General features: G+C 45.1%; 1 long non-coding RNA gene across 1 annotated transcript; it reads right to left on the bottom strand.

The window, feature by feature from the left end:
* Positions 1-53080: 53080 nt before the first annotated feature.
* LOC136555576 (uncharacterized) lies at positions 53081-140246 on the bottom strand. The gene is made up of 5 exons (XR_010783507.1): positions 139900-140246; positions 119130-119210; positions 85185-85556; positions 68508-68981; positions 53081-53195 (listed from the first exon to the last, which is right to left on the bottom strand). It is a non-coding gene; the product is annotated as an uncharacterized lncRNA (long non-coding RNA).
* Between the last annotated feature and the right edge of the window lie 3933 nt (positions 140247-144179).

The following is a 144179-nucleotide window of genomic DNA, read 5'->3' as shown; positions in this document are numbered from 1 at the left end:
ATAAACTGACAAAGAGGAAGGAAATGTTTATCTAAAAAAGTAATAGCAATTAAAAATTGAGATTCTTCCTAGCATGGAGAAATAAAAAGTGTGAAGGCAGTTGTGATCCTATGTAGTGAGGCAAATTATACTTGAAAGCTGGAGTCATGAACAAATTAGGGAAAAGTCTCAGGTTACTACTTTGTAAGTGGTCCTGAAGTCTGTGAGAAAGCCAGGCTGGACAGGGCCCTGAGCAGCCTGGGCTGGTGGAAGGTGCTCCTGCCCATGGCAGGGGGATTGTGACCAGATGATCTTGAAGGTCCCTTCCAACCCAAACCATTCTGTGAGAAGGCTGAAATTAGCAGCCAACCAGCCCAGTCTTCACATTGTGATGACCTCTGCACAGCTGAGGATGTGAGCCCTGTGGCAGCTCCGTGAGAATTAGTTTTCCCAAACCACTTCCACTTCTGAGATTTCTCTCATTTCACACCAGGACATTTCTGCAACATCTAGAAGATTTTTCTTGGACCTCTGAGAGGTTTCCATCTCAGCTGGGTCAGAAATGTCATGGGCAGGGCCCTCATTCTGGACAGAGATGACCAAAGTCCAAGTCCCTTGTTTTTCCCAATCATGGGCTGGAGCTGAGATTTTCCATGTGCCAAGTAAGTTCCATAAACACCTGTCCTGTGCAAGACAAGGTTAGTTAACTAAAAGAATACAATCTCATATCAAGATTCCCTATGAAAAGCACAGATTAAAACCTTAGAGAACTATCAGGAAAATTAGTGCAGCTAGGAAAGATTTCAGCCTGGGGAGACTTCTTTTCATGGGCTGAAACAATTTGCACTTACACAGCCCACATGAGCTTCAGGGGGAAGAAACAGTTCTGTGTGAACAAAAAAAAAACACATTAAATTGACTGTGAGAAAAGAAAGACATCGACTTCAGTAGTAAGCAGCCCAGGAAAATGTAAAGACAGGAAAAGAATATGAGCTATACACTGGAAAACTCCAGGGTGAAGGGAAATAGTAGGAGAGAAACTAAAGGAAATATTAAGCTTTAAAATTAAAAATTATGAAAGAGGTCTCCACAGGAAAACAAGCAGAGGTGGTGGTTTAGGGGAAGTTCAGAAGGTTTATCTATAAACAAATTTAAGAGATTTCAGAAGAAAAAATAAGGAACTAATAGTAGCAGGAGGAGGTACACAGAGGAGAGTGTTTCAACATCATGGGCATAACCAAATCAGAGTGAGGAAGTGAAAGTCTGAGAGGATGGGTCTGAGATTAGGGAGGGGAGTGATGTAGCAGGTAATGACCCAAAAGCTTTCAGATTTTAGCCTAGAAAAATTGAGATATTTTGTCCTGCAGAGGCTTTTGAGATCATCTGCATGTCAGAGCTGCACTTCGGTCAGCTTCATGCTCTTTGTTAGCAAAAAACTGCCCTCAAGATGCCAGGGATTGTGTATACATGCCCTACCTGGGAAAATTACTGTCAATTTAAAGGATCAAGTTACCACTGAAATCAAGAGTTGGAAGGCACCTTAGGAGGCTTCCTAAGATGGTTTTATCTCCATGCTGAAGACAGAGTTATCTGAGCCTTCTTCAATCCTGACAGATGTTTCTCAAACATATTTGCATCCAAATTAAGTCATTGATGTGTTAAAACTGCATCAACTTTTAATAAATAAATCTGTTTAAAACTTGAATCTACTTCTGCCCAGAAAGTTGTCATTTCTACAGACTGAGAGAGAAGCCAGGTCTGTCAAGGGGCTGCAGGAGCTTGACCCTCTTTCTTTGTGAATGGGAATGAAGTTGTATAAATGGAATAATTCTTTGTGCTATGTACAGTCTTGTTCCTTGAAGCACATATCTAATTCACTCACACACACTCAGCATACAAAGAATAATCTGAAAAAGAGATCTTTTTTTCAAAAACAAACAAACAAAAAAGGTAAACATTGCTTTAAATGCTCCACTTTAATCTGAATGTGAAAGTGGATGATGTCATGTTGCTCAGTGCTGGAGAACAAACAGCAGCCACAGACCAGTCTTGGATAAAGCAAACAGCCATGGCACCATGCAGCTTCTCCTCCAGCCTTCACCAGATGTACAGTTCACACCCCACCTGCTTTGTACCACCAGCATTTTTAAGCCATTCCAAATCCACTGTTTCCAACTTGTAGGGACTGCAAGACAGATTCCTACAGGATGCCACAGCTGAAAAGGGTCTGGATGGTTGGTGTGGAGTCAGGCAAGGCTGATGGCATGAGTCAGCCTAGCTGGTGTGGCCACCCCAACTCACTCCACTTCCACCAACACTGTCCCCCAGCAGCAGCCACTCAGCTGGCCCAGCCTTGGTCTTGTGTAAGCAACCGGAGCACAAAAAGTTCACACTGAGCAACACCACACTGCCAGTTGCCAAATATTTACTGTACAAGCCTGGCTAACCATAATAGGAACTTAGCTTGACCGAAACCAAAAGAAAAAGATGCTTTTCTTGGGTTGGAAGCCAAGTCAATTATTTTGTAAACAAGCTTGGTGCTCATCCTAAGGATGGAGGTCAGATCCTCATTTGATGTGAGTATGGCTTAAACTGGTCTCAAAGAGGAAGCCAGGAGAAGCAGCAAGGCACTAAAAGTCACCTTATATGCCTGTCCTGCTTCAAAAGCTCAATCACAACCTCCCCTGCTCTCCTCTTGACTCTCCTGCACAGGACACCTGCATTGCCATCCCTGCTGATGGCTGGAACACAAAGCTATCAATGGAAATGTATCAGCAGCTGAGTGGCAAAGTGCTCTAAAAGGCTCTGGACTTCTGCTATGGCAGGAATGCCTCAGAAGGGGATCAATAGTTCTCTGTGTAGTTTGCTGTTTTACCCACAGCAGTAGAAAATCAATTTTAGGGGATCATCTCCATGGGATGAGATGACCCTCCCTCAAGTTACTCCTGAAGGCCACCAGGGAGGTGGCAGAAGATGGACAGAACCTTGGATGCCTGGTGAGGTGGCAGGCAGGGGACAGAGAGAGTAGAAGAGCCAAGCTGTTCTGCTGTGACTCATTGATTTTCTACTTGAGTTTGTGCCTGTTCTTGTGGGGGAAAAAATACCAAGGATGCTTTGGAGTCTTATTTTAAATCTTTCTGAGACAAACAGAGCTCTTCTGCATCTTTTTTGTTTTTCACCTGGCATTTTATTTCTTAGTATGGGAAAGATTGTGTTATTTTTCTGTGTTACCCCATTTGATAGCTACAGATGATGTGGTAACATTTGTTGACATTTATAAAAAACACATAATTTTTTTTTCTTATTATGCAACAAATTTGGAATTTGGGCTAAATCTGATTCTGAATGGAAGACTATCTCAAAGACTTGTTTTTCTAACTCATATTTAGGGGATCTGAATACACTTAATAGCATTCAAATAGTTTGTCTTAAGCCCTCTATTCTTTTCTTTTCCTGACTAAAGATTTATATGTGTTTTACTGCATCCATACAACACAACCCTTTATATATGGTTTTTTCAAACACATGGTGAGATATTTTTCTCTAAAGGGGGATCTGAATCTCTGTGAAAGGAAAAATAGCAAAGAATCACTCCCCTGCACATGTATACACACACACACACACACACACACACACACACATAACCAATGGATTCATTTCAGCAAGAGCAGAGGGAAAACCTGGCAGATGAAGTTTTCCATCCTCTGAGGCATTTTGGCTAATTTACATCCTCATTTCAGAGCTAAAGGCTCCCACTGAAAGGCAACCATGTGTTCCTTTTAAACAGGTAGATTTGATTAAAGGCTGGACTTCTGGAGCATGATCCTGCAGCCTCTGTGCAACCAGTCCTACCAAGGATAATGAGATTACTCACAGGAGTAAAACACTGCAGAGCAGAACCCTGGAGTCTCACCAATTAATAGGAGAATTTTCTTCTCTTTTTCCATCCTCCCCTTTCTTTATTGCCCTTAAAATGCCAGGGGAACTTCAGAGTTATAGCAATTATTGTTATGGAGAACAGGGCATAAAATGAACTGTTATTGCCTTTAAAAGAGCTGGAATATCTTTACCTTTCAAGAGTAGGGTACAAAAATCTGTATGCAAATGAATAAATATAAATGCAAATATAATCTACACCAGGAAAAGCTGTTTTTCCCTGAGCTAAAGAAGCACGACGATAATCAGGCTCCCAACTGTAAACGGCAGTCAGTGTTTTGTAAGAGCTGTGGAAAAACGAGGCAAGGGCTTAATCCACTTTCTCCTCTGGTTGGAGGAAACAGGTGTGGCTCCATTTGCAGGTAGCTTATTATTTCTCATGAATATATTAGAGGCACTCTTTGCATATTTCAGGTGGTAGAAAATTTTGCTGCTCCTGCTCAGGAGCACTCACTGGAGACAGAACAACATGGACTGAGAGGTTTAACTGTGCTGCTTTGCTCAACTTCGATGGTTTATGAGGATTTGAAGAGACAGTAAAACATCCTTTGGCAAATAAAGGCTTCCAAGTGGATTGCATATCAGGCATGCTTTGTTTATCAATGGACAAACAAGAGTGGAATGAAACAGCAGAATTTCTTCTCAAACACCCCACCTTGCAACATATAACCCATGTGGGAATCTTCCAGGAGATGCCTTCCCCCAGCCCATGTGGGGCAACTGGGATCATGTGGCTGAAATCTTGCTGCCAGCAGAGCTCCCTGAAGAAATGTTTGCATCAATTCCTAATTAAACACCTAGACAAATGGTGAAAAAACAAGGAGAGCAGAGAATATGTATCTGGGCTGAGGCACACAGGTGAAAACACAGACACCTGAGTGAGTGCTGAACCAATGAGAGCTATATTATTCTAGCACAACTGGAGGAAGAGTGTTGGTGTGAGCACTTCAATTCTCTATGCTTATGGTTCCCATGGCCCAGAGAAACTGTGTTGAAACAAAGCCACTCAATACCACTAATCACTGTGGTTTCAGCACTGGAAGGAAAAAAATGAGGAACAGTGTGCTCTGGTCTCAGTCAGAAGGATTTGGAGCACTTTGGAGGAAACTTGATAGTGCCAAGGAAGGGGAAGGAAGCACTAAGTGACCCCCAAGTGTGTGTTGTGTCCCAAAATTTAGCTTGGTGCCTGTGACAAGTTGGTGGGAATGAAGTCAATTTAATGAGGAAGACACTGAAGAAAGCAAGAAATGTGAAAAATAAAGACCATAGGTCATGGGTAAGGAAAGAAACCAAAATGACTCAAAGAATACCTTTTCAAAGGAAAACTCCTTAAAATGCTAAATGAAAAGACCAGTAAAATTCAGATGCAGACAACAGTCTGGGAGAAACTAAGAGTTCAGCAAAGGAGACAGGTTTAAATCCTCACAGGATGTGACACAATTTATTGGCAAAACAGAGACAATGTTGAAAAGTCCCCAGTGAAACGAAAATTAAAGGGGACTATTTTATTGCAACACTCACAAAAAGACAACAGCAAAACAAAACAAACACATTTTCCACGAGGTGTGAAGGTCAGAGCAGACAGAAAAGAAATCTAAACTACTAGAGATTCGATTGTAGTGATAGGATTGTTGCCAGCACTGGGAAGAATTACAAACTTCTAAAGAGAATTTGGCAATAAACTAATGAGTCAGGAGACAGCAATGTAAGTAGGACACAATGATGACCTTAACTTCTATATTTGTGGAGAAGAAAAGCAAGGCACAATATGTTTTTATCTGGTATAGGATAATGTAGCATTGAGACAATAGGTAATGCAGGAAGAAAAGGAAATAATAAGCAAAATTAGGAGCCAGGAAGAAAACGCCAGTTATTTTCCTCAGATTTGATGGAAACTTCAGCAGAGATATATTATGACAGAATCATGGAGTAGTTTGGGTTGGAAGCAACCTTAAAGGTCATCCAGTTCCAAACCCCCTGTGCAATCAGTCTTACCAAGGGACACCTAGTAGGATATAGGGACATACATCATAGGCAGGGACACCTTCCACTAGACCAGGTTGGTCAGAGCTCCAGCAAATCTGGCCTTGAGCACTTCAGGAGAAGGGACATCCACTACTGCCCTGGGCAACCCCTTTCACCCTCATAGTAAAGAATTTCTAATGTCCAATATAAATTACCCTCTTTTTGTTTAAAACTTTCACCCTTTATACTGTCACTGCAGGCCCTGTTAAAACGTTTTTGTCCATATTTCTTATAAAAAAGAGAGGAAGGGAAGTTGGTGCTGAATGAAGGCAAATACTCCTGATGCCAACTGGCTCTACTGCATCCCAGCTGGAAGGGTGGCAGGGAACCAGCAGGGTGACAGCCAGGAAAAAATCATGGTATCAGGGAGAAGGGTGCCCAGGAAAACCATGCATGGGTGGGAGGCACACCACTGGCCTGAAAAGAGCATCTGTAAAAGAAAGGTTGGAGAGAATGCACAATGGGGAAATGTCCAGGGAGCCAAAGTGTCTCAGTATGGCACTCTGCACACATTGATAAGTCTCTTGTGTCCAGAGCAGGTGGGGAACAGTGTATGGCCACAGCAAGGGAACCAGATGGGACACAACAGGCAGGGTGCATTGGCAAGGGGAGCCATTTCAAGGCACAGAGTAAACCCTTACGAAAACACACACGTCAGGCAAACAGCTCTTGTGTGAAACTGGACAAAAACAGCCTGCAAGGAACAAATAACCAATGAGGTCAAGTCCAAGAAGATCATTATTAAGTGCATGATAGAAAAAGAGGCCCTAATATTGTGAGTCGTTCTGCTGGGTCAAAATGGTACTTGCTCAAAATGGTACTGATTTCAATGACTCTCATATCTCTGCTGGCATCAGTCAGAAAAAAAGCACCAGGATGAGCTGAAAAGTGATTACACAATTCTGTACCTTATTTTTCCTTGCAGCAGGCCAAGACCCAAAACAAGAAGAGCAGCTTCTCCATGGGCCTTCATTCGAAAACATGGCCAGGGTAGAGATGAATCATTGGGAATGGAGGAAATCATAGTGAAAGCCCCAAAATGATCAGCAGAGTTTTCAAGAGCAGTTGGAGAATTACTCATTGGTGATTCACATATTCTATGCTCAGAAGGGGCTGGTGATCCTACCCTCTGGTCTCCTGCACAACAGGCCACTAAAATTGCACTTTCCTTCAGGCTCTTGATCACTGGCTGGTCTGGAGAATGTAATTTAGGCTGAGTTCTTCAGAGACAGAAATAACCCACCTGCATCTAGGTGTCTGTCATGTCACCTGGTTGTCCTTCTGCATCTGGTGGGGATAAGGTCAATATATCGACTGGAGCCTTGGAACTTTCTTTGTTTCATCCTAAATTAAGTGACTGTCTTTAGTTGGTTGAATCACACCCTGGTGCTGACTGGATCCTCACCCAAAAAAAAACAAGACACAGAGTTCTGAGAAGTGGATATAGATGGATCATAGGCATCCAGAATTGGGTGAGATATGTCCCAGGCCAAGAATCCCAAGGTCCACAGCATCCTTACATTTATTACAATTGTTAATCTCATTTATTCTGAGTGTGTAGATAAATCACACTAGAAATTAGGTATAATTTTTCTGCCTTCAGCTTCCAACCACTGACTTTTTAATATCATTTTCTACTTAACTGAAGAGCTGTTCACAATTAAATTACTCTGCTATTATACTCTCATTTTCTCTGCATCAACAGAGTTCATTATGGTCTAGATCTGCTATCACTGAAGAATAGATAATGACATTGGATCAGATCAAATACTTCCATTAACCAGAAAATAAGTATCTAAAAGAATTTGTGAACCAAATGCTCTATAAATGGTATTTGGTTTGCCACTACTTCACCTTTTCCTGATGAAAGAAAAAGAAAACCAGCAATAGCAACTCCCACATATTCCACCAAACTCTTTTATTTCCAAAGCAATTATCCACATAGACAAGTGTGGATATTGATAGATAAAATAGAAGTTCTTTTCATGAGGAAAAAATATATAAATATGCTAGCAGCAAAAAACATGGCAAAGTAATTTCCCCTACTTGTTTGCCCTAGTGGGTTTCCTCTTGGATTGCACAACAGGTACTCACAAGGTGAAGGCTTTGCCCACAAGAATACAGCAACCAAAGTGAAGAGTCATCAGGTTCTATTTTTCTCTCAATCTCAAAACAGTTTCTTCCTAAAGGCCAAAGAGGAGGTTTCAATGATCAAAACCCACTGCATGTGGATCACAGAAGAAATTCTGAAATCTGCCTGTAAAGCTGACAATCAGTTATTAAAAACTACTGAATGTTTGAGTAGAAAGCTGCCACTCTGAATGTTGTATTCATGCATAACTTATCTGGAAAGGTGCAGCTTTCTTTTTTATTCATGAATTCTTTTTTCACTAAAACTATTTTAATTCCAAAAATAATTTTTCTCTTCTTTTTGTTTCACAAGCAGAGCCCCAAGCCAGAGGGGAAAAATAAAAAACCAAACAACATATGCTGCCAGAAAAGTGATACATCATATTTTACACTGCTAAAGGATAAAAGGAGCAGCTCAGAAAGCACCAGGTTAGATTTGGAGCATCTGCACTGTTTGCTTAATAAAAACTAATGCCTGCTTTGCTGTTTCTCTTCCCCCATTCCAGTTAGCTGGAGTGCAGATCAGCCTTTCTCAGAGCAGAATCCCGTTGTTAATGATAACTACTGAAATACAGTGTTGGCAAAGACTTCAAGAGACATCCAGCTCTGTCCCTGGCAGGATCAGGAGCACCTAAACCATCTCTGACAAATTCTGATAGCAGATGAGTCAAAGGTGTTTTCATAGTGCCTGGAGGCTGTGGGAGATCTGTGCACACACTGACAGCCCAGCTCAGACAGCAGGGACAGGGTCACACATGCATTTGGAAGATGCTCTTCCCACCAGCCCTGAGGACCCTGGGAATTGTGTAACAATACCCACAGCCCAAGGGCTTACCTTACCTTCAACAGCTTATCTGCTCCAAGAGTTCAAAAGGAAAGAGAAGCCAGCCACAGCCTCCCAGAGGGGTTTCCCAGCATATACCAGGTCCACAGATAGAGAAGAACCCAAGCAACCCTGACAACCCTTGCAGCCCCAGAGCTGGAGGAACGTGAGGATGGAGTCCTCAGTAATTTCACAGAGGACACCAAGTTGGGTGGGAGTGTTGATCTACCAGAGGGCAGGAGGACTCTGGGCAGGGGGATCTGGGCAGGCTGGGTTCATGGGCCAAGGTCAATTGTGTCATGTTCAACAAGGCCAGATGCCAAGTTCTGCACTCACAATACTTAGTGAGTGCCAGGTCCTGCACTTGGGTCATAACAACCACCTGCAGTGATACAGGGTGGGGGCAGGAAAGCTGCTTGAAAGAAAAGAATCTGGGGGTCTTGACTGACAGCAGCTGAACATGAGCCTGTGTGTGCCCAGGTGGCCAAGAAGGCCAAGGGCATCCTGAACTGTGTCAGCAATAGTGTCACCAGCAGTGATTGTCTCTCTGTACTCGGCACTGGTGAGGTCACATCTCAAATCCTGGGTTCAATTTTAAGTCTCTCACAACCAGAAAGACACTGAGGGGAAGGAGTGTGTCCAGAGAAGGGCAGTGGAGCTGGGGAAGGGTCTGGAGAGTGAGTCACATTAGGAGTGGTTGAGGGAGATAGAGATGTTTACCCTGGAGAAAAGGAGGCTCAGGGAGACCTCTACAATTCCTTGAAAGGAGATAACAAGGTGGGGTTGGTCTCTTCTCCCAGGCAGGAAGTGACAGGACAAGAGTGGCTTCTATTTGCACCAGGGGAGTTTTGGGTTGGACATCAGGAAGAATTTCTTCACTGGTTAAGCTCTGAAATGGGCTGTCCAGGGAATTGGTGGAATCACCATCCATGGAAGCGTTCAACAAAGGACTGAACGTGGCCCTCAGTGCTCTGGTCTAATTGGCATGGTGGTGTTTGGTCAAAGGTTGGACTCGATGATCTTGGAGGTCTTTCCCAGCTATAATGAATGATACCATGAATGATTCTGTGAGGGAAGGGTGTATAGGGCTGACAGATACTTCTTTTGAGTTCTTTTGATCTATTTCCACAGCTTTTGCTGTTACTCCTTTACTGCCTGAGGTCCTGGGAGAAACTTAATCATTATAGCAACAAGGCAAGACTCCAGCACCTTCAACACCTGTGCCCCAGAGGGCTGAAGTCATAACAACCTGATGCCACCTTGCTCCTCTCCCTTCTACATAAAATACCTGTTCTCAGGTATGCCAGGATGTCCATGTGACACTACCAGGCAACAGCAGGTTCCAGCTTCCTTCTAACTTAACACCCCCATCTCTTTCTCAACTGGGTCTCTAGCAAAAGACTACAGAGAACTTCCCAAGCTTTAGGCACTTGATGTGTTAAAAATTCAGTGCTCTTCAAATTCAAATCAGATGGTAGCACTCTGCAGACAGACATCTGATGCTTGTAGAAAAAAAAGAATAGAAAACAGTAGCACAGAAGTGAAGACTGGAACTCAAAGTCATCAGGGAAACAAATAAAAACTACAAAAAGTCAGAGACAAAACCTCTCTTTTAATAATAATAATAGTAATAGTAATAATAATAATAATAATAATAATAATAATAATAATAATAATAATAATATAGGATGGTTTCATTTCATGATAACATCATCGAAATTGCTCCAAAAAGAAAAAAAACCCAACATATTTTCACACCTCAGGCCTGGGTTGCACAAGTCCTATAAACAGGATCAAAAAAAATAAATCCAAAAGCTCCTCCCCCATCCCTGTCAGAAAACCCTAACAAACAAAAATTCTCACAAAATTAACTCCACAACCCTAAGGAAAAAAAAAAGGGCTAAAATCTGACAAAAATAGTTTCTAATTAATGACTATTGACAATTTGGATGGATTTATATGCATAACAACAGTGAGCAAAGTCTTCCAGTAATTTTATATATATATATATATAACCATCAGTGCAGGGAGATGAGCTCTTTTCATCTTTGCACATATCAGTTCTGTTCTCTGTTCTCTTGGAAGAGCAAGAGCAATGCCTGACATTCTCCAAAAGCTGCTCTCACCTACTCTTCCTCCCAGTTCTTTCTCAAAACCAAACTGGTTTCTTGAACACCATTAAGACATCATTTCTGCAGTGGGATTCCACTGAAGCATCTCCAAGATACCACTAGATACCATTTCCTGCCCTTCTTTCTTTTCAATAATTCAAACAGATTCAGATGGCCTCTACTCAAGCTGGGGCATTCTGTGAGTAATTCTTGTCTCTGAAAAATGCTCTTACCCATTTAGAGTTCCTTCTTGCCCCAAATCCTAGTATAATTGGCCATCACCTCCCTTTAGCCACCCGTGAAGCTCACCAGGAGAAGTGATCTGGCAGCTATGTGAGTGTGGAAGCTGGTTTGGGAAGCAGACGGGCACCCAATTTACATGAGAGCTGGCAGAATTACCTTTCTGCTTAGTGATATCTCAAGCTTCCTAAGCAACACAGGGCCTTCCTCTGATTAAAAGCCGAAGTTATTTTAATTCAGTTATTTGTATTCAGCTATGGCCTTTGTTCTGGGAACACAGCCAAGTGAAGTACTGAATACTTAGTGAGTATAATTAGAAAGGTAAGCAGCTCCAAAAGGAATGAAATCAACACACACACACACAGTCATTATACAGGATGCATGGGGAGAAAGCTGAAGAGTGGAGGGCAAAGACTTGGACACATACACACAATAAAACTCCCCACACCCTAAGTGATCTGTCTCTACCAAGCTGACATCTCTGTCAAATGAACTCCATTCCCCTGATAATTTGGAGAAATGTTTGTTTGTGGAGTGGGTGGGTTGGACTCCTGACCTGTTTGCTGAGGCAACAAAAGCTCTTGAAAAAGAACCTTCCTAAGATCTGACAGGCTTTGGCCTTCAGCAAACAACGTGTTCAAAATAAGCAAATAATGAGCAACCTTCATCGATGAACTGCCAGCACAGAATGCCTTCAGATCTCCTGGAGCAGTTCCTCCCTGCCTGTCCTTCAGGCCTTTTGTCATGGCCCCATGCAATCACGTGTCTCTTCTGCTCTTCAGCTTTGTTTCCAGCATTTGAGTCATTGCTTTGTTTAACATCCAGTGCAGCTTCATAAAGAAACCAGCTTATCTCTATCCAGATTGTTACAGGTATTTACATGCTACCTTGATCATGACAAAATCAATAGGAATCAAGTACCTAAATATCCTTGAGAATACAGGCTGCACTGGCTAAAACTGGGAAAATATGATCAAAACAACAAGTGGCTGCAATCACTTAATTGCTCCTGGATTTATGGACATGCATTTGTTCAGATGAATCTCTTAGGCTCTGCCCGAGTACACGGTGCCATCCCTAAAACATCAGACTGTCATCCACAGAGCTACCTACCAATTACTAAGAATCCAAGTTCAAACCTGATAGAGAAACTACTGGAAGATCAGCAAAGATTTCCACTAGCTTAAAATTCTCACTGGTTCCTAACTAGTTGCCCACCTTAGTGGGGAAGTCAAGCAGCAGCTATGCAGGATGTGTAAAAAGAAGTCCCTCTCCTATGAAAAATAATGGTTGAAACCTGCAGGATAAGGACTACAATATGAAGATGCTCTTTAGACCTCAAGGTGTATCAGTGCAAGACACACACCCCCATGAGCTTCTGCAACCTGCTCAGGTCTGCTCTGGTATCCAGAGCAGGGAGAAGCTGTTTCACAGAGCCCACCATAAACCATCTTCTCCCAGCAGTGAAACATGCAAATTCTGATCCAGCCCATGGTCTCATTTGAAATCTCACATCTGGCTTTACAACCAGGAGGCTTCAGCATCCAAGAGAGTAGAGGATGAGAGGATGTAATCTGAGGTCAGGCTAAGGCTGCTACATTTTGCCATCCCAACTTTGTCAGATTTGCACTGGCATAGCTATGCAAACTCCAGAAGCATGAAAGAAGCTCCAGTGCTCTTGCTTGCAGAATTTGTTTTGCTGATGATCAGGTGATGGAAATGAGAGGCCTAAATCACAAGGCAAAGCTGACCCTCACCAGGATAAACTGTGTTCCCAGTAGGAGATTTGGTCTGAGTATTTCAGACAAATTCTGGTGTTGTTTTAACTTGTAATGTGGGTTTATTTTCTCCACATCAGAGCTCATTCTGCTCTACTCTTAAACCACTGCCTGTATCATGGCATCACAATTGCTTTTCTTGCTTGCTTTTACCTCCACCCATAAACAGCATTTCCCAAACTGAAATTCCCCTACTCCAAACCTAGTTTTAGCTTTTATTTTAACTGATTCCCATGGCAGACCATTAACTCAAATCTGGAAAGAAGTACTAAAGTTGGGTCAAACTCCAACAAACCCAAGGAAGCCTCATTCAGTGTGGTGAGATACCCACAGCTAGCTAAGGATCAGACTCAGGAACAACTTCTTCAGCTTCACAAGCATTGCTACAGGCAAGTCATCCCCCAGTCAATATCCCTGCCTTTACTCCAGCCTTCCTTTCAAACCCAGTGCTTTGAAAGGGGGATGTGTTTCACCTCCCTCAGTGCCTATAGGATAGGTATAACATGTGTGACCAGCACACTCAGGATAAACATCCCCATGCAAGCACATAATCAATATAAATGTAGCATTTTAGGCCCCATGGAGACAATTTTCACACTCTGAATTTCCATTTTGCCAGTCTGGACCAGGGGCTAATCTCACAGTCAGTCTCACTGCTGTTATCACATTGTGCCAGAATATTCAAAGTAAAATCAACAAAATATCCAACACTAAGGAAGATTTCATGCACCACAGACTTGGATCAGATATTTTCAATTTCCTACGGTGTTCATCTCTATTACAAGAGACTGGAAAATGCAGTTTTGTTATGTCAGTCTTCTGGCTAATATTTTAATCATTTAACCATCCCTCTGCCCTTCAATTGGAAGGGGAAGTCTTCACTTCCTGTCCTGGTATTTCTGCACATTTCTACTTTCTGCTTCATTTTTATTCCAGAGAGGGCTGGTTTTCAGCTGTGGACAAAATGACCTTTGAATATATATCTACAAAGAGATTTGAGATCTTTTGGCTGATGGTGACAGTGTCTATCTGCCATCACTACCAATGCCTCGATTTAAGTCAGGATTTGACTTTATTACTAAGATTAAAAAAAAATAAAAAGATTTCTACAGCACTCACACTGCATACAGAAATCATGTCCAGATTATACAGAGCAGTACATCTGAGCTCACTGTGCCTTTGCTATGCTGTGGCATTACCACTATTCATTGCCATTCTCTGTGAGCCTGTAATCATGTCTTCCTGGTTAATTGCAATTTTTACTGGTATTTTTCTGCTTATGAAGATGCTTTTTCTTGAACTAGGGTCAAGTTTTCAGTAAATAGGTTTTGACCAAAGAGCACAGTTTGTGCTGGCTTCCTTATGTGGCCAACATTTCCCTGATGAAAAGCACGTCACAAAGATGCAGCTCCCAATAACTTGCTCACAGTTTTGGCCTTGTCTGTGTTGCTGACAAAGTATGTTTTTCACACAGGGATTAATTAAGGCACATTAGTCATCTCCTGAAAGCTAACAACAGGGCAATACAGGGCTAACACAATAGGTCTTCTCAACTGCTTGGCAGCGCTGGACTTAAAAATGTGACTGACCTGAACCTTGCTTCCTATGAGACCCTGTGGGCTCTTGCTGCACATTTCATTTCTGCTTCAGAAAAACTCCTTTTCTGAGCAATGAAGAGGCAACCATAACTTTTAGGTTTTTTTCCAGTAAGTGGGTGTGAAGGTGACAGAACATGAATGTTAGGGGCAGGCACCATAGCATTCTACAGCATTAGCTTTATATGTGATATGAGTTGATGTTAAGGCACAAATCCAGCCACAGATGATGCAGCAGCCCTACTGACAGGCAGGCAGGTTCTGATATGAGCCATTGTGATTGCCCCATCTCAAACCCACCTCTGGTTGTGCCCCTAGTAAACAACTGACAGTGACAACCCATGAAACTGGAGTGTAACAACTGCTACTACATTTTCAGCACAGCAACCTTAATAAATAAAAACATATCAAAAGCACTTTCTCCTTGCTGGGAGGAATGACCAGAGAAGAATTGAGACTGCTGCTTGGCTACCACTGAAATCCAAGAGCCATCAGGATTCAGGTCACTGATGCTCAATTTGACACTGAGCACTCTGTACAGAGTTCATGTGTGGGTAAGTAGGTGCATACAAACCAGCTTCATCAGCCAGTTTGGGATTTCTGACTGTGGTGGTATGTTAAATGGCACTAAAATTGAAATGCAGAATTTTGGGGAAAACCCACTGTCTGTCAGGACCTCCAGCACACACTGTCTTCTGTCCAGAAGGAACACAAAGCAAAGGGGAAGTAATTTCTTTATGACAGTGCTCTTCCTGAAGGGCAGGAAAGAAAAACAAGTACATGAACAGGGAAAGGCACCCAGTACAGACTGTCCAAAAGAAGGAAGGGCTAAAAAAGAGGAAAAGTCCCCAGTCATAAGAAAAACAGACTTTAATTTGTGAAAGAACAGTACTCAGCACCTAGGGAAGTTTGAGGTAGAGATGAGCCAGATGACTCAGTTACTTAGTGGAAGACAGACTGTGAGACCAGACACAAAGAAAAAAGTCTGCATGGTAAAGAGAGATGATTTGTGATCATAGTCCAAACATAGGAAAGGAGGAAAAAATTAAAATAAATATGTACAGAACACTGACAAATGTGAAGAGTTCATGCTAATTTTCTCATAGTCTTTGGGGAACATATCCCACAGCTTGATGCAAGCCATTTTATTATTCAAAGTTTCTTCAATGGGCTGGCTTCATTATCCATTGCCATCTTAGGTGCTCCTTCAAGTATTAACTATTGGATGAAGACCTGAGGAATGAAGAACAGAAGTTTGCAGGTAGGCAAGAAAAGAAATAGCATAGGAAAGAGACAAAACAGCGAGTTTAAAGAAAATAAAAGCAAATCCAGTAGTTTAAAAGAGGAAGGGCCCTGGCTTTAGCTCTTTGAAAAGTATGTTTCCAGCTTCAGCCTCCAGCTTCCTCTAAAAAAAAAACAAATAAAATTTTGTGGATTTTTGAAAGTGATTTTTGAAAGTAAGTGTTTGTCTTAGAAAGAGCCCTTGGAAGCTGAGCAATGACTTGCCCAGTCAAACATGTAACATAAATATGCAAAACTAATATAGCACAGGCATGGTGCTCTGTTGCCATCTGAAAACTCTGCCCTACTCAAGGGCCATTCAATCTGCATTCATTGCAATCCCTTTGTTGGATGTTTTCCATGTTCATGATAACCTCTGAGAAGCTCCAAATGAATTGCCATCGAGCAGAGGTGACTTCTCAGGAAGGTTTGCCAGTTTATCTGTAATCATATGAGCAAAACAGAATCCTTGACCCTCCAAGAATCAATACAGCTATGCTAGTGCAAAAATATTTACAGTAGTTGTCTTTAAAGCATGTCTGCAATACAGATTTGGGACAGAATCAGTCATGGGGGTGCCAGGCTGTGATGTGTGACAGACACTGAGTACCCAGCCCACATGGATTTCCAAATGGCTGTGCCTTAACCCGGGCAGAGCATTCCACTAAGCCACACAGGCAAGAGAGGAGTTTTGCCCATGTAACCTGTACCACATTTTTCCATGCCAGAAATATGTTCATTGGAGAAAACCAACATTGTTTGGGTGTGAACCAGATTTTTTACCAGTATAGGTCTCATTTGGACTAATAAAATTTTTTAAGATACAGCATTGGAGAGGTAAGTCCTTTTAGATTTCCCAAGTGCAGGGCAATGAGTCTTTAGTTCTTTGTGTCTTTAGTTCCCTCTCTGCACCCCCTCAGGTCACCTAGAGTAAGTACCAAGTAGGGCATCCCTCAAAAACATCTGCTGATACTACACTGGCACTTCTGCTTTAAGAAGTGTCCACCAGGGTAGGTGAGACAGCCTCAACTCTGTGTCTAGATTAACACAGCTGATTTTATAAGAAACTATTTTGTCTGAGGAATCAGTAAATACCAGGAGGGAAATATGGCAAATACCTCAGAAAAGAAACCTCTTCTGCAGACACAACTGCTCTGGAATGACATAGGCCCCATCATCACATACTTTTCCTCCCTCTTTCCACGTAAGACCAATAAATTTTCATTGCTGGCATTTTAGCCTCCTTTCACAAGAATATCAGGCCTGTGTAATTACTCTGTGTAAGACTGGGTGTACCTGTATACTAATCCTTTCCAGAAATAATTTTTAAACTCATTATCAGGTTTAAAAATTGATTAAATACATTGACAGAGAGGTGAAAGACTGAAAAACACTAAAGCTATGCAAATAGGAGGATGAGGAAGAAGAGAAAAATCACATAGCAAAATAAACCCCTGTATTCTATCTTCCTTTGGGACCATCACCCAAGAGTCAGAAGAGTCAGTAAAACTTGAAGGCATCCAAGTGAAGAGCACTAGGATAGAGGGGACCCTGAAGTTCATAATGAGGAAGGAGAGACTGGGATGGCTGGCTTTGTTCAACCAGGAGAGGAGAAAACTATGGGCAGGGGATCAGGTTCCTTTCTTTTTACTGCCTGATGGAAGGAAAATGGGAGAAATGGAGACAGCTCTTCTGGAAGAGGCACAGTGAAAGGACAAGCTGAAGCAATTGCAACCAATGTTGGAGGCTATTCCAGCTGGACAGAAGAAAATTATTTCAACTTCAGAGGAGTTCAGTGCTTGAACAAGACCCCTGACAGGGTGGGCATTGTCCAGCCTTGATGATTTCCAAATCTTGCTGAATGTGACCCCGGGAAATCTGATCTACCTCCAGAATCAGACCTTCTCTGACCATGATGCTGGATTAGACACCTCAAGGTGTGTAAGGGCATGAGTTGGACTCAATGATCTTAAAGGTCTCTTCCAACCTTGTGATTCTGTGATTCTGTGATTCTGTGAAGGGGAGCCTTCCCTCCTAAATCATAGTGTGTGACTCATCAGAGAGTCACCAGAGACACCACATAAAAATACAATCTTAAGATACAAATCTGTAGGAAATGAAACTTCCTTGGCTTTGCTACTTATGGAACTATTGGAGCTTTTTAGTAGTGGTTTGCCTTTATTAAGAGAAAGTTGTATTAAAGCAGTACTGTGGAAAATAAAGAATGGAAATACATGCTAGCTTTCCTTTCATTAGGCACAAAAATAAAATGCAACTTAATTCATAGTGAAAATCTTCTGCTTAAAACATGAAAGTAATTTTGCTGTGCAGCTTCAAGTCCTGGAGACAAGTCCTATGGAAAGTTAGGGGTGTGTGCCTTCATTTCTAGTGCAGGAAAGGAAATACCATAACAGAAAGGTGCAGACATCATTAGTGCCCCATGCCCAGGTTCTTGTCTCTGTCTCATCAGATGTGCTGTTGTCCGAGTTTCACCTATGAAATCAGTGCCCTTAGCTTCGGGTGATCTGAAATGGGATGCTGTACCTGGCTTTGGATGAGCTGTATGATGCTGCTTTTGCCCCAGGAAAAAGTTGTTGAACAGAAACAGTAAATAAAAACCCCCGACTTTACTGTCCCCAAGGAAGGTAGACTTCTACATACAGTAGAGTGTCAGACTCCAACCCCTGGGCAGAGAACAGAAAGGGAGCAAGTCCACAGCCCTCTCTTGGCACACACAGGGGAACACAATTGCATTCAGCACCTCATGGGCTCCCACAGAGTATCCAAAACCTCAGGGGTAAAGCCTGGGCAGCCCAATCTCAGCACTGCCCCCGCTTTGAGGAAGTCTGGACCAGAGACCTCCTGAGGTCCCTTCCAAGCCAACTCATCTTATGATCATGCAAATATTTACTCAAGAGCTTTAACAATCACCTGATGCCAATATAGTTGTCTTGCACATCTCCATTCACCAGCCCCAGAGGAAAAAAGATAAGTAAAAATTTCAACCAAATGTGGTTTTGAGGCGGTAGTTGGTATTTTTAACCAGAAAAAAATATAAACTGGGGTTGGCAGCTCCTTTTTTCACAAGTTTCTCTCTAACCCACTGAATTGCTTTAGATTAAAAAATTACACTAAACTCTGGAGCCATCTCACTTAGAGTTTTTGGGGTTTTGTGGGTTTTTTTGAAAAAGACCCATAATCTTTAGACTGGATTTTTAACAGCCTTTAATTATTTTTAATTGTGAATGATTCAAAATTGCTTTGTTTCATTTGTTTGTTCCTAACAAGATGTTTTATCTCTCTCACAGTTTGTTTATATAGAGACAAGGATTCCAGTCTAGCTTTTTCAAGGTGTGTGTTGGGGCTGCTCATTAGCTCAGCAAAAGTATATTCTAACATAGTTTTGTCAGTGTAAAACAAATATTGATTGCAGACTTTGAAAGAGCAGCTCAACCAAGCAGTGGTTCCTCCTGTGCCCTGAGAGGCTTTTGCTTTCCTCTGTCTCCTGACCTTTTCCAGCTCACCATGGCTCCTTCTCTCCACCTTGGCTGTTACACCAGAGCAATGCTCCTGGAGCTCTGTGTCTTCCCACTTTTCTGACAAAGTTTGCCCTGGAAAATTATCTGGAGCAACCAAATAGTTTCTGCTATGGCTGCAGATTTGCTGTCCCAGGAAACCTCTTGGTGGAGAAAAGAAGGGTGTTGCTATTACCCCACGCCCCAGCTCCTGCACTAACAGCAGGACCAGTCAACCTGGACCTGTTATTCCTCTGGAAGGGACCAAAGCCTGACATAATCCCAGGAGGATGGCTAAGTAGGGGTGATGGGGCCAGTCGTGAACAAGCAGCCCACTAGGACACTGCATGTACCTACAGCCTCCCCAGAGGATGTAGAGTTTGCCAGCCTGGAAGAGGTCCCTAAAACAGGAAGACCAAAGAAAGTGACTGGAACTCACTCAAAGACAGTCCCTCATGTCAATTCTCATGCACTGAGTGAGATGTTTACATTAGGTGAGAGACTGACCATAGCTATGCAGCTTGGAAGGGACAACTCCTAGGCAAGACATCTGACTCCTTAAAATTTTGCTGAAATAGCCACACATTGAAACCCAGTCAGCTGGTGTGCCTTCCCACCTAGAAAATAAACGTGAGCAATCTTGTATAATTATAATAATTAACATTTGTAGTATGGTGATGCTTTGATGCAACCTATTTTATGTGGCTTTTTATCATTGTTCTTTAATTAAAAAGATCTCCAGCTATTGAGATCAGCACGAGTGTGTCACACCTAAATGAGTGAGAAAGCAACTTTACCCCAGATCCTAAAAATAAGGATTATTCAGAATTTGGATACTCCTGAATCTGGCAGTGCTTGAAGCTGGGGTTTGGTTTGCACTTGTGCCTTCAGGTACCAGCCTATGCTTGGTGGATAAGGAAAAGAAGCAGATCCAGTAAGTTTCTTAAAGCCACAGCTGGAGGTGGAATCTGCTATGCTGGGTCTCAGTGCTCTGCCAGATCCAACAAACTCTACACCTTTCCTACTGTAAAAGTCACAGATGTAAAAAACAGGCTATGAAACAAGCCAGAATTCCTTTTGTTTCCCCTTAACCTTTTTAACAAAGAGAATCCACTAAAGGAATGTGGCATATTCCAAATTGTATGGATTTTACAGCAGCTTGTGAAGTACAGTCATAGAACTGCAGCATACACCAAGTGTTGGAAGGTCCTTAACATTCATTCCATCTTTGTTCTCATTTAATTAGTAAACATCTTCAAAGGGAACTGCCTGACTGCTCAGGCAAAGGGCACAAGCAGTCCAGCACTGCAACAGGCAAATAAATGTTTCAAGGAAGATATTTGGAACATACAAGAGGCTGGGTTTTTTCATGCAGAAAGGAAAAACAAAACCTTTCTGTGACTCACAATCCTAGTTAAAGACAAGGCAAAACTGTTCCTGTTCTGAGGGCTGCTGTGGCACTAGGGCATTCATTTACAAAGAACTGTGTCTATATGCAGATTTGTGCTGAAATGTACATGGTATTTGCAACTACATTAGCTACATCAGTACTGTTTTCCATGTAAACAGGGTTTTTTGTCACTGGTTATCATAACAATCTCAGAAGTATTGACCTGTTGGAAAATAGTGTCCCTTGACTCACAGTGAGCTGTTTTCAGGCTTCTGCAGAGTATTTCTGTGCACATCCTAGCATTAAACTGGCTCCAGAAAGGACTGGAGAAAGCCCAGGTTGTGTAAACCAAAAGGTTTCTACATAGACAGGAATAGCTCTTACAGGCAGACAGGGTCAAGCTTTGATCTTTAAAGTTAAATAGCAGTCTGCTCTCCTTCACAGTGTCTAAGTGTCTCTGAGAAGTCTGTTTTGCAGCCTTGGTGACCAGGTCCCTGATGCTCATGGAGATAGGTGGAAGTCAGGCACAGGAGCATCCCTGTGGTCCCTGCTGCTGCCTTCCCTGGCAGAAACACACAGTACATGTCCTGCTCTGAGCTGGAGTGGGACACTGGAGAAGAATCTCTTGTGGGGCTGGGATGGAGAAGGCTGGGATGGAGTCTAGGGTAGGATGGCACGTGTCTACTCCCCTCACTGTTCTGACAGGACTAGAGAGGAACTGGTGACAATTCAGTCAATTTCTTGAACAATGCCAGAAACCTTCAGGAGAGGTCTTTCCATCACCACACTGAAAGAGCTCAAAGGCACTGCCAAGGAATCATGGGTAAAATGAGTTAAAAACCCCTCACCAAAAGCAATAATTCAAGAAAATATATGAAGAAAAAATATTGGAGACAAAAAGAAGAGCTGTTATTATGTCATCTGACTGTCATGTAAATTCAGTTCTGGATGACCACAAATTTTCCCTAGGCTTTTAAAACCTTTCAGTGCAATCTGGATTCACTCTGCAATTCATATTCTATAATTCTTCCTCTTTGCCATCTGTCAATCACCTGCAGCTTGAATGTGAGTTCTTTTTGCCAAAGATATTTTTATGGCATAGAAAAGTTCAGACTGGCACCACAGAGATACTTCTCCATGCTGGAACATCTGTAGACCCTTGAAACACCATTTTAAAAATCAGTGAATTTGTAAATCCTGTAAAAAGAATATTTAAGCACCCACAAGGCATTTTAGGACTCTTAGATACTGATGACTCAAAAATTAATCATTGCTGATTAAGTGAATTTTATGAGACAAAATAATGGAGTAATAAATATCCAAAGATTCTTTAAAATTATTATCATGCAACCTTTTTTTGCAATCATAAATCATAAAACTTAGAGCATATGCATAAAGTAAATAACCCATATAGAATTTGAGAGTAGGGCTTATGTCTGTAATTAAATAATGTGAGCAAATCTAGTCAGGAGATTGTCTTAAAATGAAAGCCCACAAATAGTTGTAAGGGATTTTCAATACCTTTTTTCCCGAGATAGACCCATAGCAAAAGTAAAAATTTCAAATATTAAAAATGTGAAAAAAGTATGTGGATTTGGGGATTGGTTTTGCTTGCTTTTTTCTTCTTTTTTTTTTTTTCTTTTGGTAGGCTTTGTTCTTTTAATGGAATTTTCCCATGATTGAAGGAAAAACAGAACTGTTGCAAAAGTTTCCATAGGAAGTACTTATCATTTCCCAAACAGCTCTCATCTTCTTTCTCTTGATTCATACTCTAGATTGAAGTTGTCTAAACCCTGAGTCCCAAAATGGAACTTAAGCACTATGAAAAAAAAGGGAATAATAAAATGTTTGGTGGACTCTATATAACACTACGTGACTTATGGGCTAATACCTGTCCTGTTATTATTTCTCTGCTACTGTTAAGCAGATGACCTCAGGACAGCAGGGAATTCACTAAAATAATTCTTTCCTCTCCAAGAGTTAAAACCCCACTTCTCAAACATACGAACCAGAAATGAAATTAACTTTTGCAGCCTTCTCTTTGCCATAAAAGGACTCCTCTCTCAGCAGCCACCAGAGTCCATTAGCTGGGAAAGCAGGCAGGTGTAAAAGAAGTTCATGTTTAACCTCACTGGGTTTGAAAGCCAGCACTGAAGTTTATCAGCTCACAAGCCCGTGAAGGGAGGAAAGGCAGAGAATGGGATTTAGTCAAAGACTTACTCAGAGTTAACACAGGCCACTGGCGCTAATAAACAAACATTGCCAGACATCAAAAGGAAGTAAGTAAATCTGGGAAGGTTTAGTCCAAACAATGGAAGGGCAAGCTAAGCCTGTTGCAGGGTGGGCAGTGGAGCGGGTGACTTGGAGATGTTAACCCTTGCCTGGTTACAGAGGCATCACAAAGAGAGGACTGAACCCCAAATTTGTTCCAGAGAAGCAAGAAATTTTTTGCCCAAAAGTCAGAAAACCCCAACCTTCTGAATCTCAAATTTCTTTGGTTCTCCACCTTAAATTAATCATGTCACGTAAGACTGGGAGTCAGCCCAGTGCGAAGATTAATGAACAAAACCTGATTTCAAGAGTTGAAATCTGTCCATTTTCACACAGTGCCCAGGCAATCAGTGGCTGATGGCGTTACATCAGAGGCTGTGGCTGCTTAGCACACTAGAGCATGGACTTTTCTGTGTTTGGGAGACAATTTCCACTGCAACCAAGCAGTGCCACTGCAGCCCATGGAGCTTGGTGATGGGGAAGCTGTGAAGACGTAGCAGCAGTGCCTTTTGCAAGAATGTCCCTGAGGTCTCCAACAGCTTTTTGAGGAGTACACAGTTCCCACATCTTCCTTGTTTAAAGGGCATCTCCTCATCTTAGGTCTCTGCTCTAAGTAGGGTTGATTGACTACAACCAAATTGTGTTAACAACTTATCTCAAGTTTCATTTCCAGGTTGGGAAAAAGGCAACATACTTAACAGACACAATTCATCAGAGGGGCAAAAGTGTCATTCACTCATCCAAGGCTTCCTGATCTGTGTAACTCCCTTTGTCTTTTTAGTTCTTCCAGTTTGAAATACCAGTTTTGCTCCACCCATAACACAGTGCCTTGTGAGCACAGTTCCAACAATGACTCCATGGAGGACATATGTACACCTCTGCTCTGAAAAAGGCTCTTCCTGAAGGGAAAGGCTTTGAGGATGCAGCCAGAAGCTGGAAGAAAGGAAATCTCTTCAGGTGACAGGGCTCAGTGTTTCATGAGTCTCAGAACTATGGGTGGCCATCCAGGCTCAGAGGGGTCATTGGAACCAGCAGAGTTCAGATGGACTCCGCCAGGCTCAGCCAAGGGTCTCCTTCTGAGCCCAAGGAGCAGGAGCTGCCACCTTGCACTGGATGCTCTAACACTCACCTTCCTTCTGCAGAGCCAAACCTTCTCCTGAGCACTTGGGAAAGCTGGGTCATGCTTCCTCTCACTGAGGCACAATCTCATTTTTTGGAGGCTGAGGTGGAACCAGAGGCACTGGGATGAGCAGAGCATTGCTTGCAGGGGTCAGAGCCCCCTCTCTGTGCTCATCAGGGGCAGATCCCTCATGGGCTCCTGCTGCACATCACCCAAAGGTTTTTGTGTCACCTTTTTCCTGAAAGGAAGAATGACATAGCGACAACTGTAAGGAATGGAAAGTTGCCCCTCAGTTCTGTAATTCAAGTGGGAAGATAAAGAGATGGACAGGAGGCATTACATAGGCTCTTTCCCCTTTGCCCAGGAAGAGGAAAGAAAAGGGAAAATGCACAGCTCCTTCCTTAGCAGCTGGATGCCTTTGATGCCTGCTCACCCTCCTGAAGGTTGTTCCTCTGGTTGGAAGCACAGGCACTGCCTCCAGTAGGCTGCCTGCAACTTATCCCCCAGGAAGGGGCACGTGTGTGAAAGGGAGACCAGAGAAGAGAGACTGAAGGATGCAGAGAGCACAGAGGCCCCAAGCAGGACAGACAGGTGTGATCAGGTAGGTTTTTGCTGATCACCATGGTATTGGTATTGTCTCTGCAGGGCTTAGGGATCCTCTCATGTTGCTCCCTCTGACATTTCACAGCAAGGACAGCCAAGCCAGAAGTGTCTTGCTCCAAAGGCAGGTGATACATTTAAAAAGAACAACATCAAAAAAAGGGCCCCCATAGAAACCACAATCAACATAGAGGTTTAAATAACATCATGCATAATACATTGCAAACTTCCACCTCCAAGAGAGGGAGAGATGGCTGAAAAGGAATGTAAACTGAGCCAAAAAGAAAGCAAGGCTTTTTCCAAAAGGCAAAGGCTAGGAAATCTGTAAGGGCTTGCAATCTGCTGTGGCACAGGTTGTTTAAAGGCTGGGGTGAAAAATAGTTACCCAAAAAGGCCCCAGAGTCTGAGGATTATTCACTTTTTTTTCTCTTCAGTTTTTCCTTTTTGTTATTTCTGCTTAGTCAAGGCTCATTTTGGCACCTCAGGAACTCACATCTGTCACTGGGAGCGCAGGCACAGACTACCCAACACAAAGGGACCAGCAAGTGCTGAGCCACAGCTCCAGGTGGTTTCAGCCTGGCTTCCTTGCCACCCTCCCTGTCTCCCAGCTCCCTTTCCATCAGGCAGGATGTCTTGTCAGGTGCCGTGTCACCTCAGATCTCTCTCAGATCACGGTGCGGTGCCTTCCTTTGTCAGGCAAGGTAACGCAATGACAGGATGATGTGCAACGGGTCCATGTTTCTTTTATTAGGATCGTGTACCTGCTGTCACTTTGGATAAGGACTATCTATTTCAAGTGGTTTCCTGCAAAGTCAACAGGGCTGAGTTTCTCTGAGAGGTCAGAAGAATTATCTGGAACTCTCAAGTCTGTCTATTCAAACCTGCATCCTCTATCACAGCATGGCCAGCGTTGTTACTTCAAGATCCCATCAGGTACATAAGCCCTAAAGCAACCACCAGAAGCCCAAAGAACATAAGCACATATTTAACTTTCAGCTAAAGGATTCCTTCAGACATCAGTTTTATTACCCCTGTGCTTAGAGCTAGGCACATGTCTTTTGTGGATCCTAACAGCATCAATAATTTACATTGTGGAAGCAGCTAGAGGCCCCATTTATGTTGAGATTGTTGTACAAACAAAATAATTGACAGCCTCTGCCCTAAAAATCTTTCAGACTGGAAAGTGAATCTGCAATTCCCTTTGTAGCTTGCTCTTTCCAGATTTATTTTTCTCTCATATTTAATCCAACTTAAACACTTCCATGCAGCAACATCATCATGTTATTTTTAAATTCAGCTTTTAGTGACTAATGAGGAGAAGTGACCCTCATCTTTATTGTTGAAAAGAGCAGAGGCAGCTGGGCCCAAATGCTGAAAGATTTAGTGTCGAGCAATGTGGAGGCACAAACTGAGATATGAGCCTTGAATTAAGATGCTTCTGAAATACTTTTGTGAGCTTTCATCACTACCACAGGCTTCTCATCAGATCAGCTGTTTGCCAGTAAAGACAATAAAAATGCACCCTTCAGATTAATTCTTCCCCAAGAATTTGGGCTTAAACCACACAGGATGCTTTGCTGACTGTATTTGGCTACATAGGAATTGGTATCAGCCTTCTTGCAATGTGGAACAGATGCAAAAACAACAGAACAAAGCAGCTGGGTCTCCATTTTCACATTGAGATGGTCTCATGCTATTCTATTTGCTGTTTCTTTGCAGTTCTAATCCCATACAGAGCAGGGTCCTGGAGACAGAGCATCTCTGATGATCAGGTGTCTTGCTGCAGAGTCTGAGTGTTTATGTGTGTAATTGTCATGAGGTGTCCTCATTCCCTTCTCTTCCCGTCAGGGAAACACCCTCTTCTGCAAAAATACTGATTCTCATTTTCCACAACTGCTGTGGTCTCAGTTCTGGACTGTCACTTGTCCAATTCTACAACATGAAGCCCTAAACTGTATCCGTGGCCCAGTCAGTGCTGAAGAAAGTGGAAAATTGAGTGTCTGGCTAGTTTTTATTTAGTTTTTGAAGTACACACCATATTATCTGCAGTACAGTAGAGCAGATTCCTTTAGCACACAATGTTGCCCCACTGACTCATAGTCAATTTATCATCCTCTAAAATCCCCCAATCCTATTTCATGATAGGAAAATACTGGTTAGAAAACACCAAGTTTCCTCTTTTTCAGGAGACTGACAGAACTATTTAAGGGTTTTTACATTATCTGCTGTTCTCATCACATCCTTAGTGTGCACAAAATTGACCACATTCAGTATTCTTCTTAATTAAATCTCTGTAGCTGTAATATAATAAGATCTGAAAGCAAGCCAAAATAAAACAATAAATAAACATTTTCATTAGATTTCAGGTTTTCTGTGTAAAAGGACTGGAGTATCCACACATTTGTGACCAGTTTCCAATCATTTCCCTGTGTTAAATCTACTGCTCTCCCAGGCAGACACAGCTGCCATCTCCAAAAGAGAACACCCCACTCAGCACAAGGAGATGAAGAGAAGCCCTTGCTGTTGCTATTATATGTAAGCATTTCAGTGGCATCCAGAGGCTCCAGGAAGGCCTTCAAAACCAAGACACAACTCACCTGTAACATCTCTGTTGAGCCTCAAAGGGTCAGGTTTAGCCTCTAAAGGTCTCTGTTGAAGAGCAGCAGTAAAATCAGCACAAGTCCCAGCCCAGATGCAGAGGAGAACAGCTGGGATTGCCTCTGACACAGGCAAGATTCATTTTATAAAGTACCAAATTAAAGACATGAAACCCTTTCTTTAGGGAAAGGAGGGGAACGCTAAGCCACACTCCCTATCACACTGCCTTCTACCCCTCAAACCTGCCACCCACCCCATACAGTTGCGGTCTTTGAATTTATTTTTTTTTCAGCCCAAGCAGAGGCTGACTCTGCAGCTCTGCAGCTGACTCTTTCTCAGCTTTCTCAGCTTGCCCTCTTCCACTGAAGGCTCCTGAGTGCTGGTGGAAAGCCCCATCTGATCCGAGGACCAGAACCCCTCTGTGCAGGTGGCCCAGCCAGCACCAAGAGGTACAGCTCAGATGGAGAACAGCTGGGGTTCTAGAGATCCCCATCTCCAGCTCAGGTGCTCCCTCAGCAGCTGATCCCATCCACCTGGAGTGACTGTGGCAGCTGTCCCTTTTTCCAGACACGCTTGGCCAGGAGCTCTCACACACTGTCCTTTTCAGTGATGCTTTGCTCCATAGTTGGGGTACAATGGCACTGTGACCCAGACACAAACCCTGGCATGGAGGAGGCACCATGGAGCTGCTCCTTGGGGACTCTGTCTGTGCTTTTCCTGTTTCTCCATGAAGCCACCACCAAAGACCCTTTGCCCTTGTGCTCTTCCATCCCTTTGAGACTTCTGAAAATCAGCTGCTCTTTTAATTTAGACCTCAGCCCAGTAGGCCAGAAATAAGCAATATTTCTATTTCCATAAAAGACTCCTCCTCAGTACAAGGGTGGTAATAATAATAATAATAATAATAATAATAATAATAATAATAATAATAATAATAATAATAATACAAAGCCAAAACAAACAAAAATCAGAATTCCAAAACAAAAATCCACATTAATTGCTGATTCTGGGGTAAGGGTTTGAAGCCTATTTCCTTAGTTCCTACAGATATTTGACAGTACTGATTTAGACTTTTGGTCCATTTCACCCTGTTGGCATATATTAAAAGGTGAGATCTGACTACATTTTTAGGTCTTTTATTATAGCAAGTAGGGGTGTAAGTAATTGATCTTGTAATTTGTCTGTGAGGCAGAGGAAGCAAGCTGCACAAAAAGATTTCTTTCTCTTTTATATTTTCCATTGGATTGTATTTAATAGAAAATATTATAAAACATACTATATTCAGAAGAAAATCCTTCCTTTGTTATCTCCTTCTTTGAGGTGAGCAACCCTCTGGCAGATCTGTTTCAAGCAGGGCATTGAGGTGTTACACTGGAATTATTTGATTTCTACCTTCCTGAGATCAGCTTTCTAAGAAGCCAAACGTGTGCCTCTGATTTACTAAAGAGCAGTGCAAGCGATGGAGAAGATCCAAAGACAGCAACAGCATTAGGAAGACTTCCCTCAAACTGGCTGGGGTCTGGATCAGACCCAAAGACAGTTGGTCTGAAGAAAAAGAAAAGAAAAGAGGAATTTGAGTATTCCTTAAAGTGTCAGAGACATAAGCAAGGCTGCATGTAACAGAAATAAGGAAAGGCTGACTGATAGAGATAGTGCAGTGGTTTCCTTACAAGCTTTTCTTTGTTCCTATGATTTAGGACAAGCCAATTTCTGACAGATTAGCCAAGAACCCATTTTCCTGTCAGGAGAAGCGGTGGTGAGCATCAGTAAATGCTGAATATACCACAGTGCAGAACAACCCTGCTGCTTGAGGTAAGAGCCTTCAGCAAGGAGCCCGAGGCAGCTGCTCTGAGCAGGGACAGGCACACAGGCAGTGCTGCCAGACACACAGCTGTATTTGCAGTGCACAGGCACCTGCAGTACCAGACAAGGGCTACAATGAAATTTCTCTCACCCAAATGCTAATCAAAGAGCACTGAGATATTCCAGGCCAAGGTAATGATAATCCAGCAATGTGTTACCACTCTTGGCACAGCAGAACTAACCCCAAAACAATCAAAACTAGAAATAGGACATTGGGAAATGACTCAAAGTTGCATTATAGGAAGGTCAGGTTGGATATTAGGAAAAATTTCTTCACTTAAAGAATGGTCAAGCATAGGAAGGCTCCTCAGGAAGTGGTGGAGTTACCATCCCACCAGTGGGCATGGTGGTGTTCTGTCAAATGTTGGACTTGATGATCTTGGGGGTCTTCTCCAACCTTAATAATGCTATAATTCTATGATTACTGCTGGTGCTCTACAGACCAACGGGTACAGACCCCTAAAAAATCCCATAGCTCTTTTAGAAGCATGAATACAAAGTTATTATAAAATTCAGGTGTTTTTAAGGTTTCATGCTGCCTACATACATCTTTGCCATTGATATACCCTACAAAAACCCACAACATTCCTCATGCTTGGTGGTGGCTGCATATGTGTAGAAGGAAAGCATGAACCAATTACTGTTTATAAAATGTTTTTCACTCCTAAAAGACTGTAACTCCCTCTATAAACATACCACATGACTAAAGTTTTTGGCTGGACTCAAATGATTGATGAATTTTCATGTAAAAAAAACCACCATTTTGAATCAACTAAGTCAAAACTGGGCACAAGAGAGGCCAGAGAATTTCCTGCAGCAGGTCTAGTAATCAGATTAAAACCTGTGGTTGCATCTTAAAATCATAGGATTCTTTAGGGTGGAAAAGAGCTCTAAGATCATTGAGTCCAATCATTAACTCAGCACGTCCAAGTCCGCCACTAAACCATGTTCCTAAAGTGCAACATCTACGTCTTTTAAATCTCTCTAGGGATTGTGACTTCACCAATTCCCTGGGCAGACTTTTCTAATTCTTGAACACCCTTTCAGTGAAAAAAAATAATAAACTATTCCTAATATTCAATTTAATATTGGCTCAACACAAGGCCATTTTCTCTTCTCCTATTACTTGTTACTTAGGAGAGGAGACTGACCCCCACCTGGCTAGAGCTTCCTTTCACAGAGTTGTGGGGAGTGACAAGGTCTCTCCTGAGCCTCCTTTTCTCCAGGTTTAAGACCCCCAGCTCCCTCAGCTCCTCCTCAGCCTTGTGCTCCAGCCCCTTTCCCAGCTCCGTTGCTCTTCTCTGGACACACTCCAGCCTCTCAGCGTCTTTCTTGCAGTGAGGGGCCCAAAACTGAATATGGGATTGAGGTGTGACCTCACCAGTGCCCAGCACAGGGGAACAGTCACTGCCCTGGTCCTGCTGGCCACACTCTTTTGGATGCAGACCAGGCACCATTGGCCTTCTTGGCCACCTGGGCACACTCTGGCTCCTGTTCAGCCACTGCTGATCAGAGATCCTTTTCCTCTGGGCAGCTTTCCAGCCATTCTGCCCCTACCCTCTGTCACTGCATGGGGTTGTTGTGACCCAAGTGCAGGACCTGGCACCTGGCCTTGTTGAACCTCACACAACTGGCCTCAGCCCATCAACCCAGCCTGCTCAGATCCCTCTGCAGAGCCCTCCCACCCTCTGGCAGATCAACAGTCCCATCCAGCTTCATGTTGTCCACAACTTACTGGGTGCCCTCCATGCCCTCATCAATATCATTGATAAAGAGGTTAAGCAGAACTGGCCCCAGTACTGAACCCTGGGGAGCACCACTGGTGACTGGCTGCCAAATGAATTTAACTAAATTTGCTTGTGACAACAGAGGTAGCAAAAAAAAAAGGAGTGTTTCTTTTTTTCCCAGAGAAATAAGAGCTGATACCTGAAAGAGTTTTAGCACAAATCTCTCAGTGATTTTAATACTGAGAAACATTTTAAGACCTCTTTACTAAGTTTTCATTTAGGGAACATAGATCTGTTCTGCCTGTCCTATCTGTTACTATTTAGGATAGAAGGTTTTTTCCTCCTCCTCCTTCTTCTTCCCTGGCCCAAGAACCACAACATGGCTTTTTCCTGGAATGTTCAATTGCATGTAATTATAAATTAAAGATGAGCTATCTCTATACTGAAGCCCTGTTCAAGACCCACATCAAAACATGTCTGTCCCACATTTACAAAATGTATATTTGCTTCATGCTAAGAAAACTGACATTTGCAAGTGGCTGTGTGCTTTGTGCTTCAGTGAAAAAACAACCTCTAGCTGTGGTTTGTGAAAGGTGGGCTTCTCTCACCAGAGGCACATACTTTCCCAGGAAAGGAAGCACTGGTCTCATTAAGATCCAGTAGAGGATGAATTGCCCTGCTAAGAGGAATGTTTTGCAAGTTTGGTATCTAAATAATGAAGAAAAACAGAGAACACTCAAAATAATAAGACCTGCCATTCATACACAAGTTTAATGTGGAAGGCTGAAGCACGGCAGGTAGGAAAAAATTAAAAGCATTTAAAAGTGCCAGGCAAAACTCTGAATGTATCTTCCCACAGTTACCATAATGGAAAGTGTGTCTCAATCATATCATTATTTTCCCCCTGACCTCTATGCCTACATATCAAACATTATAGGAAAAAAAGTAATGCAAATAAACATACTGAAAATGAAATTCAGAACTCTTAAAATCAATGGCAGTTTTGCCACTGGTTTCAGCAGAGCCAGATTTCACATACAGATAACAAAGTAGGTCATCAATGTCCATGTCAGATCACTTCCTGACTCTATGAATGGAAGTTCCTCTTGGCAAAGGGAGCTTGGATTTTACCTTTCTAAAGTCCTAATTCAATGTAGTACTTAAAGCCCTTGAACGAGGGAATATTCAATGTTACCATAAGTAAGCACTTATCCAACTGCAACCTGAGTTTGTAGCTTCAGGGAAAACACACAAGTGAAAAGGAAGGGACATATCCTTGCTGGGAGGATGGCAAGACTGAGCTCCTCCCAATCCTTGCTCTCCAATGCATTGTTTTCTGGTATTTGAGTGACTGAAGTAAACATTTTCCCAGTTTGGGGAAAAGTGGCATTTCTGCATCCTAGACAACAAGGGACTAAAGGAGGAAATATCTCCAGGCTCTTGCTGAGCATCACATTTCTGTCAGTGATGGCACCCTCAAAGCTCAGCAGCAGCCCTCCTGCTTTGGGAATCTCAAAGACCAGGAAAATCCTCTGAAACCCAAGACTTGCAAGGTACCACTAGAGGCCAGATGAGGTTCAGAGTGGCATTATCCAGTCTTGACCATTCTTCCCATGCTGAAGCAGCCATCAGCTATTCAGTCTCTGAGAATACCTGAACTAAGTCTCCACAACAGCCTTAAACCTGATCTCTCCATAATCCACATCCACCTGGAAAAAAGGAAAAAAAAGTCCATAAAAACACATTTCTGGTTGAAAGCTCCTTCCTGCATAAGACAGCACATATTCTACTTTTTGAGGGCAGGTGGTATAGAAAGTGTTAACCAACATTCAACAAACGGGCAAACTGTTCTTCTTCAGTGTTTCCAGTTTTAGAAAGTCCCAGTCAGTTCTCTGGATAGAGCACATTTTTAAAGAAAATGGGCCAGAAAGTCCTCTACAGATGAGTCACACTGACAATATCAGAGCAGAACAACAGAATTTTTGTCCTATCAGGGCTAAGCCAAAAATAGTTGTTTTCATAAGCCTTCACCTGATTCTCATTTCTCATTTGCACTGAGGTCCAGAGGGGATGGGAGAACCAGTTTAACACTTAACTTTTTCAGGATGTATAGCAGAAGTACATCACTGAAAAGTATCTAGCAAATGAGATTGGTGGCAAATTACTCCAATATTGGCAGAAGAGGTGACTGTGACCTTAGAAGGTAGTGGGCAGGTTATGGCATCATTCTGGGTTTCTGCCTCTCTAATAAAATCTTTGTGCACTGTAAGTATTCCTCTTTTCATGTAAATACTCCAATACTCGTTTATGAGTACATGTGAAAGGTAGGCCTACTCTGGTTTTTATTACTGACCCTAGGAGTCACATTGCTCTTGAAATAGAAGTCCATAATGACTGCAAAATCATTCCCAACCATCTTTTTATTTACAGCATTCAATGCTTATACAGGCTTTTCATAAAGAGCACAATTCACATCCCCTGTCTTGGAGGGACATAAGAGTATGCTACAAATAATGTACATAGGATAAAATTTTGTTACATCCTTGCAGCCTAGGTATCTTTTTATCACACTAACGTCCGAACTCATCTTTGCTAAGTTGTGTGCCCAACCAAGAGAAAACCGTGTCATGTCATGGCAGGGCTGTCTGGCCTAAATTCAAAGTGGGCCATAGTTTTAGATGCCTGAATTAAGACATGATAAAAGGAGTAAATTTTCAAAAGTATTAAATATCTGCCCATAAAGAGAGACATAAATAGAGACAGAAATAATATAAAATTCTTTAAAAGCCAACAATTCTTTTTCAATTAGAACACTAGCAAAAAAATCAGAACACTAAAGCCTATATTAAGTCTCTGACATGAAACCCTTCAGTAAGCCACATGAAACTCAAAGAGGTCAGATAAATAGCACAGTAACTGGCTGGCATAGAGAAATCAAAGTCTTCAAAACTGCTGTGGAGAAGATGGCAGAGCTCAGAAGTTGAATATTTCAAGTGGTTACACATATCCCTCCCTGGAAGCTGGCAGCTAACCCTGTACACATTTTTTAAAAACCATTATGGAAGTTGTCACGTTCTGTGACATGTTGATCAAGGTTCCCCACCAAGGAAGGGGCTTTACCTAACCTCAGACCTGCTTTTGAGTTGTGCACACATCCCAGCACAAACATACAAACACAAGTCAACAGACCCGCAGTGTCATGGAGCCAACGATATTCTTTCAAAGCATCAGGCTGGCAGAGGGGGCCAGAAGCTTTTGGCAGTGCTCAGACCTCCCAGCCTGAGAGGAGAGGCACTCGGGTTGCTCAGTTGCACATTTGGGAACAGGACAAGAGCTTTGTAATTCCCCCTGTAAAGATCCCCTTCACCCACCCTGGTGAGCATAATGAAAGGATGGGGGGTGAGAGGATGCAAGGCAAGGAGAGGGGGGATTTTTCCCCCAGCCCCTCAATCCATCACAGAGCTTTCATTTTCAGCAGTTTAGGGCTACTCATTTATTCACCTGGTTCTTCACTTTACCATCCTGCAAACATTTTGCAAACACTTTTGCAGCTCTGCTAACCAGAGCGGTTCAGCCACAGCACAGCACCTCAGTCAAGTTACATGTCACTTCAGGTCTGGTTTTATTAAAAAGCAGGAGATTAAAAAAACTGAATGAACACAGAAATAGGTTGAAAGAACATTCAGGAAAGAACCATTCTGTACCCTAAGCCCTCTGAGATACCGAAATAATCCCTGTTGCCTCCTTCTTTGTTTAGACCATGTGTCTTATGCTCATGGGACTCCATTTCATCAGGACACGAAGATACATCAGTGTGGTACAAACAGGCAGGACCAAGGTCCACCTTCTACTTTTCAAGCCAGGCACATTTCTTAGCTTAGTGCCTTAGCCAAAGACATGCCAGCTCCTCTGGAGATAACCCATCATGTTGGTGTAGACGAGCAGAGTGCTGTTGATCTCTTGGCTGACCAACCAGGCTACTTTCTATGGGGAGACAACTGTGTAAGTTAAAGAAGTTTTAATTCCCATTTGTCTGACATTTGTGAGATTGCATTGGAGCATTGTGTTCAATTTTGGGTTTCCCAGTACAGGCAATGCATTGACATAATGGGCAAAAATACATTTCATCTATAATTCATCTGTGTTGGATTCCAGGACTGGTTTATGAAGGATGAGCTTTACAGCATTGAATCAGATCAATTTCAGCTGGAATTTTAGGGGCAGAAAAATAGTAATTTTTTCAACAACAAGCATGACCAGTTTGACTACAGTGGATGCCTTTTATTATTCCCAATAATAAAACAGACACTAGTACAGATGTGTACAGACATAGCACAGACACTACTACGTGACAAGCAAGACACTGCACATCAGGTTACATACTATTTTTGTTTAATGTTCTCATAGTTTTGACCTGTCTTTCCTTCTGTTCCTTCTTCCTCTTCTCACAAATAGGAAGATACACCACACTTTCTAATTGTATCATCAGCGATCTATGAATCTCCTATAGTTTGTCTGTGGACCAGAACAAAACTCCTCCCTTCATTTAACATTTCTTCCACATTATTTTATGTCTGCTATCTGAAGTCCAAGGTTTTCTTCCCTTCCTTGCCACGTGAGAGCAGTAACAGAAAATCAGCAAGCACAGGATTTTCAAGAGAGACAGTATCTGAAAGCAGTACTTCAAAGTTTAATAGAAATTGCAAAATTCACATCTGTTCTACCTCACCACTGGGTCTCCTATATTCCAAAACCTTCATCTTGTCCATACATGTAAATAAGACAAGTTGGTTCCATCCCTTGGCACCAGAACCAACTACCCAACTGCTTATATCCAGACAGCCAAGCCCTTTCACATCCCCAGAACAAGGTGCCTGCTGCCTAATTACTACTGGTGATGGCCTCTGGCCAGTGTGCATCCACAGATGGTGCCCAGGCACTGTCTGGAGAAGCTCTAGCTGGGGCTGGAGCTGTGCTAACAGCTTACAGAATGGACAGGTATACACCAGTGTCCAGGGTTATGCCTTGTCCCTGTTTAACCTGCTGGGATACACCTGGCCATAACCTCCTACAGCTCTTGCATTTGCAGACTTTTCCTCTCTTTCTCTTGGTCATCACAGAAGAATAGCATCTGCTAAGGCAAAGCTCAACTGCACTTCAAGAATTTTGTCAGCAGAGGCTGGAAAACAGCTGGTCAGTATATAAACTTTTCAAATTGTAATTATTTATCACACCTGGCTGTTTAAGGTGTCTTTAAGGGGCTACAGCAACTGTTGTTTTTTCAGGAAGCAAACTGGTAGTCACATGGGGAGGAACAGGGGGTAAAACTTGAAGTATGTGTCAAGTTCTGGAAATAAAATGTTAGACAAGAGGTGACAGATCAAATACTGCATGTCTGTCACTCATAATCTGGTCTCTAAAGCTCCAAAAGACACAGCTCTTATTTTAAGGTCATGTTTCCACACCCTTCAACAGTATCTCTGCACAACTTGATTGAGACACATGCCTGAGGGGCCACCTTGTATGCACTGGCCCTGCCTGCCATTTATCACCGTGCTGGAAGTTCTCATGAATTACTCTCCACATACACTGGATCTCTTTATTTAGAGATAATTTGGGCTGCTGCATGTGTGAACAGGACCTTTCATTGAAAACCTGCAAGCAGCCAGACAGAGGGAAGGAGGGCTTGTGGGAGGGCATGACAAAGTGCTTCAGGCAAATGACACCCCAAACTGTTCCACCTCTGCAAAGCCAGCAGGTAGCCCACAGCATGGGGGAAACACCAGTGCAAACAGCTGCCACTTCTTGCTTGGTCAAAACCAGACATTCTGCATGTTTATTTAGACTCAGATGTCTATTAATGAACACTCACGTAAAACTGACCATGGGTGCTGCAATGACATGTCTCAATGCTCCAATGGAATCTTGTTTTCTATTGACCCTTTCCAGACAGACCAGAAACAGGTAATTCTAGTGAGGAGGGAAAAAAAAGAAAAAAAAAAAAAATAGAACGGAAAAAATACGAATAAAATAACACTTTCCTTCTTAGCATCCTGAAATACCTTGGGGTTGGTATTAACAGAGTCTGGGTAGATGCTGGGCTTCCACCCTCCTAAAGGGAAGACACTTAGCTACCTGCTCTGTGAATATTAACAACAGTGCTAAGCAATGTCATGTCAGTTGCCTTACAATTGTAATTACAATTACACCTTAAAATTTGAATCCATTGGTGCAGAAGAAGGACACCCATGTGCAGCTGAATGTTAACAAATCACTGCCTGGGAGGATAGTCCCATTCAGAGGCCTCACATGAACCTTCCTGGTCTTTCAACAACTTCCTATTCAGCCCTTGCTATCCTCCTCTTGCTCTTCTCAGAAGCCAGACTGTGAGCCACCAACAGCTGATATATGAAGGATTTGGGCATTTGTTGAGCTGAAGCAGAAAAACCCATCCTTTGGCAGTGGCGAGAATTCCTATTTAATGTGGTGATTATTAAAATGCAAAACTCAGGTTCCAATACAACTACTATGGTATCAATGGATAACTCCTAATATTTCAAAACGGGAAAGTCTGAGCTAAAGATGTATATCTTGTTTTGGAACATGAAAGAAGAATACAAGTCTGAGTGTGCATGTTGCTGAATTTTGGGGTAATTGTGCCAAATAACTGCATTGACTAAAACAATGTATATGTGGATATATATAATTATTGATATCAATATATAAGTCCAAAACTAGACCACTTATTGCTCTGGTCTCTGCAAACTTTACACATACCTTTCACCTGAAAGAACTCTAGCTGCATCTCACAAGGTGACAACTCAATCTAAGGACCCCATCATCATGGTACCAATCAGCTGCATGCAATATCACAACAGTGCCTTGAAACCAAGCTCACTCCTTGGAGAGACCTGGCTTACAGCTACTGGCAGAGAGGCCAAAATCCTGACTGCTGAATGCATGCAAGACCAAAGACCAGTCCCTGCTAAATGAAACTTGGAGGACTAGTATTAAAGTTAGCTCAAGCTACAGAGAACTGCACTTTAATTCACCTAGATCTGCAGACAAGATTATTTCACCACCAACAAGAGCACCTTTAGAATTTAGGTGATGACCAAATGTCACCATAAACTCTTGTCCTTTCCAGCCCAGATTTTGTTCTGTTTGACTAATTTGCACTGGTATCAACACACACAAGGATCTTCTGTTTGATGCATGTTGGCATCCATAGTGCTTTAAGCCATTTTTCTGGTGTCAAACACATTATTTCCCCATGATGGGGAAGTGAAAAACAAAAGAGTAAACAGGTTTGTGGAGAGATATCTTCCAGTCTGGAAACTATGTCTACCTACAGAAAGAGCCAGAAGGAAGATCCAGGAAACTGCAGACCAGTCAGCCTTGTTTCAGCTCCTGAGAGAACCATGGAACAAGTCCTTAAAAAAGCTATTTCCATGCAAACACATTTCAAGAACCTGAACGTGAAAAGCCAGCATGGACAAACTGAAGGGTCAATCCTGTTTGATCAAAAATCATGCTCAGTGGATGAAAGGAAAGTAGTGGACATCATCATCAACTTGCTTTTCACAAAGTGTTTGACACAATCTCCTTCAAAATCCTTCTTGACAAGTCAGAAAGATACGGTCTGGGCAGATGAAACACAAATGGCTGAGGAACTGACTAAACTGTTGAGTTCAGAGGTTCAAAAGTTAAAAGGCTCAAAAGTCATGCTGGCAGCTGGGCACAAATTAATTTCTTCTGAAGTCAATGCAAGTTATCTTTTAAGTGGTCTGGAAGGTAGGCCTAAATGCACTGTCACCAAATTTGAGGATGAGCCTAAGTTGGGTGAGAGGTAGCAGTGCTGGAAGGAAAAATCACCATATAGAGACCTCAATGAGCTGTCAAGGTTTGGCCAACAAGAATGAAGTTTAACATGAGGTTCAGCAGAGATAAATGTCAAGTCCTGAACCTGGGATGGAATAATCCCAAGCAGGAGCACCAGCTGGGCACTGCCTGGCTGGACAGTTGCTCTGCTGAAAAGGCACAGGGTGTCTTGGCAGGCAGCAAGAGGAACACGAGCCAGCCAAGTATCCTGGCAGCAATGATGGCCAACAGCATCCTGGGCTGAGTTAGGGATACTATTGCTGGTAAATTAAGAGATGTGATCTTTCTACTCAGCTCAGCACCTGTTAGGCCATACCTGGAACACACTGTTCAGTTTCTTTCTTCCCAGTTCAAGGGACATTGAAAGCCTGGAGATGGTCCAGAGGGGACCAAAAAGATTAGAAGAGTGGAGAACTTTACAAATAAATGAACTTTGCTTGCTCAGACTTCAGCAGGGAAGGCTTAGTGTGAGGAAATCAAATCACTGCCTTTCAATACCTAAAACGTAGTTCTGGAGGAGACACATCTCTTCACAAGGATGCCCTATTATAGGAGAAAAAGCAATGGGCAAAACTGGCTTCTAGGGAAGTTCTAGGGAAGCTCCATGTGAATATCAAAAAACATTTTTCTGTGAGAGCAACATCAGGGTCAGTTGCCTGAAGAGAGCAGAATCTTTCTCACTAGAAATAAGAAAGGTGTAAATTGATTTGGCCTCAGCTAACCTAATCTAAGACCCTGTTTTTAATGGAAAGTTGGATCAGATGGTGTCAGAAGGTCCCTTCTAACCTAGTCTTGTCTCTGTTTCTGTGATTCCTTCCCATAACTTCTCAACTTTCCTACCTTTCCATAAACACATACTTTGCTATGTGTTTATGTCATGGGGAAAAAATTGTCCTGAGCTTTTCAATTTGGAATAGAGAGCAGTAAGGATCCAACAGCTATTTCTTTCCGTGGATGTCCAACATACAAAGATCTTTAAGATCTCTAACTCAAGCAGCTCCAGCTCTCACACACCCAGACTTTAAATGCCCTGGGTTGCACCCTAACCTGGACACCTGGCAGACACTCTCTCTGCCAGGTGTCTGCCCAGTCTAACCCTGCCCAGAGGGGCTGTGAGTCTCATGCTTCTTGCTGGCCATGCCTCCCCAACTACAGTTTTGTTTTATGCTGCATGTCATGCCAGCCTGAAACATGAGCCCTGCCCTTCACCTCATGAGCATGGTCAGGCATGCATGGCCCAGCCTCTTACTGGGAGCAGCAACTCCCAGTAAGAAACTGCTACCAATAAAGGCAAAACTGGCTGCAACCAAAGGTCTCACCTAACAGAAACACCTGTCATGGCTTGAGCCATGAGCCCAAGAGATGAACAGAGCCTCACCCTCCTCCAGGGCCAGCAGCCAAAGGGTTAACTGTGGTAGCAATAACAAGGCAAATGATTGAGCTGTCTAACTTTTTGGCCAGCCACCTTTGAACTCATCATCCCACCCACTGCCTCCCTGCTAGGATCCATACCAAGATGAACGTGATAAGGAGGATGGGTTTATCAGTCACGCCAACTTTTCTTGTCTTGCATGTGGCAGGCAGGCAAGGCAGCAGGTAGGCTGGCAATGAGCTGGAGCAGTGCCAGGGGCATGTGGCTGGGGAAGTGTCGGGGCCACCAAGTGCTGTCACACACCCCTGGGATGGCTTCCACCAGTGTGAAACTGTCTCCAGAATGGAAGCCACACATGAAATACCTTTCCAAAATTCCTTCTGATAAGCAGCAATTCCTACTCGAAGGAGTTGGAGTCATGTCTAACCCCAAACTCCTCCCTTTCATGGCCCCAGTCACTAGCTTGCTGTAAATGAGGGCGACACAGACACCTCCATTGCTATTAAGTACAATGAGATGTCTGAGACAATGGGAACCTACTCGGTGCAGCAGTACTTTGAGGTACTTGGGATGATGCCCAGCTGTGTTTTACTTGGCCCATCCACAGGCTTCCAGGAGACCCTGCGTCACTGCTCCCAGTCCCAGCAACATGCCAGGGCAGCCACACAAGCTGGGGAGGAAAACAGGAACATTAGCAGGAGGGCAGGCAGCAGCCAAGCAGCTACCATGGAGCCACCTGGAAATTGGAAAACAAGCAGAGTAGGCACCTATTTTTATGAAAAAGATCTGCAATTAGATAATAACTGATTCAGACCATGCACAGGAAGACAACACAGGCTTGAAAACAGGTATGAAGCACAACTTTACAAAGGCAGGAAACTGATGTATACTCATATTTATACCAACTTCCCACATAAAAATATCCAGGAATTCACTGTCTGTCCATCCTCTCTCTGCTGAATACATTGGCTGGAAGGAATCAAACATGTCAGAGAACTGACATGGTAAGCTAAGATGGTAAGATTTCAATGCATTTTGTGAAAACAGCTGAGCAGAGGAGAAATCCCAAGGCCGCCAGCCCAGCCTGGGGTGAGTTCATGTGCTATTGTAGAGCAGAGGCTCTGTATGGGGACCAGCTGTGGTCCCAGGCCTATGAGCACAGGGAAGGCACAGATAATCTCTGGATATGTGAAATGGTGGTGGGAAGGTGTCTGGCCAAGTGACTCTGCAGGCAATTGACTTAAGTGGAACATGGGACATGGGCCTCCCATGTCAAAGAAGTGTCAATGCTGCTCTCTGCAAGCTCTTGTGCTTGGCAAAACATGGAAAACATAGACATACCCAAAGAAACTGAAGTTTGGTTAAAAAAGTGATAGAATTTCCTCCTTACACTGACCTACATCCCCAGTGGGCACCAGTTTTCATTCACTGGTTTCTCAGCTCCTGAACACTTCCAGTATCTCGAAAATTTTTGCATGTTTTGTAAAATCAGGAGTCTGCAGCACAAACACAAGCAAAGAGAAATGTGGGATGGCCAGAATGCTCAGGGCTCAGGCAGGGCTCAGGCAAGGCTTTCAGAGGTGGCCAGCACAGAGCTGGCCAGGAGCACCAGGGATGTCCTTGGGTAGCCTGAGGAGGGGGCAGCCCCAGCTCCTGTCTCCTCCCTTCCCTGAACAAAAGCAGCTGCAGCTGCTGAACCACCTGGGTTTACAGTAGAAGAATTCTGAGGTAAGTTGCTATGGGCTCTCCTAAAACAGAGAGCAGACAGTGATTTGGGAATGGCTTAATGCCCTTGGGTGTGGACACCCACAATTCAGCTCTGTGGTACACCCAGACATTCTTGAGTCTTCACTCCTAATTTTCCAGAGCTGTTTTGAGTGACCATGCATCACCTGCCAACAGGTTATGCTTGATTTTTATTGAAATCTCATCCTGATATACACAAATCACACAAAAAAGGACACCACCCCATAAGGATAAAGTGTGGATAGACAGGTGTGACAGCGAGCATGAAAAACAATGCAGTCCTGGCTGTAAAGAAAATGTAGTGGGCAATGCAGCCATGTTCGTGTCCCCACCTGGTTCAAGATTCAACCACAGAACCCAAAGCAAGAAGGAGACACAAAATAATGAAAACAAATTGTGTGCTGGTATGGGAATGGTAAGAAATGTTGGGGAATCTACCTCTTACTCAAGCAAATCTTCCTGTGCCTTGTCATAGGAAATTATTTCAAGTATTTCACCTATGATAAAAGGGAGGTATTCCAATTGAAGGTTAATAATGGGAATTCCTATGGCTGAAAGAAGGAACATCCATCACAAGGAGATGCCACCTGCACACTGAGAGAAATAACTGTTTCACAAGAGCTGAGACTACTCAGAAAGTGCTTTATTCTAAAGCTTTTCTTGGACTTGGGATGTTGTCATCTTAACTTAGCAGACCCTGAGGTCCTTATCAGTGCTGGAAGTTCAGATGACTTGGCAATCTTCCTGAACATTTTCTTTAAAATGAATAAACCTGACAAGCACAATATGAGTAACAAACTGCTTTGACTTCCAGGAATAAGAGGATGGTTCAAAGAATGCGAGCCTGGAGCCCCATGGAAAAAGAGCATATCTTACAGCAGAGCCTTCCCATCCCCACCCGCATTTTTTCAGTCCATTTTTGTACCCCCTGCACTTTTGTTACCAGGCAGTTGGGATGTCTCCGTGCAGCAAGACTCATTCCAACTGGCAGCTCTGGATCAAAGAGCACTGGAAGCATTAATCAGTGTGCCTAATCATTTCCAATCACCAGAAACTTTTCTCTGTGACCTGGCATATAAACACCGAGTCATTTCACTCACTGGTTGACGCACCAGAAACCAAACAATGCTTATCGTACCTAATTCATCTTACTCCTGCGGGTTAGAGATGGATCAGCCTGCAATCGTCCAGCAGCAGTGGCAAACTTTAGGTGCTTTACTTAATCAAACTGATTAGCAACCTGTCTGTAGTGCCTTTTATCTGTTGGTGGCAAAGTAGTTTAGCAGCATTAAGTGCACCTAATTTTGCGATAGCAAAGCAAGACATGGTGACTATATTTAAAAGCACCTCCAGTGATGTGGGGGAGCTCCTGTTTTAAGGGGGTGGGGAGGTTCAAGGCAGCAAGTTTTGCTGATGCATGAAAACCGCTTTGAAAATTAAAGGAGCGAATGGTGGAGTCAGGGAGGGAGCCCAGGAATTTTGATTGCCAGATATCTGTGCTGCCCACAGTACCATATGGTTTGTTGCAAAAGGAAAGGAATAATCAAACTGGACATCTGTGCCTAGAGCCTTATCTATTTGGGCACCATCCTCTGGACAGCCACACTCTGAGCACAAACAAAGAGTAATGAGATCTCCTCTACCCTTGGCGGATCCGCAGGGGGACGTGGTGCCTCCTGCACTGGTTCAGGTTAATATGTGTGTGATCACCACCTGTTTGGGAGTTTGCTCCCATGGTAACACTGATTTCTTACCTAATGCCAAGAGCAGAACAACAGCCCTGTCACTGTTGCAAGGAAAGCTGACAAAAAGCTGAGGTTGCTTTAGCTTTCTCAGCTTTTACTCAGGTGCCCCTGACTTGGGGGAAAAAAAAGCAGAAATAATTATGCCGAAGGTCAGCCTGTTCCAGGGCTGTTTGTTCCTGCTTTGAAGGAGAGAGATGTGAGGAGTGGCAGAGAAACCTGCTGCTACACCTGACAGGCTCTCATGGATAAGAGCTGGTGAGGGAGCCCTGCAGAAGCCCTTTGCAAACTTGCATGACCTGCCTTGAACCTTGTCCAAAACTATTCCATTCTTTTCTTCAGTGCATGGTGCCAGAGGCAATCCAGCTCCCTTTCTGCTCTCTCCTGGACACCAAACAGTATTTCCTTACCCTGAGAGAAGATGCCTTCAGGGAGAAGTGTGAGGAGGTGAAGAAGGACAGGAAGAAATGCACAAGCACATGGCGACTTCCCTCCTACATTGATGCAAGCCCATCTGCTGCGGTGGAAAGTTAAATGAAGGATTTCCTGGTGCAAAGGCTGCCAACTCAAAGCTTGGGAGAGCTGGTTTTCAACACCTGCTCAGCCACAAGCTTGCTGCCTGGCCTTGCACAAGTCACTCAAGACCCATATGTATAATGGTACTGACATATCTGGCTCCTGGAAGGAAGTCCTCGACACCGAGCTGGTTGGCTGCAGAGGATTAGGCATCTATGAATAAGTTTGGCATGAGGCAATACATCCAATGGTGGCTGCCAACCAGGGCAAGAGGAGGTGCCACAAGTCAGGAGCAAATCCCCCCCAGGTCTCTGCTGTTTGAATTGCACATCTCTGCAGGAGCCTGCTGGTGGGAGGGCAGCAAGGGGCTGCTTCACCCTCTGTTGATCCAGCACCTGCAGTGGCTTAGCACATTATCACTCCTTGCTCCCATCTCCCCAGCCCAGATTTCTGCAACCATTCACAGACCCCAAACTGTGCTATATCCCTTTGATTCCCAATCCCAATATGCTGCAGAGGTTTAATAAACATGACTGGACATGCAGGGGACAGGCAGGACATCTGGAAGCAGTGATACTTCCACGAGCTTCAGGGAGCAATGCCAGGGCTGGTCCCTGGATAACTCCTCTCTCTGCAGATGGCTGGGGACAGGGATTTTGTACCTCTGCTTGTCACCTGGTGGTCAGGCACCAGGAAAAGGGAGGTTTTGGATATGGAATTGTGCACAAACTCTAGGCAGCTCTCAAGAAGCCAAGCAGAGCCATATCTCCCTCCAGTTATGAGCAGAGAGTGCTATTTCTTTGTTGACCAGGCTGACAGTTAACAGTTTAACTGAGATAGTTAAATTTTGGTAGTAACTCATACCCTGGGGCTACAAGGTCCCAGGCAGGCAGGAGAGAGCCACTCCAAGGGTGTCACTGCCATGCTCACCTGAGGCTGGGCACCCCCAGCAGCATCACTCCAAACACTGGGGAGCTGTATAAGCATCCCACATCTCCTGGGTTTGTTACCTTTTCTGAAGCTGCTCAGCCAGACATTCACCAAAATGAGAATAAGGACAGAAGACAGATGTGATGCCTCAATCTCACAGTGAGAAAAGCAGATAGGCAGAGACTGGAATATTCCCACATATAAATCACTCAGATACAATTCTTTTTCATAGATAACCAGCTCATCTTTCCTAAGCACTGGCTGAGGATAACAGTGAGGAAGGTCTCAGGAGATGCAACACCAAGATCACCCTTCCCTACACCTGACTAGTGCCAGAAAAAAATCAGGGATTCACAGAAGAAAAAGCACTGCTGCTTCTGCTGTAAGGCCAAAGTTATGCTGAAGTTATCACACAGTGAACAGTTTTAATAGTGATTAAGAAATGCCACTGAGCTCTCCTGAACCAAAACCAAACCACACAGCCTAGATCCATCAAGGGCACTGCAGCAGCAATAATTTCCTAAGGTAAATCAAATGTGCTTCTCCAGGAAGAGAGTAACTGTGGAGTTGACTTTTCCAAACCCAGAAGAAGGTGCTGCCATGCTTTCCCTGCAAAGGCAGACCTGATGTGGAGAAGAGCAGCTTAGCAAAATCTTGGATAAATCATAGCCAAAGGTCCATCCTCCCACAAGCCAGGAGAGATGTGAGCCAGCTCAGTGGGCCCTGGGAGTATTGCAACCAAGCTCCCTACAGCTACCTGAAGATGATGTGCCCTCTGTCTGGGTGAGGCTTTTGTGCTCAGCCTTGGCACTAATGGCAGGCTCCAGAGCTCAGGAACCAGAGCGAGCACTTACCTGCACTGATGTGTTCTACACAAGAACAAAGTGCCTGATGCAGCTGCAGTGACTGTGAGATTGAGATGCACACTGCTGACACCTGAAAGGAAGCCAAGGAAAATGGGGAAAGGAGTGCTGGGGGCTCCTTTTTCCTTATCCCCTTCCAATTACTGGAAATTTGTTATTTGTGACACAAAAAATGTTGTAGGATACACTAAAACACCCCAGTCTGGGTAGATGGTCAGAGCAGGATTGCTGCTGTTCTCTCCTGTCCTGATCTGCTGCATTTTTGAAGTTCATGTGATTGTCCTTCCCATTCTGTATTCATTTGTTAATGTGATTTGCAAGTGGGTCAAAATGAAACAATTGCCATTTTGCTGAAGCTTAAAAGGAAAAAATAGGAGATAACTAAAACCCAATGTCTGGCCTCTCCTCATCCTCACTTTTCTTTTGGCATTAACTTGTTTATGAGAAACCATTTAACTTGTGTAGTAGATACTTTGATTATAAAAAAAACCCCTAAACAACAACAACCCTCCCAAAAAACCCCAAAACCAAAAGCAACAACAAAAAAGCCCAACACTGAAGGAAGAAAAGGGGAAAATCACAGCTTTCTCAGTCCCACAAAATACATCTCATTCATTCAAGACTTAGAATAAAATTCAGGCAAAATGTTTATTCCACAGCCCCCACCACTCTCACATTTTCTGTAAAAATTCACACTTTTCATATGGTTCAAAGATACATAATGGATGTGAGGTTTATAACTGCATCATCACTTTTTCAGCTAAAAACCAAACATGAAACCTTCTGCCATCCATTAGTGAATTAATGTCAAATAGGTGAAAGAGGTTTGTACTTAGTTATTCAGACAGCCAATAGAAAATTTTAAAAAAAACCAAAAAAAACCAAAAAACCAAAAAAAACCCCAAAAAACAAGAAAAAACACCAGCAAATCATTGTGGTTTGTGTCCAGGGAGGAGGCAGTTTTCCCTCACTATTCTGGACAGCCATTCAAAGAGCCAGAGCCTTGCATCCTCCCAGGGTGCAGCAAGGGCTGCAGCCAGCAGGATGGGTACACACAGGAAGGGGAAAGCTTGGTGCTCATCTGGCAGCTCAGCAGCCCTTCTGAGGAGCACAGGGGAATCATCTTCTCAGCAACATCCACCTGGAAAGGGGATGTGGGTTATAGTTTGCTACTAATAGTCCACTGCTATCATCCTCTCTATGCCCAGACGTTTTGGATTTGATTTTTACCCACTGCAGTTTATCCATTCAGATGTCCAAATCTGAAGCCATGGCAAAGTGGTAACATCTCTGAGGAGCTTAGAGATGGGAGGCTGGGTTCATGATGAGCCACCATGGGAGACCATCCTGACAGCAAACTGGGACAACTGGCAAAGGAATCATGCTGCTCCTTGCCAGTGCCAAGAGTCCTCCCTCCATCCCTGCAAAGCAGTCAACCCTAGCACAGTTACCATGTTAGAATTCAGCCCTGAGGATGAGCTCACAGCTGCTTCCCAACATGACATGGCTGGAAAGACTGGGATGGGATGAGCTGGAGTGCAGGGAGAGAACTGGAAAAACATTCAATCAGGTTGGAAACAAACCTCTGCCAACACCTCCCTCCTTTCTGAGCACCTCACAAAGAGAAATGCTGCAGAAGGTGGGTTTGCTTTTAATAGCAAACAAAATACCCCAGCTCTTTCTTAGTAAAGACTTACCACTGATTGCTGTCCCGTGTACTTGTCTCTTTTCATACTGCTGTCCTTTCATTCTTCTGAAGGCAGGCAGGGGAGTGCCCAGTGCTGCACTGCTGGGGTTCAGCAAGTGGGTCAGGTTTGGTACAGGACCTCCAGGGACTGCTCAGCTGCAGAGAGCTGATTAAAATTTCCATATTATTTTCATCTCAGGTGGTGTCAGATGGTTCTTTGTTAAGTTCTTTATTCCACTAACTCCTCATCATGCACACAGGCAGTGAGAGGGGCGTTCCCCTCACGCAGCTTCAGACATCCAAAGCACAGGAGTTCACATCTCAGCCAGATTTCTGGTCTCCCACATAGCTGCTGCAGGACAACAGGCATTACCAGAGGGAAAGCCACTTATCTTAGACACCTGTCATAAGATGAGATGGCTCCAAAGCACTGTGTCCTGACAGTTTACACTATTCCCAGTGTTGTGGCAGAACTTCCCTATCCCAGGGAGGGGTAGAAGAAGGTGCTTCCCTTCTTTGAGGGAAGAATGTGCTGGGGAGTAACAGAGTTCTGAGCATAAAGGCAGGAAGATCAAAATAATCCATCCTGCCTTCACTACACTGCATATCAGTGCCTCTCACCCAAGACCTCCACATAATAATCCCAATATTTTAAACTAATCCTGCAATTCTAGAGAAACATTTCCTCTAAAATCTGGAAAAGGACATAGAAATTCTAAGGGTTCCTCCTTACCCCAAACCTGCTGATCAAAACTTTCTTCCTCTAGATGTGGCAGTCAAGTCACCCCCTTGCCAGCCTTCATCCCAATTAACCAAATTGCACTTCTCGCACCTAGAGTCAACGCAAACCCAAGTCATCTGTGGCTTTCCATGAATTCTTCCTTGCACTTCCCCTCCCTTCTTCAAGTACAGACACCAGGTAGCGTGCCCCCCTTTAAAAGGACAAAGTCAGGAGTCACATCCCTGCTCCTACTTGCTCTCCAGAGTTGCAGGGTTCTTTTCTGTCTCACAGCTCCATCACGAGCTCACTCTCACATGATCACACACAAGGATCCCATGGACTCTCTCCCTGACACTGCTCCCCAGATGGGCTCACACAACTTCAGACAGAACCTCAATTCTTTCCTCCCAACTACACAGGTCCATCTGCCATTAATGAGTGTGGGTTTGGTTTTTTTCCACACTGTGCTATTTAATCAGATACCAGCCTACCTACAAGGGCTGATTACATCCGTACTACTAAAAAGTATGAGGAGATATTCCCAGACACTGCCTTGCTGCAGGTTCCCATGGCACACAATTCCCATGGGCTATGCTGCAGTGCTGAGTCGGTCCTCAGGTGTTTGTTAAATCAGGGCTGGCAAAAGGCACCATCCATTCCTGTGGTCACAGGAGGCCCATAATAACCAAGGTAGAGTTGCTTTGGCCACCCATACTGAAATTTAAATAACAAGCCCAATTTCATCCTCCTTCTGGAACAATTCGAAAGCAACACAGCATTATGAAAGGGCAAGAGAACAGATGGGTTTTGTTGTCTGCATGCTGCCACAGCAAACTTTTCATGGAAACTCAAACCCCCTCCAGAACACCCTGACTATGTGATTCATAAATTCTAAGAGCTGAGAGAAACCAGCAAAATTATTTTGTCTGTCCGCCTACCTAATAAAGACCACAGAATTTCATACAGTGATTTCTGCCCAAAGCCCAGCAATTTGTGGTACAAACAGAGCATCTCAAGAGCCCACTGTCCAGCTTTGATGTGAGGATGTCCAATGAGGCGCTAACCACTTCCCATGCTGTCAAAATCTGGCTCTTCTACAGGTTGCCTGCATCTCTTCACCACTGCATAACTTTCGTAGCCTTCCCAAGGACATTAATACTTTTAAGCACTTTTGTCATCTCTATCAAAACTCTCAAACCATCAAAAAGAAGGAAAACAGAGATTCTAAGGCACAAAACACTAAGCAAATACACAGAAAAAGAAGAAAAAGAGAGAATCTCTATGTCTGCTTCTGCTGTGATAAAATGGATGAAATGCAAGGTCCACTCATCTTCCCACTCCAGATAACACAGTGGAAAAATTGTTTTGGTACAAAACAAAACAAAAAACTTCCAAATGTACACCCGTGTGACTTGTAGGGAAAGCACATTTGTTTGGTTAAAAAAGTAGTTTTTCCTGCCACTTAAAAAGCTTGCAACCGTTTAACAGCAATAAATATTTCCACAGCAGAGACCTTGAGTGGACAGAACAAAATCCACTTCAAAACCAATTCCTGAAAGATTGGCCTAGTAAAAAGACAGCTCACCACTGAACACCCCATTCTGACTTTTTGTTTCCAAAATTCTGTGGTTGGTAGCACTGATGGAGAAAGAAAAAAAGTTTTTTTTCCCAAACTCAAAATGGCAGGAGTCCAGAAGGCTGGAAGACCAGACTTGTCCAAGATGAAAAATATGTATGTTGAGCTCAGAATTAACACAAGCACTTCTTCCTTGAATCATGTAAGTGCAGCATTTGATGGCAGCCCTGGTGATTAAGTTCCTCCACCCACAGACCCAAAACAGCCCAGGCAACAGCATTCCCTGTAACATGAGCTTGTGTTGGAGAATGGGAGGGGGCTTCAGGAACCATCCCCTAAATCCACTCCAGTTCCTGTTCACCATGAAGTAACCATATTCACATTTAATAAAACCAGGCCAGAAGATTCACTCCAACAGTGTCTCTTTAATTTGCACTTTCAAAGAGATGCTTTCTCACCTTCTGTCTGCATTTGTGCCCCAGTCAAACTTGGGCTGAAAACAAATTCTCAGAATGGATATCTATGGTTCTATGGTCCAGACTCTGCTGGGATGAGCCTGGCTCCATTTTCTGCTCCCCCCCCAGAAGGATTAGTGTCACCTGCAGAGCAGGTAAAGGTGCAGCTCCAGCTCATAAGGGTGCTGAGCTGGCTGTGGTCAGTGTGTGCTGCTAATAAAGGTACTGAGTGTTTGTGTAGGGTGTCTCAGGGGGGCTGAGGCACACACTTAATGGCACATTGTTACAGCCATACCTTTTGTGAAACATCTCTGTCTGTGGCTTTTCCAGCTGTCCATGAGGTCCTGCTACTACAGGAGACACAGGACTGTGGCAACAGGAGCAGTATCCGTGTGGAGAAGAACAGGACATGCAGGCTTATGAATTAGACCCTCATCTAACAGGGCAGGTCTACACAAAACATCTAGAGTTTTATTGCATGTGAAACTTCAGACTGTTTTAAGGCAGAGTAAAGGTGCTCTCCTTTAGGATTTCAGGCACCACAACTTTGTGCATTGAAACTCTTACATCAATTAAAATTCTGTGTTAATGTGTACGGGTGCAATCCAAGCCTGCATAACCTCTGTGAAACAAAAGTGCACCTGAAGCAGTAACAGCTGGGCCCCATTTCTGTCCACACAGACCTTAGAAATCATCACATAAAGATGCTCTATGGCCATATAACTGCTCTGACACTGAAAGATTTCAGACTTAACAATGGTTCAGCTGAAAAGGTTCTGAAAAATCCAAAGCAGTGTTTTTTGAGGTCCTGGGTAACCAACAGTTAAAGCTCTGCTTCCAAATCATCCACCCTGAAGTGGTCATAGCAGGTAAAAGTAGTAATCCTCACAGTGCAACAGTGCAGAAGATGGAGTGAAACCCCACAGCCAATTTAAGTATAAGCCTCACAGTTTCCATTACTGCTACTGTAATGATTTTGCAACTCTTATTTATTTTTCACCATTTCAGCTGCTAGTTTGTGGCAAATATTTGGGGAAAAAAAAATAAAAAGAAACCCAAAACCCCAGAGACTGCCCATCCTTGACAGGAACAGTCCTGGCATGCCTGGAATGTGTAAAACCACAAAAGAGCCATTTCTGTTCATATTACTCCTTATGAAATCCCCTTTTAAAGACGACTCAGCACTGGAGCTTTAGGTACTCAGCAGAGCCCCTATAGGATTGCCTTTTACTTTGAAATGTGACTTATCAGCCAAAGCCCAGGCGGGTTGGGGTATCTGACTGTTGTGCCCTTTGCTTTGAACTCTGGGACCGTTACGTGCACGGCTGCCAAACTGGCCAAGCCATTTTCCTCCCCTCCTTTGTTCTGAGGTTCAGGATAGATAAAAGCTGTACCAGGCTTGCTGCCTCACCAATGCTAATTTGACTGTTAATTTTACATTTAAGGGGAAAAAAAAGAAGTAACAAAACCCAACACCCCACACAGTGATTATCACTGTTACCCACACAAAGGCCAGAACAACCACAGCATGATTCAACAGGACCTGGGCTGCATTGGCTATCTCTGGACATGCACGAGAATGTTCTTTGGCACTGTTGTTCTGCAGCTCTCTGACACATCCTTTTCTGTTTCTGAGTCTTTTTTTCACCCTCACAGCCTGCTGTAACATCAGCAGGGTGGCAGCCTGGTGAGAGCAAGGCTTTGATCAGCCCCATCCACTTATAGGGACACCTGCAGGGCACAGGCTCAGCAGATGCCCAGGGAAGTTGTGGATGCCCAAACCCTGGAAGTGTTGAAGGCCAGGTTGGAAGGGGCCCTGAGCAACCTGGTCTGATAGAAGGTCTCCCTGCTCATGGCAAGGGAGTTCAACTAGATGATCTTAACAGTCCCTTCCCATCCACATCAGTCTGTGATTCTATGTGAGTTTGCTCTGCTGGAGAACTGAGGTGATCAACTCATGTTACTGCATTAGTGCAGTGCTGCCCACACCATCTCTTGAGGTGCCTCAAGTCAAATCCTGCTCCTGTTTAAGTTACTAGGTGAACTTTTTGCTGTTTCTTTTTGCTTTTTATCTCTCTTTTTTTCCATTTCTGAGGTTTCTGGGATCACCTTTCCAGCAGATCATCACTACAGGCACGTGGCAATCTGTAGTGTGAGGCTCATGTCTGCCTTGAATTTAAGAAAGCACCAGATCAATGCAAGATCAAACTGAAATACGGGGACTGTTAACCCCAATTTCCAGCACTTACTGTCTTTTGTTTGTGCAGACTGACATGGAGCCTTGCAAAATGCAAGCACTGTAGTTCACAAGCAAGAGGTCTGGCAGGACAAACATTAAAGACTGTAAGAAAGCACAGGCAAAGAAGTATCTTGTACAGAACTGAAAAAACAAAAGATAAATGATAAGCAGGAATTCCCCAGTGGGCTGAGTTTATCAGTGCGATTGCTTTCAGGACTTTTTTCTTGTTGTATCACCTTGATTTGCATACAAAGCATCTCTAACAGGAAATAGCATCTGTCCTGGAAAAAAAAAACCAAGAAGGATAAGGATTTTTGCTGCCAAGAGTAAAATGTCTTTTGGCACCATATGACATGCCAGAAAGCCCCTCTGCCCACAAAAGCAGTGGCACATCGCAGCCCTTCTTCACTCCTTGCTCTGCATCCCATCCCAGGGGCTGCAGCACATAATGCAGCTCCTCAGGAGAGCTTCCATACTTAGAAAATCTGAAAATGAAAGAAAAAACAAGCAGGTGAGTTGATTTGCATTCCAGATTCACAATTAACACTGCACTAAATTAGTTTGTAGGAAGTGGAAGAGCAAAAAGGAAAACCGCCAACTTCAAAATGCAAATCTTCACCCTACTACAATCACAAGCCGCAGCCAGGATTCCTACAGGCAAGGAAGGCACCAGTAAGAACCCATTTTTCACTACTTTTTCAATGTGGTCACTTCATGAACTTGACAGTGGCTTGTGATATGTGGTTTCAATCCTATACCATATATAGCCAGTTTCATTTCCTGAAAAGAACATGAACGGAAAAGCAGAAAATCTTTAAAATTATTGTACAGGTCTTTCTGTCTTTTCTTTCTCCTTTTTGTCTTTTATTGCTGCCTTCCTACTCTAAAAAAAGACATTTATTAAATTAGTACAGCATTAAAAAATGGATCTTTTCCCAAGGCTCTTGGATCGTCAAGAATATAGGTTGCTGCTCTGAAACTCACACACTAACTCGGCAGCACAGCACAGAATTGCAGCATTTTGTTTGAGAATGGTATACATACATGGATACACACTATTCCTCTGCTCATGGCTCCAGGGGTGGTGGTTCAAGCCCAGCAGTGAGCACAGTGAGGTACGTTCCACAGCCCAGTGTACTGGTATTGCAGGACCTCAGCTGTCCATGGCCATCAACAGTCACAGCCCCACAGGAAGCAGAGCAGAGAGTAAAATCTTGCTTTCCAGATGAGTAAGTGAGACAGTGGTAGTTATAACACTAGACCTCTTTGCTTTTTACTGCAGAACTCAGGTCATTGCCTCCTCTGTCTGGGCTCTGTGTCTCTCCCTACAGGAGCCCACACCATTTGCAGCGAGAAGAAGACTTTGTCAACCCAGGGCTCCTCTGTGCTCCTCTTCCTTCCAGGTTGTGGACAAACACTCAGGCTTTCCAAGCACAGTTACAGGTGTCCTATTTAACTATCAGCTGGGCACAGCCCCATGTCCCAGCAGCTCTGCCACTCCTCAAGGGCTGGGACAGTTGTTGGGGCCACAGGCTAACTTGGACCTTAGGAAAGAAACTGCAGCAAAGACCAAGAGCCTACTGGGCTGCAGGAGCAGAAACAGCCAGGAGATCTCAGCACTCATTAGACCCCATCCAGACACTGCATCTTGTTTTGATACAAGAAACACATGGACAAACTAGAGCAAGTGCAGTGGGGGAGCACTGGTAACTTGCCAAAGAGAAGAGGGTGTGGGAGCTGGGCTTTGTTCAACCAGAGCAAGAGTTGGCTTTGAGGGATGCAGCAGCAGCCCCAGCGCCTGCAGGGGGGTCACTGGGAACACAGCTGAGTTCACTGAAAGCAAGACTTGACCAAATAAAGTCATGAACAACCTGGTCTGATCTCACAGCTGACCCACCCAAGATCCCTTTCAGCCTGCATTATCTTACAGGCCATCTCCAAACTGCCACCAGTGCAAAGGCTTTGGAGGAAAGGGTGGGAATCACTCAGTGCTCAGGGACTGCAATATCCCCCAAGTGAAAGAGTTAGAGAAACAACCAGATCCAAGGCCATGAAGGCCCAGAAGGCACCCCTGGGCACTTGTGCCTATGTTCCTCTCAGGACATGACAAACCCCAGTCCTGCATGCAGTCCCACAGTGGCCCACATGCAGTTGTTCATCTCAGCTGGGGTGCCAGTGGCCAAGGAACCTTCGTCCATGTCCTACCTGCAGCACACACACATCCATCTTCCTCCCCTGTGTATGTGCATAAATACACACACATAGTTACAGAACAATTAGGATTCCCTAAGGCCCGTGGCTAAGCCAATCACAAAAGGGCTCTCCATATACTGCCCAAGGCTGCAGCCTCTATTCCACAAGATGGAGATGCCTCAAGAAGCCTTCCCTCTGCCCCACAAACTGCACAGCTCTGGTGCAGGATGACCCAGCTACACTGTCAACATGGCCACATCATCCTCTCCAACCCCTGTGTCAAAAAAAGTGTTGGAAAAATGTCTTCCTTTCAGTCAAAATAGCTTATGTTGCTAACAGACAGGAAATGTTCACAATTGAGAAGATGAAAAGGGACTTCACAGAGAGCACTACAAAGTTCCAGCTTTTTAGAAGGACCTATACAAACTACAAGGTGATTGCCATGTGTGCTGGGTGGGCAGAAGAGGAGGAGGTAGAAAAGGAGAGGTTCGTCTTCTCACCCCAGGTCACTAAGAAAGTCAGTGGCAGAGCCATAAATCAACTTCCTCCCTACTATCCTTGAGTTTGGATGCTCCCCATCCTCTTAATGCATCTGTTTGATAGCCAAGCTGTGCTAGGAGGTAAAGCTGCCCTCCTCATGTTGCAAATAACCACACTTCTTTTTGGAGACCATTGCTTAAGGAATGCCAGTTCCCCACCAGAAGTCAGTCCTGACCAAATATCATCTTTCAAAAATGCAAACTTGCATCTGCATCAAGAAACCCACCCTGTTTCGATAATATGCTCACCAAAGTGTTCTGAGACGTGGTCTTGTCTCACAGGAACTTAGAGGCTCTAAGGGTTTATCCACATGTGAGATTTTTTGCACTTGGAAGTGAGACCAGCAAACATTTTTACACCTACCTATTCAAAGAGTTTTATTTTCAGTACAAAGAGGGTATCAGACTGCTCAGTTTCAACTTCTACTGAAATTCCTGTGTGACCCAGGACAGCTCATTTCAAACAGTTCTGAGTCCTCATGGTGACTTGTGCTCAACTAAATTTCTGTAACTGCACCCATACTAATGTCTGCATAAATCAGCAGGAAAACCACAGCTGCAGTCAAAACTAGTATTTTTGTACAGAAATAAAGACTGAAAAACCCCATCTCCAGCACCTCATTGATAGGTAAGCTCTTGAAGCCAGATATACCTTCAAAAGCAGCTTCCCTCTCCTCTTTCCACCCTCCCATTCCTCCAATCTTTGAGCTAGGCCTCAGGGCAATACTTTGCAACTTTGTTTGCCAAAGGAGAAGGATGCTTTCTGTCTGGGAAGCCGGGAAGACTGTGCTGGAGCAGAGCAGACCCCGGGCATGCAATTACCCAGGCAGCAGCAACAATATGTTAATTCACTGGATCACTCTGAAATGAAGCACAGTGCAAGTCCCTGAAAAAAGTGAAAAGGAGCCTGTTAAGGAAGCTGTGTGAAGGCCTTGTGCACAGCAGCCCCTTGGAGTCCAGACAAGGATGGACTTTGCACAGACATCAGTTTTAGACCTGAACTGGCAGCCAGCACGCCTGCTCTTCCCACCGCAGGGCATCCAGCAGGAATGACGGGAACTCTGCTCAAGGCTGACAGGGGACATTGGGAAACATCCTTATTATTAAGAGCTGCAGACATGCATTAGCCCCTGCAAGGAGCATCTGTGGAGCACTCATCCAGGGCAGATCACAGTCATAATGCCATGCATGTTCCGTCCATGTCCAGAGATTTCTCGCACTTTCAAGAGAGCAGTCAGCAGTCTCCTCCTTGGTGTCTGCAGCTGCCAAGTTCACATCCCAAGCTCAGCTCCTCTATTCAGTTGCCCAGAGCTCCTTAGGTAACTCCTGTCCTCCAACAACAAACAACAAAGCCAACCTAGCAAGGAGAGGAGAAACAGACTGAAATGGACCTTCAGTGAATTTGTTATGAGAAGTCAAAGCCCTCAGAAGGTCTGCACTGACTGGCTACCTCCTGGTGCATCATCCTTCTCCTGCTGACTAGGAGTGTTCTCCTCTAACACTCAGACAGAACCCTGGCCTTGTCACGGCATCATGACAGAAGTAGTCTTGCGCTCCTAAATCAGATGGGGTGCCTTGCTGCAGGCAGGAACACTGGCTTCTCTCCTAGGGAAAAGGGACAGAGGAAGAGTCACAAAATCTCCACTACGTCCCTGTGTTGGACAGACTGCCCACCTGTACACTATGAATGCAGATTCCAGATATCACAAATCTCCTTGAGGAGCAAGCAATGATTTCATCAAAGGCAAAGGCAGCCTTAAACCTGAATGGCCTCTTGTAGAGAACTTTCTGTTGTAATCCATACACAGATACAATTCACCAAGTGGAAGAGTTGCACACCAAAGCTCTTTCTGCATAAGGCTGTTGACCACTGAGCTGATACATTCAGGTCAGAGGCTCATCTGTGCTGACACACTTCTTGAGGAATGAGAGTGTGGCTTTCATGCATAAATACAGCTGTTACCCTGAGGAGCAGGGGGCGACCAGTTTAATGCCAAGAAGTTTAAATTCAGTACTTACATTGTACCAAAACTCCTGGGTTGCTGCAGAAATAGGATGAATAGCAGAAAACATCCGGAGAAAGTCTTCTGCTAGCTTCTGCTATGTACTGGCTTTTTTGGAGACAGTTTGAGTGTAAGATTAAGAAAAAATTTGTTTTAAAATGCATCTGTTTTGCACAGATTGAGCTTTGCTCTCCAAGGAGATGGGAAAAGTAAAACACAAAACTGAGCTGCAAAGACAACAGTGCCAAGCCATGAGCCCTGGCCTTTGCAGCACTCTTGATGGCTGTCCCTAAATGGGAGCACTTTGCTGCCAGATGACGTGTCCCAGACGAGATGACTTTCCTGAAAAGCACCTACAACACGCAGTTAAAAGCTCAGTTCAGACAAGCAGTGAAACAAGACTGTTTTCTGGGTTTTGAGCTGAATATTCAACACTTTCCATGTTTGCTCTCTCACAGGTTATCTGGGCTGCACAATCAGCAAAACTGCAAAAACACTTGCTGGGGCTCAGCTACCAGGCAGTCTGTAATGGAGCTGTTCTGGAGGAAAACAGAAGTGTTGTGCTCACGGCTGTCCCAGTACAATTAGTCATATGTGATGGAGAGATACGCATCCTCACAGAGCTCTTACTGCCTTGTCAACAGATGAAGTCAAAATGAAAACATCCCAACTATCAACAACCAACCTGAATGCCGAATCATGAACCCTGAAAGAAGCCTCAATGGCTACAAAGAGATTTCTTCTCTGCAGAAGAAGACAGCTGGATTCCTTCCATCCATCCTCTTTTCCTTCTTCCCATATAATTTCTTGACACTGCTTAATGAAATAACATTTCTTCTTTCATCTCCCCACCCAAGCAACCCTTCTCCCCTTAAGCTGAGTGATGCTGTAGGGCCAGGAGAAGAAGGCACACTTGAGGCAAGAAGAGGAGAAGGCCTAAGCTTGGGTGGTGGGAAACAAAATCCCAGTTGTCTTCTCTGCGTGACCACAGACAACTTCCCCAATGGTGCTCTGTCTCATTTCCCTACTGAAATAGCAAGTTCCCCACCATATTCCCTACCACTACCTGGCCTGGTTTTTCCAATCCAGGATTAATACTGACAAAAATCAGAGGAGGCTGATGGCGTGCCAAAGCTTCCCTTACTTGTCAGCATCTCATTTGGTCACACAGTGATATTCAGCACAACCCAGACCATGGTTTTGTGCAGCACTTCTATACTTGGGCACTTCACAAATATCTCTGTCAGTGTCTTTGTGCTCCAAAGATCTTGGCAAACACTCCCTATCACAACAGCACCACTTCTGTGCTGGAAGCTTAGGAAATCCACATTCTCTCTTCTCCACTTAACAGACATGGTTTAACAGGACATATTCTTGCATCTACACTAATGAGAGATGGAGAAGACTGTCAAACAAATGTGTGGAGTTTGGCTCATGGCTGGTACCAGGGGAAGAACATCAGAATGCCACTTAGTTGTTGGGACTTCTTTTGTGGATACCCTGGGGGGGCATTCCCTGGTCTAGGGAGGCACAAGAAGCTTCCCTCAAAAAGCTGTTAGCCCCATTGGCTCCTTCCCCTGTTCCTATGTTCCTGAGCCACACCTTCCCTATTCCCTGATTGGCCCTCATCTTTGTACTGCCCCGAGACCAGGGTCAGCCCCCAGACCCTGGCAGAGAGAAAAAACGAGTCCCTCTGTGTGTGGGTGCTGCGACCTGAACATCTCACCACACGGCTGAATAAAACATCTGTGGATATTATGCAAAGGTTTTGTTTCCTTACCCTGGACTATGCTAACAGCAATTCAGACTGCCACATTCTTTAGCTGGAATGTTACCTATCCAGGACATTCCAATCTCAAAGGGATCCTATGGTCACTGCACAAGGACTCTGGATCTACACATGCATTGCACGAGGGCAGACCTGGGAGCAGATACCCAGCAGTTCCTCATGATAACCATTACAGAATTCATTTCGTAACAAATTTCTCTTTTGGAAGCCTCTTTCCTGGCACTGACAAATCTTTTGAGATGCAATTTGTACTGCCAGGGCTCCAGCAAGGTACAAGGGGAAGCATGCTCTGCTCCATGCTGAGGGTGGCCAGCAAGACAAGGAGCTGTTCAGTGGCTCCACATCCATGTCAGAGCTCATAACAGGAAACAAATCCCCCAGATTCAGGTGATTCCCAGGCTGAGTCTCAAACAAACCCACACATCCGTGCTCACACCAAAGAGCAGACACACATCAAGACTGAAGAGCCGTAGGTTGCCATGGCAGTGCGCATGGGTGATTTTATCACCCTTATCAGCTGCAACAGCATTTAGGCCCATTATCAGAGAACACTGGTATTTTTGTAAGGGTGCACTAGGGGGGAGAAGCTGAAAACCAGTGTCAGCCAGAAGACAGAAGTCATCACACAAAGCAGGAGTCCTTGCTTTGAGCGATTTGCCTCCCAAGGGCACACGGAGATTTACCCAGCCCCGGGCTCGTGCTGGAGATGATGGGCAGTGCTGGGCTGGTGAGCTCTCCCCTGCACAGAGGGATGCACAGCCGTCCAGGGAGCACAGCAACAGCAAGTGGAGGGCAGTCGCCTGTGCTCTCCATGGAGCCCAGGGAAGTAGGTCAATCCTTCTGCTTTGCTGAGCCTTTTGGCAGGTCGGTGCCGCGCTGCCGTCGCCGCTCGCAGCTCGTCACTTGTGCTGCGTGACAGCCACATCATTCAGAAGTTAACAAATTCAATACATCTAATTAAATCAACCTTGGCATCCATTCAGAACTCATCTTGTGGCTTTTTTTTTTCTGCTGTTTTATTCCTGACTGTTCGTAGTAAAGAGACCCAGTGAGGTGAGATGCAAGAAAAGGTTGCTAAGGAGCAAGGCAGATTTTATCTCTTTTTTTCTCTCAGTTTTTTATTTCTTCCTTATCTCAGTTTTTATTTCCATGCTGCTCTCCTGTCACAGAATCACAGTATCATTAGGTTGAAAAAGATCTCCAGGATCCTCAAGTTGTTGCAGAGATGCTTTGTTTTCCCCAAGGGAATGAAACAAATCCACATGGCATCATTCCTTATGCCTCTTTCCTCCTCTCCTGCCCCAGACAAGATGACCTTTTCCATCTCCTTGCAGGCTTTGCAAAGAGAATCCAACACACCCTGGGAATCCTTTGGCTCTGCTGCTGACACTTTCCATGCTGAATGTGGACTTGGCAAGTGAGCCAAGCTGGCACAGCTGGCAAAGGGTGGGCCCATCAAAGTGTGACCTGCAATCTCTGGGCTGGGCTGGACACACTTTAAGGTGGGACCACATCTCCCACCACCAGAAAGCAGCAGGGAGACCACTAGAAATGGCTCATGCCAGCCAGGGTCACCTCTGGTTGCTCTCCCATGCAGTTTCTGACATACACCATATGCCAGCACTGCTTGGTAGATGTGGCCATGAACATGGGATCACACTGGAGAAGCCATCCAAGACAGGCTAGTGGGTGGCTACAGAGCTCTAGACAAAGACCACAGCATGAGGAGCTGCCATTTGCACGCCATCCTCAGTGACATCAGTACACACTGGCGAGCTGCCCACACCAGTCCTCTTCCACAGACTGACATGGACACTGGGATCATCCTTTCCAGTCTCTCATGTCTCTTCACTACCGCAGATCCTTCCTCTTCCACCAAATTTTCTGCTTCTGCCATGGCCTCCCAGCCCTGTGACCATTACCTGGAAGTCAGGATGGTGACACAACCTTCTGCCTTTCTGCGCTGTGACTAACAGATGCCAACAAAACTGCCATTCTCAGTTGCAGAGTTTAGTTAAAGACATTTGGATCATCCCAGAAGAACAATCTTCTGGCTTGGATCTGAGGAGAAACTTTATTGGTTTTCCATATTCTTCATGTTTTCTATAGCCTTCCTGGCCTGGGGAACCAGGACTAGGGAATATGTCAGGTGCCACCAGACCAAGCCTATGCAGTTTCTTTCAACCAAGCATTGTTTCCTCCATAGACTGATATGAAAGAGGGAAGTGTTTTGTATCTGTATGGTGGCATTATGCACAAAAATTAATGTGCAGTCTGTTCCCTGGTATCACCTCAAAGCCATACTTGTCCTGCCTGCTCAAAATGCAGCTGTTTACCTTCCACGTCTGCACCATTTCCTATCCTTTAATCCATTCTCCTTCAAAATAGCTCCTAAAATACTCAAAACAATTCTGAGTAGCTATTCCTCCAGACTCCTGAAATGACACTGTGCTGAGGTGCTGCTTTGCTGGCAAGCAGTATGTTGGAAAAGCTCTGGCTCCTAGCATTGCAGCTGCACAGTTGGGTGCTGTTCTCCTGGCAGGAAGGGGCATTTCATGCAAAACCTACTGCTCATCCCTTCCTCAGGACTATAAAAATAGTCTTAAAAGCACTTTGAACTGCTCTGGTATAAAAGGCACCAGAAGAGCATAAAATATCCCTCTACCCCATGGCAGAGGATGTCACGAGTCTCTTCATGAGCGCAGGAAGTCTTTCTCTACAAAAAAGCTGTCCCTCCTCACACAGGAAAGATGACGTGCGGTGCTCTGCCAGGCTCAGGATCAACATTCCCCTCTCACCCCTTCCTTGCCTTTTGCATGTTGGCCATGCATGCCCCAAGTTGCACACCAGCAAAGGAGTATTCCTGGGCTGGAGGAAAGTAGTGACAGCAGAGGATACCAATGCAGGGCAATTGCCTTGGCTGCTGTGAAACAGCACATCTGCCCCAACAGCTTCCCTCCCATCTTCCCTCACTGTTTGTGAGTCTCTCCCATGTGCTCACTACGTGTTCTGTGAAAAACACATTTACATTTCTATTTACATTTCCTTCAAACTGATCAGATTTGAGCAGGGCAGTTATGTGACCTCATACAACAGATGCCTTCCCAGCCATGCCAGCCACACTGGGAGCTGCATGAATGCAGAGGAAGAGGCAGCCTTGGAGGAGATCCAGGTGACCCCAAGAGAAGCCAGGAAGAGTAAAAGCCAACAATTTCAAGCAGTGGTTGCTCATGCTGCCCAATTAAGCAGTAACTCACCTTTGCAGAGTAAAAGTTAGCGAGAGATTCTGGTGGGTTTAAGAGGCGTGGGTGATGGGAGCTGCTCTTTCAAACACAGAATGAAATGGGCTAACCACTAAGTACAGAGCAAGCACCACGGTCTGTGGGGTTCTGGGCTCTTTGCAGTGGGTTTTGCAACTGGCTTTCTTCAAAGGGTGAAGAAGCACAAGAAAGTCCCATCTCTGTGCCGCACATTACTGCTCTGATCAGTAAGGATACAGTTTACAATGATGTGGTTTGGACTGCTGAAACACATCAGGTTCTATAACACAGACCTAGGAGCTGTTGGAGCACAGATAGGAGAGCAGTGATTTGCACTTCCAGAGTGAGAATGAAACCAGAAGCTGCCTTGATACTCATACATGCAGAGCATGTTAGTAAGTGCAAGGGGAACAGTGTCCTTAGAGGAAGAGCCATCAGCTCAGCATCATCTTTGCACTCAATTTTTCATGTTTTCTCTTAAATGAACTTCTGATGCAAGAAGTCCAAAAAGATAAATTAATTCTAATGCATTTGCTCTTTTACAACTTTTAGTACACAAGGGACCAAACAATAAGACCAGTGAACAACCCACATGCCCTTGGAACAAACAGCATCAGCTTGGGAGCTTCATCATCCCTTTAGCAGCAATTTCTCTTTCTTGCATCTTCTTCTCTCCCAGTCCTAAATGGTGAGTCCAAGGCAAATTACTGGCAGAGATAGGAGAAAAAGATCCAGAGGACCAGTGTTCCCAAATCCAGTGCTCTCTTTCATGTCTTCCAAGGTAACACAAAACAACTAACATCAGCCTGCTTCAGCGCTGGCCTGGTTCTCACTATTTGGCTGCTTCCAACTCCATCTCAGCCAGGACCAGCCTGCATGGACTCCCTACCCTTCCCCCCTTCCTAAAAAGGATCCTCATCGTCCCCTTGAGCTCAGCCAAACCAGCATCCACAAAGCACTGAGACAAGCGAGCAGCACAGGGCAGTGCAAGTGCTCAGCCAGCCCAAGGCAGAAGGCTGAGACATTTCACACCACTGCTGCCAATGTCTCCACTGCCGGCAGGAACACTGTGGGGCCACCACAGGAAATTGGGTTTTAATCACCAGCTCACTTTTCATTCCCCACTTCAGTTCTGCTATTTTAGCAGCTGCTGCGAGCTGGCTCCGCACTTTCAGATGAACAGCCGTTGGGGCACAGGGTTTAGCTTGAGTGTTTTCACTCAACTGAGGCTGCAACTCCAAATGCAAAGAGAAAAATGAGGCTAGGGGAGGCTCGGGGTAGTGATTTGATACCAATTAAGGCTTTAAGACACAACAGAACAAGCACCAGTCTCTTGTACATGCTGACACTGCCTGGGACAGGCAGCCAGGCTGGTGAGGCCACACGGGCAGGACACTGGCACTGTGCAGACCTACTGACTGGGCTTGCTGCCCACTTAGGACAGCTGTGAGACATGGTCCAATGCAGATGTGTCTCCAGGTGCTTCCCCTCCTCCTTGCTCATAGTACATCTACGGATCTGCTGCAACAGCAGGGTCAGCTGGCACAGCTCCCTGCTCAAGCTTTGCAGCGGCCAGGGAGAACCCCTTTGCAGGGGGGAAATCTGCTGCCACCATAACCGGTGCAGATGGCAGAGCCAGCCCCATAGACCTGCACCAGGAACCATCTAAAAGGGAGATGGTGCTAGGAGCTGGAAAGAGACGCAGCCAGAGCTCAATGGAACAACCATCCCTGGGCACCAGAGTAAGGATGCTCACCAAGTGCCCATCAGCCTGTGCTCCCCATGCTCATGTGGCCTGTGGACCTCCAGAAGGCAAGTGTTAAAATTATGAAATCCTTGAGCCAAGACAGAAAGCAACCTTTGCCACAAAACTAATTGAATCTTTGAGGAAAAGGACAGTATTTATTGTCTGTACTGCCTCAAACACCACTATTCCTGAAAAGATTCTGCACTGTTCTTGTGCCATGCCCTCACGTCCTACTTTGCCTCCCCATCACATCCACAGGTCACGGATGCAGTGGGTGCACAGACTGTGGGTGACTCAGCCACTGCCAAATTGCAAGTGACCTACAGGAGTTTTCCCTTCTCCAAGCTGGCCTTGATCTGACCACCATCTTCTTCAGAAAAGGATGGGAAGTCAGACTTACTGCAAGAAGGACCCACTAAACTTGCTTTAACACCCCCCTCTCTCCCCAGACAGCCCTGGGCATGAGCACTGCTGCTACAGCAGGTGTAGGATTCATCTCACCCACCCTAGAGCCATCTCAAATATTGTATCTAGTCAGAGTGAGCTGGCTGGGGCACGCCACATCTCATCAAAGAAAGGTGTTTGCAGCCTTGGCATCTGCATCCAAACAAGTCGGCACAGGGTGCTTCTGCAGGTGATGAAGAATCTACCACACAGCCAAGGAAGGTGAAGGTGCAATTTGTCCCATTCATCAGGGGCCCATCACACCTGAAAAGCTATGGACAGTGTTGACTACATTGCCCCTGGCTGCAGCAGAAACCAAAAGCTGTGCTGCTGACCTACATGGTGGGGGGATGACTCCCACCTTACCACCAGTCAAGTGCAAAAAAGCAGACACTTCCAGAGGGCAAAGCTGCTCTCAAAGCCTAACTTCAGCACCTGACATGTCACTGCCTCCACCTCAGTGCACTTGCAGCCCTTAATCCGCCACTGCCCCAGCAAGGGGAGGCAGAATAGATATGTCACATTTCAGCTTCCCACCTGGTGCTCCAGTTCTCTCAGTAAGCAAACATGGGTTTGTGCTCATACAGAACAAGGGGTAAGGTGCACATGAGCTCATCCTTAGCCCTGCCTCTGTGGGTAGCAGCTTCTGGCAACCAGGTAGGCTGGGAACTAGGAGCAGCAAGATCTCAAACAGCTCCACAGGGATTCATTTCACATGAGGATGGTTATCAGAGCATGCAGATGAGTAGTACCTTCAGCACAGCTGTATTAACACATCTCAATAAAACTCCCTGAGACTCCAAGACAGAAAATGCCACATGGGCAGCTAATTTCCACCTAATAGCACATTTTCCTTTGGCAGAAGTTATAGACTGCAAGTGCTTCATGAGCCATTTGCAGGAACATTTGTAGGCACTACTGAGGAACTCAGAAACTTAATTATCTCTCTTAAAATGACCTGTGTGATTTAAAAACCTATTTGGACTTGAGGTGCCCTGGGATCTGTAATCCCTGATCTAGTTGCTTAGCTGGCACAATCTTGAAGTTACCATACAGGCTATTCACGTTGCTATAAATTGTTCTACCTACTCACCAAACCCTCAAACATGTCCCCAAATCCACCACCCCAAACTGACACAAAGAGAAGCAAAACCCCAACAATCACCTCCTTATCCACTACCTGCCTGAGCTTCCCAAATGATGGCAAGAGCACAAAACCCCTCTACTGGGGTCAGCAAACTTTCAGCACACACAAATGCCCAAACATCTTTAGACATAAAAAATATATAGATTTAGGGAAGTTATTATGCTTCTCGGAAACTTTTTGCAATGCTATTACCAAGGCTCACCAGCAGTTTTTAGAGCCCAGGGGCAGTTCACAGCTTGAACCAAAAGACACACCACAGACAAACCCTCTTACTAATAATGGCCTGCAGGGCTGGAAAGCCCCTGTGCCTCTCTCAGTTCATGCTGCATTGAGGTGACATGCCTGGGTGCTCGATTTGAATGTGTAGAGCTGAGACCACCCACGGGGGAAGCACAGATCCTGCCTCTGAGCTGCCATCCTGACCCCAGTGATGCAAGGTGAATGGGGCAGAGACAAGTGCTCTCATTTCTCTACCCCAAAAATATTTCCACCAAGTGATGGTTAAGAGCATTCATCAGAATTTTGGGGCTTTTTTAGACATGCCAGTGCAGGAAGACATGGCCAAAGTGGAAGAACCTGCTGATAAAATTCCTGAAGCCCTGGCCCTTGCATTCACTGACTGATGCTACGTGATCCCCAAATGCTGAACTCCCATCCTTTCTACCAAGAGAAACATCAGATTATCACTCAAAAAAATTTAGTCCTGAGGTAGTTTCATAGCATGTGAATATCTCTGCAGAGCCTAAACAGAGGAGGCCTTAAAGGCATTTTCTACTCTATGAGGCAGGGACCTAACTGAGACTATGTTACAAGCCATCATGCAGGGATTTCTGCTGGAGCCAGATGCAATAAGTTTGTTTTTTTTATATTACACATGACCAGGACCCAGTTCTTTACTCCAAAGTGCTGTTACAGCCTGAAGAACACAAGCTCCAATGAATGTAGCAAAGTATCAAAAACACAGAACCATAGAATGGGTTGGGATGTAAGGGTCCTTCGAGGATGATGTAGTCCAACCCCCCTGCTATGGGCAGGGACATCTCTCACTAGATCAGGTTGCTTAGAGCTCTGTCCAGATGTCCGGTCCGGCTGTCTGTCTCTGCCCGGACACGGGTAGGGTGGTTCTTGGGCGGCCCGCGCTTCAAAGGACGAGTCTGGACTCTTCAGTTTTTCGATCTTCAGATTGTTTATTATTTCTTATCTACAGAATTTTCTTTCTGCCCAGCAGAGGTCTGATCTGCAAGGCAGCCAAGGGCACTCTGACCACCCACGGGGCGGTCGTGTCTTTTTATACTAAAAACTACTAAAAACTAAAAACTACTAAAAACTAAAAACTACCTTTATTTCCCAATACCTTTCACCCATATTAGCAAGTGCACCTTCACCATGAACCAATCCCCAAGTGCCAACATCATCACAGAAAATGGATGACAAGAAGAAGAAAGAAGGGCGAGACATGCCCTGATCCCTCCATCTTGTCTCCACAACCCCCCTGTACCAAAAACCCTAAAATCTATATTTCACCCTATAAATGTGTCTTTCCTGCACCACTCACTACCAAGTGACTCTCACGTCCTCAAACAGGTGTCACTTCCTTAGAAGGATCGAAGTCAAGCCACCAGACACTCCTGGCAACATTCCAGGATTTCCGAGCCCCCCAAGGGTTCTCTCGGTAACTCTGGACATCCAGAGTGATGTGCTGAGTTCCCACATCCAGCCTAACTTTGAAAACTTCCAGGGATGAAGTGTTCCACCAGAAGCATCCACTGTTTCTCTGGGTAACCTGCTCTAGCGTCTCATCACTCTCACAGTAAATGCTGAGACCCAAATCATGCTGCTGGGACACAGCACAGATCCTCAAGCCACATTTTTCTTCCAGGCTCTGGTTCATGTTTGCTGAGAAATCAGGTGCAGCACCTGACACGCCTCCACTGCCCCACTGGAAGGTCCTGTCCCAGGCTCCTGCTGGTGAAAGGGACACACTGCTCAAGCCACAGCCTCTCAGTCATGGCCCAGCACCTTCATGGAAACCAAACATCCTCAGCAGTTTAAAGATGATGTGAACCACAGGTGATGCCCAAGAGTGTGGTAGAGGTGGGGTCCCAGCCATCCCCAGTGACACCACCCACACAGAGGTAGGTACATCAGGCAGAGCCACGTGTGCTGCCATCACTGGCATGGCCTTCACTGCAATGCTCCCTTGAAAAATTTCTCCTTTTAACTCCAAATTTCCCTCATTGCTGTATGGCCCTTTGCACCCATCCAAGCTAAAGTCACGTCAGTCCCCTGCCATCCCATGTGGGTTAACACCTCACCAGGAGCTCCTGCCATCCAGGACATATCCCCCACCTTCACACCTCAGCTCCTTTTGCATCTCCCCGGAGGGCAAGCTCCTTTCTATTGCTCATCACTTCTTAAATCTCATCACCTATTGCTCACACAGCCTTGAGGCCAGTGGTTTTGGAGGCAGAAGGAGGTTCAGACAGGTGCTCTCAGGTAGCCTGCAAGTTTGTCCCTGAATGTAGCAATTCCAGGGCCTCTCATGGAGCTGAGTACATTGGATACAACTCTCACTTGCCATTGAGTCAATGGGCGTTTTTTTTTGCACTTTACTGCAGTCAGTATTTTTCCCTTAATGATTCAAAAGTAACATGCTGCAACAGCAGCTGCCTTACCTGTTTCTACACCTCCTGGTTTGTTCTGCTGAAGAAGGGGTATAATGGCTCTGAAAAAAACACAAACAAAACAAAAAAACCCCAAAGAATCGAGGAAAGTCACTAATGGCATCTATTAAAAAGACAAATATTGCATGTCCTATAAAAGCTGCAGCCTTTCAACACTAGCTTTCATTTCAAGGTGACATGAGCTGCCCTATACCCTGTACCCCACTGAGGGAAGCAAAACCTTCCCTCCCTCTGAACCCTTTAGATGGACAAACCAAGGAGGAAAGGTGCCAGAGACCCAAAGCATATTCATGGTAAAGCATGGACAGTGAAATTAAGGTTTCTGGCTCTTGGCATCGCACTACAGCTGTTATAAAACAGGATATCCATCTCAGCAGCAGCTATCAATACTCCAGCATGAGTCATCTGCAATACTTATCTAATGGTGAGTAAGCTGCTCCTGTCAGTCACACTTTCCAGATAAATCTGTGAAGAAAACAAGAAGGAAGAAAAAAACCTATCAGAACATGTTATCAGAGAAATAAAATGTAGGGCATGGTATCTGGCCAGCAAGACAGCACACAAAGTGGCAGAGGAAAAGGTGGTTTGCGGGTCATTGGATGAAACATGCACACCAGGAGCTCCAAGACAAACATTAGGGTCCGTATGAGTGAGTATCACTAAATCAACCACAATGTGACCCTTCCTGCTGGTGGATGCCTCAGCCAGCACCCATGGCAGGGGCTGAGCATGACACAGCTTTTGGGACTGGGACTCCAACATACAGATGTGTCAGCCTGGGGGTTTGTGCTCATCTCTTCCCTGCCTGGCAGTGAGTGATTGTCCAAGTGAGGACACAGTGCTCAGAAAGAGTTGCTTGGGGTGAGGGTCTTTAACATCCCCAACAGCAGGAAAACCCCAACCCAGCCACGCACTTAGGTGCAAAACAATCCTAAACACGGGGGATGCTTCCCCACCACCCCCAATTTTGACTAAAGGACAGCAACTAAATTGCAAATAACTTAGTGATGAAAATAATGACAGGAAAAGACAAAGACACCTTCTTTCAAGTCTGTTTGAGGAAAGCAACTCTGAATGACCACACAGGCTCATTTGCACCCAGCCATATGCGACCTTTGTGTTCGCTGCCTGCCTGCACTTTGTAGACTCTGGTGAGCCACAGGAGGTGAGGCCAAGCCTCAGAAAACTTTCTCACAGAGAAATTGCTGCTGGGGACGTGGAGGAAATACCCCAAGGGTCTCCCAGGGGGGTACGGGTGCCTCACAGAAATTTCAGAGGGGAGCGGGGGAGCGAGGGCTGTGAGGGGAGAAAATTCCAAACACCTCCCCATCCTCACGTGCCAGAAAGTGAGAGAAAACCCCATGTATGAATCACCCTGTGCTGATATCTCAGAGCCACTAAAGTGTTTCACACAGGCTGCTGTGCAGCCTCCTGGCAGAACAGAGGAGCCCATTTGCCATTCTTGCAGCCCAGCCGTGAGGCTTTGTGGGCAAGGGGTCCCAGGGTGGGCACAATGCTTCTGTCAGCTTGCCTGCAAGTGGGGAGAGGCACAAGGGCAAGGCTGTGGGAACCAACACACATGCACCAGACCCCAAGACCTCCACACCCAATACTGAAGCCTGAGATGGCCACCTGAATCTCCTCCTAACTGGAAGGGACTGGAACATAAGAGCTCTTGTCATGGCTAGCATTTCATAGAATCACAGAATGGTTTGGGTTGGAAGTTGACCTTAAAGATCATCCTGTCCAAATCAACTGCCATGGGCAGGGACAGTTTCCAGTTGCTTAAAGCCTCATTCTGGTCTTGAACACTTCCAGGCATGGGCATCTCCAAATTCTGTGGGCAAACTGTTACAGCATCTCATCACCCTCATCATAAAAAAATTTCTTCCTCATTTCCAAACCAAACCTGGCCCCTTTCAAAATGAAGCCACTCCCCCTTGTCCTATCACTCCATGTCTTTGTCAGAAGTCCTTCTTCAGACCTCTTGTAGCCCCTTCAGGTGTTCTAAGGTCTCCCCAGAGCCTTCTCTTCTCCAGGCTGAACAACCCCAGCTCTCTCAGCCTTTCCTCACAGGTGAGATGCTCCAGCCCTCTGATCATCTCCATGGCCTCCTTGGACCTGCTAAAACAGGTCCATGTTCCTCTCAGACTGGGGACCCACTGCTGGGCATTTCACACTGCAGCCCCAGCACTGCTTAGGGTGATCTCTGTTTTCCCTTCCTGCCCTGGGGACAAAGGCTCTTGTCAGACAAGTGCAGGAACTGACACAATCAAGAACAAGCTAGACTGTGATTTGTCTCTGGGTTAGATTTTGTTCAAGTCAGTCTTGCAAAATCATGTACACCCAGGCACCACCAGCAGGGATGGGATCAGTTTGAAGGAGTAAAGACAGTGGGACCAACCCTTGTGGCATGGGCCACATCATCGCACCCTCACACGTCATTCTCAGCACTTAATTTTATCGGTCTCGGAATAAAAGTGATTCCTTCACTGGAGCACAAGCTCTGTATGGGGACAGCCATTTAGAAATAAAACCAGGCCAACTTAGTCTCTGCTGAAACCTCAGACTTATTTTCATATACATAATTTTCTTCCTTTTTTTTTTTTAATAGGATTGAGAAAGGCCTCACTGGAACATGAATTCCTAAAGCACCCACCTCACACAAATACATAATCCTGCCCAGAAACAAACCAAACACCTTAATCTTTTATTTTATATATATTTATAATCTTTTATTTTTTTAAAAAGCTTCCCTGAAAATTAGAAACTTTCTTTTTATGTTCAGCCTAATTACCACCATAACAGGTGAGACCCATTTGCTCCTGAAGCATCAGCATCCTTCTGCCTCAGCAGGTCATCCATCTCCTGCCTGATACACCTGCACTGGGCTGAACAAGCAACCTGCTGCTCCAGGCTTTCCCGTTCCAGGTCTTCCTGTCCACCTCCTCCCATGTGAATTCACACAAAGAACATGAGAACTGGACCCAGTAAGCACTCTTGGGAAGGCCACTTGCCTCTGAGAAACCCTCCTGTTTTTTCTAGGTTCTCCTCTGAGACCCTCCTAATAGCCTTTTTTAATTTTGGGTTTGGGGCTTGTTTTGGTGGTTTTTGTTTCAGTTATGCTGTATGATCAAAATTGCCTTTAAAATGGCTAAACATGCATTACATATGAAATTAGTATGCAGGGAAGAGGAGTGGAAACTGTCATATCTTCTTGCCAAGATGCAAATAAAGTGCTGAGTAGGAACTGAACTGGCCACAGATGTAATCTAGCCCTGTCAGTGCTTTGGAGCACGTGTGATACAATATTAGACCCAAATTAGGAGACTCTTTCAAATGAAAAGACCACTTTGCCAGCTCAATTTTTGGTGAAAAAAGAAAAAGATAAAAAAGTAAGAGAGGTCTATTTGGTCTAACACAGCATTTAGCCTAGCCACTTTTGCAGGAATAAAAAGAACAAAATCAATAATCACCTATGTAGCAACCTATCACAGTTCTGCACATTTCTATCAGTAAATAAATTTAGCTGTATTACAAGGATTGCCCATCTGTATTACGATACAAAGGCAAACAAATGTGCACTGCCAGCTTTGGACTGAGGCTCTGGAATTTACAGAAGCAAGGAAAAATCAACAGGGGATTTGCCTGAATAAAGACCGCTGGTTTAAGCACACAAGGCTTGTGCCAGTGTTCAGTGAACCAGCTTGGCCTGCATGTGTGTGTGCACAGTTAAAGATAACCATCTCAATATATTTATATCAAAGAGGGAGAGCAAAAAAAAACCTCACATGCAAAACATCGTGACGTTCTCGGAGATCTTGCAGATCTGGAGGCAAGTGAGCTGCGCTCTCACAAGAGGTCACAGCTCTGGAGTTAATAACCCTCTGACGTGGGTTTTCTGAAAGGGGACCTCATTTGGCTGCCCCTACAACTGCTGTTGTACACAAAGCTGGTGCAAAAGTCACATAGCAAGTATGCGGTGAGGTGATGCAGCACTGCAGTCATTCAGGTCCTCATTTTCTGCATACTGGAGAACATTTTTGGATTCCTTATTTTGGGCTTGAAAGTTTGGAGATTGGATTCTTAAAAGCAAATGTGTGAAAACAGTTTGTTCCTCCTAACCACTTGTGTGTCTGTTTGCTTAGGTAGCTTTGTGCTGTACTGGTGAAGCAACTGTGTTTTTAATGGAGCAAAATTGCAGACACTGGTGGAATTCAAGAGAAGTGCAGCTCAGCATCATCTCCTCTGCAGTCATCTGCTGGATTTGCATCTGGTTTGGTCACTCAGCTCCATGCAGCTGTTCCAAGTGCACCTCCCAATCCCTACAGTAACTAGCAATTCTCTTGGGGTGTAAATATAGCTGTCACCTGAGATGTCTGCAGCCATTAATTAAATTTCCTGCTCTAGGTACTGCGTACCTCTCTTCGAAAGCAGCAGCCTTGACTCAGCACACGCCGGAGAGAGGGAGAGACCGTACTGCTTCGCTTTCTTGAAAGGTCAGCAGGGGAACGCCCCGGAAACCCTGAGTAGCAACACCTCGTCCTTAACCCAAGTACAGGAGCTGTATTTAGGCAGCTGACTGATCACAAGAGCTGCAAGGACACGTGTCTACTCAGCAGCAACCAACTGGAAATGCGGATGCCTTTTATTAGCCGCCCTTGTATTTAGCTTGGCTCGGAAAAGCGTGCTGCTCCGCTGGTGGGTCCTGCAGCGTATGGAAGAGCAGTTATTAGTGAAGCTAATTACAAACAATATGGCTACTTAGAGGGCTAAAAATAGCATGGTGTATTAATAGATGGAGTGAAAACTGGGACACGGAAGATGACGGTTTTGATCTTGAGTGCAGTAGCATCCTATGTGATCCTGGGTAATTCTCTTCATCTGTGTGTTTTGTTTTCACAGTTTACAAAGCAGGCAGGAAAACCTCTTCTCAGAAAGGCTGAGAGGCTGAATTCCTCAGCATCCTGGAGCACTGAGAGGTCCTCTCTTGTATCTCCACAGAAGTGGAAAACATTCCTGTGTCAGCCAAACTGGCTCCATGACAATAATTTCACGCCATTTATTGGCAACTCAGGCGACAGTTCCCAGAAAGCTATAACATTTACCCTAAATACCTGAGTTCACTAGGCACTGATCAAAGGAATGCAGCCTTTGGAAACGGTTTCCAGTTGACCTGGGGCTGCTGGAGCAGAGCAGCAAGTGAAGCCCTCGGTGCCCACCACCGATCTGCAGGCAGGAAAACCATTGCAGTGGGGGAAGCATCTGACTCACTTATTCCATGCCAACTTTAGACAATTAAAAAATCATATGATTTGCATCTTCCTAGTGACCAGAGGCACAAAGATTTGCAATGACACCATAAACCCCCCTGCCTCCCCACCAGACAAGCTCAGTCTCAGCCCAGCACCTGAGAGCACACACATGAGAAATCAAGCTTTTCCTTCCCCCAATCTGCACCCTCTCAGCCAATCTAATAACAAAAGCAAACAAGACCCTGACTACCCTTCCAAGCTGGACAAATACCACTGCTGTGCTGGAGAACATCTTCTGAGCATCAGGAGACCACACCAGCCATCAGAAAGAAAGGACATGAGGAGCTACAGCTTGTGTCCCAAATCCCTCATGTCCCAGAGAAGCTCCAATGCCAAACTGGGCCAGGCTTGCAGGCACCATGTAGGCTCCATCTCCCCAGCTCCCAGGCTTCCTTTGAAACTTCACAGTGTTTGGCTTACATGCAGGGTAGAGATGTGTGCAACCCCTGGTCCATACATGCAAAGCTGCATTTGAGTGGATCAATGCACTGTTCCAGGATGCCAAATTAACCCCTCTACATCTATCCCTCTGATACAGCTGTTTCTATGAAGAATAAAAACAAAAGGTCTTGAATAATGATACAACTGGTGGGTTATAGGAGGTCTGCGTGACTCCTAGTAATTATAATGCAACATACCTTAATGAGTAAGAAAGAGGAGTGGAAAATTAATGTGCATTTGCAGAGGGATTCATCTATGTATTTAAAACAGAGGGCATGCCTCTGAAAGAAGACAATGCAATCCCACAGTCAGTGACAGTTCTACCTTTGCACTGATGTAGAAGAGATAGGACTCTGCCCTTAAGTGTTTTGTTACCTTCTGCTCAAGAGTTCAAGATGATTAAAAAAAAAACAAACAACAAAACAAAACAAAAAGCCCTGCAAGAAAACATAAAAGCCACAAACCATACCAGTTTCAATACAAACAAACAGGAATGTTTTCTTAAGCCTTTTCTACCATGGAAGGAGTAAGATAAGTGGACCTTTCATATGAGTGTTGTGAAAACAGCTGCAGGAAGATAACAAAAATTGAAATATATGTCAGATGCAACTGTAAGCTCCCGGCATCTCAGGCTGCAACTGTTCCCACACTTAATCTCCAAGATGAGCAAACAAAAACATCTAACAGTGCTTCCAAAAATCAGCATCCCTCAGCTGCACAAATGGCTTCCTGACCAGGAGGGCTGGTGGCATCCCCTTAAGTGGAGGTTGAGTCCCAGAGGAGAGTGCCAATCAGGAAGAGGAAGGATGGAGAGGGGACGGAAGAGACACAGGAAGGAGGAGCAGTCTCCTTCCTCCTTGCTCTCGTGATACAAAATCTCTCAAGGCTTCTGCCACCCATTGTGTTTTCTAGTGGACATAAATTCCTTTACCACCCTCAAGAGCAGAAGCTCAATGGAACTCAAAGATGCTTCAAGAGCCAAGCATGGCCCAATGCAGCCAGAGTTCCCCACTGAGCACTAACAGCCCTGGAAGAAGACCTACCCCAAGGCTGAGGTGCTGGAACTTCAGCAGGGCTTCGAGCTCCAGCTCTACCATGCCAAAACCCTCCCTGGATTTGGGTGAGGTGTTTTACATTCCACAGAACTCCACAGAAGAAGGAGGGATGACGCACGCTTCTGCATTTTGCTCCTCACAGGAACTCATCTGCAGGCCTGCTGCAGCCCTGGCAGGACCTGGGCAGACACACGAGGACTGCCCAGCACTGAGGGTCTCTGCTGCTGATGGGTGCTCAGGGGTGGAACTCCACAAATCACCAATGGAAACATGAAAAAAAAGCAGCACCAAATTATGACTGTGGGAAAAAAGAACAGACATGCCTGGTGCATCCTTCTTTTCCAAGCACACTTGTTTTTTTTCTAACCTATGACCTAATTTTTTCTAAAATATCTCTTTACATTGGGATAAAGCAATTTGTGGAGATGGAGTGCTCTCTAAAGCCAATATCCCTGCACCTGTGACAGACCAAAGGATTTTTAACTACTTAAAAGTAGACTAAGATGTTTCAAACTGAAAAAAAATATATGAACTGTCAAAAAAAGCGATTTTTTTCCTTTTCTTAAATCATCACCTAAATCAAACTAAGCTAAGTGAAATTGAATTAGGAAAGGGGAAACTTCAGCCAGACATTGGGAAGTATTTAACAACCTCATGCATCTTCCTGTTAGGAAAAGCTTCCCAGGAGGAGGTCAGTGGCAGCGGAGTGAAGTCACCGCCGGCTCCCGAGCTCGGGGCTCCCCTGGCTGATCCGGCGTTGGCAGCCCCGAGCTGGGATGGGGGGTCCTGCCCAGCTCCGCCCCAGCACGGAGCCCACGGAGCCCGGCTGACTTCATCGGAAGTGAATCCCCCTTCCCCTGCTCCCCCTCTGGCCCCCATTCATGTTGGGAAGGAGCCTGGCAAGCCCTGGGGGGATTACAAGGCAGGGGAAGCAGGAGGTTAAAACTCTCTGAGGCCCCTTTCAGTCTGAAAGACAAAGTAATGGCGAAGCTAAAACAGATGCTTTGCTGAAAATAAAGAGTGGTTTGCACAATTCTCAAAGAGAAGCCAAAAAATGAAAATACTGTGTACAGTCCCAGGAAACTGAGAGCATCCTGTTCTTATAAATAGCTACAATAGTTGCGTCTACAATAGCATTATTGCAGCATTTTGAAATTATGCTAAAAAATTACGTGTGTTATTTGAAGGAGAAATTTGAGATGGTACAAAAAGGAGACCATGCTGCTGAATGTGATGTAATGAAAGCCCTGAGTTTAAAAATATATATATTTACAATTTATTTCCATGAGTGATATGAGGAGGACTGACAAGACCAGCCACCCAGGCACAGGGACAAGCATCTACCCATTTAAATGAGCTCTCCACAAACAGAGCAAGAGATACCAAGACAAAGCCATTAAGTCAGCAAATGCCCCTTATAAATGTAATTATTGTTGACTCCTGCTGCATTTGGTAGACTGACCTGTTTCCCTGGACAATCAGTGAGAAGTGATATTCTGAGAAAATATTTCTGTAGGTTCACTAACATTTGATCAGAGTATTTTATGGTGCTTTGATCCAGCTCACCTGTGTAGGTGAAGGGATGCTATACTCAGGCTCTGGGCTCAGCCATTCCTCCACCTTTCTACTGAAACTGCCACCTCAGCGGTTGCCAGCAGTGTCTTGGCACTAGCATGTCTCTGCTGCTTGGAGAATGGACTGAAAATGTCATGTTTTCCGTCTCAATTAATGCAAATGGATCAACTGAAATAGGAGATCACAACTTGCAAGATATCAAGAATCACAAAGTGGTTTGGGTAGGGAGAGAGCTTCAAAGCTTCATTTAGTTCCAATCCCCCCTGCCATGGGCAGGGACACCTTCCACTAGACCAGGTTGCTCAAAGCCCCATCCAGCCTGCCTGTGAACACTTCCAGCCATGAGGCATCAATAACTTCTCTGGGCAGTGCCCCACCACCTCACAGTAAAAAGCAGCTTCCTTATGTCCAACCTAAACCTGCCATCTTTCAGTCTGAAGCCATTCCCCCTTGTCCTGTCACTCCATGCCCTTGTAAAAAGTCCCTTTCCAGCTTTCTTGTTGCCTCCTTTAAGTACTGGAAGGTGCTCTAAGACCTTTCTAGAACCTTCTCTTCTCCATGCTGAACATCCCAAGCTGTCTCTGTTTTACCTCACAGGAGAGGTGCTCCATCGGGACACCAGCTGATAAGGCAGCTCTCCTGGAAGTGAGCCCATCTCTGGAGTTTGGGCTCTATTTATTTATATATTTGATCAACACCTCTGGATGCTGCTTCAGAATGGCTAATGGACTCTGATTTGTCTTCAGCCTCTGGAGCTCTAGGCGAGGAGCAAGTCTGCCAAGTGAGGGAGCAACACAACCAGCAAGATTTGTCTCTACATTGTGTCGCTTTCCAGAAAGTTTAAAACACCTGTGCAGCTGTCCTGGGACCTGCCAGTGAAACTGTGCTGCAGTTGCTCTGAAGCTACTCACAGCCACCAGAGCCTGCCTTACAGGTTTGACTGACATTCACTGGCTACTTAGGCTGAATTCAAGGGTCTTGAACTTGGGCACTTCAAGTCGTCTCTCAGACCACTACCAGCATAGCTTTCCACAGACTTTCACTGTCTGTCCACAGGTGATTTTTCATCCCCAGGTTGAAGCCAGACTAGTACAGAAGTGAGACCCCTCTGTTTAGTTCTTATGTGGTCAGAATAACCACAGCTCAATTACAGCCAAAAACTACTACCTAGAAAAAAGAGATGCTGACTTTTCATATATAGAATAGGGGAAAACAGCAGAGAAGAGGGGAAAAAACAGAAGAGAAAAAAAAGGAAGGAGGAATAAAAAAAAAAAGACAAGAAAAAGGAAAATAAGGGCAGAGGGGAGGGAAGGAGACATGAAAAAAGGGGTGGAAAGAACAAAAGGACTGGGTGGGATGACTCTGGTATGGTTCAGGCACTAATCCAGCACTTGTTCACCTGGCATCCTGCCCACGGAGAACAGACACTGCATTAGGTAGCAGGTCTCCTGCACACTGCTGGCCCCAGGCTTTAATCTTCCTCCTGCACAGACGGCCCCATGATCACATTTCGAGCCTTATAAATTATTTACATCAGATATGAGGAAGCAGAGACATTAGAGATGGAAAAGATGCACCAGCTCATCCCCTGGGGAAGAGAGCTGGATCCTTCCCCATGTCACACGAGCAAAGCAGTGATGCTCTGTCTGTCCTTAAGAAGGTGTTTTGCTGCTCCATGCCCTCATCAGGCTGAATTTCTTCATGAAGCCTTTGCATAAATTGCATTTATTTTGACTTCTAATCCCTTCCTTCTGGCATTACCACCTGCCTGCATCCTCTGCAGCCTTCTGGAGTTGTACAGAATCACTAAGACACCTCCTTCTTGAAAGTTTGCCAAAGACATGAAATATTCTGCAAGGCCCAGTTAAAGATACCTCCAAGAATAACCTAGCAATTGAGTACTTGAAAAAATAAAAATCAGACTAATTTTGAAAAAGGAGGACTTTCAGCTAGAACTTTGCTCTTCCTGCCTTCACTCCCAGAGTGGGAGAGCAGTCGCTAGCTAGGGATGTGGTCAGCAGAAAAATATTTCCTGAGCTATGGACTGACTGCTTTGTAAAGTTTCTCCTGTAGCAGCAAAGTAAATAAAGGACTCCAGAGCAGCTTCATCCTTCCTCCCACAATGCTCAGCCAGTTGGAGTTTGTGGGATGGGGGAGCACCCATCCACCTGAATGCTTGGCAAAGTCCAAAACACAAAAGCACAAAAGCAAGCACAAAATAACTCAGTCCCCATCCCCAGCACCACATTTTAAGAGCTAACTCCCTCCTAACAACTGAGATAGAGTACATAAAGGAGCGTGTCATGCTTTGAACTCCACGGTAATTCACCTCCTTGCCAGGATTTACACATTCTTTCTGTTGGCTCCAAGAGTTGCCAACACTTCCTTCACTTACAGGGCTTCATGCAGATGAAAGACTCCTGCTGAGAGTCGTCAAGATTTACTGCAGTTTTGGTTCAGATCAGGAAAGCACTTACACATGCTCCTAAACACTGCCCAAATCAAGGGCACCCGGCTGCATGCTCCATACTCAAAAGCAATCAAGAGGAACCCCTTTTTTCATTGGAATAAAAAGACATGTAGAATCTTAATTAGAGCTAGATGGAAATTACCTAAATGAGCTGCTTGTTACTGTGACAAATCAGATGGGAAGATAATCAAGTACAAGACATGAGAACTGGATGGGGAAAAGCTGGCACTGAGGGTTTGCTTGAGCAAGCACAAGGTGCAGGACACAGGGCTTGCTCACAGCACCTCTGAAAACAGGCTGTTTTCAAGACACCAAAGTCAGAAAGGAGAGGTTCCCAGGTACTTTTACTGAAGACTCCCCTTCTAAAAGATGTATTCTGGCTAGCTTAAAATGGTAGGAAACAAGCCAGTCTGCTTTTCCCCCATGTGTAATATATTTCTGCTGGCTTGTCCAGCTCTGCTTGCATAGGCCTGTGCTGGTACTGGGAAACCCTGAGCATGGAGCAGAAGTTTTGGAGGCTCTCCTACACTCCACAACTCATATCTGGCTGGCAGTATCTATGATGAACAGATTTATGGATTTGAGTATTTGGGAATATTTGGAAATTCAGCCTGTTCAGTCCCCATTCCCATACTCCCAGAGCTACACATGGGACACCTGACAGTCACCATCAACTGCAAGAGAGCTGTAGCTGCTCCACAGGCCACTACATCACCCATGGCTGCACCAGAGCAGGACCAGCACTGGGCACTAACAATGTTGCAGCCATGTGTTAGGGCCAATTCAACCTTCCCATTATGTGTGTCAGTCTAACCCAGATAATGGTTTCTAGTAAGATCCTGCGGGTTCCAGGATGACTGTACCTCAGCAGCTTCTAGAAAAAAAATTACCTCAGCAGACAAATAAATGACAGGTTTTGCTTTTTCTTTTTCCAACTGCAAACTCGGTCTGAGAACTGAAAGCAAAGATGTGAGCTCTCATCACCTCAAGCACTGCGACCCAGCACGTCACCTAGCCGAGCCTGCAGTGTGCATGGAACCGGGCATGCCGGGCGCGTGGGGCACAGGCCGTGAGTGCACGGCTGCATGTCATGGGTGTGCAGCATGCTCAGTGTCAGTGTGTAGGGTGAATGCTGTGCACATGCAGGGTGCACCCCATCTGGGGTGAACTCTGTGGTGGGTATGCTGCCAGAGCCCAACTCACTGAGGTTATCTCAACAATTCAGAGTCACAGTGCCTGAGACAATGGTCAGACAGTGCATGCACTTGGCAGCTGCAGGAAACCCCCTCTGCTCTTTCTTTTAACAAATCAACCATGATCCTGTGAATTTATTAAAGGCAGGCACCCAGCTGGACAGGCCAGGCTAAAGAGTGGGAGTTACCAGCTGGTCACTTCAGATGGTCACTAGCCCTAAACACTGCTCTTCCCCATAACCTCCCCAATCCCCCACCAAGTCCCAGTTCCCACAGGATGGGAGAGCACTGCATCCAGGGCAAACAGGCAACAAACAGCCACCTCAGCAGGAGCCAGGTAACAGGGAAAAGCATGACTGTGGTGCAATGGCATGCAGACACTGCTGGGGAGCAAAGCCCAAGGGCCAGCTGGTCATCCAGTGCCCTGGAGACCTCCACTCCAGCATGACCTCAGGGCAGTGGTTGCTCAACTGCTGGTGCAGGGCCAGAGGCCAATGGGCAGGCCTGAGGTTGCTCCACTGAGGTCAGGGTGACTCAGCATGATTCAGGGGGAAAATGGTGAAGAGAAAAGGTCTGAAGGAAGCAAGACCCAGCCCACATGTGACAGCATTTGCAGGTGCCTGGGACCCCCATGCTGCAAGCTGTGATGGATGCTGGGCTGCACCTTCAGAATGCAGGAGGAAGGACAGAGAAATACCTGAAAATCAGGCTGTGATCCTGTTTCAAGAGGAAGAAGATGGCTGCACATGCCCAGAGGTGCCATCCATGAGAAGGGTGGCACTGTCCTGCTCTCTGACCCCTGCCCTACCTTGGAGATGGGGCACCCTGGGGATGCTGCACTCACCAGCCCCAGCATTTCTTGACAGCTGCCACAGATGGCAGAGGAGCCTCCCCAAGGAGCCACTCAGAGCACAGCCTTGGCCCACAGCCACACCACAGAGGGTTGCTATCTCTGGGCATCTCATGGGGCACTGCAGAAAGCAGTGCTGGTGGTTTGGCTCTGAAATAAAGTGGTCTTCTGTGGGCAGCATCACTCAAAGATGGGTCCCATGCTTCCAAGAGCATGTCAGGATTGAGCCAGGAAGGGTGCAAATAGTGGGACTTTGAGCCACCATGTCCTCACTGTACTGAGCATAGCCACCACTCTTGTACTGACCTAAAGAATGGCTTCTGCTGGACCCTGGGGCTTCACCTCCTGCTGTGCATTACAGGGCTGCCACAGGCCAGCTGGAAGATACTTGTAATTAAAGGGGCAGTGAAGTACCTTGCCACAGTCACAGATAAACTGAAAAACTCCTTTGGGACCACCTGGGCAGAAGAAATTGATGTTGCACATTAAGTCTCTCTCCATCAAAGATGACATTTTACCAGATTTATTCTGATCTGTGAAGATGCCCTTAGTATAACACTACAAGAGTATTGTTGTGTGGAAGACACTCTCCTCTGAGGAAAACCACATGCTAATTCAGAGTGCCTTTCCTAGGAACCTCTAACAGGAAGTCTGACCATGCTTGGGTGGCTGGGTGGGTAGCTAGTCTTGCTTCCTGCCCAAGAGGACTCCAACTTGCCTTTGTGGACAGTGCTCAGTTAGGGGAGCTCACCAAGGCCACCCTCCATCAAGAGCTTTGCCCAGATGCACTGCAGAAGCTGAACATCCCATGCTGTCAGTTCTGCTCTAAGAGGCAAAGACAAGGCACAAAGAAGGTGCTTGAGCTTGGTGTGAGAAGCTCCTCTGTCTTTCTCCTACCTGATAAACACCCAGACAACCCCTTGACTCATCAGCAGCTACCAGGTTAACCTCCAAAGACAGAAATGGAAAGAGAGGAAGGAAAAGAACCTGTCCTTAAAGAGGTGGGAGGATGGAGAGATGCAAGCTCAAAGTCTGGAGAAAAGCTCTTGCTGTCAGCAGGAGGGGATGTCTTTTCACACCACAGATCTGGAAGCAAAGCTTTTGTCCAGTGGGAGAAAAGAGTCCCTGGATGAGAAGCCTAAAGTTATCAGCTGTGCACACAAGGACTTCTAAGTGAAGATGCATTTGCACAGCTCTAAGATGCCCTGTTTTAGACACAAGAAGAGTCTCCCTTCCCCTCCTCAATCCCACATCCTCCCAGGCACACGGAAAATCCTCAGAGCTTCGATCTGCAACAAAACCTTGACACAAGCACCTCTGACCTACAGACACAAATCCATTTATTGCTGGGCTGGGAGGCTGGACAAAGAGGAGTGGTGTCTCAGAGCTGGGTGCCAGGGCCACTCTCTGATTCAGCAAAGCCCCTGATAAGAAATGTCATCCTCCATTCAGTAATTTTAGCCCATGAGATAAGAATCTCTATCAGCCTCAAACATATGGCTGGCTGCAGTGCATGCAGCAAAATGAGATGGGTAATTTATTTGCTTGAGCTAAGAGCACTCCCAGACCTAGAAAAGCTGATGCAATGAAATAGTAAGTGCCAAATTACACTCTCTTCTTCTTTGGAGACGTGGAAGAGGCTCCAGTGAGATACAAGGGGTTGTATCTCTCTCCTTTAAGCTTCAAGCCACCAAGAAGACAACAGTCCTACATGACTAATTGAAGACTGAGCTGCACAGCATTTTCTAAGGTCTGTTCTTCTCATTGAATCCTATTTATTACATGGGAATTCGCAGCCACAGATATGACTGATGCTCTCTGTGAAGTGCCACTAGATGCTTCCCAGAGGAAGAAGTGGTTAAACGACAGAATTACACAGGACTGAGGGTGAATTCCAATCTCCTGGTCATTGGAGCAGGACCATCAGCCCACCAGGTGCTGTGATGTGCCCCGGCTGAATCCAACTTAGCACCTCTGATTTAGGTGACCTTGGCTAATCCATATAAACACAATACTGGGCCAGAGACTGCATGGCTTGGGTTGCTCAGAGTAATGAGCTCGGTAACCTGAGCACAACAGGAGCATCTGATCCATGGGGACAAATGGACATAAAGGACATTCCCAAGAAACACTTAGCACATTTAACCACTGGATTCTGCAAGGATCTCCTGAGAAAAGCTCTTTCCCAAGGCACTCTTTCTTATACTTTCCTCTCTTAGCTATCACCAAGAGAGATACCAAACTAGATGGTCTTGCTCTGTACAGCCACTTCTACTCCCTTTCATCTTTAACAGTGTGGCTGCTGTTCAATGTGGATCACACATTTTGTCACCTCACCTTTAAATGGGGGAATTTCAATGCAAGATTAACATCTAAATATCCACTCTGAAACAGAAACTTTGGCTTAACGAACAAATACTTAAATTTGGTTCTTCCAAGGAACTGGGCCAGAGCCAGACTTTGTAAGAGTCCTTCATCTCTCTGATTCAAATCTGCTATAGAAATGTAGCAGCTACATGTTTAGTCATAGATAGTCTCTTCATAGATGTGAAACCATTGTTGCTTCCCAGACAGTGGTACCTTCCCACCACCACATCTACCCATGTCACTAGCATTCTCACTGGAAAAATCAGCAGTTAAACCAACAGTTGAATGAGTCACAGAGGTTAAAAACTTTTGATACAAAGTGATGGTCCTTCCAGCTCAGTGCTGAGACACGAAGGTGAGGGACAGCGAGGAAATCTCTGATCTGAAGAGAAGGGGGGGATTTTCACCTGAGTGGAGTTCAGTTCAGCATTTTTCATCATTGCCAATTTTATTAGGGCATATTGCCATGACAGTATAGGTCCCTATGCACACACTGGCACGGCCTTCATGGCAACACCACACTCACCACACATACTCAGAGAGAGAGTCTGATGAACCCTTTCCACCCTCACCACCACGCAGCCTTCAGAGTGCATGAAGTGCAGCAGAGGAAAGCTGTATGACCCCTATGCCCGTGGAGCTGTATTGCTAGAACAGACCAAGCCTGGCACCACTCTGTCATCCTGGCCAGCCTTCTCCTCCAAGGAATGCTTCCAGCACTCCAGAGCCCAGGGTCCAACATGGGAGGAGCCATGCACATTTATGAGGAAAAACATTTGTAGCAGGAAAGAAGCTAAAAACCAAATCAAGCTTCAACTTTCTTTTCCAACCCTTTTTTTCAGTTCTCTGAAGGTAGTAAACTGGAAACAGGTAATTTCACTCCATTTTCTGCCTTTCTCCTCTTGTGGCTTTGGACAAAGCAATGTGAAAGCCCAGACATTTCATTTCCCTCTGTATCTCATCAGTTTGGAAAAGGCATCACTGTCCTGCTCTGGAGCTACAAAGAGTGCAGTGCAAACAGTGTGAGGGACTTGTCATCCTGACTGCCAACAACAGAGCAGCAAGATCCTCAGGCATAAAGGCACAGGTGTCTAGTGTCCTCCAGAAACAGCACATTTAATGTGTGTGTGTGTGTGTGAGCACAGATGCTTGAAAAATCAAGTCTTAGATATGTGGACAACTAAGGCAGTCGAGATTTGCTGATGCTTTTTACATGAAGCCTGCTCAAGGCATGGGTGATGCAGGATGTAGAAAGTGACCAGGGAATAGGACAGAGACTGGGGACAGTAGGAGAAACTATTCAATGCATGGACTCATTACTCTCCACACTTCTTGTCTGATGGATATTTCAGTGAGGTATGAAGGAAAGAAAATGTTTTGCGTTTGTTTGTTGTTTTTTTACCTTGTTAAAATGCTTCAGTTCCCACTCTGGAGGTCAGGAAGCTGGCTTGTAGCATCACCTCTTCTTCTTGTATCTTCCCCTGGGCACACTCTTCCCAGATAAAATCTGTCTCTAAACCAAGATGTGTATGCCACGCTTTTCTCCTTTCGAGCACTCCTTCCAAGAGCAACACAGCATTGATTTCCATTACTTGTGTAAAGCAGCCAACTCCATTTTATCTCCTTGTGTGACACTGGAAATATAAATTTAAGCTCCTCTGTCCCCAAAGTCTAGGGGAAGGGCCGCCTGGCAAGTTCAGAAAGTCTTCTGAAATACTGTAATCCAAGCTGAATTGCAGGTCATCAAGTTCCATCATCCAAACAGTGGATAGACCTATAAAGAAAACATAGTTTTAATATCTGGATCAGGACAGATTGACAAACCTTCATGTTTTATACAAGATTTCTATTAGTATCAAGAGAGTGATGTCTGGTTCACCCATCAAAGGACACCCCAACCTTGCAGTACTGACAAAAGACTTGTTGCCTCAAGATGCAGCCAATGGAAGGTACTTGTCTAACTGAGATGAATAAGAGATGGCAAAGAAAAATCCAGTTCTATCATCCTTGTGGGACTTAAAGATCTTGATTTTTTTTTCTACCATTCTGAATAAGTGGAAAGAAATATAAAAAACTTGAAATTTTGAAAGTTGCTGAATTGAAACTCATTTTGACTTAAAGCACTTTGTTTCAACAGTTGGAAAATTTCCCTTTGGACTCACAAACTTTTACGTTTTGTATTATAACTTCCATTAGAAACAAAGACTCCTTTCAAATACAAACCAAAATGCAGATGGAGTCAGAAAGTTTAGATGTACTGTCAGTAGCCAACCCTCTCCAAATTTTTACTACACTTTTCCCAAAAAGGAGGATTTACTGAAGCTGACTGTCTCCTGGGGGTGCATTCAACTGCAACATCGCAGGGGATTAGTGACAAAGTTACAGTCAGCTCGAATGCTGACAAAGGAAACATTGAGGTACTGTAATCAAATTAAGTGGATTTTAATACACAATACAACACAGTTAGCTTTACAAGTAAATTCTACCCTAAGACAATGTAAGTGTTCCACTGCAGACTGTCACAAACCAGCAAAATGACTACACTGTGTGTTGATTAATACTAATGCAGACATTGCTCTGCTGGGTATAACACACTGCTCCACTGAGGAGGCAGGAACAACTCCAGAAATCAAATCTAGATTAAATTCTAAGTTTTATCAAAAATAGCCACTTTTTTTTTTTTTTTTTGTGTGTGTGCAGAGAGAAATGGAAACACAGCATTTAGGTACTTTATCTAAACTAAAGAGTTTTATGATGTCCAGGAGCTCCTCCACTGGACACTGGCCAGACACAAACAACCCAACATAATGGACCCAAGAAAGAAAGAAGCAGCCTTCATCTGTGTTCAGAGGACCTTTGAAAGAGATGGGAAATAAACACAATGGAGATGTCTACAAGGTTTCTTTGGGTGGGAAGAGCTGCAGAAGAAGAGGCCAGCAGCCCTATCCCATTAGGGAGGACCTGCAAACTAACTCCAACCCAGCAAAGAGAGAAGGATTGCCAGGGTGGGCCAGTGACATAGAAACTCAGGTTTAGGAGGCAGCTGGGAATAACTTGTAATTTAGCCTTATAAAAGAAGAGCTCTCTTATATGAATGAAGAAGCTTGGTCGTACCCAAATTTAATGTTCCTAGCTACAGAGACCAACAGTGAAGTGAAGTGAGGCTCTATGGTAGAGGGGTTGGAATAGATGATCTCTACAGCCTCTTCCAGGCCTTTCTATGATATCATTCTATCAGAAGCAGGAAAGCTGGTCTATGTTGCAAAAGAAACCTCTTCCTTGGGTGCAGGATGTGGCACAGGAGGTGCAAAGCCACTAATGCTGTAATGCACCTTAGCTAGGGAAGCCAAGCAGCATGGTTCATTGTCTTAAGAAAACAAGGTCATAGCTTGGTGTGGAGGAAGCAAATGACTCTGGCACTGCCTGGGAGCATGGGGAGCACAGCTAACAAGGTGGAAACTGGAAACAAGGTGGGCCCCAAGCCATGAGGGTGGTAATGCCATCCACAGCTCCAGAAATGTGTCTCTGACCATCCCTTGCTGCTTTCTGTGTTCACATGACAAACATTTAGAAGCTGCCTCTCCTGCTCCAAGATCTGCAGTGCTGTTTCAGCATCTTTACTCTCTGAAGGACCACACACACAAACCAAGGTGCTGCAGGCTCATCTGGGGCTGTACAATGTCCACCTCCAGCCTGTGAATCACCCAGCTGCGCTGCTCTCTGACACGTAACCAAGAGCATTGGATGGCCCATCCTTGGCCAGCTCACGGTGCTGTGTCACTCATTAGAGAGAAAGAGGCAGAAATAGAATGAGATCTATGCCTTTGGGCCATTCATCTCACAGGCACCTACCACACCAACATCTCCTCCTCACAGAAGGGCTTTGCCACACCCCAACCACATGTTTCCACCTTCTTCCCCCATTTTAACCTGCATAACCTCCAATGTCACCCCACCATCCCTGGAGGGAGGTGACAAACTAGCCTTCATATGGGGAGATGAGATTATTTTCTTCTTCAAAGACCTTGTGGCTGCCATCACCTTTCAAGACCAGGCATCCACATCAGTAGTTTGCAGTGAGCACCACAAACTGGTCTGCTCTGAAGACATGTTCTCTGTGACACAGAAAATGAGCCACCTGCAGAAGTCATTGGGGAAGAGGGAGGAACAGCAGTGTGGTGCAAGGAGCTGCTCACCAGATCTGAGTCCATATCGGAAGGGCTGTGACCCAGGGCTTGGAGTGTACAGCCTAGAAAGACACTGCACAGCTCAGGGCACTGGGAATTATGGAATGTTATCCTCAGGCTGCTGGCAATGTTCCTTTGGGCAGGGCACAACGTTGACACAGTGACATTAAAAGCACAGCTCCCAGCAGTATCCTGGCTGCCCAAAGCCCTGGCATGAGGCAGCTGAGCTGTCCCAAAGCTGACCCTCCCTGGAGGAACAGCACATGCTGACAATCCTGGCGCAGGGATTAGCAAGGCAGTGTTGAAGTGCTGAACAGATACAACCAGGGAGAGAAACAGCTTCCCACTAATGAGGGGACAGGCAGGAGTATCTCCTCACACAAGGAGAGCTTGTGTGAGCCCTGCTCTCAGCTGAAGTCAGTGTTCAGACAGACAAATGTCTTAGCCACATGGCTGAGTTGCAACAGCACAGATACACAGTGACCTGTAACCAGGCAAACCTGGGGCACAGGACTTAAAATTACATGCAAGATTACTTCCAAACACCCTACATGAATGGTAAAAGCAAGAATAATTTGGGTTACAGTCTGGATTGCCTTCCTTTCCCACGCTTCCTTGGCAGCTGGTTGTCCTTGCTTCTGCTGCTAAACTTCCCCCTCCTCCATTTCTGCATTACTCATAAATTAGCATCACACACAGCAGCAGGCAGTAAAACACACCAGCAGCACTGCTGAAGGCATTGACTTCAACAGTGGCTTAAGCAGATGTGCTAAGGAAATATCTGGATGATATTACCAAAAAGCTTTCTAGGTTCCCCATCAGATCAACACCTCTGTTTCCTCTGAATCATTACACATAAGAAACAACATAGAACCAATAATAAAAACAACTCAGTTGGAAAGACACTTAACTCTCTGTGTCTAGTATCTAGAAATTCACCAGCACTGACCCAAACCCCAGTGGGAGCAGCCAGTCCATGACCCCCAGGCAAGAAGCTTGGTGCTACAATCCATAGCCAGCAATGACAGGTTTGACTGGCACAGTGCTTGCAGGTTAACCATCTTCACAGGAGAAAACAATCCATGAAGATCCAAAGAGGTCAAAAAAGCCTGCAGAACTTCGGAGCCAGTGGTATGACTCGGTTCTGTCCCACCATCCACTGGAGATCTCAGAGTTATTTCCCTATTGTGAACTACTTTCCTTCTTCCAGCTCTGTAAAACACATTCCTAGCAGCTCTCAGTTTTGTAAAGATTTTTGACATGTGGCTGGTACAGGGAGAAAGGCTGGACTAAAACTCCTTTCAGAATAAAAAAAATATACATCAAAAAGATTAAAGAGACACTTGGCATATTAAAGAAACAGGTGTGTGGAAAGTTTTTAAACATACAAGACCTACAGGACTGGCTGAGCTAAGAGGCATAATTAGCCCAAGGTGAGCTCACAAGGCAGCTCCATGGTGCCTGGCTCCACAGACGAGGGATGTCACGTACCAGCAGAGGCCCTGTTATCTTCAGGCCTTGGGCTGGCACAGCTGATGGGAGTGTGAGGTTTCATACCTGTACCCACACTTCAAGAATACTGCTGGAAAAACTGGAGAGAGTTCAGAGGACAACCACAAGAACAAACCTGGGCTTGTAGCATGGAGCTCAAGGAAGTCAATCAAAGAGAAAGTTAAAAGGCACCTTGCTGCCTGTAGGTACCTGTCAGAAGAGTGTTCTCAGCCTGCCAGACAAAGGCATAACGAGACCAAAGGTTGAAAGTTGAAGTTCAACAGAAAACAAACCAGAAGCAATGATACCATTTTTCTACACTTCAAGTAATTAACAGAGAGAAAAGTCCTCCAATTGGCATGGCCAAGGATCCAGCACTGGCAATTTTCAAAATAAGATGGGATGCTTCCACCTTGCTTCTCTTGCTCCCCCAAAAATGTATGCTTGGTTGCATTCACAACTGCTGACTGCAGAGTAGAAATTAATTCAAGGAATCTCTGTTATACAGCAGGTCAGACTAAACAAGCACAATGTCCTTAAAGCCTAGAAATCCATGAGGTACTAATAACAAGAGGCTCAATTACTGGTGGTACAAAGAACAAGATGCCCCCCTAGCAGTGGTTGGGCTTGTACAGCCCCAGACATCCCTGCCCCATCCAAAGGTCCTCTGCATCCTATCACTACCCAGATGTGGATTCTGAAGAGCAGCAAAAGTGCCAGATCCATACCACAAGCAGCAAAACAAAATGCTGTTAAAGCAAGAAACCCACTCTGATATTTTTTTTCCCAGCTAAAAAACGAGAAAAAATCATATCCAGACAAAAGTGAATTTAAAAAAAAATATAGTCACTGGTCAGAAACAAAGCAAAATGTAAGAAATAAACATTTTACAGTGAGAATGATCACTCACTGGAATAACCTGCCCCAGAAGATGGCAGAGTCTCCATCACTGGAGGTCTCAAAGACACTACTGGACAAGGTTGCTGCAATCACCTTGTCTCCTTTTCCCATAAAGACTGAACCAGACAATCCCTTCCAGTCTGGGCCGGTCCATGGCTCTAGGAAAGGCACACAAAACTTTCCTGACTACAACCACTTGAGCCAAAGGAATGAAGCTCCCAGTTCTGACACTCTGAAACCACCCATTAACGTTTATCATAATTATGCTTGCAGGTTCCCTTTGTGCTTCTTGATTCCAGGATCTTCACATCTGCTGGGTTTCTCTAAGCCTCAAAGACATATCCCAGGACATAGTCCTTGAATGCATTCTCTCTCAAAGAGCTGGAAAGCCCTCCCTGCAACAGAAAGCAAATTTCAGCTCCTGCCTGGTTTGTTTAAAGTTTTCATCATCGTGGTATTGGTTCATGGTTGTGCATTTGCAATACCTTCCCTTACTCCTGCTCCTTCTTCCTTTAGGGCTTAAAGTGTGGGGGGCTCACTGTGACAGCCATAGGGTTAAAAGGGTAACTAACCTGTGGCACAAAAATCAAGGAGCTGCTACTGCTCTCTAGGAAACCTGGAGGCTGCAGTCAGAATCCACCAACCTCCACCAATCCTAAACCTGCACTTGGTAGCTGGAAAATACAGGGGTAGCCAGGAATGGAGATGAACTTTTGGGGCTGCAAAGCACAGCAATCACTCCCAAAGACTTTAGGACCATTGGGTCACCCAGTCTGTATCTTGCAAAAGGGAGGTCACAAGCTCCACTCCTACCTTTGATTTGAGCAGTACTGCTAGTGTTTGCCTAAGCCCCACCTTTGAGGGAGGCATGCAGGCTCCATGCAAAGCGCTCAAGATATGGAGATGGTAAGTGACCTTTTTGATGGCTGGCTCAATACTTAAAAGCCTTTGGTATTTAAAAAGGGCACTTTAACTCTGATTTATCTGCACTGCATTTGTGGCCAGGGGTGCCTGTGATATAGCTGCTGGCTGAGGGAGATGCTTTGCCTGATTTTCTCAGCTGTTCACAAATCCATCTCCAGGAGAAACCCTGGGGCCTCTCTGCTCTCTTCCCCTGCAGACAGCCTGTCTTCTGCTCCACCCTTTTCTCTGAATTTATATTAGCCAAAGGAGAAGAGGAGCTTTCAAAGGATTTAGCACAAGTGCCTGGCAGGGAATTGCTTCTAGGATGGCTGGTAAGAAGAAGAGAGGAGGAAAGGAAAGGAAAGGCAGAGCAAACACTTTCATCCCCATTGTTTCCATTCCAAGGTGAAGCCACACATTTCTCCACACCCATTTCCCCCCAGCCCCAAACATCTCCTGCTCTCTTACCAGCTTTTCAATATACTCACATATATAAGGCTGCCCTTCCCCAAATATCCTCCTCAGATGCCTCACAACCACAAACTCCTGTGACCCTGTGCCACTCTCCCACAGTCTCGTTAACAATAATTATTACCCAAGTTACTAAACCTGCTCCTCAGTGCTCACCTGTCAAAGGACAATTCTAACCTGGCTGGCTAAGCAGCACTCACCACCAGGCAGGAAAACCTGGGCTAAAGAAGATACTCACAGCAAATACATCCGATAGAAACAGGGATCACATTCCACTACCCAGAGCTGCATCTGCACAGAGAGCTCTTCTTGCCTACCCTAGCTGCCATCTGCAGCTCATCCCATTTGCATGGGCACAGGTTTCACAGCCTTGTACTGAAACTTCAGCAGCTCCACAGAGTCTTTGGTATTCAAAAGGTTTATTTTAAAATTGGGTTTGTTTATCTCTAAGCACAGATTAATTTCCAATTTATGTCAGCAAAAGAAAGACCAAAATGCAAAACAAAAATGAAAAAAAAAGCTCGCCTGACTTGGAAGCCTAAAAATAGACCTGTGTATTGCAAAGAGTGAACTGTCAAGTAAAGGCTGTGGATTGAAGGTTCAAATGAATAATGTGTTTGTTTTTCCTGCTTCAATACTTTCCTGCTGTTATCACTGTACAAATAAGTCAGCACATGCTAATTACTCTGATGGCAATTTCCTGGGAACTGGTACTTAAGTATCAGGCCAAATTTATTGCCAAGCATCACAGACTAGTTCTCCCCCTGTACTCCCAAACAAACAAACAAGCCTAGCTGCCAAATCCCCCTGTCCTTTCCTTCATCACTGCAGACCCACCACTGCCAGCATGGTCCCACTCCTGACTCCAGCCTAAGCTGTAGGATCTGCCCTGAGGAACAAGTGTTTCCCAACAAGCCTGGTTAAACCTAAGGTGCTCATGTAGAACATGGATCTGGCAGTGCCAGAACTTGGACTTATATCCTTCAAGGCATCCAACATATGAGCAAATTGTGGATCCCAAACAGTGTTTGTGCAGTAAAAGGGGTAAAATCTTGGGAGCTGAGAGCACAAGCACCTTTTTGCAAAGCACACACATCAAGAGAGAAAGGATGGGAAGTGAAATGTCTGTGAAGTGTTTTTATAAGGCACCCAACAAACCAGTCTCAAGCCCCTTTTAGCCCAAAACCATCCCACAAGGCTAACAGTTTATATTCATGGTTGAAATACATCAAAGAACCACCTAAACAATGCCTGTGGTTTCTGCTGCATTTTTTCTCCCCCACTTGGTATTTATACAGCCATGGATTTGCACTGTAATTCAGTCAAATGCATTAGAGCAAAGATGAAGGAGGAGAGAGAAGAGGGGGGAAAATGCTATTACCTGTGTTACATCCCAAATGGCACTGAATTTCTGTACAAACCTTCACTGCAACCTCAACCCAGATGCAGGTTGTTTGCTGAACAAGCAATATAAACCCAGCATCCTCCTTTGTGGGCTTTTTCAGCTTTCAGACATTTTTTTTGAAGGATGGTTGGATTGCTTTGGATTTCTTGTATTATCATTTCTGTTCTGCTTTCACCGTGAGGCAAAGGGTTAAGCGACCTTTCAGATCCTCCCTGGATGCAACTCCATGCATAACAAGAAAGCTTCCAGCCCAGTGAAAACAACTTGAAAGAGGGGCAGTGACCCAGCTACAGGCTTAAGTTTCAGGTCACAATACCCCTGCTCAAAACCATCCATCTTCCTCTGGCCACAAGTTTGCAGCCAGTCACCTCCCATTAGTGTGATTTGTCTCCAGGATTTGCAGGAAAACACCTTTTGGGGACTCAGCTGTTGTTAGCATCCTCTCTTGCACATGAGATGAGAGCTAAAAAGGGATGGTGCAGGTACAGACTGATGCAGCATCCCCTTCCATCCAGTAATAAGTGCTAAAAACACATGGACCATTAGGAAAAATAAATAAATAAATATATAAATAAACCAAAATACAATTCTGAGCTTTGGTTTAATTTACTCTCAACTTCTGAAAGGAAATGGGTGTTTACAGCCCCTGTCAACCTGGACACATGCACACCACATTGCAGGGCAGAATCAAAGCTGTTTGACTAGCACAGGAGCTTCACGCTGCTCTTTTAAAAGCTCTGGATCAAAGGAAAGAGAGCGTTTGGTGTTACTGCACACTGAGTCGGGGAAATAGCAAATCTCAGGAGTACTACATGCTGGAAGAAGGCTGCAGAGAGGAAGGATGTGCCTGTTCTCCCCTTCTCCAAAAGAGGTTCCCCCAGGCCTGTTAGAAATATTCACCTGCTTGACCATAGAGTTGGGGGTCATAGAATCACAGAATGGTTTGGGTTGAAAGGGACCTTTAAAAGTCACATAGTTCAAGGCCCCTGCAATGAGCATGGACATCAATTGTTCCATCCTCATGCTGCAGCAAGGATGCTGGTAAGCAACCCACTGCTGAGATTAGTCAGCAGAAGGCTCAAAACCCAGCTCCACACAAGCCAAACAGAAACATGGCTCCTGGGAGGGGGATCTTGGCTTATCTGGGGCAAGAAGGACAAAAAAACATACATGTGGCATCCAGCCCCAAGCCTGGCACTCAGCCCAGCTCCTCCCAACCCCACATCTACCAGGGGTGGCCTTGCTCAGAACCAATGCTAATAGAGAGCATCAGGATGGGAAGCAAATCTAGAAAAAGATGAGAATGTGAAAAGATTTATCAAACAATCTCCCAACCTCTACCATTTTGTGCTGATAAGTTTAAAAGCAAGAGCACAAAGGAACAACCTGTGTGTGCAGGGAACTGGGCACTGAGACATTGCCATTTATCACCATCAACCAAACTGCCCTGGGAAGTAGGGCAGGCACAAAGCCCAAGGAGGTTCCCAGTTCAGCAGCAACTCCCAAGGTTTCAATGTGATTAGGCTGGTGACTCTCCCCCACAAGCTTTCTGGCACTGGGACCAACCCATGATACTGTTCCCATTGGTTTCTCCCTCTCAGCCGTGCCAGTGCATGCCAGTTTGCCATGCGAGACTGCAAACCGGACTGGAGAACCAAATCTACAGAGTAACAACCCAAGGGAGAGAAAAAATGTCAGTTGGATGGGTTCCCTGCTGTGAGTGTGTCCAGCAACATCCTTTGTTGTTGGCAGCCTGAGATTGTTTTTGGGTGTAGCAGTGCAGAAGGACAGACAGATATATTGCAGTAACACTGCTCAGCTGCCAAAGGAATGAACCACCGAATGCCACCTTGGGCTTTTTGTGTTTTAGTGACTAGCTGTATTTACATGTGCTATCAAAAAACTGGACTGAATTTGCTGAAGTGCTCCCATTTCTCAGCTGACTGGCTTACTGTGTGATCCTGCAGCACCAGAGGAACCAGCTAGAAACATCGACTGCAAACGCAAGGCAAGCTGTTTCTGACTAGGTGCTGAAGAGAGAAGCCACAGCTGAAGCTTGGTATGCACCAGGGACAATACAGGTATGAGCTGAAACACTGTCAAAGGACATGACAAATTCCCTGACCAACAGGCTCTGCAGGAGTAACAAGATGCTGAGCCCTTCAAGTGCAGTTATCTTCTACTGCCTTGTATATACTCATGTGGGATGGATATGTGTATTTATTTTAGTATTTGCCAAAAGTATTCACACTATGTCCCAAAAAATGCAAATATGTCCTTCAGTGCTCAGAAAGGCATGTCTTGTGGGAAGATTTAAAAAACCCCAAACTTGTTTTGCCTCTCAAGCCTGCTTTCAGACTGACATATCCTGCTGTTGAAGAGCAAGCACAGGTAGGGTCTGTATTAATTAGCAATAGCCTTTAAAAAGGTCCTAAGATACCCATTTAGGGAGGAATTTGTAGCTGAGCAATGTGAGTGCTGAGATCTCTCCTCAATGCATGCAACTATCCCTTTGTTGCTGGGTCAGCCTCTGTCCTCCACTCCTGCAGCTCTGCAACAAGGTCAGGGGATGCCCTGAACCAGACCTGCCCCTCTGAGTTAGCCAGGCTGGGGATTGCCCTCATCAAATCATTTGGGTTGTGAGAGAACCTTTAAAGACCATCTGCTCCAAACTCAAGTGAGCAGGGACATCAACTCGAGCAGGTTGCTGAAAGCCCAGTCCCACCTGACCTTTAATGTTTCCAGGGATGGCACATCTACCACCTCTCTGGACAAGCTATTCCTTCCTGCCCTCATCCTCATCCTCCTCCTCCTCCTCCAAGGAGATCAGTGAGCATCAAAGCTGCATCAGTTGCTGCATCCTGATAAAGCCAAAGTATAAATGATGATGACACAGTCAGTGGGAAGATGTGGGGACGACAAGATCATGGTGTTTTACCCAGTAACTGCAGTGACACTGGGTAGTGCCATAGAGGAGCCACTTCTGGGGAGATTCTGAAGCTCAGATCTCTTCACTTGGTTTGGAGAGGGCACAACAACTCACTCCTTGTCTCTGGCACACATTACTGCCCCTCTTTCACTAGCAAAATACTCAGTTTGGATTTCTGAGCTACACCAGGGCCACCAGCTCTGGAAGAACCCTAGGGAACAGCAGCACAGAGCTGGGGACTGTGACATTTTCCCTGAAGATGCCTTTCACCACCACAGAGTCCATGGGGAAACTCAGGGCATGGGGATGAGATCCCCACCCCAAAACAGGGCATGGCTCCAATGGGGCACCAGCCCAAGGTCCAGCAGAACAGCCCAGCACATGCAGGAAGGGCTCGGCCACCCAGGCACTGCCACTGTTCCAGCAGCGTTAATCGCCATGCCACGACTGATAGGGCTGCCAGCCACAGCCAGCACCAGTGAGAACAAGCCCTGGGGAAGAAACACAGCTCTGTGTCCTGGCTTTGTAGCCCAGCTCCTACATGGAGAAACAAAATGAGAGGCACAGCTCACCCTCTCCAAGGAATACGCCCTTCCTAATGAGAGTCGACCCAGGAGCTATGTGGGAGTGGCGCCCATTCCCAGGCAGGCTTCAATGCCACTGAAAGCCAGCGATGGAGACAGGCAGCCTCTGAGAAAAGAGACACCAATGGGAAATTTTGCTTTGATGCTGGCTCGTCAGCGAGCTCCGGCACCAGGGAGGAGGAGGAGGAAGGACTGCCGGCTCTCGCGATGCTCCCCTGCATGTGCATACTTGCAGAGCTGAGCTCAGCCAGAGATCCTGGGAGAGGGTTGCAGCAACCGCAGAGCAAGTCACCAGCTGTGCCCTGCCTGACTGGGCAGCACATGGCTGGCACAGCCTGAGCCCCACAGTGGCAGCCAACCACTCGCCATCGGACAAGACAGACCGCGGAGAAGAGCTGGCACTGCAAGGATGCCATGAAAGGACCGTGTCGTACAACCGTCCATCGTCCCAAGATGTCGGTAGGAAAAACTCCATTATCTGTAGCTAAATCTGGGCAGAGTGCAGTGCCAGGACCTCTTCTCATCCCAAAGAGGTTATGTTCCAGGAGACACAAATATTTTTTATTGGCCTTGCCGCTGCTGTTAGCACAGTAATGATGTTAAGCATAACCCGGCAGCAACAGCAAGGCTCAGGGTCTTGGATTCACCGCAGTCTTGACCTAGCTCTAGAAAGCCAACAGTAGCAGTGGGATCAGAATAAATACAAAGGTGATATAATGAAAAGGATTTCCCAATTAAATTCCTGACACTTGTATCCTCTCCCCCACCTCCTCTCCTTATCTTTTGATTTGCTACCGCAGATCCCAAAGCACTTAACAACTACTTAAGTGCTGTTAGCACCCATCATCCCGATGGAGAAACTTCCACTGGGTTGAGCAATCCTGAAGTTGCCCAACAACCCGTTGGAGAAAGCAGGACTGGTTGAGCACAAGTCTATCCATCCCTCTGCGCTGTCTTGCTGCAGGGTATGAGTTACCGGCAGGAGGGCAGGGCTGTCACATGGCACTGCCATTTCCCAGGATAGGGTGTGCCCCACCTTTACAAGTACTGGAAAGCACTGGGCACTGTCCCTGCTAAGGGGCTAATCGGAAATACATCACTTTTTTCTTTGTTTCGCGTTTGTTTGTTGCTTTCCTCTTTATAAATTTCCTGTGTTTAAAGCTCAGGAGTGCAGACTTCCTGCAGGGAGCAAGGGCTGTCAGGGCAGGTAGCACATGCGGCTCAGTTTCTCCATTAATGAATAAGGTAGATACTTGCAAGTGTTTACAAGCAAAACAAAACACCAAAAAATCACCAAGGATTTTTGTTCTGTGCTTACCATCCCGAACCCTCTGTGTCCAAGGTCTGAGTTATACAACTACACATTGAGGTGACTGGGAGAGGGCATTTCAGTGAACCAGGAGCCACCAGTGTGTGGACCTTACCATACAGAGTCCCTATTAAAGCAAACATGACCTTAAGAGTTGCCCAAAGGTTGCAAAGTTGGATCCCTCCAGCAGCAGCAGCTGCCACATTGCCAGGGGCTATGGCTCTGATGGTGCCTGACTTCTTGAATCACTTGTACAGGTGACCATGGAGGACACACCATTGTCAGCAGGTCCACTCTGACTGGAGGACCACTAAGACAGAAGATGATGCAAAGTATTTCTATTTTCTATATATATTCTCCAGTGTACTAGCAAGGAGCTGCTTCTTCTCAGCTCAGGGCAGTGAATCTGTTAGGTGGAGAATGCAGACAGAAAAGTCTCTCACCTTGCCACAGACTTATTTGCTCTTCTTTAATTCCTTCACTTTCTCCAGTGGACCCATCTTGTCCATCCCATCCTCTCATCTTCCTCAGATTAATTCATTTGGCCTTCTTGTAAATGCTAAAATTACTGTACAAACGAACAACTAAGGGATTATCATTGTAGCAACTGAGGATAATGTGTCCAAGAGTCACACCTTCAGAGAGGTCCAACTTAACCAAGAGGAAGCTGGACAAGACCTGTCCAGTTCAGTATATCAGTATATCTACTGATGATACCCAAAACTAAGTTTCAAAACTGAGGCTGTACAGAGCATGGAAGACCACCTCTGCCCTAGCTCTTGCTGTACAACTGTGGACCATGGGCATGAAGCAGTTTAGTGACTTAACCAATATCCAGGAGTTGGGTATCAAAGCACTGCACCTGAGGATCCCAAACATGGGAACCAGGGGACTTAAAAAAACCTCTTTACCACTTAACTTTCCATGGCTCAGTCCTGCCGAGAGGGTTTAATTAACATTTCAAGCACAAGTGCAATAATAGACTCTGTCCAAATTCATCCCAGCTGCTGAAACACAATTAGTTTCATCTCAGCATCTAGGAACAGGCTGTCTCCTCTTCAGCCCTGCACAGCAGGTGAAACCTTGGGGTGCCCAGCTGATGGCTGGCCCCCAGCTAATTAACTGAATTAGGCTGGTTCCATTCTCATTACAGACCCTTCAAAACAGTGTCCTTTAAATAGAGACCTTGAAGCTACTTTCAATAAAACCTTCTCCATGTCTCTGTGCCTCAAATTCAACTGTACCAGTTTCTAATACATAGACAGAGCTATTATAGCCATGGTGCTCACTTCTGCTGACTAATTCTCCAGCTGCCCAGCCTGTGCATCCACAGCTCACACACAGTACTTATCTTCTCATTAGGGATCCAGCACTACCAGTTCCCTCAGCTTCCCAGGCCCTTTATGTGAAACTGCAGTGACGGCAGCAGCTGCTGCAAGCAGCCAGGTTATGCAGAGCACCACATTCCTCCTCAGGGAACGGGCAGCACGAATAAACCCAAAATCCGATTTTATTGCATCTTTCAAATTCTTAACAAGCCGACAAAAAAAAATTACTGCTGCCTTTTTTTTTTTGGTATTATTATTTCCCATTTTTAAAGTGACAAGGCTTTTAAAATCAATAGGTAAATTTTAGATGCTAGGATACTGTTAGATGTGTTTGGGGATGGTTAATCAGAGTCACTAAAGAAATAATAATAATAATAATAATAATAATAATAATAATAATAATAATAATAATAATAATAATAATAATAATAATAATAATGACAACAACATGAATTCCCCAGCAGGATATGTAAGAGTGGGGGAGTGACTGTTGCTCTCTTCCCTGCCTAGAGTCAAGAGCAAAAGCACATCCATGAGTCTCTCTGTCCATGCTGGCACTGGGGCAGTCCCAGAAAGGCAGGGTGGCCTAGGACATGCAGAACAGGCTCTTTGGAAAGGCAGGACCATTCAAACCTCAGCCTAGGTCATTTGCAGGGCTTAGGGCTTGTCAGAGAGAAAGCAAAGCCTTTTTTTGAATCAGGCAGCTGCCCATGGCAGAGGAGTCCAGGAAGAGGTGTGAGTAGGATGGGATGCAAGCTGGGATGCAGGGCAGGATGCACAGCAGTGGTGGAGCGCATCCCAGTGGGAAGGGAAGCACAGCCCCGCTCCAAAGCATCCATCTGAGCTTTCCCAAAGGCTCCAGCCTTCCTTCCCAGCACTGTGCCACACACATCTGTGTGGGGAGGGCCCTGTGGCAGAGAGCCAACTCAACAACTCAAGAGGTGCAATTATCATTAAAGCCAAGCAGGCTGGAGCAGGGGAGAGGAGATGCCTCCCTGCCAAATGACTAGGTTTAATGCTGCTCACATTCCTGCATTCCTCTGCTGAAGTGTAATGAATAAACCCTCACAAACTGCTAAAAATGAGGTGGTTTTGGTTAAGCTTTGCGAGTGTGTGTTTTGTAATCTTACACCTTTGCAGACAGAGAGCCCTGCTATGCTGGTAATCTAGGAGCTGAGGTTTTCCAGAGCTGGCTTGTGTAGCCAGGCAGAGACATCAGCACATGCCTGTTTTATGGGAACAGCATCCCCATCACAAGTGGGGAGATGGGACAGAAAGCACTGGAGCCAGGCAGACCCCTTCCCAGGCAGGAGTGCAGCAGGGGTCCCTGACCAAAGCACACACACACAGAGCCACTTCTGATGACAGAGCAGGGTAGGATAGCATAGCACTGGACAGGACAGGATTAGAATGGAATTGAATGGAATAGAATAAAATAGAATAAGCCATTTCAGTTGGAAGGGACTTGAAACAACCATGTAATCCAAATGCCTGACTGTTTCAGGAGTGATCAACAGTTAAAGAATATAATCAAAGGCACAGTCCAAATGCCTCTTAAACACTGGCAGGCTCAGAGCATTGACCACCTCTTTAGGAAGCCTGTTCCAGTGTCTGACCACCCTACTGGCAAAAAAATGATTCATGATGTCCAATCTGAGCCTTCCTTGATGCAGCTTTGGACCATTCCCACACATCCTGCTACTGGATCCCAGGGAGAGGAGCTCAGCACTGCCTTCTCCCCTTACCCTCCTCAAGAAGCTGTTAGAGAGCAATGAAGTCACCCCTCAACCTTCTCTTCTCCAAACCAGACAAGTCCACAGCCCTCAGACACTCCTCACATAACATGACTTTCAGCAATTCCACCAACTTTGCTGCCCTCATTGGGACACATTCAAGGACCTTCACAACCTTCTTAACTGATGGGGCCTAGAACTGCACACAGAGCTCCAGGTGAAGCCACACCAATGCTGGCCAGAGTAGGATAATCACCTCTTTTGCCCATCTGGTTCTGCCATCTGGTTTTGCCCATCTGTGTTTGATGGGCAAAATGATGTTACATGCAAAGCTTTTCCCTGTCTGCACTGGTTTATCTGCAGAGCATCCTGTCTGGGTCTGGAAGCAATAATATTACTTATTCATGATTCTGCTGAAAAAAGTAGTGGCTCCTTAGCCAAAGGTCAAAATCCATATGTCCCTCTGCTTGGCCTTGGCTTCTCCAACCTGCCTCTGTCAGCACGATCTCTCATCTCTCCCTTCTTGCCTCTTCATCATCCTCCAGTTCAACTTCAGATTTCCCTCCCCATGGGCCCTGTAGTTCAACCCATGCTCCCATCCTTCTCTACCTCCCTTTCACCTATACCAGAAATTTGTATTGCTATGATGGTCTGTGCCCTCCTCCATGCAGACTCTCTACTCCAGACTGGTCTCCTTATGTTTGAAATTAGGTCTCAGGACATCTTTTGAATGCTCTTTCATCCAGCATCCAAATCTGCCATTGTCATTGAAGCTCTTGCTTTCTCACATCACAGCCAACACCCTTCCCTGAGACACCTAACTTCTCCTGACCAGCAAGAGTACTACCACATGGGCCATGGCTTCTATCCCACCTCATCTTCTCAAGGATAGCCCCTTTCCCTATCTCATCACACAAGAGCTCTGTAACTCTCAATGCCTACCCCACACCCTACAGTACCCCCTATCTGCTGCTGACTCTTATATTGTTGACTGTTACTCAGGAACTTGGTCTCCTGGACCAGTCAATGGAAAATGCTTTTGATATTGAATGACATTTTTTCCCTTCCTGCCCCTTGTCTGGTAGAAATTCATCTCAAATATCTTCCAAACTACCTCAGTGACTTCATCAAAACTCTCCTTTGCGTAACATTTACAAGAACACTCAATAACTGTGAGGCTGTCGGTGTTCTGAGACACGTCTGTCAAGATGATCAATAGTGTCCTGGCATTTTTATTTTATATATATGCATGTACCAATCACAACCTCCTGTCATTGATCCAGACCATGAGCTCCCTGGGGGGTAGACAGCTTTTGATTCAACATTTGTACTAAGGACAATAGACTGAGGGGCATGGTTAGTGCTCCTACTGTCACAGTGGGGAAAATAACACTTTTAAAGACCCATCAAGGTCAAGAGATACCTGCTTGCACTAGGTATGATCCCTAGGCTAACAGCAGACAACATGACCAAGAAGTCCACTTGCATACTGTTGTCAGGGAGGCACAAGTTACCTGAGGACACTTCACAGTGCACCAAGACCCAGTGTCCTGTTGTTGCATCTACTTAAAACAACCTTGGGATTGGGCATCCACTCCATCTACTCTGGATTTCTAATCAACCTGTTCCATCATTTCACCACACACATTGTAAAAAATTGTCTTCCTTTTATTTAGTCTGAATTTACCCTCTTTAGTTTAAAGCCATTACCCTTTATCATTACAGGCCCTGCTAAAAAGTCTGTCCCCATCGTTTTTATAAACTCCCTTTAAATACTGAAAGGCCACAAAAAGGTTTCTCAAGAGCCTTCTCTTCTCTATGCTGAACACCCCAGCTCTCTCAGTCTGTTCTTGTCAGGGTCACTTTGAGACTGGATGAGCTGGTCTGGATCCCTAAATCTTTGCCATCCTTCCATGTTTGTCATCTAGAGGTGACCAACACCAGCATCCTTTGCTACTGTTTGGCCCCAGGAGCATGAGCAGCCTTGAGCAAGACCTCAGAGTGTTCTGGTCCAAATTCTGCCAGTAGCTCCAACCTCCACATGTGCACTGGCATCTCTGCTATCCAATCAAGGAGACGCCCAACTAGCCAGGAAGACAACCTGTGAAGATCACATTTCACACCCTGGGCAGCTCTGACACAGAGCTTCTACCAAACTGGAAGACACAGGGGGGAAAAAAGCAAGCCCACATGGAGGTGACTTTGCTTCTACTGCCCAGGAGAGACTTGCAGGGCAAGTTCTTCCACCAGGCTCCAGGGCTGGCCATGCTGTGGGCAGGGCTGAGCCTGCCTTGCTTGGCCACCAGTGTCAGCAGCTCCAAGCAGGACCCAGCAGCCCCAAGCAGGATCCAGAAGCACCAAGCAGGACCCAGCAGCCCCAAGCAGGACCCAGCAGCCCCAAGCAGGACACTCTGACTGATGAGAATCCAGCAGCCACATGGGACCTACCGGCAGCCCAAAACGGAGATGCACACACAGCAGGGATGGGTTTGCTCTCATCCACTAGATAAACCTGACCTGAACTAATGCTGCAGTGACAGAAGCCAGGCATAAATCACAGACCTTACAGACTTCAGACACACAGGGAGAGCTCCCCTACTTCCTTCAGTGCCTCTTGCTGGGGCTGGGCTACATCTCTTGGGCTGCATCTCTGCAGATTCGGAATTGACTCACCCCATACAGAGGGACACCACAGCATCTGCACTGTGCAACACAGGCCCTGCCTTCCCTGCTGGGAAGCACTTCCCATGCTCACATCAGACATTTTGCACATGTGCACATGAAAAAGTTTCTTGGGCAAGATCTTGTGCCTGCCACCTTGTAATCACCTGTGCTGGAGGTCAGCAACAGCACTCTTGATCAGGGTTTCTCCAAGGACTGCAAGGCTGGAAACACTGTTCTCTGAGAAACAGGCAAGACTAAGCTTGGTTGAACACAAACAATTCCTTTGTTTTCATTAATGTTACAATTTCACTTCACAGGCATTTTCAGGCTCCCTGTGATTATTTTGTATATCCAGTGCTACACAGTTCACAGGCACAGCCAAGGGCGAGAAGGTCCCTCCAAGGCTCTGATGAGTAGGGATTTCACATGACCCAAGTGGGATGTGTCCACCCAGACATGTGCAGACAGACCTGGGCTTGCTCTGCTTGTGCCTAAAGCTGACTGGGGCTCAATCCAGCTTAAGACAAAAGCCACAGAGCCACTTTAGTACAGCACTCTGCCCAAGCTCATATGACCAAAGTAGGTGCCCTGGGCAAACACCAACAAGACCTTTGATTTTGCTGTCCACAACAGTTATATGAGAATGGAAGGGTTATAAATCACCAACAGCATAGAAAATTCCTAATAACCATAACTGGCAACTATTAAAAAGAACAGACTTAAGAGAACAAGTGTGCTACTCTACCCTGGTTGAATGATGGATTTCAAGCCATCTGGTCCTTGGGGAACAATGTTACATATTGTATGGGTCTGTGGAAAATAACATAAAAAATGCAACTCTATTGTCAGAAGGCTTCAATTTATTTGAAAGGATCCTACATCTCCATTAAAACAAAAACAAACAAAAAAACAACATATTTAGAAACTCACAAGGTGAGAAAGGCTTGGAAAACCAGTTAGAGGGTGCATAACGAAAGGAAATCCACACTTGGGTGGAAAGAGCTGTTAAATACCCAATCACCGAAACCCCTCACAACATCAGAGACCTTGCTAGTATGGATTGTGAGAAACAGTTTACTCAACAAAAATGAAAGTGTTCAGACAGAAGAAAGTGAATTGAAATTTAGCCAATGCAAAGATAAATGTGAATGTACAAAGAAATGCTTTAACATTCTGAATGATCATTAAAAGCCACAGTGAGAATACGACCATTCCCTGCATCACCAGTGTTCTCATGTACAAACGGCACCTGGAGACACCCTATAACCCATTCAAGCAGCCACCAGGCTCAATCACATTTAGCTTGAATACAACAGTGAACAGGAGAACAAAGCATATTTCTACATGTGCAAGAGTGACAAGACAACACTACACTGAAATGAAAGGAGCTGATGGTCTACCAAGCTCTCCCCTTCTGTTGAAATAAAATTTTACCATATGCCAGGATTATCTGCAGAGGACTTGGGTTACTTTCAACATGGAGGGGAAAAAAATCAGTGACCATCTATCTATACCTTGGTGCTTTCGGGACTCTCAAAGCTGTTGGAGAGAGGAAAAAAACGATTTGGAGAGGGGGAAAAAATACACAAAACCTTTTCATCTCTCTAAGTGATGTGTATGCAACCTTGATGGGTGAGGCGGACTGGGTTGAAAGCTTCACAATGTGTGCAAGTCTAACACTTCATCACTGAAAAAGACCAAGTAACCTTTCCTCACTTCCTGAAGCCACTGCTGGCCCTAGTGTTCACCAAACCTCTCCAGCTGCTGATGCACTTCACTGACCAGCAGGAAGCTCACTCAGTACAGACACATGCTGAATTTCTACCAGCACAGTGAGCTGTGGGTGGATCAGTGCTGGAGAAGGTGCAAGGGCTGAGGAGAGCTGGAGAAAAGAGCAGTGCCATCCCCATGGTGGCAGGAATGGTGACAGCCCAGCAAAGCCCAGCACAGGGGAGCACACAGCCAACAGCAGCAGAAGGGAGGAGTGGACAAGGAAGAGGAGGAAGAAAGGAAGATGGTAACAAATAAAACATTTTGTTTTGGGGAACTGCCTCTAATTAAAACCCCAAAGCAAATACAAACTTGGCAGCTGGAGAGAACAGTGCTGTGTTCTGTTTTGGACTTGCTTGGCATTTATCAGCTTGGTTGGCAGGACACTTGTTAAGCAGCTCATCCTAAGGGAAATTCCTCTGATTTTCGTTAAAATTCCAAGCTGCTTCAAACAAACAAAAACTTTACTCGGGTATTGCCCATACCTGGGTTTCCTGATCAGATAAACACATTCATTTTATCTCTGAACAAATATTTTGCCACTTCCTACCTCTGTGTGAAGAAACCAACTAAGGGAAAGAAGGACACCTGTTTAGTCCAGGAGAAAAGAATCTGGATATGCACACAATGTTTTAAAAATTGCACAAAACACTCAGGTGGCAAAGAAAAGTAAGTGAACAGACAGGAATGTTGCTCTTGGCCTGGGTGCTGGCTACGGTACCATGAAGCTCTGGTTGCTCCTGGAGGTACCTGCAGCTGGTAACTCCTGCCTTGCAACCTGTCTGTGCCCAGTGCTGGGCTTTCTCTTTACCCTTTTTGAAGTGATTTGCCAGAAAAGGCTCTGACAGATTTGAGCTGTGGCTCCAACACTGCTCTGTCAATCTGAATTAGGGATGCTGCCTCCTGATTCATACCCAAAAGAGGTTCCACCTGTACAAAGTGATGCTTAGGTTTCAGAGGACTCTTCTGGCTGTCTCCATGCAGGGTGGGAAAGACACCCCATACAGAAAGATTGCACTGGGTATTTCTGGGTGAGAGCAGGTATCTATCACCACTACTGTCCCTATCCCTTGGGATATCACTGAGGGAAGTCAGCATGGCAGAACAAGGCTGATGTGTTGCACAGAAGCCCATGATGCTCCTACCCAGATGTGTCAGCTGCAGTGCTGGGAAATGGAAAGCAATCTAGGAGGAGGAGAGGGAAGAGCTTGCACAGAGGAAAGGTACAGCAAGTGGGAAATTTGGACCTATTGCCAGTTTCCAAAGGAGAGTGTTCAGTCACAAGAAGTACATGCTGCCCCTGCAAAGCTTCACCAAACTCCCAGCCTCTGCTGCTGATGGCCCCAAGGGGCTGCCACTCCAATGCTCAGCACTGCAGTGCCCTGACAGGCAGCAATACTTTGGGGCTCATGTGGATGCCCCCAAGTCCCTGACCCATCACCAAATAGTCTGCTGGACATCCCACTGCAAAAGTATCAGTGACATATGTGCCATAAAAATAGCTGAAATCGGTAGTCCTACCCCTTTAATCAGCTTTTAATTGCCAAGTACATCCAGTATAGATGCTCAACAGGAGTCATGCTTGAATGCATCAGAGGTGTGAGAGGTTTTTTTGTGGAAATCTTCCTTTTTTCAACAAGTATCTTTGAAACCAAAAGCAGCCTGTGGGAATACTTGGGAAAACCCGAAATAACAGCAGTGATACAACCGGCATGCACTGCTCACCACAGCAAAGGCAAAAGCTCTAAAACTCAGCGAAGTTACCAGCACACCTTGGAGGTTTGTAAGCAAACCAAAAGTGAAATAAGCACAATGCAGAAAGACTCAAAATTATCAAAAGAGATGGGCAGGAAACAGAAGGAGAAATGGAGAGAAGGTAAATCTTCCCTGATTGTACCACCTTTTTGTATGGGGCCATGGGTACCATTTCAGTAACTTCCTTCAAACAACAACCCTATTTCATTAATACATCCAAGCATACTGGCACAGCCCTGCCGCCTCTAAAACGTTTTATAAACCCCTGTTTTACCACACTAAATACCAGAAGTTTATGGGCAAACCTCCTGGCGGGCTCCTGCCCAGAGAGCAGCAGACTCAGCACTTTGTCCAGGGAGCTCTGGCAGATGCTCCAGCTGTGGGTCACTATCTTGATTTCAGACTCTTGGAAAGACATCAACTGGTGTAAATGGAGTGTTGTAAAAAAAGCTGAGCTCATCCAGGGAAGATTAAGTCCTTTTCAGCCTGGGAAGTCTCTGACTACATATTTTTAAATCACAGTCATGCATGGGGAGGAACCCAGGCAGAACTCAGTCCCTCTGCATACGGTCTGTGGCTGAGCATCGTGGGGAATGAGCAACAGCCCAGCAGCCTTACACAGCACCAGGTTGTTTATGTTTTTAACTAAAATGGTAAAAACAGAGGTGGTGGCAAGGGTGGATTCACTGCAAACTAGGGGTATTAAGCAGCCAGAAAGAAGGTACAATGTAGCTGCCTCCTCCACACCATCTAGTATCCCAATATCATGCCAAACTCACATAGTTGGATTAGTGATGAACTCCCTGTGGAGGTCAGCGAAGGAGCAGGAGGAGGTGCTTCAGGCACCTGCATCCTGTGGTGCAGCCCAAGGTGAGGCAGCTGTGCCCCTGCAGCCCATGGAGGACCGCAGGGGAGCAGAGATCCACCTGCAGCCTGTGGAGAAGACCCTCACCAGTGCTGGTAGATGAGAGAATCTCCTGCTACTCCTCTCAACAACTTTATTCACCAACTGCAATAAAGCTCAGAAGAATTGTCAGCACTGATTCAGAGGCCTGTGAGGTATTTCCACATAATTTTATTTTTTACTGGCTGCATATTTCTGGCTAAGTCAACAAATCCAGTCATTGCTGTTACACATTGTCCTCAGTCTGACATTTATTTTTGCTCATGGTAAAAGAAACTGCAGTTCTTTCTGATTAACTCCACAGAAATGCCTCTTACTCAGACAGGAGCCTCAAAGTTGGCTTGAACTAATCAGCAAATTGGTTTAAAACAATTAGGTTTTGAGGATGAGCATCTTCTAGCACCCAAAATGCAATTCTGAGGCATTTATTTGCTTTGAATGTTATTTTTTGTTTTACTGTCCCTATCAGGTTAATCCCAGACAGGACAGAAACGTCACCAAACCCAGCCAGCCCATCGTGGTATAACCCAAAATAGCACAGTTCATTTCCACATTGGGCTTCTCTACCAAAGCAACATATCCTCTTGCAGTCTTGGCTCTCTACATGCTTTGTGATTCAATTTTGAGGGGAAGAAGTTCACAAAGAAGCTGCAGGAGTTAGTGTAAACCCCAGAAGTGCATCTTGCAAAAGGCAGTAGAGAGGACCCTAAAGGTGACTGCACAGGTCAATGCTTTGCCATAGAAATAGAGAATCATGAACTGTCCTGAGCTGAGGGTACCCACATTGAGTCCAACTCCTGACCCTGCACAGCACAAATCCAGGAGTCCCTCCATATGCCTGAGAGCATTCTCCAAACACTTCCTGAACTTTGGTAGGCTTGGTGCTGTGACCACATCCTGGGGGAGTCTATTCCAGTACCAAAACACCCTCTGTGTGAAGAACTTTTTCCTAATAACCAACTTATACCCCTCCTGCCCCAACTCAGCTTCATGCCATTCTCTCAAGTCCTATCACTGCTCACCAGAGAGAAGAGATCAATGCCTGCCCCTCTGCTTCCTCAGACCTGCAGCAGGCTTGGCCAGTTGGCCAGGCACAGCTGTTTGCTGGTGGTCCAGTACAGGACAATTCATCCCTTAAAACAAGATGAATGAGTTTCAGCAAGTAAGCACAGACTCCCTGACAGAGGGACACAAAAATGCCTAAGAAAGACTTACAGCACATGAAGAAAGCCAAGGCTGTCAGAGTTGCACAGTGCCCTTTCATACACCATTCCCCCAAGTCTGACAACAGAAGAACGTGAGGCTGCAGCTGGGCTTTCATGGGAGCACAGTGCCTGTGCTGATGGTTTCGAGTTGGCTCAGGGTCAGTGCAGCTCCTCAGTGGGAAAACAGCCCTGAAGGACTCAACACAAAGCACAGTGACTCTCTTCTCCTCTCTCTTTGTCAAAGCATCACTTGAAGCAAAAGCCTGAAAATGTGTTACCTGGGAAAGCAAAGCAACCACATTAGGGAGCGAGAGCACAAAGCACACTGTGACATTTACAAGTGAGCTTGAGCTCACTCATTTGTATTTCAAAGGCCAGGTTGACACAAGATATTTTTCTTGTTCTAGTTTTGGCTGTGAAGGGAATAATACACAATTTTGAGTGCTACTGCCACTGTGTCAGCTTTCCTGCAGAGTCAGATACAACAACATTCAGCCTGCCTCGCTTGGAGAACATAAGGACCAATCTTGGAAAATCCCCCTTTGGCTGACATAAAGAAAACCAATTCAGGAGGCTTGCTCACGTCCATACAGTCACCAACCCATCCTCAACTTCCTAAGGCTCAAGTGAATGAAGCTAATCATGTTGAATGTCTCCCCTCCTTCAGTAACTTCACCCTATGAAAGTTTTCCATCTTCAGAGCTCTATCTGACTGATGCTGTCACATTTAGTGACAAAACAGGCTCAACAGTTTAACACCTTTCTGACCTCTATCACACTGTAAGATGTCCTCCTTTGTAGGAAAGGATCAGTATTTCTGATACCATCACCAATGGCAGCTCCATCAGCACTAATCAGGCACAGCCTTTTTGGTGACAAGCCACAGTGCTCCTTAGACCAAGAGCGTCTCTTCAGCCCAGAAACCTGGTGTAATACTGAGTAGAAATCCAGTTTACAGCCTTCCCTGTTATGCCAGACCCATTGAGACCCTTGCTGGAGGTGGCAATATCCTGCTCTGGCATAACACCTGCCTCAGCTGACAACCTTGAAACTGGCAGCCAAGGTACACAGTGCACTTACCTGCAATCACTTCAGCCTCACATCCTCCTCTAATAAACATCCAACTGTCTCAAAGGAACAACCCATTCTCCCACTTTTCACCTCATATATTTTATGCCTCTGTTTTCAGATTATCAGTCCAGGAACTCCAGAGATTCTTGGAAACCTTTATCTTCCTACAATAAAGCCCATCACAATTCAGCTGGGCAAATATGTAAAACTGACAAAGCCACAATGAGCCAGGTCTCCATCCCCTTGGTAGACACCATCATGACAATGTGGAGGCCTTAAAGGCCATCATATAAAAAAGACCATGAATGTCCAAGCAATAGAGATTACCCTCTTCTAAGCAGGATCAAAAGACATGAACATTAAGTGGTCATGTTGCTCCACTGGTTCCCTCAAGTCAGAGCTGACCACAAAGTTTCATTCTTCCTCCATGACCAGATGCCACAGTTAACTCTGGCTCCTTTTCTGTCCCCAAACATATTGGCACTGTCACAGTCCTTCTACCCAGTTTTTGGGTCCATGCATGTGGCCCAAGCAGGTACACTAGGAAAGCAAAATAGCAAAGTAAGGTAGGCGTTCAAGAAACTACAGAGGAATCAATTTGCCCAATTAATGATCTTCCTATCTAAATCAGAATTTTCCTTTCAAGTTTGACATCCAGTGCAGTTTCTCTCACTGATCCTCTCCACCCACACACATGTTCCACCTCTGCCCTGGCTACTGTCCCCAGCTTTCATCCACACCTGTGATACTCTAGTCATGGTCCAATACATCTCCCCCTCTATTTCAGGGCAGTTTTATCCCCATTTTTAAAGCCATTTTCTCCATATACACCTTGACCACATTTGTGGACCCGTGCTCATTGCACACACACACGTGTGTAACTCAGGGATCTGGAGACTTCCACCCAGCAGTTCCAAAGCCTCCACATCCCTCACCTGCAGTCACCTGCAATGGTGCTCCACAGTTTGTGTCTTCCCTTGCCTGGCTGGAGCAATGGCCTTGCTTGGGAATGAAGGGAAGCAAGACAAAAAGACCTGGCAATGGACTGGTTATACACAGCAGATCCAAGCCAAGATCCCACCACAAAAGTGAGAGTTATTTCCTTGTGACAGCAGAGACAAGCTTTATATAAATCATATACAGTAATGCACACTCAGAGCTATACGTAAGATATATATACAGTACACACCAAAATAACACCAAGGAGTATGGATGCCAAAGAAGGGGTAAAATTAGTATATTAGAGAAGTGGCACAATCTTATAAGAGAATGGAAAAAAGGCCTATTTTAAACAGTAATGAACACATTTCAAAAATATTGGATATTCTTGGCTTGGAGCCCTACATACCACAACATACGACAATCACATCAGATTGAAGAATGAGAAAAATCAGCCAGAAGGTCCATGGGAGATATCCCAAGAAAAACAAGGATTGCATGTGGTAGGGCGCTGCAGCAAATTATTTCCTTGGCATCACAGAGTGCACCAGTGTTCTGTCTAGTCCAGCATGCTGCTGAAATGCAACTTTCTGAGAGTCACACAGCCCTTACATGGCAAAAATTAGCAAAACCTCAGAAATATTTTTTTTAAATCTATTCCTTGAAGGTTAGTCCAACATTAACGAGACAAAAAGCAATGTTGGCAGGGAATACCAGGATGCCATTTAACCCAGAGAAAGCTGAAATGTCAATAATGTAAATTGGAATCAAATAATACTGTTGTTAGCTCGATGACTTCATAACAATCAAGTTAAGGAGGAAAAAGGAGATGGAAAATAAATTAAAATGGGCTGCACAGTTTTTACCACAAATGGATAATGTGTCCAAGGGCATTGAAGGGGTCAGGAGCATCCTCAGGTTAGGAATCAACCCTGGGAAGACTTAACAGATCCTCTAGAATGGAAAAACTAATAAATGCAAGGTAGTACTTATCTGTAATAAAGCTTACTATAATATTAAACAAGAACTAATTAAATTCAAATGAAGGCACTACATATATTGATCAATAATAAGTGCAAAATGTAATCAGAATCACAGCACTCAAAAATTAAGACCTACTACCAAGATGGGGGCAAGTATGGTGAAGACACATCCATTCTGTTCCACACTTTATGGACATCAGGACTCCAATGCAATACCTTGGGTAAAATACCCCCCAGCACTTTCTGAGGAGAAATCTGTGCCCAAGACACCAACACAACTCTGAGCATCATTTGCCCAGCTCAACTTACAGCAAAAAGTTTTCCTAACTTTCCCATCCTTTTTGACGCCGTTTTACTGGATTATTTGATTATAGGCATGAGGGATGAATTGCAGGCAGAGGGTAACTCAATCCCTCTCTCCCTGGAGGAGTCCTACTGGCAGCTTGAAGTGAGGTGCTGACCTTGGTTACTTTACTCTGGTTTTTTTCTCCTGCAAGCAACCACAAGAGAAACCTCAAGCAAAATTGTCCGAAACTCTCCTGGAGATTTGGAATTCAGTCCAACATGGGTGCTATTTGAACTTCGTGAAATGAACACCTTAAATAAAAAGGTTTGCGGTGGTGTGCAGCTGTAAAATTGATTTCAAAGCCTTAACACGCCAGCTCATCAAGAGAAATACAAGCCCATTCATTAACTCTCAGCATGCTGGCAGTTTCAAAGATGCTACCCATGGCCAAGATCAGCCTGTTATCCCAAACACTGGCATTCATTTGCTGCTGTAGCCAGGAAACAGCTCCAAGTTTTATATTTATTCTCTGTTTCAGGGAAACAAGGACTTAATACTAAACTCATTTTACACACAAGCAACAGAAATATCAAGAAACTACAACTACTACTGCTCTCTCCCTAATTTTAGCTATCTGGAAATTGGGCATCTAACATAAGCCAAATGTTCAGAAAATTTACATGATCCATAGAGGATCCTATTCCAAAGCATTATTTGTTCCCACTCTTCCCACAGAATTAAGTGGTGTTTACACTGAAAAAACATTTTTTTTAATTTCACACCCAACCTCACCTGACTCCAAACCAGAGTGATTCAAGAGCCCTGAAGTCCACCAAACAGCAGTTTAGACTGGCACAGTAATGCTGGTACAACATGTCCAAGTGGGTCAGCATTCTGGATGCCCAGTCACACTTTTGGACATTTCTAGTCCAGCTATCTGACCTGCCCAAGGTCACTTGGGAAGTATGCTGCAGGGCATTTCACACTCAGGCTTGAGCTCTTCTCCCTTTTGGAAAATGAAACTGCTTTTATACCCTTTATCTGTGCTCTCAGAAAACACACAAAGATTTATCCCAAGAAGTATCAAGCTTTTTGGAGGGCCCAACTGTTAAAGAAATATGAAAATTCAATTCAACAAGATGCTCCATTTTCCTCCATCACCACAACATCTCTCCATGGATAACCTCCATAGTACGGGATTTGACAGAAATCAAACACAAGGAATCCCCTTTCTGCCACTTCCCACTTGGATCTGTCCAACTGCCCAGCAACCCTGCCCACACGAGTGGGACCATCACAGCAGAGCATGTGGAAGGGGCTGCAGCCTCAGATGTTCATCCAAAACACCATGGCATTGGGAATGACATAAAAAAGTCAGAACCATCCAATTCATGCTCTTTGGGACTATGCCCAGTTAGGAAAACTTCCCAGGAAAAGATATTTGCAAAGCACTATCTATACAGTAAGGTCTAATCCCCATCACAATGTATAGCTGATGCCTTCCCACAGAAGAATGCAATCCAGCAAGGACTATTCCTGGCATGTCACTACACATTCCCAATGAGAACGAGCATCAGCTCTCCCTGTCATGACCACGCAGAAAGACAAGATGGAAAACCACCACCCATCTCATCCCAAGTCAGCAGCTCCCAGTCTGTCTGCTTGGTGCAATAAGGGTAACCCTTTCCTCCTCAGAAGAGCTCCCTTTATTGCTGTTAGAGACCTCTCAGGTCCTCTTTTTGGGAGGAATCCAAATCCAGGCAAACAGACAAACAAAAGAGAAAGAAAAAAAAAGGAAACATAACACATGCAGCCATTTGGCAGCTTGGAGCCTGTGTTTTCTTGCCCAGTTTTTAATCCCCCTTTCCACAGGGGTATATCAGCATCATCTACCCAGCAGCCCCATCACTGTGGACCCCTCAAGCCTCTAGGCTCCAGTTCCCATGCCAGCTTCTCTAATGTGACACTGCCTTGGTTGGAAGTTGCACTGGGGCGGGCAGTTATGACTCAGGGTTACAGCTCAGCAGCATTACCCCTGGGGCACTGAGATGTTAGCAGAATACACCCCAGTTTTCATAACTAACCCTTCTTGACCTCAGCCCCCTTTACTCCATATTGGTTTACAATACACAACTTCATAATTCAGAAAATGAACACAGTTTTCTTCAAATGGGCCAAATTTATTAGGGAAAAGCATCCAAACACTGGCAACATCTCCCCAAAGGAGCCATCTCTGAAGGACATGCTGCAGATCAGACATTCAAGATAAAAATACAGACAATACAAACCACCTCTGAGAGCAGCTTTTTCATGCATGTGAGTAAACCACCCATAGACACTGTTAACTTATGTAAGGCACATGAACTTAGGAGTAAACAGCAGAACCAAACAAACCACTGATGCAAAACCTAAAAAAAAAAAAAGGCCAGAAAACACCTGGTTCAAGTAAATATATGCAGGCTGCAACTGGATGGCCTCTATGAACACAGAGGAAGGCACAGAATGACAGAATGGGTAAGGCTGGAAGGGGCCACAGGGCCCATACACACCATGCAGTCTGCAGAGGAGACTGTACAGATCCACAGTGATGCTGTGCTCTCTCCAGACACAGACGTGTCACCACTGAACGTGGCAAGCTGCCGGCTGGCCCAGACAGCCCCGGGAGCTGCTGATGGAAAGCAGCTGGATCCTGAATAGAAGTCTGCAAGGAGCTGAAGGGAGAGCAGACTGAACAATGTCACATTTTTTCCCCCAGATTTATAACAGTGGCTCTGTGAGGATAGAACACCTCAAAACCTTTGTTCAAGCACCTGGGTGCAAGGATGGAGCATGCAGAGAGCACAGGGCTCAGCCTGCTGCTCCCTCTCCATCTTCCTATCCAAGCACCCCTGTACACACTTATTGTCCCATGAAGCTACTTTAAAGAAGCCAAAATGTCTGAAACAGGAGACAGCTCAAACAGATTTTTATCGCCACATCCTGCACATATCAAAAGAAATAAGAAAGAGGGAGGTGCAGTCCACAAAATAAATAAGCAATTAACCCTCACAGTGAAAGAGTCAACATCTTGGCTTTGGGGAAGGGGGGAATGGTAGCTGAGGAAAAACTCATTAACACTGGGAAAATTAATGAAACCATCAATGAAATGAAGAGGTCACCTGCAGGACAGGAGAGCACAGGTGAGAGGTGGGGAGAGACCAGCCATCTGCAGCTACAGCTGAGCTGACAACACCCCAGAGACACATGTGCAGGTCCAAATCACAGCAAAGAAACTAACTCTGTTAAAAGTTCATTTAGGATAGGGTGCAAATGCAGGCTAGGTATAGAACTCGACTGAGGAGGATGAGCAGAGCAACAGCTGAGCACTGCTCCACCCAGGAGGATGCACTCAGCATCTCCAGGCTGGCCAAGGAGGGTCCTAAATCCACACCAGTTTTGAGCTAAGGCATTGTCCCTACTTGAGCAGCCAGCCTTTGAGCTGCAGCAATCCCTTGGATTCGTGCATTGCTACTGCATCAAAGATGAGGCAAAGCTCGGCCTAGAAGCCGTTCCAGGTGGGTTTAAACCAGCCAGTCTCATGTGGTGCCTGTTCGGGCAGGAGCTCTGTGGGCTCTGCTCACCCCATGTTCCTCACACTGCCCTCATCAAGGTGGGCTGAAGCTGCAATCACAGACCCGTTCTGGGATCAGCATTGACTCAGGTGGGTTACTGTGAAAGCTGGAGGAAGCAGGGACCCCACAAGTGCCAACCAGGGCCCCATCTCCCCACCAAGACATCAGAGCCACAGCCCACACTTTTCTTTCTGTATCCTGGCCTCTGGGCTTTGCTTTTTTCGCCTCTTTGCAAGGTCGTTAGGTTTGACAAAGTTATCTTCTCCAGTTGGACAGAACTGCTTTTTCTCAGGGTTGATCAACTTGTGTCATGCAAACTACCCAGGGTGGAGGTAAACCAAGAAAAGGGGCATTCAGATGGTTCCTTTTATGTTTCACAGATCATTTGCATCCTTATTCTCTGCCTTTAGGGCAACTCTCAGTTGACTGAACACCTGCTTTTAGCTGCCGGGAAGCACACAAGAAACCTCCTTCTCCACCCACCCCCAATTCACACCCCTTCCGAGTATTTAACTGGTGTCACTGAGGCTTGCAAAACCCTCCTCACTTCAGGCAGGCTGCTCATTTCATATTGGTCAAGATGGAGATGACAACATCCTCTTGCTTACCATGTCCCAGAATTCCAAAGCATCCCAGCTCAAGGAAATCCCAAACTCAAAGAAAGCAGAGAAAAGCAGAGAGCGCTTTGTGGCTTTGCATTCCATGAGCCCTAAATATCCTTGCTGATATCCACGGTGTCAACCGAGCACAAAAATGCTTTAAAAAAGCAGAGTGACAGAGAAAGAAAGCCAGATGGAATGAACTTAATTGTGAAAAACCCAGAGAGATGTCCAGCAGCCAAGTAAAAATGAGGCTGTTTCCTCGAATCACTGATACTGCAAAAAGCATCCCCCCCTCTTAGACACAGCCCTTGCATCTCCTGTTAAATTGCTCATCCTTAACATCAATTCTCACAACTCCAAAGAATCAGTTTATTCCTGCTCTTTGGATGGAGAATCAAGGCACAGTTCAAAGCAAAGAGACCAGTGGGAGAAGCAAGTATCAAATACAAGGGCACCGTGAGTCCCTGCAACATCTTCTGGTCCCCAAGGCAGACAGACAGACAGAAGGCAGGAGAGGTATGTGTCAGGCTCAGGCAAAGGGCAGCAATAACCACACAGTAACCACTCCATCATTTCACTGTGACAGTTTCCCTTGCTATAAAAAGGAGAGATTCCTCTCTCCAGGATGGCAATGAAAACACTCCAATTATCAGCAATACAGAAAAGCTAACAGTAAATTGCAGAGAAAACATTAAATAAATGAAGAATAACACACACACACACACACACACACACACACACACACACACACACACACACACATTTCCTTTGCCCAATTACAACTAAACAAGAGTGACCTACTACAGCAAATTATATTTGTTCTTTGACTTAAAGGTGACAATCTTGACAATCTCGACAATGGACCATCATCATCAATCCTTATTTCTGAACAGACTGCCCTCAGAGAACAAGCATGTCGAGGGCATCAGCAGAAGCATAAGCACACCAAAAATCTTCCAGTTACCTCTGCTTAGGTACAACACCTTGTACATCTAAATTTCAACCAGTGTCAATATTTATCCTCACTGCAGTAGGGATGAGCCAGCCCAGGCTGAGCACTCTGCAAACACAAACAGAACACATCTCCATCTCCAAGAACTAGGAGGGGAAGCAGAGGAGGTGGCCTAGCAAAGTCAGGCAGATGTCTTTGCAGGATTTCCCCTGGCTGAGAGATGCAGGAATGTGCACAAAAGCTCTGGATGGAGATTCTAATCAACACAGAGCTGACATGCAGGCCCCAGTTCTTCACAGAACCACACCTGGGGGATTCTGCACCTTAGCCAAGGTACAGGATTGTGGATGCTCCCTCTACAGGTGTCAGGTTCCCATGGGGAGATGGCAAGCATTGTTCCGAACCTTCCTGTGGCTGAAAAGCCACAAGCCACATCACTCAGAAAGCCAAAGAGCAGAGCAGCTCCAGGGCTGGTTCCCAGGAGGTTACAGTGCAGCCCAAGCAGCCTCACTAGGGCTTAGTGCAGTGGCTCCTGGGGCTGGAATAAACTCCTGAGGCTGGAATCTCTTGCTGATTCTCACTGGGGCTGCAATAGCCAATGTGAGATGACCCAGTTGGACTGAAACCTCCTCAGCAATCATACCCTATCCTTCAGGAATGTACATATGCTGCCAGTCAGGGTGTATAACTGCCGAGAGCAGGCTCAGACAAGTGGCTCACAGATTTAAGCTGTGTCCAAACATTGAAGAAAATTTAAGGGCAGCTTAGGAGAGTCCAAGCTTTGATGCAGTGTCTTTGGACACCCCAAGCCACAAGCAAGCACCCTGAACTCCAGTCCTCCTACACAGGGTACAGACATTAACATGCCTTGCAGACCCTACAACCAAACAAGCTGCCCCAGCTGTGCTGACAGTGCAGAGAAACAGGTATTGTAGGGAATGATTCAATCCATTCAGATGCCTACAGCAGGTCAGGGTCAGGCACTTCCTAAAAATACCCATTTCCTCCAGTGACTGTAAAAGGAGGCTGGGGGAGGGCTGGATCAGTAGCAGGTAATTGCAGCAGAGTTCTCTAAACCCAGATGAGTCAAGTTCCCTGCTGTGAAGCCCAAATACAGCCAGAAACAAGCCCTGTGTGATGCACAAACCCCAACATATTCCAGAGAGTCTCCAGCCCTTCTGAGACTCCCAAGCACAACAGCAGTCTACAATCCTCCCATCAGGCCTGAAGAGGCAAACACAGTGAAACCTGTACCAAAAGGAAATCTGGAGGATCAACAGGAGAGGTCTCACACAAAGGGTGCAGGGAAGACCTGGAGGGCTTCTATCTCCAGGCTTATGAGTGCTGAAAGACATCACCACTCACCTCATTTGCCAGGAAACCCTGGCAGGATCTGACCTCCCTTTGACACACTCCTCCCTTCTCCTTTCTGCAGTCAATCGAGACCTGTATAACATTACAACAAAAGAAATGTCAGCAAGCTCAATCTTGTCCCCTCCCTCCGACCAAAAACCTTCAATTGCCTTAATTTTTCAACATAAGGCTGCAATGGAAAGCAGTTATATATAAATTACAGCTTATATAAATAGCAGCTTATGTATACATTTAAATATTTGTAATATTTCTATATCTATTTAATACATATTACTTATTTAAATATATACATCTATACATACATATGTATAAATATATGAATTAGTGAAGGGACGTGGCTGAAGCAGCAGCACATTCCTCTGCAGCCACCAAAGTTCAGGGATCAGTGATGGAGCCCTATAGCCTGTCCCATGCTGGACTCCCACAACAACCCAGTGTCATGAAAATGCCTGTCAAGGTCCTCCTGAGATGTTCACTGCCAGCTCTAGAGCAATCCCCCAAACACTCCTAAGGAGTAATGGGAGGAAATACAGACAGGAGTGACAGGGAGCCTGGGTGGCCCAGAGCTGTGAGGAAAAGGAATGGAGGCAGCAGACTCCTGCTCCATGACCCAGAGCATCCCAGTGTCACCACAGAGAGGATGTTGGGTTTTCCTCATGGTGACCTCTGGACATTGCTGAGCCCTCTCATTACTGCCCAAGGGTCACACAGGACAGCCAGGTGGACATCAGGCTGCTGTCCAGGTTCTCAGTGCTCTGCTGGATGGTGGTCCTCATAGACTGTTTTTTCCCACCATCCAGGTCCCCATCCTCTCCATCCAGGTCCCCATCCTCTCCATCTCAGGCCACAGAGCCCTCATTGGCACAACCAACAATTCACACAGCCATATATCAAACAGCTTTCCACCACACAGGCTGCTGGCAGTGCAAGTGTGAGGCAGAGGAGGGAAGGGGACCTTTATCACCATCAAAATCTCCTCATCTCTCAGCAGATTTAAACCCAGCCACATTTGCTCTGCTAAATTTGGGAGAGTATGAGAAGCATTCCATCCTAATGGGAGGTGGGGGAGGGACAAGGCAGCTTCTGGCCTTCTTTAACTCCTGCCAAGTGCTCTGTAATTCAAAGTCCATGTCAGGGAAGCCACCCCTGGCTGCACAGCAATGGCCTAGACCCAGCAAACCTGGAGATCAGTGCCTTAACCCCTTCCAGTCAGCATCTGAGCTTGCCTGTTTTAAGAAAATGATTGAGTCAGGCTTTAGGAAACAGAGAGAAAATTTTGCTCCCACTGAAATAGCAGGTATCCAGGAGATATGAGGAAGGAATTCTGGACACCTCCACATATCAGCTTCAGACAGTGAGTTTGAAGACCCTGCCCTGAAGGGATGCAGTGCTCAGCCTGGTACCAGCTAGCAGCACTCCTCACCTTCAAACTCATTTAAGAAGCTGTGAATGACTATTTTTGGGTGCAAAACAGATGAACTACTCAGGAAGGACAGCATCAAAACCTCAGCAGGAAGGGGTCACGATTCCAGAGAAGCAATACCCTGACCTGCAGCACAGGCACCTATAAAGTTACCATCAGGCTTTGCTTTTGAGATCACAGGAACAATTAAACCTCTCTCTCCTTGTTGCTGGCAGGTACAGGAAGGAAACAAAGGTTACAGTAACCTTTCTGGACCTGTTCTCTATAAACACCATCAGCACCTGCACCCTTCTGCAGATGCCCAGAGAAATCTGCCCCTGGAAATACAATCCATGGAACATCTGGGGGGGGCAAATGTGTTGCTGCCCACACCCAACAAATAAACATTTTAATTAATCCCAGAGGGTGCCAAGTCCGGTGGTGTACATGGTGAGCCAGAAATTTTCCTCAGCATCCACTGAGACATTCGAGGGAGCTTTTGAGGAATCCAGGCATGAGCCTGGGCAAGCGGCCGGAGACATTTCCCAAGCAATTCACAAGCACGCCAAAAAAAAAAAAAAAAAAAAAAAAAAAAAAAAAAAAAAAACAAAACCAAACAAAAAAAAAAAAAAAAAAAAAAACCACACCAACCTAGGCTTGTTCTCGGCAGAAGTGGGCATCAAATGTTCTGACATCAAGAAGGATGATTAAAGACAGCTGAGGTGCAGGAAAGATTAAAAGAACTAAATATGCCCAACCTGGCTAAGCAATGAGTAAGAGGAGACATGATAAAAGACTCCAGGCATCTGAATGAAGGGAGTGGCGTGGCATTAAAGGACTGAATAAAATATCTTTCTGAGAAATGGATCCATCAACGATCTCTCAAGAGATAAGGTACAAGCCTCATTTTTTAGGCATTTATAAAACCCGTCGCCAGAACTGAGGTTTTTGAGGAGAAATCCACATTGCCCTGAAGGGAATATACACCAAAGCTTTTTATCTCTTCCATGGGGTGCTGCAAACAAGGACCTTGGAGCCACCAGGGAACACAGGAAACTTGGGATGGGGCAAGCATTTCATACCACCTCACCCAAGAAACAGAGATATGCCTTTTCACTGTAAAATTAAAATTTATAAACATACTTGATTTTTCCCTTGTATTTTTATTCAGCAGCCCTAATCCATAATGCCTCAGAGTTAGGGGGAGAAAAAAAAAAAAAGAAGGAAATAACCACCAACCTATTCAAAATGAACAGGTCTGGGGACCTAACAAGCACTAGATTTTTTTTTTTCACCACAAGAAAGATACATGGCATGGTACCAAGGAAGCAAGAGCCTGGACTGAGCTGGGCAGTGGTGCTCCTGGCAACTGCCAGCCCAGCAGCTCTCTAGACACAGCCAGACACAGAACACACATGGGCAAAGTGACAAAATCCTGGGAAGTTTTTCAATACTTGGCTCTGATGAGATCATACCCTTCAGTCAAAGTATCCTCTGACCCTCTGAAACCCAGGGGCCTGATACACCTTATAAAGATCAGAAATGAGCCCTAAGGCCTAAGTAAACCACCCAGGAGGTGAGATAAACCTGTTATGCTGGCTTTGCCCCAAAAAGTCATGTAATGCACACCTCACTATCAACTCTGTGAAGCCAAACCAGTGGATTCTGTGTAATTTCACATGATGTCCATATGAGCCATACGAGGGTCTTCTGGACATTCCCCCTAGCACACAGTGGTGCACCCTAGGGAAGGATGGTCAAGGAGCTTGACCAGGCCAAAACTATTTACTGAATGCAGATATATGCATGGTGAGGTTTTTACCAACAGCAGCTTATCAGTTCATCTGATGTGCCCAGGGACTGCAATTGACCCCAGAATGTTCTTTCAGGTGCTTCTGCCCTGATATTGCTGATGCAACTCAGCCACCAGGGGTAGGACTGACAGGGCTCAGTGGTATCCCAGATTTGGGTACTTAAAGACTTCTTCCCCAGTTGGGAAAAGCCAGAAGACATTTGTGAGTGGTGTCATTTTAATCACAGTGGTGTCATTTAAATTCACACAATGGCCAAGTATCCTGTCCCAGCTGCCCCTGACCCCTGACCTAGTGAGCTAAGGCAGAGTAGTTGAATCTAAGAGGAAACTAGATAGGAAAAAACACAAAAGGTGAGTAATTTTCTTCTAATTAATTCCTTAAACCAGTTCAGTGAGGCTCAGGCAAGTACTAGAAATCTTTCCCCTTTTGGCATGAGCGAGATCAGCTGAACTGCAACATGTGACTGCAATCCAAGGCAACCTTTGTTTGCAAGACCAAGACTGGATCTTTTTAATTTTATTTTTCCCCCTTTCCCACAACAACCTCTTAAGTCTGCAACTGCCTTTCTCCATGGGAACAGGAGATCCACCATTAATTGACCAGTGAGTTTTATTGCAGAGTTGAAACAGGATGCTCAAAGAGGATTTTATTGTGGATTTTTTAATAAGTAGGACATTTTAGTAGGCAGTGTATCTTCTTGCTTTATGCTTGCTTGTTTCTTTGGGAGGCTGAAGTACAAAACCAGGCTGCCAGATTCATTTTATATACTGAAGAAACATGATTTTGTTCTACCCAACTGTAAAAAGAGAACATAAAAAGACTCGTTCAAAGTGGAGGAAATTCTGCTCCTTATGTTTGGGATGAAAAGGGAAAATTAAAACATCTAAGATAGATTATTATACCTTCCATCAAACCTTCATCTTCCCACAGAATCAGCTGCTTCCATTGCTGCAGCAACACTGATGCTGGAGATTACCTGGCTCGGGGTATCACTGTCACACAGAATTAAAGGTTTGCAGGCTGTATTTGGACAACTCCCTCCTTTCCTTTTGATGTTAATTTTGGGTATCCCTGCTCAGGCCATGACTGCAGTTTTACTCTGCTCTCATCATGCATTCAGACTGACAGTCAGACCTGGCAGCTCTCACAGCAGGTGTAGCAGGAGGGCACAGCCCCTCTCTGACCCACAACTCATCCTTCCAGGAATGACTTTGGAGTTTGGAGATGGGAATGTAAAATTTTGACTTGTGCGATTCCCACTACAGGGAGCGGAGGTTATTTTTTCCCCATTCAGAGAGTTAATAAGAAACAACACTCTCTCAAAACACAGATTAATTTCTACTCAGAAGAGTGGGCTGGGGAGATAGTCCATGTGTTAAAAAATAAAAGAAATGCACAGAGCTCTCACAGGAAGAGCCCCAGGAGGAGCTGTGTGCTGGGAAGCAGCCAGTTCTCTATGTCCTTCCCAAGAAATACATTTCTCATCCTGACACATACATTTTGGTACACCCACTCCCACTCAGCAGAGCCTTTGCCGGCATCCATTTCCCCTGGATATTTTACAAATGCTTATCCAGAGCCTCCCATTCTCACTCTCTCATATGGCAGTAACTGCTATTCTATTTTTGCTCCAGTTTTGAAAAGGTGTGAGAGAGAAATGAGTGTTTTTCATGTTTCAGAAAGATGGGAACCTCTGTCTGAGCTGGCAGCAGCTCCTCAGCTGAGGGAGAGGGGATGGATGCACTTGCCCTATGCACAAAGCCCTTGGAGAGGGAATGGAGCAGGATGTAAGTGCCTGGACTGCTGCTGGTAGTCTGGAAAGAGTTACTGCTGGGCTGGGGTGAAGAATGCAAGTGACGCAGCAGCATCCTGCAGGGAGAGAAGGGAAAACATTAAAAAAAAAAAAAGCCTTACAAAACCTCCAGCTCTTTGGCTGAGGTTCAGGATGACTACACTTTTACTGTAAGTGTTTAGTAACTCAGTCTCACATAACCCTCTCTGCCCACTTGGGGCCACGAGATGCAGCTTAGAAGCTACAAGAAATGCTTCACACACACACACACACACACACACACACACACACACACATCCAGCCAATCCCTGTCCAAGGGAGGACAAAAAGCCTTTAACAAATTAAGCTGCATTTCCCATTTAAGCAGAGCTCCATCACTATTTATTTAACAATTTTAAAGTGTTATTTTAGCCTTCCTGGTTTTTGTGTTGAGAGACTGTTCCTGGGACAGGAGCCAAAGTTGCTTAGAGCAACCCGGCAGCTGGAGAGGGAGGGAGAGGCAGGATAGAAGAGAGGAAGAGGAAGATGCCAGCACGAGGCTTCACTGTGGTCACAGCAGCCCCCAGCCACAGAGCTGGAGGGAGGTGAACAGAAAACTGGGGACAATGATGGGGAAAGAGAGCTGGGGTGAAGAGCTGTGAGTGCTCCATCACCATTCGGTGGCTGTTGAGGCTCCCTGCTTTCAGCATCCTGACCAAGCGTGTGGGGAGATGAGCAGGTGAAAGTAAAGCTCTGGCAGTCCTGCACACACCAGCATCCACCCCAGGAAGGTGCCACACAGCTCTCTGTGGGTACCATCCAGGAGAGGTGCTGATCCTGCCTGAGAGATGCTCTTACAGGAAAACTGACCAGAGGATGGATGACCCACCTGCTCACAAATGCTGTTTGGTATCCACCTGCTCAGAATGCCCTGCAGTACCAACAGCCTTAGAACAAATGCATCAAGGTAAAAACAACATTAAACATTTCCTGTGGCTGTCAGATAAGTCCCACTCAGCCCTACATCGTCTTGCCATGACTATACTTCCAGATTGGCTTCCAAGAACATCCCTTTGCATGAAATACTAGTCCTGTGAAGTCACCAAAGCCAAGATTTCAACCTTACACATAATTATATTCGCCACTGTCATTAACATAATAGATCTGTTCCTTGAAAATGTACTTCTAAAGAGAAAGTTAGTTATCAGTTTGTCTTCCTTAAAAACATTTTAAAAATCCTTTGTGCCAATGTCTTTGCAGTCCCACCTTTTACCCTGTCCTCTGAAGTCCAGCAGTTGCTAGACTCTGCACTTCCTCATTTAGAGCTGATGCTGTTGAGTCACCTGTAGAGCACCCTGGGTTTCAGGAATGCAGTTTGGAGCCTTCAGCATCACCCAAACCACCAAAGATGGGTTTTCTGTGTGTCCAAAGACACATCCCTGAGATGCCACTACAACTTTGCTGACCATACTGAAGAGCTCTGCAGCTCCACTATCAGCAGTCCTGCCACACCAGCCCTGCCATCAGTCAGCTTCATGTGGTGGTCACCCCTTCATCTGGTGATATTATATGGAACTGTCTGGGGATTTGACTTCTCCCCAGAGTAAGCCCCAGCCTACCAGTCTGGAAAAGGCAATGATAAGTAAACTACTTATTCTCTTCTTCAGTGACAAAATGTCAAACATGTCACAAGCAAACATGGTAAGCTGCCTTTTTTCTTTTTTTTTTCTTTTTTTTTTTTTCCCAGGGGAATTTTAGCATTAACAAGACTGGAACTGAAGCCTAGATCTTCCTAGCAAGGCTCACATCTATATCCTCCAAGATCCTGGACAAAGACGCTGTGCTTTGAGCTGTACAGAGATGCAGCAAGGCAAGGGAACCCTGCAAACCACAGGGGAAAGCTTTGCAGCCTACAAAAAATCAGCCAGGCATATCCTGTAGGTCTGTCTATCTATGATCTTCCTCTTCAAGGCACTTCTATATCCTCCAGTGATTTCAAAACCCAGCACATACTGTTTAAGTTTTGATGCTCTGTGTTCTCGTTATCAACCAACCAATACCGTAATATCCTTTCTTCTTGCAGTAAAGCCCCTTTTTTTCCCTAGGGGTAGAGCTGGTTGGACAAAACAGACCAGGCATTTAGCATTTCATCATAAACTTAAGTATCAGCTTGAATCACTAAGGCTTGCACAGCTCCAGCACATTCCCATCAGCTGCAAACACCAGCCTGGTAACATCCCAGCAGTTGCAAGGATATTTGGTTTAGCATCCACAGCAGAGGAGATCATCAGCTTACATCACAGCAGAGAGTGACCAATTTGTGGTCAACCAAACTACTTCCAAGAGCCAAAAAGCCAAGTGCAAAGCAGTAATGACAGAAATTTGGATTTAGAACATCAGGAGGCGTTGAGACACTCAGCCTCAGCAGGACTGACAGGGGCAGAAGCCATGCCAAAATCTGGATGCAAGGAGCGCAGAAATGCTGGGCCAGGAGGGAAGTCAAACAGCCACCAAGCCCTGAACCCTCTCTTGGCTTGTCTTTGTGCTGCTCTCCAAGGCAACACCAGCACAGCCCTGCCAAGAGCAAGCAGGACTCGGCTGCAGTTCCCAGCGATGAGTATCACTTGCCCCACCACCCAGGAAGGGCTGCTGTGCTGCTAACAAAGAGGTTTCTAATGCTTTTTGGGTCAGCTCCAGCCTCACTCATTCTCCTTCACCACCACCACCAGGAGCTGGAACCCACACTCTGAGAAATGCCAGCCTACCCCGCTGCTACCAGGCATGACAGAGACGATGCATGGGAAGACCGTGCCCAGAAGAGGAATTCCCTGTATGCAATTTTTGTCTAGTCCTGTCTTCAGACAATGGAGAGACATTGTGTGCTGCACTCTTCACACCACCTTCCTGGATGTCTCAAATCTGCTGTGTTCCCTTCAAGGCTCAGCTCTACCAGGTGCTCACAATATCCAGTTTCTCTGCTTGCCCTCCTCCTTCCTCCTGCACAACTTCTGCTGTCTGCGTGGCCACACTTTGAAATAAATTTGGAGACACTTCAGCTTTTTCTATCCTGAATGAAATTCCTTGTCCCAGCTCACAGTGTGGACACAAGTTGTGACTACACAACTGCCCACACAATGAGCTGCAGCACAGTCAATACCAGGAGAGAAGAAATACTTAGCCCCAAAACTACTGCTGAAGACAGCATACCATCAAACTACAGCCTGACACCTGTGGGCTGTTGGTTTTGGGCTTTTCTCCCTAGGTTTAACATATGCAAATCTTCCAGCTATTCCTTGTAAGTAAATTTTCCCAAACAGAAGCTTCATCTTCCCGAGCAGCCTGCTTTCATATTTAAAATAGAGGGGCTGAGACTGGATGCTGTGTTTCAAACAGGGTTTTTACAGGACAAATTATTACCTTTGCCATTTTTGTCTGGGCTATTCAAGATCTACCTGTCTTCTAACAGCATCTGACTGCAATTCACAACAAGCCTGTGATTCACTGCAGCTCACAGATTCCTTTCTGTAGTTAACCTGCTCATTTTGGGTACGTGCATCCGTTTTCTAAGAGTTCTGTTTTGCACTTGTCTTTATTGAATTTATTTTTTGTATCTTTAAACTACCCTTGCAGCTCATTAAGGCAACTGTAAGAGAAGATGTTTAACCTGAAGTACCTGCAATGTCCCTGGTCGCATTTCATCTCCTGTATCATCTGCAATCTACCATCTGATCTGCTAATGACCCTGCAAATGACTTCCGATCCAACAGAGAACTATTTCTTTTACCTTCTTAAATACCAGCTTACAATGATTTCATCTTCAGCACATTTCCCAAGTTTGTTTACTGAGCTGTTGGGATTTCCTCAAGAACTACTCTCCAGCTTTCTGAACTTTTTTGGTAAAGTCACTAAAATACCAGACCTGGTAGGAGACTGCCTAGCAGTCCTGCAGGCTCTCCATCCTTCAGGAGAACTTGGAGGTATCACAGCTAAGGGCTGTCAACTCAAGACAATATGAGTTCTAAAGTTTCTTGAAATTTTCTTTAAAGTCAGCTCAAGCAAATCATCCATTCCCCATTTAGGATCAGCATCACAGTTTTTCAAGTCTTACCTACCCAGCTCTCTGTTGCTATTTCCTGCAGCTGCACTAAGTTTTCAGGGCTGCAGGCACTTACAAAGAAAAGCTCATGCCCAACAGGTTAAGAGTTGTTATTTTCATTAACTTTAAATCATAAATATGATTTCCACTCGAAAAGGGAACACTTCATTTAACAGACACAGTGGCTCTGATGGGTAATGAAGGGTTTTGAAGGAAATTAAAAAATGGGAAGCAAGGGGGAAAAGAAAAATAACACTTCCAGAAAGTTTTCCGAAGGAAATGAGTAACCACTTGTTATTAAATGATAAATCACAGTCCTTAGGAAGTGCCATTGTCTGTGGTCTATTTTTAATGAGAAAATACCCGTCACTGGCACAAGGGCTATATGGGACATGTCTGTGGACAGTGGGAGTGTGCACTGGGAGGTATCATCTCACTGCTGTTATTCCCATCACTTATCAGTAACAAAAACAGGATGAAAAGAACATGGGTTAGAGGAAGAGAAAAATGCATCCAGGGCAACAAACAAGGCCTACTGCTCTCCATGGATGGAAGACAGGAGGAAACACTAGAGACCAAGGCGAGGCTGAGTGTAGTCTTAGGCTTTGCTTATTTTCCATGTGTGAGGGATGCACATGAAGCCACCAGGAAGCAAATCTGTGCTGACCCAAATGTCTCTATGGTGGCTTAGGTGACCTCCCACATGCACTAGCATCCTCTTTGTCCCCAAGATGGGGACACATTAGGCACACAGCCACAAGAAGCCTCTGGGCCTCTTTTCCCCAAGGTTTGCCACTAACACAGTTTTCCAGGGAAGCATCTGATGCTGCAGCACCGCTGATGCTGAACACTTCAAAGGTGTAATTAGCCTGATTTTATGCTGATAAATGAGTCCCAGATTCCTGTGGCAAAGTGACTCCCAGCTGGGAATAGGCACACTGTCAAGGGAAGGGAAGCAAAAGACAGCACAGTTGGCTGAAGGTTCAGGTATAAGCACAGCCTCAAAACCAAATCAGAGTGGCCCAGACCCAGCCACCAGGCAGCAAGACTCCCTGCACACTGCTGAAGAGATCATTTTTGGCATCTTATGCCAAGCCCACCTCTCCCAAGTCCCAGCCAAGCACTGCCAAGCCCGAGCCATGGGGTTCAGCTGCAGCCCAGGTTCCTCATGCACTCAACACATTCTGTCCCAACACCACACACCCCCACAAACTTCCCAGACTGCAAGAGAAACAAGCAGAAACCTGTGGCCAATGTGCTGAAATACCATGCACTATGCCTCATTTTACTGTGAGGGTGACCAAGCTTGCTCAGGAAGATTGTGGAGTCCCCATCTGTGGAGATATACAAAAGCCATCTGGACATGGTCCTGGGCAACTGGCTGTAGCTACTTACCACCTGCACAGGTCCCTTCCAGCTTCAACCATCCTGTGACTTTTTAATAGCAAAGCCAACTGCATAGCAATCCTTTGCTTTCACTGACCCACAAAAAGACTGTAATTATTCAGTTTCTCAACTATTTCTGACATTCTTTCCATAGATGAGGTTTAAGCCTTTTTTCCCCTTTTCTTTTTAATAGGAACGTAACCCCACAGTTCACAGCAGATTATAAAACATGCACACACACATCACTCTTCCAAAACAGCATTTAGAAGTGTTTGTTTGATTTCTTTTTCCTGCCACCCATAAACCACCACCCTGCTGGTCTCATTCATTGTGTGACATTTTGCAACGAAGCGTAAAAATGGTATTAATCATAGCTCTGAAAAAACACAAACTTCTTCTCTGAGGTTTGAAATAACCATTTGGAAGAAAAACTTGCAGGAGCCAGAAGGACTGACAGGGCTGGAGACTGAAGTCCTTGTTTGCAAAGGCCAAGTGTATCCCAATATATCCCTTGGACAGTTGCCCCAAGCCAGAGTTATAATACTTTATTCCTCAGTTCAAGTAGCAAGAAGGAGATTTGGTACAAAATCAGTACAAATACCTAAAGGGAATAGGGAGGAAAATGTGTGGTAAATCTAATGGGAGGCCTGAGCTCAAGCTACAGCTTTGGTGAAAGTGTCTGAAGCCCCAGCTGCCTCTCATCTCCAGGATGTTGCAGCCAGAAAGACCAGATAAGGGTACCCACCTCTCACAGGCAGCACCTGAGCATCATGGACAGTGTGCTGGCACTCACCCACAGCACAGTGCTGCTTCAGCCACAGGCAAAAGCACAGAGATCTGCAAAGGCTATGCCAAAAAATAAAAATCATTATCATCTTTATGTTTTCTGGCCAAACACCACTGCAGAAAATTACCTTCTACATAAATCAAGTTCTTTGTCCACCTCTGTGGATTCAGTGCTTCTCACAGAAGGGGAGCTTCTGTCAAAGATGGTGTCAGAAAAAAACATGAAGCTCTTTTTTAAGATAGATGCATTAGCAGATATTTGCCAAAGGCTTTGGAATCCCTCTGCTTTACTGCTAAAACATTAATAATTTAAACACCTTCTTTTAAATTAGGAAGGGCACTAAAAGAAACTATTGAAAGAGAAAAACCATCAAGCTTGCCACCACCTCCAACTCAAATACTGACATTTTCTCTCAAACCTCAAAAATAATTTCAACAACCTGACAAATGAGAAATTTACATTTTTCTTACCTGTCCTTCCCTCACATTTTCTCCTCTGCCATTAATCTTCCAGGCAAAGCAGCTGACCACAAGGACAGGGCACTCCAACCATCCTGGTACAAAAAGACCCAGGATGCTGTAAATCAGGGGCAGGAGTGGTGCAAACAGTCGTAAAATGTTTCACGGGACATGGCAAATATTTAGGTTTACTGTTTTATTAGTGGGATAGGATGGGATGGGATGGGATGGGATAGGATAGGATAGGATAGGATAGTTGGAAGAGACCTACAACCATCATCTAGTTCAACTGCAAGTACTTTTTGTTAGAAGAGCAAGACAGAGAGAGGAATACAGAGTGAGAGAGAAAATAATCAATTATTTTCTCTTCTCTTCAATCAGTAACCCCAGACTCCTGCGCATGGTGAAGTTCCCTGCTTATTCAAAGCCTGTATGCCCCTGCCTGTCTCACCAATGCCTTCCTTATCAGCACATTTCATTCTTTCCTATTCTTTAAAGAGCTCTGCAAATTGAAAAAAGTGTATTATCTCCATATTTAAGAGAAAAAAAAAAAACGCTGGCAGAGAAAGGTCTACCTCACTATCAAGGTTTTTGCAAGAGCATGAACAACGTGGCAGCCCAAGATCCATGCTGTCAACACAAACCCCATCAGGGACTCCACCTCCTTCAGCAGCAGCTGGCCCAGGCACAACCCTCTGTCCTGCTATCAAGGTGGCCAGACAAAACACACACTTGGAGACACATCCCCCCCCTCCCATGCAGATGTATGAACTTCAGATGGATTTGGACCAGTCCAAATTTGAAAAGATGTGTACAGCCAGGGTACACCATCCATTTACTCCATACCAGATCTTCTCTTGAAGAAAGCCTCTTTGATTTGAATCCCCAGTGCAGCCATGTAAGCACTGGAAAAATGCAACCTTATGCCTCTCCAAAGGATGCTTAACACATCCTCTTCCTCAGGGAAAAAAAAAAAAAAAGAGGATTAGCTATTCAAAACCTACATGCCAGGCAATCTGCTGACCAAGTGCCTCCCTTCGATAGCTTTTCCAGACAGTCATGAACTTTAAACCATTTTTTGTCTCCAACTCCCAGCAGCTCCTAAACAGTGTGAGCTAAATATTTATAGAAGAATCACTGTTTGTTTAAGTTTCAATCCATACTCCCTGAAGTCCAATATGCCCAGATCCTGAAATGACAGCTGATTACAGAAGAGCCTGAAAACACCACAGAGGGGACACTGAGACTTACCAGATCTTTCATCTGGACACTTTCTCCACTGGTTGTTTTGGGGAGCCTTTCTCAGCTTCTTTCAAAAGAAGAGGAACTGCAGCTCTTGCCAGCCAAGATCCATGTTTCATCAGACACTTTGGCACAGCCCTGCTCAATGACACAGAGGTTTTGGGGGGCCCCACTGTGCTCTAGAGCATATGGATTGCTGCTGGAAATGCAATGGGAGCACCCAACCTGCTGAGCAGCAGGCACCAAAGCATGGTGAGAACACCCCAACACCAATGCTACAGCTGGGGCACAGATGGCGTCTGTCACTTCAGCTGAACAAGTTCTACCCTGACTCATCTCTTCTGGACTCAGCAGCAGCTTTTCCAATTTACCATGGTGTCCACTCCAGTTGAACAAAACAGTCCTCCCATGCCTTACAAAAGAACTAAGGATAGCCACACTTTCTGCCTAACTGAACAGCCTGTCAGAAGTTGAAAAGACACCTGTATGAGCTGACACACAACTGCTATGAGCTAGCCAAGTCCAACTAGTCAGCTGCTCACCTATGGTGTTACACAGTTTCATGGGTGAGGCAAGAAGAAAATAAAACTGTGCTTCATGCCCTGTAATTGCGTGTGACCCGAGCTGTCCTTTTGGAATGTAACTTGGGACTCATCACCACAAAGGAGCATACGAGATGCAAGGCTACTGAGCAGACACAGCTCTACAACAACACATCCCAAATGAGCATCCCACCCTGTAGACCTCAGTGTCCAGCTTGGCAATCTTCTAGAGAGACAGCAGAGGCTGGGAGACAACACCCAAGCAAACACACTTCCAATGACCACCCAAAGCTGGTAATTCCCTTTTTGTATGGTTTCACATACAAGCTCCTGCATGAAGAACAGAGCAGAAAGTGCTTACTCCCCTCATCTGAGAGCTGGAATGTGTTTGCTAAAGTCCAGCTACTTCAAACCAGCACCTGCTTTGAACAGCCCCTTGGATGACTGGATCTTGCTGAAGAACTCAAAAACCCCCACTGACAGCTGCTACTGTGTCTATCCCATCAAGATGAATTCTTCCACTGCAGCAAGATGGGACTCAGCAAAGTTGCTCCATTCTGGAGTTCTCCAAGGGATAGCAGGACTCTCTTCCATAGCTTGTTTCAAGGCATTTAGCCCCAATAAAATACAAAATGTGGTGTTCCAAGCAGAGCATAACTTTTGTCATCAGGTGGATCTCAAGGACAGGTTTGCACTCTCATTACTCACCTTCCAGCACGAAGGCCCATGAATGGATGAAGGACCAGTCATGGAAATGTCCATGACAATGCCATGCATGCACTCACAGCCCACATCCACCCTCACACGTATTTTCTATGCACACACAGATGGAAAGCGCCATGAAGCCTCCTGGTGTGTTACATGCATGGGAATCTGCAGGAGTACAGAGGCCCACCACAAGCCAGCCATGCTGGCAGACAGGACCAAAGAGGAGACTGCAACAAGAAAGCTGGAATTAATGACAAGCACTTTCATCAGTAAAACTGCAATTACCCAGCCAGCACACAGCCTTGCATCTCTGTGGGGCAAGCAAATTTACGTATTAGAGAGATGCTTCCACTGTGATCTGACTTTTAGAGAAAGGGGAGAAACTGCCCCAGCTTTTCCATGTTCTATTTCTCTGACTCTCATTCCCCATTATTGGGGAATCACCACACACATCATCATGGCTGCTGGGTCCACTGGAGCCAGCCATGCTGAGAGGTTGAAGGCACAAGCCTGCAAATAAGGAGCCTTCAAATCTGCAGCTGGTCTCCTCCAGCATCACCCACACATTCAACACCATGGAGTTTGCTTTACTGATGCTTCATGGAAGAAAATTTTACTAGGGCATAGAAGAGAGACACTTTTCTATTTTAATTTACCTGGCCCTAAAAAAGAAAAATAAAGGAGAAAATAAAGAAGAAATACATCCCCCCTCTTTCTCTTTTTACATAAATATTGGATCTGAGCAGTTTATGCTCCTAAGAAGTTAAAAATAGGAAATAACATCAAGTCTGTGTGCTGCATCTTTTATCAAAGCCCTTTATAAACATCAAAACCAGCTCCTCTGCACTCTTTTATACTTTTCCTGCTGTCACTCACAATTCATAAAAGAGGTCTACAGAGATACAAAGGGTAAGGCACTTTCCAGTACTGTCACTGAGAGTCTGGGACAAAAAACCAGCTTTTCCTCAAAGCTCGGAAATCTAAGAGCAATTTTATGACATAATGTCACTTTTAGCACAAGAGATGAATAATAGATATTCAAAACATAATAACACTTTCATAAGTAAACAATGCTTTGCAGTGTCAAAGCTTTTCAGCAGCAGTGTCAAGCCTTTGCAGAAAGATCAACAGTGCAATCATTGAGCACCACCGGGAAACAAACACTGCAAGAACACACACATGTTTAACCAAAAGGCAGAGCTTCTCTGGCCAAACTCCATCTGCCTTCTCTAGAGACACACATCCAGATCTCCTCTACAAAAAAAGGGAGGTAGGGAGATTAACAAGGTGACCCAGAAACCCCTTATACATAAACTTGACTTTGACCCTGCCATCTCTGAGAGACAAGTGATAAATCCAAACCTCCTCCCCACCTGAAAGATGAGCAGGCTTACACTCACCTATATTCAAGAGATATGAACATTAATTAACTCTAACATTAAAAAAACACATTTGAAAGATGATAGCTGCTAGAATATTCATGACTCTCACCCAGCCTGTTTATATAACTGGATATGAAGCAAATCCTCCATGTAAACCATGGCAAACCTGACAGCATCATTTACCTGTTCAGCATCTTTTCCACAGAAGGCAAATTCCATAACTTGTGGTCACCACTATTTTTTTTTCCTGCCCTGCACATAAGAATTTGCAGGGAGGAAGTGATAAAGCCATGATAAAAAAAAATTCCAGTGAACTGTCAGCATTATCCTAACCAAAAAAGAATTTCCTCCTTAGTCATCCACAGGCAGGGTAAGCCAGCTCCCCCATGAACTACAGAAGAACAGGGAAAAAGTGCTTATCTGGGAAATTACTTCTCTCCCTAGTACCTTGGTACTTAATTTTTAAGCAAGGCAAAGGTCAAACGAAAACCACCTGATGGGGATGCAAATGGAGCCCTGGATAAAACTGCACAGGGGCCACCACAAAGAGCTGCTCTGTGCAAAAAGCTTAATGAAAGCCAAGAGATAGTGCCAGTGGGGAGGATGATGGCAATCCCACATCCCTGTGCCACAAGAATGCTGCCAGTGGCAGGAGGGCACATCCAAGTTGTGGAGGGGGCCAAGCCAGGGCAGTGTGGGGTCTCCAGACCACTCAGCTCCCCAGGGAATGCCCCCAGCCAGGCAAACTGGGCTGCTGAGCCTGGGCTGAGGATACACTTCTAATCAGGATGGTAAGAGATCTACCTTCCAGAGGCACCAGGGCTGGAATGCAGCTGTGCCTCATCCCCCAAGCTGTCTACAATAATTGTTATAAATATAGGGACTTTGCTTGGTTGCACACACTCAGGCCCTGTTTCTGCTGCTGGAGCCCCAGGTCTCTAATCTGACCTCCTGATTTTGACACTGCAAAGATAAAGAGGAGGCAGCACACTGATGGTACCCTGCAAAAGTAGAGCCAGCAAAATCACAGGATACCCAAAACACTGCCAGGGTAGGAGGCTGGGTTTGATTCCAGCTCAGGAAACACCCTGAGAATGAAATATTGCCCAAAATGGCATTTTGTGTTTCTGAACTGGGCTCCACACTGCAGGACAGGAAGATTAGGTAGATGCCCTCCCATGGTGGCAGACTGACCCCATAGCAGCCATTCCTGCTCAGCAGTTTTTGTCTGCTGCCCTATGTAAGCAACCAAACCAGCTTGGAAATGATTAAAGCTTAATCAGAAACTCTTCAAATCATGTCCCATTTACAGAGGGAACAGTGCAAATCCTGCCACCTTCACCAAGAGCCCCTCCAAGGGCCTCTCACAGCCCTGGGATGCCAGCCAGCTTTGGAGGCTTTACATTTTCGTGGCATGAGACAAATTTTGTTCAGAGTTCCTCAATGCTAATACTCATAACACTGCCCAGCAGCTGGGAGCACCAGAAAACAGCCTGTCAGCACCTCCAGCTCTGCACAGAGCCCCTCAAAGCAACACAAAGGATTCAGAAGCCAAGCAGACACCTCTTGCTTTCTTGCTGGCATTAACAGTATGTCTTGTGTTAGGTCACTGCTTCTTTGCAACCTGAAGAGCACAGTTAGTCAGCAGATAGCTCAGTATTTACTGTGCACAGTAAGTCAGTACCTGCAGATGCAGGTGCTTGTGGAAAAGCAAAGATCATCCATAAAGAAAGATTTTTATTCTGAAAGTAATGATTGGGATGCTTTTGTTAATACAACATTCCAAGCAAGGTCTTAAAGTAATCAATAGAGGATCATTAAAGACATACTAGGAGGATTATTCCAGATCTTTAAAAATATATGAATATTTATTTACTTATATGAATAAACAGAAATATGGCCTAATGTATCCCCAATTACCTGCCCTGCAGTAAGAGCACAAAGTTTGGGCACAAATGGCATTCATCAATAGGTGCCTCAAAGGAGGGACAGCCCTTAAGGAGAGAAAATGCACACTTCAAAAGTGGTTGATGTTTTTAGCATAAACTAAGGACTGACATCCACCTTTAATTTGCTTTGCTCATGTTGACTTTCACTGCTGCACGATGAGCAAAAGTCAGCCTGTGCAGGATGAGCACAGGAGAATCAACATCCTTCACCCTGGGTATGCTCTCCTCCAAACTCCCCATGCAAGACAGGGGAAGAAAGATCAAAGCAACATTTCAGCATTGCCAGCTTCAGCATTTTCCTCGAGCAAAAGAAGACGTGAATCCAAAGATTCAGCTGTAAATATTTTGAAAGTGGCAAATGGACTTTTGGCAGCCAAAATAAGAATCTTTAAAAGCACTAGCATTTGCTGCCCCCACCCCTCACAAATCCAGCCTGCTGAAGTAGTAAGCAAGGTTGTCCACAAACTGAAACCTGAAACTAGCTTCAGACCCAATTCCAAAAATCCTGGAAGTAATTTTAGAAGCAGGAAACCATCAAGCAAGAGACAGCACCTGTAGATTAAAACCTCTTCCTCTGTCAGGCTTTGACACATTTGACTCACAAAACCATAAAGAAAGTAAGACTCCCTTAAAAAAGCCTCATTGTCAAAATTTTTTATAGCTGTTGATGTTATATTTTATCCTTAAACCAATAAATACTTGCAATTCCTTAATTTGCTGCCAGCTGGGGAGAGATTTAAAAACTTCTGCAAACCTGCAATTTCAGTGCTGGTCTGTGCTGGGCACTGAAAAATTCCACAGGGGTGAGAGTGAGAGGGGTTAGTCATGACAAGAACATCCCTGCAATGTGCCAGAGCTGCTTTTCACTGTCATCCAACCATCCTTAATACTGACTTAGACCATCAATGATTTTTATAATCAGTTATGTGCTTTTGAAACACACCCACATACATAACCCTCTCAGGCAGCCAAATAGAAGCTTTCTGTATTTTTTCTATTATTATTAATAACATGCATCTGTGTACAGACCAGCCCCCTAAAGGACATTTTGATCCAAGGATCTGCAACCTGACTCAAAGTAAATCTTTGCTACTTTACCAGCAAATATCTTGAATGCTAATGGAGTTCATCTTTTAATTAGCACCTAGGGATGCAGCCAGCAGCCCTCTGCCTGGATGCTCAAGCTGATCAACAGCAAAGCCCTTAAACTGCTTACCCTCTGAAGCTGCCCCACATCTATGCAGGGTGAGACCTGCTCTGAAGAATACCTGAGATGATTTTTCCTCCCTGTAAAGAACAACTGCACATTTACAACTGAAACATCATTCCTGGCCAAGCTCTAATTCCTGGGCCACTCCCAGGTGGCCCAGATGTGCCAGGTGCCTGCCAGACTGTGTGTGACTGGGGAGTCTCATTGCAAGGGGCCATGCAGAACACAAAATTCAGGGTACATCCACCATGGCTTTTCTCCCTGCTCACTGTCAGTGCTGACCCTACAACGCAGAGGTCAAGCACACTGGGGCTGCTCTGGGTTATCCAAGTTACAGGCAGGTTTTGTTTGGTGTCCAGAAGCACCAAAGGGCCTGGCAGCACCAGAGCAGAGCAACTGATGCCCCATCCGCTCCCAGGTACTTACAAAAGATAAAGCTCATTCCACTGCAATGTGCTGCTGACAAAGCACCTTTTCACATCTTACAGCAACAAGGGGAGATCTGGTTTGCAATGTCTTTATCAAACAGCTGACCACAAAAAAAAAAAAAAAAGGATTTTAAATATCAGTGGTGCTTGCTTTAATTGTAAATAAAAAGAACAACTGCAAGTGATCTGTCTTTCTCAGGGACTTCAGTGATGGGAAAATTGTTAATTTAGGTTAAGGAAGGAAAACTATCTGCAAATGAAGAGCTGGTTCCAGGGGATGTCTCTGCAGCAGAGCACAGAGTCCATACGAGCACACAGAAGGGTTTGGCCCTGCTGAGCTGAGCTCCAGGCAGTGCTGCTGGAGAGGGCTCTGCCCTGGCACATGACCACACTGCAGGGATGAGCGTGGACCATCCCCACCATGCTGCTTCCACCTCCACCTCCAAATCCCTGCTGTCAGCTCCGGCCTCTGTTACAAGCACAACAAGCACTTGACTTTACTCATTGATAAAGCAAAGAACATCTGTATCCCCAATCTCTGTCTACCATCTCCATCTGGCCTACGAGTCACAGTAAAACTGACAGTGAGGCAACTGATTATGTTTCCCACTGAACATGATCTATCCACCCTACCCCTCTCATTTCCTCCCTTTAATGCAAAATTGTGCTTACAATGCAAGAAGATGAAACTTTTAATGCCTCACAAATGCTGAGGGGAATGCAAAATAAATGTACATCAAAGCATTTTCAGCCCTTTTCCTTCAGCACCTCCTCTTTGTATGGTGAAAATAAAATTTAGAGACAAAGACCTAATTTTTTGTCTACCCCGTAAGAAGGAGAGACCTGTTCAACACACCAGTACACCTGAGCATTTGACCAAACCAGCACAAGTGCCAAAAAGAATGATTTTCACAGCAAATTGATACCCACAGAAACCAAAACAATAATTCTCTGCTAGAAAGAATGGGAAAAAAAACTTGTCACCTCCACAAAAACATCTATTTCATTGTAAATGACTCTAACAATGCAAATTTGGTTGTTATCACTAGTGCTATTGAGTTATACACATCTATATGGAATAGGAATAGTTTAATTTTAGAGCTAAAGGCATCTCATTTTTTATGGGATAAATCATCCTCAAAATTACATTCTTCAGCAGAAATGCTCTTGAACCAAGAAGCGAAAAACCACTTGTGTCATCTTTTTTGAAATGAGACCATGAAGCCTGATAAGATGATCCACACGTGGCTGATGGCAGCTGTGGGTTACAAACACAGCTGCCCAAGAGTCCTGGAGGATCCAGGTGGAGGAATGAAGAGATCCATCCATCAGATCCATCCTTTCCCTCATGTATGAGGCTGTGGTTGATCATCAGAACCTTCAGCAGCTGACACTACTGCTCCATGAGAACCTACATCTCAAACTGGGTCTGTCCCAACAAAGAAAAGTCACCCTGAGAGTACGGCACCAGGGCCTTGGTAGATCTTACCTTTAGCAGAAGCTAGTAAGGACAAAAAAAAAAAAAAAGATTGAACTGAAGATCAAGAAAGCAAACTGGGCAGTCAATGAGAAAACCATTTACATACCTGCTGGACAGAAGTGCTGCTGCTGCACTGGAAAAGCTCTGGGAGGAAATATCTTCCAGCTGGGTAAAGCAGTGGGTCCATTTCAAGAAGATGCATGGGGAGGTATTCCAGTAAGTGACTATGCTATAATCCTCAGGACAGGGCCACAAATGACACAGGGTGACCCAGGAAAAAACAGGGTAAAAAGATGGTAGAAACTTCCAGATGCTTTTATCCACAGCCAACATTCTTCAGAGGGTTTTGTGGGTCCACAGGTCTATGCATCCCATGCTCCCCATGCTCCTAAAAATCCTCTGGATCTATGAAAAGGACCAGACTGCCAGACTCCAAATGTTCTTCCAGACAAGTGGGACACATGGGCTTGGGACCTTCAGAGAGAAGAAAGGGACAGGCCATTACACAACAGCTCTTACCACTTTGGACAAGATTTATTCCCACTCCAATAGCCTGATTTATTTTTGCACAGAAGGAATGTTTTAGTTTGTTTTTTTCTTTTTTTTTTTTTATTTGCATGATTTATTTAAATTAATGTAACAGTGACCATAGACACAGCATGGAGCACCACCTCCAGCTGCCTCATAGGTTCTAGGGAATGTGAAAGGAGGAGGAGGACACAACTGAAAGTAGTTCTCATCTAACCAACAGATCTTTCCAAAACTATTCTTTTTCTTTTTGTCAGATGAAAGAACAGAGTTTCCCCCCCCTCTCCTTTTTGCCACACCTCCTAAACCTAATGAGGTATTTTCACTACCAGGGAAGAGAAGGATGGAAAGGGCTGTAGGGCAGCAGCACCATCTGCCTTCCTGACCTCAGTGGAAAATGTCTCTCCACCATCAGGAGAATACACCTTCAGCAACCCACAGCAAAGTCTGGCACAACCCACCAGTGACACAACAGAAACACTCTGCTCTTCAGCACAACAACCCAATGTGACCTCCGACCAGACAGAGCCACACTTCCCACCTCTGCTTTCAGAGAAAATAAACACATCCCAGCAAAGTGGCTCAAAATACCCGAGGAATTAGTCATAAAAATTCTAGTATTTGACGTTTATAAACCCATCATGATCTAGGGGGTTTTGGTTGTTTGTTTTTTCAATTCTTTTAATCTGATCTTACTAATTGTGCTGGGAGTAGAGTTGCTGGGATTTTTGTTTGTTATTTTAAAATATGAAAGCTGTCGCATAAACACAGGCAAGTGCCAGGCCCGGATATAATGCCCAGCAAGTGCTGAAAGGAAACTCAAATAACTCTTTGCCTGACATTGCTTTCTAGTTCATCTGTAAAAAGAAAACAGCAGAGAGCAGCTGAGAGCCAAAATGGTTTTTTTACTTTGTTTTAGCTACAGAAGCACAGGAAGGTGATAACATTGTGTGTAATGTAACCAAGCACAGGAGCAAAGAAAGTGCAAGCAAATAGATCAAATAGGACAGGGCTAAGGAAAAGGTGTGATAATCATTTGTTTTGCTAATTGTGTCAATAAAATCCTATCTAACCTCAAACAGCGGAAACGTCATCAGATATTTAAAAGGGAAAAATCAAGTGAATAATTAAATGTACAAAACCCTGACATTTTTTCCCCAGATGTTCTCTTTAAAGGGTTGATTAGGAGAATCACATGTTTATTTGAAATAAAATTCCACTGACTTTGATCATGTTTAAGTCATCTCACGTACAAAATCTACTTTGAACCAAAACTACTTCTTCCCTTGGGAAAATAATCAAAATTGCCTTCTTTGCAGGAAAGATCCACCATTACCTTAGCATAACTCGGGCAAAGCTGGCTTGTGGGGACAACACCATAACCCACAAAAATCTGGCATGCCTGCAATGTGTTTTTGTTGTTACAAAACCCAGCAAGCAGGTCGGTACAAGGCAACTGGAAGTCTGCAGACTTGAAGTCTGCTAATTTGTGGAAAAAGAAATCTGAATTGCCTTGTCCTTGCTTCTAGTGTGTTTCCCAGTGATGGGGAGGGTTAGGAAATGAAATATTCCCAAACTTCCCCCCAGTTAAAGCAACTGAAGCTGAGGAAGGTCTGACCCAAGTCCCTGAGCTGATGAAAACATTCTGGAAATGGATTTGAATCTCCCAAAATAACTCCCATTCCACTAATTACACAGCCAATCTCAGCCACTCTTGGTAACTTTATGACATGGAATATGCCTGTAAAACCCATTTCTCTACAGCAAGAACACCTGCCCAAAATCCTCGAGCTAACTGTTTTCTCCATAAACCAATTACCTGTAAAATATGAGCATGCAAACTGAGATAAATCTCTGTTTCCAGAGAAATGAGGCTTGTCCCACCAACCCAGCCCCTCGTTGTGTTGTGCCTGATGCACCAGCAGGGCTTTTTCTCCGGGCTCCAACATGGATGTGTCAATATGTACTTTGCTCAGCTCTCCTGGGAGACAAGCCCAGCAGTTCTCACTGCCCAACAAGAGAAAACGTAATTTTTTTTTTGTTTTTTATCTTTTATATCTCCCCCCATCTTGCATATACCACACCTCTCACAGCACTCCCATCATCTGCCTTCAAGGCCAGCTGGATGGCAGCAGGACTCACGGGCTATGCAAGAGCCCAGTGGCCAGCATCTTGCACAAGTTATGTTTTTACATAAACATTTGGGCTTTTCTAGTCAGACTGTAACAGATAAAACAATAGCAGATGATTAATGTTCATTTTAAGCATCTTCCTTTGTGGTATGGAGGAACTTCACCCCCTGATGTAAGGAGAAGACACTGTCTCATTGCTACCCAGTTTGAGAGGCTTATGAAGTTCAAACCCTTGTGCCCAGCACATGCCTGAAAAGACAATTTTCCAGTTCTCTGGACTCTACCCTTAAAATGTGCCGGATGTTTAAGACTGAGCACACTGCCTGCTGGAAAGAACATCACTCCAGCTCACTCCACTGCTGCTTCCCCCTCAGAGTGGAGGGAGGGTCTTCCTTGCAGACTGTCCATGAGTGCTCTCCAAGCCCAACAGGAGAGGGCTTACCCTTAACAACTCACTGAAGGTCATGCAGTAGGTTGGCAGCAGACCTCTGAAACGCATCCAGGTTTTTCAAGTCATGGGCCAGCACTTGAAAAACACATTCATCTTCTCCATCCCTTGACAAGAACTGCTCACTTGTAGACAACAAGGGTTGAATCACTCACACACAGAAACACCACGGGCTGGGCACGTGGCAGCTCTGAGCAAACAAAGCATCACCCTCAACACAAGAGCAGCACCCTGAGCCACGGCTCCTCTCCAAGGGCAGCAAGAACTTGTCAACATGAGCTGTAGGGAACCAGCAATGAGCACAGTGTGCCCTGCAATAGAGAGACCCCAAATGATTAATAAACACACAAAAAGAGTGAAAAGACTTGTTCCTCATTAGCTGAAAAATATGTGAGGAAGAGAGGAGGAGTCCTACCTGTTAAACTTTGAATGTTAAAGAGTCCCAAGTGCAATGGCTCATTTTAAAAAACAAGAGATGTTTTCTGTGTCTGTGTTTTATTTGAAGGAAAAGGCTGGGTTTTCTACACTCTAACATGTTCATTACAACCCAGCCATGTGAGTTAAATGCAGTAAGGGACCTGTTAAACCTCAGGATCACTGCAGTAAGCTTCAGCAGTGACTTTATTGTGGGCAAGAATGCAATTGGGGCATTCATGTCTGCTGCTCCTGCCACCAGGCACTGTGAGCAGTATGTGCTCAGTCTGCCAATACCAAAATCACTAAACACAAGTTGAGCATCCCAAAACGGCTTTGTTACATCTCCATGCAGAAGAACATCTCCAGATACTGAGATGGCTTATCACGGTCAATGTTACCCAACAGAGAATAGAAAGGGGAAAAAAAGAAAACAATTCAACCTGATTTTTTACAAATTCTCCAGAAAATGACTGCAGGTGTATTTCCTGAAAGGCAGCAGTTTGCTCTCAGCTACCACAAGGGATTGCATTTCTCCTGATTTAGTGAGCAGGCTCAGCATCATCACTGGAGGAAGGAAGAGGATCAAGCCCAGACTGTCCTCTGCAATAACATCCAGCTGATGAATCAGCTCAAGCCACCTCCAAAACCTCTCCTTGACTTCCTGTTCTTAGCCATGAAATTTGAGAACAGCTATAGACTGAATCTGACATAGAAGTGAGAGTGGCAAAATCACAGAGTTCTGGGTCAATGGGACTTGTGTTTTGTATCAGTGAGGAAACATGAACTTGTTTGCTTTATGGAATTATGGCAGATACCAGTTAACAATCTCTTATATCATGCGCTCATAATATTTAAGTCCTT

The sequence above is a fragment of the Molothrus aeneus genome, chromosome 1, assembly GCF_037042795.1.
Source record: "Molothrus aeneus isolate 106 chromosome 1, BPBGC_Maene_1.0, whole genome shotgun sequence".
NCBI lineage: Eukaryota > Metazoa > Chordata > Aves > Passeriformes > Icteridae > Molothrus > Molothrus aeneus.
The sequence above is the reverse complement of the archived record's forward strand: the minus strand, read 5'-3'. Positions and strand labels throughout refer to the sequence as shown.